Source organism: Aquarana catesbeiana, linkage group LG02 (genome assembly GCF_042186555.1).
Source record: "Aquarana catesbeiana isolate 2022-GZ linkage group LG02, ASM4218655v1, whole genome shotgun sequence".
Taxonomy (NCBI): domain Eukaryota; kingdom Metazoa; phylum Chordata; class Amphibia; order Anura; family Ranidae; genus Aquarana; species Aquarana catesbeiana.
Window position 1 is genome coordinate 688,997,221 of NC_133325.1, and position 144,179 is coordinate 689,141,399.

Here is a 144,179-nt window from a genome sequence, read left to right on the forward strand (position 1 = left end):
AGAGAGAAAAAGGATTGTTTTTGCTAGTTAACCCAATGCTTTTGCCAGACAGCTTGCCTAATAGTTCTGCACACAATGTGAGAGTAGGCCTCTCGTACTACAGATATATAAAATAGTGTACAAGGAATCTATAAAGATGCGTTGAGAAAAGAAACACTTTTAAACAACTGCATTTTATCAATTAAAATAAAAAAAAAAAAAAAATCTTTATCTAACTTTCTATATTGACAGCACAGCCATGCCAATATGATTTGGAGACAGAAATGGCAAGGCCTACTCTGCCCTATTCCACTTGTTTAAATGTCTGTTAGAACAGTAGTTTTCAACCCCAGTCCTCAAGTATCCCCAACAGTCCATGTTTTCAGGTTTTCCTTTACTTTGCACAGATTCTTTAAATCAATATCAATGACATGGTATTGTCTAGGGGAAGTATTCCCCTAGACATGGTATTGTCTCGGGAAGTTTCCAAAACATGGCCAGTTGAGGGTACTTGAGGATTGAGGTTGAGAACCAGTGTAGCTTTGTGATGAAAGTTACTACTGCAACAGCATCTACTAGTGACCAAGTATGAAATATTCATGTTCATTTCATATTCACAGAGGTTAAACCTAAAAGAAATTCACATTTTAATCAAGAAAATGCAATACCAAAATCATGATAGATTCCTTTGAAAAGTAGACTTTTTACGTTTTCAGCAGCAACACTGAGATGGAGAGTTCATATGGGCGGGTTAACCTAAAAACTACAAAAGATACAAATCTGTATACAGGAAGACAGATTTAGATCTAAGGCATCATCTGGACATAAAAAAAAAAAAAAAAAAAAAAGATCCCTAATACATAATATATAGCACAACATGCATTATGTAAATAATATCCCTAATTTAAGTGTAACATCACCTTCAAATAAGACTGACATTACACTTCTGAATTGCAGAATTTGCTTTGGTAGAATTGACTGGATACAAATTAACACTAGATATCCTGCTTGAAACTAAGTCTATTAGGAAACATAAAAATAACAGCAATTATGTCTTGGACTTTATTGACTTTATTAACTTTATTGTGAAAATGGCAGAAAACGTCAGGCACAGCAAACAGTGTGCCTATTATTTAGGATAAGTGTAACTGTCAAAAATGTATCATCACTAACATATTCAGCCCAGATTGTCGGTTACCTTTAAATATGGCTGAAAATTCATGTATGAGACTTCATGAGGCCCATTTATTGCGTCTTCAGACTATACTGGCAAGACAAGGAGTACACAAAATCTGTATATATAAAAAGTGTATTTTGTTTACAGATCTACTTAAAATTAATACTATACTGTATGACATAACCCTAAAAACCTTGAATAAGGCTCACAGACAGGACAATGTCCTTGTTACTTATGCGATTTTTGAAGTTGCATATAATCTTACACTTTAATTCTGCACTTGGGTGGATTGAATTTGATCACTACTTTTTAGCACTTTATTTATTGTTGTGTTGAATGTTGTATATAATTAATATACGAATTAACTTTTCATTAATTTTTATATAATTTGCTGTGAAACATAGCGATAGTTTTATTTGGAGTCCGTGAGAAGGATATATATTATGTAATGCAAGCGCACATTTTTCTTTTTGTTTTCACCTCATTGATATGTGTGGTATTTGTTGCAGCTGCAGCTACTTTCTTATAATTTTGTCGCTTGGTAGCGCAGGTTTTTTTTCCTTTTTTTTTTTTTCACAGACAGGACCAACTGTAAATCCTTATACACGTAAATCACCGCCTCATTGTTCTCCTATGCTCAGCCATTGAGGTGGTATTTTGCAGGTGATATGTAGTAATGCTCGCGTATCTACCTTTATGTGTAATCACATTTTTTTCTGTTATAGACAACTATTATTCCCTTCCATGTGTCCCGATGAAGCAAATTTAAGTGAAATGTGTTGACTCATGGAGAATTGAATTTACACTGGTATTATGCATACAATATAATGCCTAATAATAATAATAATAATAATGTTTTAGTGGATATGGCATACAATAATTGTATGAATTTTAACAAATTTGTAATAAAATTATATATATTTTTATGTACTCCTTGTCTGGCCAGTACAGGCTGATTTTTTTTCTCTTTGTGCGCTCAACACGGATGATGGCAGTGATGGTCTTGCAATTTATAAGCAAATAGCGTCTTGTGGAAGATTATTTCCAGCCAATCCATATTGCCCGTTTGTAACCAAACTACTTTTTTTAATGCCTCTAAAAATGAAATGGGGCAGTCCAATTAGTTGCTGCAAAACAGACTGACAATACTTCCTTCTGACACTTGAAAACAAGCCCCACCACTTCAGCAGACTACAAGACAACTGAAAGGTATAATGTAACAGGGTCAAACAAATACATTTAGAAAAATCAGATGGGAATGAACCCAGATTATTTCACCCCTGGCATAGAAAGCTGAAGAACCTGAAAAACTGTTTTTAAAATAAAATGAAAGGTTTTATAAAAAGTCTGAAAAAAAAGAATACCAATATTCTTAAAAGGTAAAATGACCTTTCAAATCAATCAGTATCTTTACTACTTTTAGGGAAGAACTAAAAAAAAGTATTGACACCTCTGATAATTTGGAAATTTCTTTATAGTAAAAAGTTAGTCTATCACATAGTGTCATATATATGTATATATAGCTATATAACCACTGGGTATATAATATATAGGGGCACATCTATTTCATAAGTTAAATGCTTGCAAAAGAAATTTCAGAGAAATGGACAACCTTATGTAATAAAAAAAAACACACAGTCTATTTAAAAGAGGCAATAGTAAGCGTTTTTTCCAGGAAGTAAAGGCTTTTGAGGCATGAGTAAGGGTATGAGCACCAGCAGTAAGCAGTGTCATTGTCTGACTAGGCCTGCGCTACATGTGATATTTACACAGCCAAGACCTAACAAAATGGCTGGCAATGAACACTCCAAGCTACTGAAGCACAATATTTAGTCACCTGCATAGATTCTCAGTAAGATGCGAAGTAACTGTAGCCAAGGCCAGATGTTTTTGATGCAATTATACATGGGTCACTTTGATGAAGAGCAGTCAGCTCTGACATACAAACACATCTAGCGGCAGGCGCCATGGGTCAGTGCCATAAACATATCAAAACGGCTGGAGTCCTTGCATTTAAGAATGAAAAGCAGCATTTTGGCAGCACTGACAGTATACACCAGAGGGTGAAAAGCCTGAAGGCACCGAGGCAGTGATTCCAGCCAAATAAAGAAGTCTGCCTTGCAAACATTGCATTATAGAAACAAATCAAGTAACTATCAAACATAAGAAAATAAAATCAACTGATGAGAACTAAAAACACAAAATGAAATGAGACATAGTATTCTGGTCCTGAAATGTAAGGCACCAGATATTTCAAATGTAACTGAAATTGTCTTTTCTGTGTAAAACAGAGTCCTGACATGTTTGAAGGCATTTCACTGATGTGAACAAGGGGTGGCATCTTGTCCTCCATCTTATGTCATGATGCCGGTGGCTTTCTGTAGCAGAGGGATCTGTGGAAATAAAACAGAAAACCTGAGCTTACAGAAACAGAATGCACACATACAAAAAAAATAGAATTTCTCCTTAATAATTACATTCAGTATATGGTCTATGGTTATTGATGACCGAAAAACTGGTCAACTGCATTAAGGCCTTGTTAACCCTTCAGTTCATATTCAAGTGTACATTGTAGTATGTTGGTGCAATATTTATGCAAGAAATCTTGTGAAAAAGGGAGCCGGGCACTGACATCTTGCATGTAATATGAATGGTGCCTAGAAAGGTGTAAGGTGACTAAAAAGGGAGTTTGGGAAAAAAAAAAAATAGTAATAAAAGCAAAATTACATGATTTAAAGTGTTACTAAACCCAGGACCCCCCATTCACTATATCTGGTCTACCACAGTAAACAGAACATGAAAATGCAATTATTTCAGTAAACCTAAACTGCTAAATACCTTTTCTCATCAGCAGTATATAGCAGTCTTGTGACTTCTATCGTTGTCTGGTTAAAGCTTTTAGGAGGAGTTTTCATTCTACTCTGACTGTTCTATGAGGCCGCAGGACCCCTGACCCTCTGTCTGGACAGTGCTGATTGGTCCTGTGCTGATCACATGCACTCTCCAAAAAAAAAAAAAAAAAAAAAAAAACTTTCTAGCAATACACACCAAACTGAGCATATGCAGAGTGACTATCAGGAGATGGACTGAGTGAAAGAAGGGGAGGATCAGACAATATAGGATCAAACAGCATTTTTACACAATGCAGAGGATTAACCGCTTAGGCTCCATAGTGAGTAAAACAAGCATGCTTTACGGCATATACACAGGCTGATTTTATGGCTGTGGGCTTAGTAACACTTAAAAACATACTTTGTCATTGTGATCTTAGAAAGTAAGCAGTGATTGTTGGAGATACCATCAAGACCGGGGCACGCTATTCCATATTTACTTGAACTGCCCAGCTCTTCAGCCCTACTGGCGTTCAGTACAGGACTTTCTCCAGCAGTTGTCTGAGGTAGAGGACCCCCTCTCCCCTAAGCGGTTTCTACTCGGCCTTCTCCCTCCTAAACTACCTGGACTAACAAAAAAAACTCACCACACACATACTCACAGCGGCAAGGTGCTTAGTGGCGTGGCACTTGAAAAACCGACACCCTCCAACACTTTTGGACCTCTATGCCAGAATTAAAGACGTAGAACTCATGGAGTCTATGTCGGCCAGCATAGAAGATCGTATGGCTAGACATACGGCAGTAGGGGGGGCTTGGTACCTCTGGGTGGAACCCCCTTAGTTGATGGGACAATCCCCGCCATGTGGACCGAGTCTGCGCAGGACCCTCAAGTGACGAGTCTAGCTGGTTGGGAAAACTCTACTATACACTTATCCTCCTTCCTCTTTCCCCACTTTTCTTTCTTTTTTTTCTGAAACGCAGACCAAGCAAAAATGGGATAATTTTCACCCTGATAGTATGTATAACTGTCGATTGAGGCCCGCCTATAGGCTTAGAGGTATTGCTACTGTGTTATGTTTACACTGTTCTTGAACCATATCTCAACCTCCTTCTACTAAGCGACTATGCCTCATGTTTGATAACTGCGGGATGTATCCATGCCATCTACAGAAGTCTGTCGATCCATCATTACTTTCAATTTCCCACCCCCCGCTCTGTTTTATTTCATCACCCCCTCTTGTACTTGTGCCTTATATTTTTTGTATTGAAACAATCAAAATTTAATAAAAATTGTCAATTAAAAAAGTAAGCAGTGATGACAGGGTCTCTTTAAGCACAGCGCACACAAACCTTAGACAGGTCCACTCCAGTGAGTGCTTGAACAGAAGCAGGGACTTCAGCGAGCAGGCGGTTCAGTTCGCCAGTTATTTTACTGTTTTCACCGCTAAGAATGAGAATCTCATCCACCTTGGCCAGGGGAGCAGAAACTTTGGCAGCGATCTGGAGATACAAACAACAAGAGTCTAAAGATGAAACCTTTCAGGGATTAGTATACCTTCTTATAAAACATAACTGTTGATACCCATCTGTGTACCTGGTTGATTTAATGTCCTAACATCAAGATTTCAATCAATTAAAACTTCAGAGAAATTTTTGGAATGATTAGAAGCATGTAGAAGGGAATGATCCAAAAGGGAAAAGGTGTGCAGAGTGGCTGCACTATATTAAAAGAAGCCATCCCTGTCACCCCATCAGATATGCACAAGACAACAGGCATAAATAAGGAGATCCAAGAAATACCTTTTTTGATGGCATTCCATCTGTAGCATGAATTTTTGCAGAAAATTTGAAAGGCCTTAAGCATTTCACTGCCAGAGCAGTTTTTGCACACTTTAAAAAAAAATATTTTTAGGCCTGAAGATTACTTAAAACCCCCAAAACATTTTCTGAAAGTATGGAACCTGGAGATTAAAAAAGTAGCAGTGCCAATTTTTTATGTCACGTGATATTAGCACAAAAGTTTTGCAAAAATTCATTTAAATTTTAAGGTACACAATATATTACCCTATGGTAAAATATAAAAGATGAGGCTGTGACTAGAAAATGGATACCCATGTCACCCCTAAAATAATATGCGCCTGTGAAACAGCGTCAAGCTTCGGTAGCCTAAATTTTAAAAGCCCCTGCAGGTCATCAGTTTAGAGCGGACCATGAATAACAGGCCTAGAAATCAAATTAAAAAAAAAAAATTACAACCTGCAAACATTTGATTAAGAAATTTTACAAGTTCCTGGGGAATGTTTAATTTTATTATGCTTAACCACTTGACCTCCGGAGGTTTTACCCCCCTTCATGACCAGGCCACTTTTTGGCGATACGGCACTGCGTTAATTTAACTGAAAATTGTGCGGTCAGGCAACACTGTACCCAAATAAAATGTAAGTCCTTTTTTTCCCCCTCACAAATAGAGCTCTCTTTTGGTGGTATTTGATCACCACTGCATTTATTTTTTTGCGCTATAAACAAAAAAAGACAGACAATTTTAAAAACAATACAAACAATATTTTTTTTTTTGCTATAAAAAACATCCAAAAAAAAAAAAAAAATTCTTGATAAATTTAGTTTTTGATGAAAAAAAAATCCCAATAAGCGTATATTGATTGGTTTACGGGAACATAATAGCGTCTACAAACTATGGTATATATTTATGGAATTTTTTTTTAAAAAATGTATACTAGTAATGGCGGAACTGCAATATTGCAGCGAACAATTGGACACAAAATTTGCGAGAACCAATACAGTGATCAGTGCTAAAAAAATATGCACAGTCACTGTACTAGTGACACTGGCAGGGAAGGGGTTAAACACCTAGGGCGATCAAAAGGTTAACTGTGTGCCTAGCCAGGGTTTTTGTGCACTGCGTTAGGTGCTTTAAGGCGCCATTCACACTTGTACAACTCCAAAGTTGCGTTGACTTTGGAGTGCAACTTTGGATGGGTGCATTTTGGATATGACTTTGGCTTTGACCAGGGATAATGCACAACTGTTGCACAAAAGTTGCATTGTATAACATTCAAGTACGACTTTCATGCAACTTCTGAGAGTTAACATTGAAGTCTATGGCCCTCAAATTGTATTAAAGTCAGACCAAAGTAGTGCATGAACTACTTAGAAGTTGCTGCAACTTCAAGTCGCGCATATAAGAATGGGTATCATTGGAAAACATAGGGAACGACTTGTCATGCAATTTTGATGTTCAAAGTTGCATGCCAAGTCGCAGAAGTGCGAATGAAGCCTTACTAAGGGAAGAGATGGATTTTGTTACCCGCTTTGCAGGAACACAAAATCGATCCCGTCCCCCGTTAGAACGGAGATCTGCCTTGTTTATATAGGCAGATCCCCATTCTGTGTATTTTACCGACGATTGTCTTCTGCTGTGAAAATTTACAGCAGAAGTGGCCCCGGCGGTGGAGTGCACGCTCCCCCTGCAGGCAGAAACGCAGAATCAATCTATATACATCTCTAAGTGGCTAAAAAGAAACTTCACACTCTGAAGCAACACTGACTATTTTTAAATCCTTATGCTACTAGCGTTAGTAAACAGAAAAATATATCATATTGACCCGTTTTAACCCCTTTTTTTTTTTTCTTTTTTTTTACATTTTTACAGTTACTTCCTGGTTTCCATGCCTCGGCAAAGGATGTCATACATCCCAGCAGTCTTCATGGAAGGAGGGGTTTTATCAGCCAAGGACAACCCCCTACCTGCATTAATCATCTGACCTTATTCAAGATGGCCACGGTCAGAAATGCTAGGGTGACTCAAAGTGATTTCTCAGGAAAATAAAGCATTGAGTCCACTTTGACTAGTAAAAAGGAATAAAATAGCATTTTGGAGTTTGTGTGCTCAGATGCAGTGTAGTTCCGCTTTAATGTGTTAATCCAAAAAACACTGAGGGTTTTTTATTACTTTAAGGGAAAGTTAATCATGAAGGAACTTGGAAGATCTTCAAAAGGCATAGCTGCAAAGTTATATAGTAGCACCCAACAGTCGCCCTGCACATTTTTGTGTTTAGAAAAATGATTTCATGAACAATACAGGAAACATTTAAAAAAAAGGAGAAAGATTTTTTTTTTTTTTTTTTTTTTTTTTTAAGATTCACACTTGCCTAGGTGGAGTGGATGCAGCATCAGACTAATGCTGCAGCTGTCCCCCGGCGTCTCTGCACTGAGAACTGAGACACCAAACATCGCCGATGGCTCGATTCTCACTCATCCCCGAGCGGAGAGCTGCTGTCAGTCAGCATCTCTCCTGCTCTGTTCCTCCTTGCTCACTGGTGCGCTGAGCTGTGGGACGGGGAGCGCCCATCTCAGCATCTCGCTGAGACTGTCATCAGTCAAGGCAGCTGGCGGATCCAGACTTCTGAAGTCGGGACGACGCGCTGCCTCGACTGATTGCAGCGATGTCAGCGGAGAGCGGACTTCAGACCGTTCTCCGCTGAAAACGGGTCACAGGAGTGCAAAATGATTTGCACTCCTGTGACCCAGAGGAGAAGCCCACCCTAAAAAGCTCAGGCTGGACTTCTCCTTCAATAAAAATACTTTGGTGGTAAGGGATAAGTGATAAGTTCTTATACCTGATCTGTCGGATGAGGATTGGGAAGAAGCACGTTCTTCTCATTTAACTGTCTCACCGGCTTCTAACAAACTCATTCATCTCTATATGTTACACCATTTAACGCCTGTACCAATACATTTCATGCATCATATAACAACTTCTGCATGCACTAGATGTACCCACCAACGGACAATCTTTGCCCATGTAATGTGGTCATGTCCTCTTATAGACAGATACTGGGAGCAGGTGATAACACTGTCTAGCATCCTTTTTGTCCCTGTGCCATGTAACCCACGGATTTGCCTACTGGGTATATTAGATGAAGAGGAATGGCCAAAGTACATCAGAATTTTACTATCAGAAACATTGTTCCTCCATCTGTCCGTCAATGGATAGAGATGGTGAATCAAATACTTCCTTATGAAAAACGTATTTTTGAGTATAGGGGTTGTCCAAATAAATATAGTAAGGTGTGGGATGTATGGTGCTCCTCTACTCTCAACATTACATGAGTTGTTTATTACATAAATTCCTTATATCTGTATCAGAATGTACGAACTTTTGTATATTACAAATATGGAGTTCTTGTCCTAGATCCTCCTGCTCAGAAAGTACTGTGTCATTGTTTTCCTCACCAAAACTGTTCAGTTTAAACAATTCATATGTAAACGTGGACTCTTCTTGATATTTGTGTATAAAATTTTGTATTCCTCAACACTCATATTGAGTGCAACAGTTGTCTGTCATACCAAATTGTTTCTATATACCTTGTCAATAAAAAGTTAAAAAAAACAAAAAACATTTTTTTCTTTTTCAAATCCCGCACTTGTCTTTTTAACAGACATGATGGAAAAGCATAAAAAAAATTATGTATAATTCAGCAGTTGTAATGACCCATTACCTCAGGCAGGCACTCCAAAACAAGGGCCATTTTAGCAGCCTCTCCATAACTCTGATAAGCTCCAGCTTTCAGTTTCATCCTCTCAGCTTCTGCTTTACCAATACCTTCAATAACCGATGCATCAGCTTCTCCCACTTTTCTGATTTTCTCAGCTTCGGCCTGAGCTATCAGCACTTGTTTAACCCTATGCAGAAAGGTCACAGATATTCATTCAAAAAAAAAAAAAAAAAAAAAAAGGACACATCTCTTTTCTACATAAAGTATCATCTAGTTTAAAACCCCAAATTCAAATGTGTATGTCCTCGAACAATCAAGTGTATGTCTGGGAAAACTATGGCCCTTCAGTTGTTCAGGAACTACAATTCCCATCATGCCTAGTCATGTCTGTGAATGTCACTTTGCAGTGTGATTTACGTCCTTACAAAATGAAGAGGTGCAAATCGCACTGCAATGAATTGCATGCAATTTGAACAGTAATGTGGAACGATTCCTGTCCGAATTGCATGTGGATTCCTACACCGCTCCTGTGTGAACCCAGGCTTGTCATAGTGATTTTGAGGTCGAGTTCACACAAGAGCGGTGCAGGAAACCACCCTGCATGACGGGTTTCACCAGCTCTGGCTCCTGATCCAACTGTGAACATCAGCGGCTGCGGCTTGGGCTCCTCCTGCCTTTCCCATGGCCTTGTTCCCTGCATCTTCAGCGGCTCTCTCCCCCTAGCCTCCAGCCCTTCGAGCCGTCCACTGGAACGCCTCTTGCTGTACCAGATTGCCACGATCCCCTTCCGTCAGACACAGAAAAGCCACTTCACCAGTCCAGGGAATTGAAATCCCTGCAGATTTCTCTACTCTTCATGCAGAGCTTACAATAATGGGCTGGATGGCTTCTAATGGTCAGCACCGTTCATGTGATGGTACTGACCAATTAGAATCTCTGTAGTCGGTACTGTCAGCACTGCATGGAGAGCCGCAGGTATTTCAAAGCGCTGGATCAGTGAAGTGGCTTTTTGGCGCCTGACAGTGGGGGATCGCAGTGATCTGGTACAGTAGGATTTGGGGGGGGGTTAGGGGGAGAGAGCTGCTGGTGATGCGGGGAACAAAGTCATGGGAGAGGCAGGAGAAGTCCAAGCCACAGATGCCCAGAGTCTGATCGGGAACCAGTGATGGTTGCACCAGTCATGCAGGGAGGTTTCCCGCACCACTCCTGTGTGAGCTCAAAACTCAGGCACTAGGACAAGCCTGGGTTCACACAGGAGCAGTGCAGAAAACCACATGTGATTCAGACAGGAATCGCACTTCTGTTTAAATTGCATGCATTTCTTTGCAATGAGATTTGCGCCCATTCATTTTGTATGGACGCAAATCGCACAGCAAAGTATCGGTTTTGGGTATCGGGAGCACTTTCATGAGTACTTGTGAAAATACTTGGTATCGGCACCATTACCGGTATCAGTGCACCCCTAATATAAAAGGATTAATAGCTGAAAATAAAAGGAAAAAAAATAAACACAAATACAGCCCCCTCATCGAAGGGCCGGTAAGCTGCAATATGTTAGATTTTTGTTTCTAGATCAGCTTTAAAAGATATCAAAGATTGTTCTTACACAGAGGGTGATATTGTTACAGCTAGGCCCCTTATCCTTAGTTCCAACAGTCAATTCAATATTACATCTTTCCTTATGTACAAACTCCTGCACACATCTTTGGAGAAACTAAATTTGGTAATATGAGAAACACAGACTAAAATATTAAAAAAGGAAAGGGGTATGTACTTCTCTCCTTCAGCAATCTGTTGCATCCTATATGCCTCAGCTTCTGCTGGTCTTCTGACCATGGCGATCAGCTCCTTGTCCGTACGTATAATTTCCTTCTCCTCAATATCAATCTGCTTTTTACGCTGCACCACTTCAATCTCAATCTCTTCCTGGCGAATCTTCTGCTGTTCTTTGGCTGCCTGCAACTCATAAGCCAGCTGGGCCTCTGCTTTCTATATAAGAAAAGAGTGCAAGAGACCAAAAATGGCAATTATGAAAGAAAAAGATCTAGAAACTTAAATATTGTAGTTAGCAGGATAGCCGCCCCCCCCAATTACCTTAGTGTTCACTTCCTGGCTGAATGCTGCTTTCTGAAGTTCAAATTCTCTTTTGGAATCTGCTATTTTGGTATCAGCCAGGTACTTGATATCCAGCATTTCCTTTTTACATTGGGCTTCCTATAGGAGAAATAAATCAGTATCTCTTATGCAACGCACAATCTCTACCTGTATTATGTGTGGTATATGATAGTGTTTATCATGGTATTACTCACTCTAATGCCCGCATCTCTTTCAGCTTCAGCAACACCAATATCAGCATCTCTCCGCACAACAGCAGTCTGCGTCTTGCCCAGGGAGCTCAGGTACTCAACCTTGTCATACACATCCTGCAAGGATAAAGAAAAAAAAAAAAAAACACAACGCCTTATAGTAGATATTACGAAAGCAGTCCTGTGTAAATTCATACTTTAATATAATGCCTCAAATCTGGCTACTGCATAGCAGAATGAAACCAGCCTGCAGTGACAGCCAGTACTCTCTGGTTATTTAGATTCCTGTGTGTGCAGTAAGAAAAGTGCCAGTAGGTACATTTCATTAAAGCAGGTGGACAACAAAGGTTTAATTTTTCTGCAATCCATCATGTGTCAAGAAATACGAGAAATAAACAAACACAAGTTACATAGTTTTAAAAGTTGAATAAAGACACCCGTCCATCCAGTTCAACCTGAGTCTACGTGTGGGCATGCATGTTTGCGTTACTACCATTTTCCATATCCCTGTACATTACATTCGCTAAGAAACTCTGCTAGAAGTTTTTTAAATTAATCTACACTCCCCACTGACACCACAACTGTGGAAGGTAGTTTCACATCTTTACTGCTCTAACAGTGAAGAACCTTTTACACAGTTTAAGATTGAACCGCTTCTTGTCCATTTTCATTGTGTGACCAAGTGTCTGCTCTAGCCACTTGCTTACTGGGCACTTAAACCCCCCTCCTGCCCAGACCAGTGTTCAGCGCTGACGCACTTTCAATGACAATTGGGCAGTCATACAACACTGTACCCAAATTAATTTTTTATCATTTTTTTCCCACAAATAGAGTTTTCTTTTGGTGGTATTTAATCACAGCTGGGATTTTTATTTTTTGCTAAACAAAAAAAAAATGGAAAATTTTGAAAAAAAAAAAAAAAAAAATCATGTTTAATAGTTCAAATGTTTAAATTTTGCAAACAGGTCATTTTTCTCCTTCATTGAAATGCGCTGATGAGGCGGCACTGATAGGCTGCACTGATGGGCACAGATAAGGCAGCACTGATAAGATGGCCCAGATGGGCCTTGAAGGGTGGCACTGGTAGGTGACACTGATGTTGAGGCACTGATTGTGGGCACTAATAGGTGGCACTTTTGGCACTGTGGGCACTGATGGGTGGCACTGTTGCCTATTGCTAGGTGGTACTGGCAGGGGGCACTGAGGATCTGGCTGCAGCTCACCGTGATCGGGACTGTTGTCCCTCTCACAGTAGCCGGAGATGGGCTTTTTTTTTTTCCTCCTTACGCTGTCAGCGTGAGGAGAACAAATAGCCAATTACCGGCTCTGTTGACATCACATGATCAGCTGTCATTGGCTGACAGCTGATCACATGGTAAGGGGTCCAGATCGACCCCTTACTCTGATCTGTGATCCAGCGAGTCTCAGACTCGCTGGATCACAGAGCGCACCACGCACCACGCACGCCCTGCAGGGGGCACGCGGGGCGCTCAGGTACAGGAGGGCATCAATAGATGTACTCCAGGCAAAGCAGGTCCGCATTGTAGCCGTCATACGGCTATAGCGCGGATCTGAGGTAGCTAGAGACCTTAGGTTAAATAGTTTCCACCCAATGCTAGAGTCACCATTCAACAATTTATATATTTCAATCATATCCCCTCATAAGTGCCTCTTCTCCATGGAAAATAAGTTTAATGCTTGTAGTTGTTCCTTATAACAAAAAGGTCTTCGGGTCCCCTTATTAGCTTTGTTGCCCTTTTCTGGACTCTCTCCAGTTTAAGCACATCCTTCCTGAGCATTGGTGATTAAACTGGACGGCATAACCAAGATGTTGCCAAACCAGAATTTTGTAAAGTGATAGAATAATAATAGTAGTTTATTTCTTGCGTAAATACCCTTTTTAATGCATGATAATATTCTGCTAGTCTTGTTTGCTAGCCTGTCATCTACTAGGACACCCAGATCCTTTTCCATCCTCAAATTCTCATTAAAATGTAAAGCAGCAACAAAAACAAAAAGAAAACCCACATGCCCGTCCAGCTGTACTACATTTTTTCTTTTAGATGCCCACTGTTCTGGTTTAAAAAAAAAAAAAAATGGATGCTGCTTCATCTTGGTACATAGAAGTGCAAATTTATTCTGCATAACTTTATATATGTGGTGGTTCTCACCTTGATAGTGAAGCTTAAGATCTCAATACCCATACGGCCAACATCAGGAGCCGCCACCTCACGTACCAGCTTGGCAAACTGATCTCTGTCTTGATAGATCTGCTCCACTGTTAGGGTACCTGAAAAATACATAATGCATTTATTTAATGTTGCAATCCTCTAACCCTGAACTTGTGAGTGTAACCAGTCAGTTATTTGTACAAGGAAGAGCGATGACCAGAACGTACAGGGCAAATTGTAATAAATGCCTAGGGTTCACCAAGGGGAAATACACTGGCCAGATCTGCAGACATGCATGGATACATTAAAACAAGGTTTATGAAAACGTATTGCTAGGAGCAGAATTCTCCCTGCTAGGATCTGGCGAAAAAACTTTAAACATCCAAAACATACAAGTTATTCAATTTGGCCTTCATTTTTAACATAATACTGTATATTAAAAACCAGGTCTATGAGCTCAGGTATTTTTACCAGAAGGAAAGGGGGCAGGTTAGCAATGTACAGTATATGTAGGTCATTCTCTTCCATGGCAGACTCAAAAGCAACACATGGTCTAAGCATTTAACTGAAATAAGCCATGCTAAAACAAGCAAATGAAAGTTAAAAATACAATTTGTGCAACCAACCCAGGTAAGCTGCCAGCACAAGTGTATACAGTAAAAATTGAAATACAAACAGTGCTGTGCTATAAATCAATAAAAAATTTTTAAGGTGATCAAAAATGTGCTAAGAAAATGTGACAATAATAAATATCACAATGCATTGTATATATAAATATGTAATCTTGTGTTCTAAAAGTGGGATTACTGCGACAAGTCAATATTCAAAAAGTCAGTGCTTAAAAGTGAAGTCCACAATCAAAATGTGTGAAGAGGACATGAAAAATTACCACCAGATCCCCCAAGGGAATGGTACTGCTGACTCAGAAATCTCTCTGCTCTAATGCAACAGCTTTGCTTCTTATGTCTCTTGTGCATATTGGGACTTTTTTTTTTTTGCACAGTTTTGATTGATTACCTTAAAGTGGTTGTAGACACTAAAGGCTTCTTACCTTAATGCATTTCTGCATTAAGGCAAAAAAACCTTGTACCATTTATTCCTACACTTATGCCTAGCACACACGATCAGAAAATCGGATGAAAAACACCACTTTCAAAGCGATTGTATGATAATCTGATCATTCATACACCGCTTTCAAGAGCCGATCATGACAGTTCATGTAAAATTAGCCGAAGGGACAAACAAGAAAAATTGTCTTGGACAATACCAGAACAAATGATTTTTGTTGAACAAGTACAGTATTAAAAAAAAAAAAACAAACAAACGGAAGACCAAGACCATGCATGTTCGAAAACGAAAGAATACCTTACAATACATTACATCACTTCCAAAGTTGTATTCTGTTGTATGCTAATTTTCGTAACTTTAGTAACCTCTTAATTTGAAGTATGAGACTAGAATGCAAAAACAACAAGGATCATCATTCGTCCGATAGTTTCACCGTGTGTATGAGGCTTTACTCAAGTCTTCTCTTGATCCAGTGCCGTGACCCGCTGCAAGTCTTCCCTCTTCCTGGTCTCATAGGCTTTGCTGATAACTCCTGCTGCTCGCAATAAAATCCGGTGAAGAGGGGGGTGGGGCTGAGATGGAGTGTGTGTGTGTCTATAGGCACACAGAGCCTGACCTGGGAGTGAGCCAGCACATCTGCCCCTACAGCAAGCACCTTGCTATGGGGGAAGACACAGAAGAGGAGGAACTGAGAGCAACGGCAGGGGACCCCCCACAACAGGAGGTTTGGGGCTGCTGTGTGCAATAAGATTGCTGGAGAGCTGGAACTAAATGTGCCTTGTAAGCACCATCCTTACTCTCCAGAATATGTGATGCCTTTAAAGTGCTTGTAAAGATTTGGTTTTTTATTTTTAATAACATGTCACACTTACCTGCTCTGTGCAGTGGTTTTGCAGAGCGGCCCCGAGCCTCCTTTTCTGGGGTCCCCCGGGAGTGCTTCTGGCTCCTCCTCTTTGGCAAATGCCCCCACGTAGAGCAGATTTCCATGGGGGTACCCGTGTGGGTGCGCTCCCAAGTCCTGCTGCTGCGTCCATTAGTGCACTCCCAAGTCCTGCTGCTGCGTCCATTAACAGACAGCAGGACTCTGCCCCATCCCCGTGTCACTGGATTTGATTGACAGGAGCAGGAGCCAATGGCTCCTGCTGCCATCAATCTATCCAGTGAGGGCCCGAGACAGCGGCTGAAGCTGCTGGGCTTGTGCTCATCGCTGGAAAGATCGGATTCAGGTAAGAAAAAGGGGGGCAGCTGTTGCACAGAAGGTTTTTCATCTTAATGAATTAAAGGTGAAAACCCCTGACTTTACAACCCCTTTAACTTACTTTCAGTTTTAAGGGTGAAAGCATCCACAGCCCCATCACACGGCAAAGCACAGCCAAATAGATGACACCGCTTTCTCTGTTGGGCTGACCAAACACTGTGTTGAATTTTAACCGGTTTCTTGTAACTAGTCGAAATTTGCTTAATGGGTGGCCCTGTTGGCCCCTCTCACCAGACAACATCAACTGATAAACCAAAGAAGCTGGATGAGAAATTGTTCGTTATTCTGAAAGCTAGTGATGGCTGTCAAAATACAACAGGGCAGCTGGGCGATTCATCCATCTGCACCGTATGGCATGGATGGAGGAAACCTATTAGTTTAGCCAGTCGTACAGTTCACTTACACACAGTGGAAAAGTAAAGTGGTGCTACTCAATTAGCACTGTAACATGCATAGAAGGTACAGCAGAAGACCTAAACAAGGTTTTCAGTATGAAGTGAAAAATAATGGGCACGGCGCCAAATAAGAAAACGTGCACTCTCAAACTAATGCTGATCCTAAAATTAGTAAATTCTAATAGACAATAAACAAACAGTGAAGGGAGCATCAATAGTGCAATAATAAATGAATAAATGTTGTGTTAACTCTATCAAGTGCAACAGTGCATATACAATAAATTAAATCATGTAATGCCAATAAAGTGAATATAGTGCAAAAAAAGTTCAGTTTGTCTTCTTATTATTATTATGAAACAAAACCGCTATCTTCTTAATACAATCACCACATGATAATAAAGTGCAAATGCTATCTATTCGTGCCTCACCCGAAGTGGTATATCAAAGCGCTCACCAGACAGTAGTGGCCACAGAGTGACCCTCAGGCATGGAAAGGATCAGGTAAAATAATTCATCAAAAAGGTAACTTTCCGGATATCCTGGCATGAAAGAAATCAGTGCAAAAGGACTCCAGTCTCAGGAAAGCAGGAGTGTGTGTGTGTGTGTGTGTGTGTGTGTGTGTGTGTGTGTGTGTGTGTGTGTGTGTTATATATATATATATATATATATATATATATATATATATATATATATACACATATACACACATACATATATATATACACACACATACATACATACATATATATACACACACACACACATACATACATTATACATATACACACATGCATACACTCCTGCTGTCCTGAGACTGGAGTCCTTTTGCACTGACTTCTTTCATGCCAGGATATCCGGAAAGTTACCTTTGATGAATTATTTTACCTGATCCTTTCCATGCCTGAGGGTCACTCTGTGGCCACTACTGTCTGGTGAGCGCTTTGATATAACACTTCGCGTGAAGCGTGAATAGATAGCATTTGCACTTTATTATCATGTGGTGATTGGATTAAGAAGACAGCGGTTTTGTTTCATAATAATATGAAGAAGACAAACTGAACTTTTTTTGCACTATATTCACTTTATTGGCATTACATGATTTAATTTATTGTATATGCACTGTTGCACATTATTACATGATAGAGTTAACACGACAGTCATCCATTTATTATTGCACTATTGATGCGCCCTTCACTGCTTGTTTAAGGTTTTCAGTATGCCCAGTATGCTGAAAGTGTAACTATGGCCAGCCCATTAATCAAACATTTACATATTTGCTGCAATCAGTAAGATCTTTAAATCAAAGTCTTTGTTGACCACTGTAGCTGAAATCACTGTGGAGATAATAAACTTCAATCTTCACAGCAGAAGCAAGTGTATCTATGGTCAAAAAATAAAATCTTAAATTTGTTTTCACGTTTTATTTCAATTATTTCTATCCTACTTCTATTAAACTGAATAATTTTGAAGTTTGAAAATTTGCTTTGTGGCAATCCCCATACATTCACTTCTTTGAGTTTTGCAATACATCTTCCAGCCGAAAGCTGTATCTGCAGATGATCAGACAGAACATTCACCTGGTAGAAATTTGAAAATGTATGAACAGAGTAGCAGGTGGCAGCCTTACAAAGCTGGGTCACAGAGGCTTAGTGCCTGAATGCCCAGGAAACACTTACCAACCCACCAGCGTCTCTTCGGCAGAGTCAGTCAACCACCGCTAATACCAAGTGGGCAACAGTTTATGGTTGTGCATCCGCCCTATGCAATACGGCACTCGGCTCCTGAGAAGTGAAAATGATTTTTGGATGGACCCAATCATCATAGATTACCCATTCATGAATGAGGAATGTCTTTTTAGATTTAGCAGGTCTCTTTCTACGCTACTAAAAAGGGGCATGGTGAGATGGAGGAATAATCAAAATGCGACAATGGCTAGACTTTTGCGCACAGCAGAAATTCACACTAGAAAGCATACTGAGTGAAGCTGCAACTCCAGGTTTGTAGGCGTCTGGGGGGTGATAAATCTTACGCAGTCTACTGTACACTGCCTCCAGGGCCTTGTCCTTCCTTTTTATGTCCACCTCTCCTAGAGACAGGGGAGCTGGATCAGGTGGCTGTTTTTTTGGAGCCCTGAATAAAGATGGCTCAATTAAAGCCGTTTGTTTTCTGAAAAATTGTGACATGGTTGTAGAAAAAATAAAAATGCCTTCGTCAGGCAGGTCACTTGTTACATGCTTGAACTATAACTAGAATGAACTGCAGAGACTAGTGTTAAAATTGGGTTCTGCTCCAAAGCAGCATCACCCGTGGTTGAGTTTTGTGTGGGCCTTTGGCAGAGTGAACGCGTGCCTGAGTTTTTGCAATGGCCCCCTTTCACTTGATTTTCGCTATAGTTATGGGTGAAGGTGATCCCTTGTGGGGTTCCCATGGAGTAGGGTGCACAATATAGGGTAAGCATGCCTGGAAGTAGTACACAGCAACCCGAGTGTAGACCATCCTGTCGCAAAGATCTCATAGGGAATCTCCTAGATTGTAAGCTCTAACGAGCAGGGCCCTCCGATTCGTCCTGTATTGAATTGTATTGTACTGTCTGCCCTAATGTTGTAAAGCGCTGCGTAAACTGTCGGCGCTATATAAATCCTGTATAATAATAATAATAATAATAATAATAATTTATAATAGGGAAAGGTCTGCAGGAAGTGACTGAGTACCTTATAAGGGCTCTAGGCCGAAGTGTCAGCAAAGTATGCGATCTGTGGTGTGATGTAACACCAGGTCATCCCAAGACTAAGGTTTGAGTGGTTGAATTTTAAAGTCAAGTTTAAAGAGTTTACACTGTAAGTGAATACATTCCAAACATAGTCCCAGTTTTACAGCAACGGTCAGAGATACAGGATGACCCTGTCTTACCTGTCTAAGACGCTGGTCCCTGTATAGGGTCCAGGCTTCTCCTGTCACGGGTGGGCATACCCCTGAAGAGGTCATCAGGGTTTTGGATCCATAGAGACGGACCCCAATTCTGGACCTGTATAGGACCCGGCTGACTACACTTGTTGAACAAAGTGCTGATGTAAGCGCCTGCTCAAGGTCCAGTACCCGAAGCAATATAGGATGCCCCCATGGCACGAGTTCTGGGTACGGCTCCCAAGGTTTTACCAAGGTTGCACCGATCTGGATGTACAGCTTCTATTGTAGTATTAGAAGACTGAAGATTTGATTGAAGAATCCAAAGATAAAATAATAAACGAGTTAAGCCAAAAGTAATTTCTCTGTAAGGGAGAAGCGGTAAATCACCTTAGGACATTAACAAAAAACTGAGGACTCATGGAGATGTGTAGGGTTATAGGGGAGGAACCTAGGGGGTGTGTCCTCAAAGCTTTGCCAGTGTCTAATTACCTGAAGTTATTGGCCTATAATCCAGGTCTAGGAATGCTCAACCTGTCTTTTTTTTTTTTTTTTTTTTAACAAAGGAGGCCTGTGTCTTTTATCGTATGATTAAAGTGATATTAAAAGGCAAGTTATTTTTAAATAACAAGCATGTTATACTTACCCACTCTGTGCAATGGTTTTGCACAGAACAGCCCTAATCCTCCTTTGCTCGGGTTCCCCACCAGTGCTTCTGGCCCCTCCCACCTGTTGAGTGCCACCAGAGCAAACAGCTTGTGTGGAAGCACTCAAACCGGCTCAATCCCGAGCTGCTCGGCCCCGCCCCCTCTTCTCGTTGGCTCACTGGCTGTGATTGACAGCAGCGGGAGCCAATGGCTTCCACTGCTGTCTCAGCCAATGAAGAGGGAGAGGCCCCGGGGAGCCAAGCCTCTCATGCACATAACTGGATCGAGATGGGGCTCAAGTAAGTATTGGGGGGGCTGCTGCACACAGGTGGTTTTTTTACTTTAATGCATGAAAGGTAAAACAAAAAAAAAAGTTTTTAGAACCAACTTAAATCTAAAACATTCTGTGCATGTCTCGAATGCATGAGTATACCATTAAAAACTCTGCAAGTACATCAAAATATCTTTTTGATATACCATAATGCCCATGTGCTCCTAAATTCCTGTTTGCACTGCCAATATAGTGTCTTTGCTGTATTGAAACTCCAAACAGCAATGCCAGTCCTGTCTGGTGAACTCCTCCTCCACCCCACCGATCCTCGTGCCTCTCCAAATACAATTAATTACTTATTTCCCTGTAAAACAATGCTACTGCCTAGACGCCCAAAAGGCAGCCCATACACGGAGTATGGACAGGGCTCTTATGAGACGTAGCCTACGTCAACAGGAAATAATCTCCAAAGAAAAAAAAATAGTTTTAAGCTCAATGGTCTTTTAGAGAGCTTTTATCTCTGAGCAATGTTTTTTTATGCTGCAACGTCCAATGGCATGAATAGTTAAAAAAACTAAAAACAAAATCTCTTTTGATCAATTTAAGCCCAGTATGAAAATAAACACAACATATAACATGGGCACAACCATACTTATTTAGCAAGTCCACAAATCAATGTTATGAAGAATGCAAAAACAAATGGCAACAAGTCTCCATGTACTAAAATTATATAGCAAATAAACCTATCTATATTTTGTACCAAGAATAGATCGCAGGTGTCCCTCCAAGGTCTGTAGTACCACATTCTTTATCTCATGGACATTTTTGCCAAGGAACTGCTCACTCGCCACAGCCAGGAGCTCTCTCTCGGTCATGATTTTCACCTAGAAAGAAAAAAATCCCATACAATTGTATAAAAAGGTTTCCAGTAAATAATCTACATTTTCACATACATACAGCAAAAATTCAAGAAAATGAATCTTTCCAAGTGGAAAAAGTAATAAACTGACGAAAAATGTAATTTTTTTCAACAAAAAGCACAATTTTGTATATTGTCTAAATAAGTGCCACTTCTCAGCAGTATTTAAACATTAGGATAGAGAACTGCCAGATCTAAGCACTCTTGGCACAGGTGGTTCTCTAACCTATACGGGCCTACATACGATTTTTTGATGCTGAACAACCTGTCGGTTTTTTTACCATCTCTAAGCATTGTGCAACCAATAAAGACCAACCTGTTGTAGTCTGGAACTAAGCATTTGTAACTCATGCTTGGCATTGATCGATCTATGATTTTTTTTTTTTTTTTTGGTCTGGAGTATTACCTAAAAGCAATCATATGTATCGCAATGAAGAATCAATAACTAGACCAACCTTATAAAACGTAAGGTGTCTTGCACACCACCACCTGAGCCCGTGCAAAGTAAAATCCCAATGTATAACCCCTGGCCGAAAGCCCAGGCCCGACGTACAGTGACCAAACACAAATGGGTGTGCATGGCTGTACTCTGATATAGACTGCTGCTTGCACTTGTATAACATGAGCATATTGCAAAATATGCAAATTTTCTATTTTCTGCATATGTACATAAAAGTTATAGGAGTGTTTATGAGCATACCGATGTATACAAGAGTACAGCCATTCGTGTTTCTATAAGCGGCTGTATGCAGCATCCAGCACCTGGGCTTTCTGTGTGGGTATAGCTACGGAGTTTAACCGCTTCCCGACCGCCTCACGACGATATATGTCGGCAGAAGGGCACATACAGGCAGAATCACGTACCTGTGCGTTGCCCTTTAAGAGGCGGCTTGCGGGCGCACGCACCGCCGGAAGCTTCACGAGCGTGATCGCGGGTCCCGTGGACTCGATACCCACGATCGTCTCACAGAGAAATGCTAATGCAAACAAGCATTTCCCTGTTCTGCCTAGTGACACTGTCAGTGATCAAAGCTGCCTGTAATCGGGAGCAGTGATCAGTGTTGTGTCACACACAGCCCCTCCCCCCCACAGTTAGAATGACTGCCTAGGACACACTTAACTCCTTCACTGCCAGTCACATTTACACAGTAATCAATGCATTTTTTTATTGCACTGATCGCTGTATAAATGTGAATGGTCCCAAAATCGCTCCAAAAGTGTCTGATCTGTCCGCCATGTCGCAGTTACGATAAAAATCGCTGATCGCCGCAATTACTAATTATTAATAAATTAAATTATTAATAAATTATTACTAAATTATTAATAAACGAATTATTAATAAAAATGCCATAAAACTATCCCCTATTTTGTAAACGCTATAACTTTTGCGCAAACTAATCAATAAATGCTTATTGCAATTTTTTTTACCAAAAATATGTAGAAGAATACGTATCGGTCTAAACTGAGGGGGAGAAAAAAAAAGTTTTTTTTTTTTTTTTTTTCCTTTTATATATTTTTTGGGGATATTTATTATAGCAAAAAGTAAAAAAATGATGCGTTTTTTTCAAAATTGTCACTATTTTTTTTGTTTATAGCGCAAATAATAAAAACCGCAGGTGTGATCAAATACCACCAAAAGAAAGCTCTAGTTGGGGGGGGGGGGGGGGGGGGGGGGTGGACGTCAATTTTGTTTGGGAGCCACGTTGCACGACCGCGCCGTTGTCAGTTAAAACGACGCAGTGCCGAATCGCAAAAAGTGCTCTGGTCTTTGGCCAGCCAAATGGTCCGGGGCTTAAGTGGTTAAAGAAGTTAAGAAATTAAGTTATGTGTAATAAAATGGAATGATGCAGGGAAAAAAGTTCTGAACATGTAACTGAAATGTATTTAATACTTTGTACAAAATCCTTTGTTGGTAATGAAAGCTTCAAGACGCCTCCTGTATGGAGAAACTAGTCGCATGCATTGCCATTGTGATTTTAGCTAATTTTTCCACAACAGTCTTCAAATCGTGAAGGTTCCATGGACCTCTGCAATGAACTCTGATCTTTAGTTCTTTCCATAGATTTTGTATTGGATTCAAGCCAGGTGATTGGTTGGCCCATACATTGAAACCAATTGAGAGTTTCCTTGGCTTTGTGTTTGGGATCATTGAATTGCTGAAATAAATGACCACCCTCGTTTCATCTTCATCATTCTGGTAGATGGCAGCAGATTTTTATCAAAAAATAGGATTTTTATAACAGCTTACCTGTAAAATCCTTTTCTTTGAAGTACATCACGGGACACAGAGCCAAAGTAGTTACTATGTGGGTTATAGGCCACCTTCAGGTGATGGACACTGGCACGCCCTAAATTAAATAGGGCACTCGCTATATAACCCTTCCCACTACTGGGAGTACCCCAGTTTTGTAGCAAAGCAATACATGTGTATATCAAGAAGGGAGGGACCTCTGTGTCCCATGATGTACTTCAAAGAAAAAGATTTTACAGGTAAGCTGTTATAAAAATCCTATTTTCTTATCGTACATCACGGGACACAGTGCCATAGTAGTTACTATGTGGGATGTCCCATAGCAATGCTAACTGAAGGGAGGGAGACACAACAAAGTAGGGCACCAAGAGACTAGAGGACTCATACTGCAGCCTGCAGCACACTGTGCCCAAAGGCGATATCCTCATGCCTTTTACATCTACTTGATAGAATCTGGTATGGACTGAAGACCAAGTTGCAGCCTTGCAGATCTGAGCCATGGAAGCTTGGTGATGCACTGCCCAAGAAGCACCAACAGCCCTGGTGGAGTGCGCTTTAATATGAAAGGGAGGAATTTTCCTCTTTAAACCATAAGCTTGAACAATCACTTTACAAATCCATTTAGAAATAGTATATTTCGATGCTGCCTGTCCTCTTTTAGGACCATCTGGCAACAGAAACAAAACATCTGTTTTACAAATCTGAGCAGTCACTTTCAATAGACCTTGACCTCTCTCACCACATCAAAAGAATGTAGTGACCTTTCTTCCACAGAAAACAAGGTTCTGGAAAAAAAAATGAAGGCAGAACAATATCCTCATTTAATGAAAACCAGATACTCCCTTCGGTAGGAATTCAGGATGAGGCCGCAATACAACCTCATCCTTATGAGTAACCAATATGGCTCTTTACAAGAAAGAGCAGCCAACTGATATGTAGACGATATGGCAACCAAGAAAATTATTTTTCCCCCCCCGTCAAGAGGACCAAGGGAATATCTCGTGTTGGCTCAAAAGGCTGCTTCTGTAAGCCGACATGACTAAAATGAAAGTCCCCAGGGTTCAGGGGTGACCACACTGGAGGATTTAATCCACGTTACTCCCTGAATACAATTACAAATCAGAGTGAGAAGCAAGCGGTCATTGAAAAGAAAGTGATAAGGCTGACATCTGGCCTTTGATATTACTCAAGGCCAGCTTGTTTTCTAATCCTATCTGTAGGAATTCAAGGATCCTACCTATGACATATTTCCTGGGGTGCCAACTCCTGGATTCACACCAGGAAACATATGCCTTCCAGATTCTATAGTATACGACTGGAGTCTCAATAGCCAAACCGCTGAATTTAGCGTTTGTAAGGTAGGATGGAATACCGGACCTTGCGAGAGAAGGTCTGGTCATAGTGGTAGGGTCCAAGGGTCCCCTACCGCCATCTTTACGATCTTGGCAAACCAAAATCTCCTGGGCCACAAGAATCACCTCCTTCCCTTCTTGCGTGATCCTGCAAGAAGGCGTGGAAGCAGAACAGGAGGGAACGCATAGATCAGTGAAAACTGATCCCATGGAAAAAAAACCAAGGCATCTGTTCCGTATGCTATCGGATCCCTTGTCCTTGACACAAAGTTGTCAATCTTGTTGTTGAAACTGGATGCAAATATATCCACATCCGGAACTCCCCATCTTTGGCGTATTGACAGAAAGATGTCGGGGTGAAGGGACCATTCTCCCGGGAACAATTGTTGGCGACTCAAGTAGTCTGCCTGCCAATTCTCTATCCCTGGAAAGAAAATTGCTGATGGGCAAGGAAAACAACATTCCTTGCCTATCAGGTGCCCTACCACCAAAAACAGTGCACTATACATACTAAAATGTTTCAAATATGTGACTCCACGTGTAGTTAATTGAGTCTAATTACTCAATTAGATCCTCAATTGGAAGAAACCCTTGATTAACAAACGTGTTCAACGTGTGTGAGTTGGGGGAGTACATATGAATATGTGAATTCAGTGCAAAGATGAAGGAAATGCTTTTAAAATGAATTAAAATTAAATTTAAACCAACTAAAATAAAGTGTCTAAATCACTTATTTTGTTTTAATGAATTGTTCAAATGAGCTGTAAATATGTCCAATAAATATGTAAACACCTGAATAGTTGGTGAAAAAATGAAATGAAAATAAAATGGGATACCAAATAAAATGGGTGGCTATATGATAATAAATCTGTGTTAAGGATAATAGTGAAAATACATATACACACACACACTATAATATATATATATATATATATATATATATATATATTATACATACACACACACACACACACACACACACACCAAAACGTAGACTCCAAATATAAATGAACACTTAAATATTCATCAACATATAAAAAATTAATTAATTTCCTATCCAATTAAACACTTCTTTTTTTTTCCTGGATCTCTGTGACTTAAAGGTGGACGGGGACATCTCGGGGCATTACTTCCGCTGACACAGCCGGATGTGAGTAGCGGGAGCTCCGAGTTCAGCCCGAGTCTCCGTGGTATCCTGATTAGCATCTACTACCGAGATCCACAACCCGAAAAACAAACGAGCCCGGCAGCGAGATGAGAAATAAACAGTTGGCAGCAGACCACCTCAAAGAGTATGCAAGGAAGGATAAAGCGGATGGCATGCAGAGCCCTCCGCAGACAAGGAGTGGCTGACCAGCGGCTTTGGACACCCAGAAGACCAGCCTGCTTCAGTCCCAGTCTGAGAAGCCGGAGAAGCCATCTAAGCCAACACTGGAGCAGATGAGCGCGCAACTAATGGCGGCCATCAACGCAAGCAGCGCGGGCCTGACAGGTAAAATGGATGAGATAAAAATGGATATAGGACTGATCAGGCAGGATATGCAAAGTATCAGAGACAGGATGGTAAAAGTGGAAAATAGGATATCCCTATTGGAAGATACAGTAACCCATATGCCCAAAAGGATATTAACAGTAGAAAAGCAGATCATTACATGCCAGCAGAAAACAGATGATTTCGAAAATCGCATGCGCCGCAACAATCTAAGAATAATAGGTCTACCGGAGAAAGTGGAGGGGTTTAACCCAGGGGATTTTATTGAGAAATGGCTGAAAAATACATTTCCAGATATGAAAGTATCAACAGCATTCGCTGTGGACCGGGCACACAGGGTTCCTGCAGTATTACCAAAACCTGGGTTTCCCCCCCTAGATCATTGTTGGCGCGACTCTTGAATTGCAGAGACAGAGATAAGGTTCTGCGGAAAGCAAGACAAAAACTATGAGAACAGTAAAGTGTCAATATTCCCAGACTTTGTTTTAGAGCTACAAAAGCAGCGGGCAACTTTTTACGAGATAAAAAGGAAACAGAGAAGCAGGAGTAGAATATTCTATGGCATACCCAGCCCGGTTGAGAGTGGATGAAGGAGGAAAGACTATGTATTTTAATACACCGTAGCAAGCCAGATGAGCTCTGAGATATCCTAGGATAAAGATGCCATTGGGACAAAGTACTGGAAAATAAGAGGGGAAGGAGGGAGAAATATATTTTCATAATTAAGTGAAGGTAAGGGGAAGGAAATTTTTTTTGGGGGGGAGTGGGCCCCCCCCCATGTCCCCTGCCTGATGTTCAATGCGGGGGGGGGATGCGGGAATGTATCCCCCCCCCCCCCCGGCTTTTTTTTTTGTGTGTGTGCGCGTTTGCTGTGTACCTTTTGAGGGTTGCTTGATAATAGCGTTTTGAGTGCTAAACTGTGGGTTTTTTTTTTTTTTTGAGGGGTTAAGAGGGAATGAATCACGAATGGGAGACATATGGAGGTTGATTTGTCAGTAATAGGGAATAAACAGAGTGAGGTCAAAGAAAATAGGAAACACAACATTCAGGATAGAAGCAGGGGAGTGGGAAGATAAATGGAGGGAGTAATAGAAGAGGGAGTTGGAACAGCACAATGGAAAAATAGGAACATAAAAGGGGAGGATGACACGTATCATAAACGCACATACACAGATAAATTTAAGTACAGGAATACACAGTAGAGGGGGAAACGGGAGGTGGGGGGGGTTCGGGGAGGGAAGGGTCCCCCCCCCTTCCCCTTTTTGGGATGATGTTCATGTGCATCCCTCTGTTCTTATCCTCTCCTGAAATGTGGGGGGGGGGGGTGAGAAGTAGAAAGGCTGAAACAATACGAATTGCCTATATAAGAGCAGATGCGATATGTCTGTAATGCCCTAGAATTATTGATGTGGAAGAAGGATGAATGGATGAGTGGAGGGAAAGTGAGAGTATGATACCCAATGAAAATAGGAGATATAGAAATTAGGCTTCCTGGTTAAAGAATGGTTAAAAATGGGTAAACATGGCTAGCCAGTGCACCTTTTTGTCGTGGAATGTGAGGGGTATGGGCACGCAATTAAAACATGCACAAGTCTTCACAGAAATCAGAAAATTACAGGCTAAAATAATTTGTATCCAAGAAACACATATAGTTAAAGAAAGACTTGACTACCTAAAAAAGCCTTGGATACAATGGTCATCCCACTCATGTCACACAACTTTTTCAAGAGGGGTCTCCCTAATGGTGCATCGGGCAATGGCGTGAGAGTGCATCAGGGTGAAGAGGGACCCAGATGGGCGATATGTTTTTGTCTCTGCCCTGATGCACTCACTGTCAGTTATTATGGGGATATATAATCCCCCTCCAGCTACAATGGGAGTATTGAAGGAAGCAATGTTATTTATGTCAGAATACCCAGATGCACATATTATATGTATGGGAGATTTTAACATGTGGTTAAACCCAATGATGTATAGATTTGGGAAACAAACGCAAAAGGGGAGGAGAAAGGTCTAAAGTACTGGAAAACTTTTTAAAGGAGGTAGGATGGTCTGATCTATGGAGGATTAGGAACCCAGGGGACAGAGTCTACTTGTGGCATGCACCAGGTAGAGGATGCATGTCTAGAATAGACCTGGCCCTGGGGAACGAGAAAATACCCCCAATGGTGCAATCAGTTACATATACGCTCGGGGGGTGTCTGACCACTCTGGGCTGATCTTTGATTTGAAGATAGACCCTGAGGGAGTATTTCCCGGAGTCAAGTGCCTTGGCTTCGTTGGCTGTGGCCAAGGTATTTGACTCCATAGAATGGGAGTTTCTTCAGGTGGTGTTGAAAAAAAGCGGATTTAGGATAGGATTTAGAAAATGTGGGAATACTGTATAAGCAACCATGCTGCAACCTATTAATAAATGGAATGTTATCCCCTACAGTAAAATTACATAGGGGAACAAGACAGGGATGCCCGCTGTCCCCCCAATTATTCTCACTGGCAACAGAAGCACTGGCCAACAGATTTAGACGATCTAAAAAGTATAAAGGGATTAGGGTGGGGGAAAAGACTGAACATATAGGCTTATATGCCGATGATATCATACTATATATGGAAGATGTGCATACTTCACTGGGGGAGGCAATGAAAATAATAGAAACATATGGGATATTCTCTGGGCTTAAAATAAACTGGCAGAAATCCGCATTGATGCTGCTGGGGCCAGGAAAGGAAGGGGAACCTCAGACCCCATTAAAAATAGTTGAAACATTTAAATATCTAGGAATATTACTCTGGACCCAGAGGAAGCCCTTAAATCAAATATAGACCCCTTGGTAGAATATGTGAAGAATAAACTGGGAATATGGAAAAAATTACTGTCATCAATGGCAGAATACAGCTGATTAAATCCACTATATTTCCGAAGTGTCTATATGTGATGGCGCATTCTGCGGTAAAGATACCAAAATATATATTTAAAAAATGAAACTCCCAGCTGACCAGGTTTATCTGGGCATATGAGTGATGTCAATTAAAATTTACAATGCTACAAAGACCTAAAACTGCAGCAGGGTTGGCAATACCAGATTTATATTTACACTACCTGGCGGGGTAATTAAAACATTTAAGAACTTGGGTAACACAGGAACAAGAAACGAGGGTGGAGGAATATTTGCTAAATAAAATGCAGGTAGGAGATCTACTGGTAGGATTAGAAATAACAGACTTAAGAAGGGCCTTCCCCCTTCTAAAACTGGCCAGGTCAGTCTGGAAGGAGGCAAAAAAACTGACGGGATTTAATGATATCCCACCAGAAACTGCCCTATGAAACAATCCAACATTTGAGCAATTAGAAGCGTTCGAAGATAGTAAATTCTGGAAACAGAAAAAAGTAACAACCATTGGTCAGATGTATAAAAAATAATATAATAGTGTCATACGAGAACCTGTGTAAACAATATAACCTCCAGAGCAAACAGTTCTATAGGTATTTACAGTTTAGACACTTACTACAGGTACAGTTTGGAAGAAAGGAATTAAAAATCTCTAAATACCCTCTTATAGGCATCCTAAGGTCGCAAGGACCAAAAGGGACTAATATCCACGTTATATTCACACCTATTAGAGAGTAAAATAAGTGGAGAACTGGTGGGAGTAAGAGAGAAATGGCAGGCAGTCATCCCAGATATGAGTGACCATAATATAAAAGGGGAGGAGATTTGGGACTTTAAATGAGGCACAATAATGTGCCTCCATCCCGATATATCGGTACACATAAAGAGGGAAGTTGGGACTTTAAATGAAGCGCTTGGGTAGTGGAGGGGAGATAGACCATAGTAGAAATGCATTAAGAAATGTTTATTGATTATAAGGAGTACCAAACAATAAAGGAGTAATCATTTCATATACAGTAAACAATTCATTAATATATGCATAGGTAATGTAACATAGCATAAATGTAGTAAAAATTGTATATACGTGTAGCAGCACAGGGTCCAATATAAATACAGCAGTAATAAGGCATAGTATTGCTAGCGATAACAAGCCTGATACCAACACATGCACCCACATGATAAATATGCATTTCTTAAATAAGGAAAGAATTGATGTAATAGAGGAAAACGGATGGTAACAATGGTTCCATGTAGGATGTAGCTGGGGCATCATAAATGTAAAGCTCGACGCGTTTCGTGGGTATGTTCCCACTCATCAGGAGCTGATGTGATTGGGTTTCCTAAAGGATATATATATATATATAAGAGTATAGTGAACCATAGAGTTCATATAAGGTAAAAATCAATATTCGATATCTATAGCTGTTTATACCAAACGGACTCACCGACTCAAGCAAAGTGCAGTGTGCTGTGGTGGGAGCAGGGTGGGCCAGGGCCATAGCCTCTCCACGGGAGCTGAGGCGGCATAAATGTAGATGCGACATCGGGCAGGAAGAAGGAGATAGAATAGAATAGAGAGTGTCCACAAGTGAAAATGTATTGTCGTAAAAACAGGCAATTCTGGGAACAAAACAATATGTTTCATTAGGTGTATATCTAATTAATAATGATATTAAGTAAGTAATAAAAATAGATAATGTACCCAGGGAGTTCCAAAAGCGGTGATAATGTGAATAGAGAGTGTGTGTATATGGAGATCTGTGTTTATAAGTGAAGGCATAAGAGTGGGGGTAGAAGTGACCAAAGGAAGTGAAGGCGTGAGAGCAAAGAGTGTGGGAAAAATTAGAAAAGAATAGTGACAGATAAGTGAGAATAAGATAAGACCACCATGGAAATAAACACATATACCAAGAGAGAACCAAAAAACAAGGCAGGAGGGGAAGGAGAGGAAAAGAGGACATAGAACCTACCCAGATGCAGCATCAAAGGCACCAGCAACCAAACGTGCAACGTAGGGCTGGTCTGCATAGACCCCAGAAAGAGACTGGCCGTGTGAACAGCCAGTTCCAAGTGGGGAGTATAAATATGCCGCCAACGCCACGTGGGTGACGCAGAGGAGGAGTCGCCGCACCTGAACCGAGTTACACTCAGCCGTCGGTGTGGAAAGGCTCCTCCCTAAGGGCACCGAGATGGAAACACGCTGAACGTCGGAGCAGTGACGTCAAAGACTGACGTCACGCGCACGACGCAGGGGGCGTGGCGCCGATGCGCAAGGGGGCGTCCGCCCGATCCCCCGATCATGCAATAGATGGGGAGAACGGGAGGACCCACTGGCGCATCGCAGCTCCCGTAGAGAGGAGAGCCCAGCACCACCTGCACACCCAACCATCACACACAGAGCACAAATGCTGGTCAGGTGGCAGGTGTGTCTGGGGCATATGTAAAAAAAGGTGGTGCTGGGCTCTCCTCTCTACGGGATCTGCGATGCGCCAGTGGGTCCTCCCGTTCTCCCCATCTATTGCATGATCGGGGGATCGGGCGGACGCCCCCTTGCGCATCGGCGCCACGCCCCCTGCGTCGTGCGCGTGACGTCAGTCTTTGACGTCACTGCTCCGACGTTCAGCGTGTTTCCATTTCGGTGCCCTTAGGGAGGAGCCTTTCCACACCGACGGCTGAGTGTAACTCGGTTCAGGTGCGGCGACTCCTCCTCTGCGTCACCCACGTGGCGTTGGCGGCATATTTATACTCCCCACTTGGAACTGGCTGTTCACACGGCCAGTCTCTTTCTGGGGTCTATGCAGACCAGCCCTACGTTGCACGTTTGGTTGCTGGTGCCTTTGATGCTGCATCTGGGTAGGTTCTATGTCCTCTTTTCCTCTCCTTCCCCTCCTGCCTTGTTTTTTGGTTCTCTCTTGGTATATGTGTTTATTTCCATGGTGGTCTTATCTTATTCTCACTTATCTGTCACTATTCTTTTCTAATTTTTCCCACACTCTTTGCTCTCACGCCTTCACTTCCTTTGGTCACTTCTACCCCCACTCTTATGCCTTCACTTATAAACACAGATCTCCATATACACACACTCTCTATTCACATTATCACCGCTTTTGGAACTCCCTGGGTACATTATCTATTTTTATTACTTACTTAATATCATTATTAATTAGATATACACCTAATGAAACATATTGTTTTGTTCCCAGAATTGCCTGTTTTTACGACAATACATTTTCACTTGTGGACACTCTCTATTCTATTCTATCTCCTTCTTCCTGCCCGATGTCGCATCTACATTTATGCCGCCTCAGCTCCCGTGGAGAGGCTATGGCCCTGGCCCACCCTGCTCCCACCACAGCACACTGCACTTTGCTTGAGTCGGTGAGTCCGTTTGGTATAAACAGCTATAGATATCGAATATTGATTTTTACCTTATATGAACTCTATGGTTCACTATACTCATATATATATCCTTTAGGAAACCCAATCGCATCAGCTCCTGATGAGTGGGAACATACCCACGAAACGCGTCGAGCTTTACATTTATGATGCCCCAGCTACATCCTACATGGAACCATTGTTACCATCCGTTTTCCTCTATTACATCAATTCTTTCCTTATTTAAGAAATGCATATTTATCATGTGGGTGCATGTGTTGGTATCAGGCTTGTTATCGCTAGCAATACTATGCCTTATTACTGCTGTATTTATATTGGACCCTGTGCTGCTACACGTATATACAATTTTTACTACATTTATGCTATGTTACATTACCTATGCATATATTAATGAATTGTTTACTGTATATGAAATGATTACTCCTTTATTGTTTGGTACTCCTTATAATCAATAAACATTTCTTAATGCATTTCTACTATGGTCTATCTCCCCTCCACTACCCAAGCGCTTCATTTAAAGTCCCAACTTCCCTCTTTATGTGTACAGATATGAGTGACCAGGATTGGGATAAAATCTGTCCTTCTCACCTGAAAGTAACCCCAGCAATGAACAACAGGATAATTCAATTAAACATAACACATCAGACATACCTGGCCCCGAATAGATTGTACAGGATGGGGAGGATTCCCACGCCAAACTGCACAAGATGTAGGTGGGGGGTGGGGTGGGGGGGGGGGGGGTGGGTGGACTTCCTCCATTTGATGTGGCAGTGTGGGAGTATTGGGAGGTATTGGCAACAGATGGTCAGGAAATTAGGAAAAGTCATGAATAAACCTATTAGGGCCACAGTTGAACTATGTTTGATGGGGGCATTAAAACAAGAAAGAGGGTGTAGAAATACCACAATATTTTTGCAAGAAGTACTATTCCTGGCACGAAAACAAATAGTGGAAAAATGGATTCAGCCAAATCCACCAACAATAAGTCAATGGGTGAGAGCAGTAAACCAAGTTGTATAATGTGAATAATGTATGAACAAAGAGGAAATGTGCAGCAATATGAAAAGATTTGGGCAAGGTAGAATAGATCACACCTAAAGGATACAGGAAGATCTGAATACAGAGTATAAAGTGAACAAAAGGGGGAAGGAAATAGTGACAAGATGGTTGTAAGAGTGAATGGATATAAAAATAGGAATATATGTTAATGTGTTGGAAGAAAATAAATGTAAAACTATGTAAATTATTTTGTAATAAAAAATTTGTAATAAAGAGTTTATTAAAAAAAAAAAAAAAACACACACTTATTGAAAAATTATATACAGGTTATTGTTATCACAAAATTTTAAAATATTTCATTTATATATAAAAGAACTGTATCATAGCATATACACCAGATGGAAAAAAAAAAATTGATATAGAGATATAGATAGATAGATAGATATATCTATCTATCTATATCTCTATCTGTATCTCTCTCTATATCTATCTATATCTACATACATCTATCTATATATCTCTCTATCTATCTATCTGTCTATACAGTATATCTCTATGAGCATTCAAGTGATGTCCAAAAGAACTGTTGAGCACTATGGTTGCGGTATCGACATTGTTGCAGATTGCTACATGTATGCCGAACACTAGCGGCCACTACACATTAGGACAATTGCGGTATTTTTTGGAAAGTGGACATACAGATACCCACTGTCATATTTACATATGTGTATATGGAGGTTTTTCATTACAGTATAATTTTGATCTTGTGATTTACAATGCCATCTCTTTTTTGAACTTCTCTTTGGATTCTATTTCTTTGCCGTATTGTTTTTTTTCTGGGGGTTTCTTTGTGCTTTTTACCTTATTGATTTTTTTGTACTTATGGTACGGTGGCTTTTATGTTTTCGGTTATTTGACCAGCTACCATTTTTCTTCTTTATTATTACTTATTTTTTTGCTAAAGGTAGTTCCTGGATTTCCCAAAACGTCATATCTAAAATGAGGGTTCTTGCTATACTTTCTCCCCATGACCATTTCTTTTATTTTGTCCGTTATATGCAATGAAAGAACATTCGCAACATATTCTTCACATTTCAATGAATGGAGTGATTAATAGACTGGATTTGCTCAACAGTTCGTTTGGACATCACTTGAATGCTTTACATTTTTTTATTATATATATATATATATATATATATATATATATATATATATATATATATATATATATATATATATATATATAAAAATATTTTGTGAGAACATGTATAGAATTTTTCGATAAGTGTTTAATTGGATAGGATTAATCATATAATTTTTTTATATTATGATAAATATTTAAGTGCTCACTTATATTTGGAGTCTACGTCCAGTTAGTTGCGCAAACAAGGATTATGTTTATATGTACATAGGCTCATGTATTACATCCTTTGGAACATATGTGACTTCATGATATACTGATTGCATATACAACAGAGATCTGGTGGATCCCATATAAAAATAAACACACGGGATATATACATGAGCACACGTTCCTTACACACAGTTGGTGTTAGACAGCACTTATTCATTCATTTACATTTACCTCTCTGATTAAGTATGTTTTGGAGATATATATATAATTAGGGGTGCAACGGATCAAAAAACTCACAGATCGGATCGTTCATCGGAGCAGAGTCATGGATCGGATCATTTTTCGGATCAGAAAAAAAAACAAAACAAAAAAAAAAAACAAACACACGACAAGACAAATCTTGTTACACCCACCGGAGTTTTATTTTCAACAGAAAACAGAGCTTATATGCTTAAATACAGTATTTGTAAATCAGACGGACTGTTTAGATAACATTTAGTTAAATGTGAAAGGGGTGTTCTGTCACATTAGAAACCATGTAAGGTCAGCAGGTTTGCTGCTGCTTTTAAAATTTAACATCTAAACAGTCCGTCGGATTTACAAATACTGTATATAAGCATATAAGCTCAGTTTTGTGTTGAAAATAACTGTGAACTCAAACTCCGGTGGGTGTAACACGATGTCCGCTTGCCCCCTTCTAAATCTCATTACTGTGCAGGAGTGTGGGGGGAGTAGAAAGATGGCAGCGATGAAACGTCATTTCCTGGCGAGACAGCAGCCGCCGCTGGGTGTACCAAGATGGCCGCCGCTCCGGAGCTAGGCCGAAGCCTAGAGATACACACACATACATTTTTCATTATTATCATTAACACAGATTATCATATAGCCACTCATTTTATTTTATTTAATTCTTATCACATTTTATGTTTATTTCATTTCATTTTTTCACCAACTATTCAGATGTTCACATATTTATTGGACATATTTACAGCTCACTTGAACAATTCACTAAAACAAAATAAGTTAGAAAGTTAGACACTTTTAGTTGGTTTAAATTTAAGTTAATTCACTATAAAAGCATTTCCTTCATCTTTGCAATTAATTCACATATTCATGTGTATTCCCCCAAATCACACACGTTGAACACGTTTGTTAATCAAGGGTTTCTTCCAATTGAAGATCTAATTGAATAATTAGACTCAATTATCTACACATGGAGTCACATATTTGAAACATTTTAGTATATACAGTGGGGACAGAAAGTATTCAGACCCCCTTAAATTTTTCACGCTTTGTTAAATTGCAGCCATTTGCTAAAATCTTTTCCGTTCATTTTTTTTCCTCATTAATGTATACACAGCACCCCATATACACAGAATTGTTGACATTTTTGCAGATTTATTTAAAAAAGAAAAACTGAAATATCACATGGTCCTAAGCATTCAGACCCTTTGTTGTGACACTCATATTTAACTCAGGTGCTGTCCATTTCTTCTGATCATCCTTGAGGTGGTTCTACACATTCGTTTGAGTCCAGCTGTGTTTAATTATACTGATTGAACTTAGGAAAGCCACACACCTGTCTATACAAGACCTTACAGCTCACAGTGCATGTCAGAGCAAATGAGAATCATGAGGTCAAAAGGAACTGCCTGAAGAGCTCAGAAACAGAATTGTGGCAAGGCACAGATCTGGCCAAGGTTACAAAAAAACTTTCTGCTGCACTCAAGGTTCCTAAGAGCACAGTGGCCTCCATAATCCTTAAATGGAAGACGTTTGGGACAACCAGAACCCTTCCTAGAGCTGGCCGTGTGGCCAAACTGAGCTATCGGGGGAGAAGAGCCTTGGTGAGAGAGGTAAAGAAGAACCCAAAGATCACTGTGGCTGAGCTCCAGAGATGCAGTCGGGAGATGGGAGAAAGTTGTAGAAAGTCAACCATCACTGCAGCCCTCCACCAGTTGGGGCTTTATGGCAGAGTGGCCTGATGGAGGCCTCTCTTTAGTGCAAGACACATGAAAGCCCGCATGGAGTTTGCTAAAAAAAAAAACAAAAAAAAAAAAAAAACACCTAAAGGACTCCAAGATGGTGAGAAATAAGATTCTCTGGTCTGATGAGACCAAGATAGAACTTTTTGGCCTTAATTCTAAGCGGTATGTGTGGAGAAAACCAGGCACTGCTCATCACCTGTCCAATACAGTGTCAACAGTGAAGCATGGTGGTGGCAGCATCATGCTGTGGGGGTTTTTCAGCTGCAGGGACAGGACGACTGGTTGCAATCGAGGGAAAGATGAATGCGGACAACCTTCTCCAGAGTGCTCAGGACCTCAGACTGGGCCGAAGGTTTACCTTCCAAGAAGACAATGACCCTAAGCACACAGCTAAAATAATGAAGGAGTGGCTTCACAACAACTCAGTGACTGTTTTTGAATGGCCCAGCCAGAGCCCTGACTTAAACCTAATTGAGCATCTCTGGAGAGAGCTAAAAATGGCTGTCCACCAACATTTACCATCCAACCTGACAGAACCGGAGAGGATCTGCAAGGAGGAATGGCAGAGGATCCCCAAATCCAGGTGTGAAAAACTTGTTGCATCTTTCCCAAAAAGACTCATGGCTGTATTAGATCAAAAGGGTACGGAGCAAAGGGTCTGAATACTTAGGACCATGTAATATTTCAGTTTTTCTTTTTTAATAAATCTGCAAAAATGTCAACAATTCTGTGTTTTTCTGTCAATATGGGGTGCTGTGTGTACATTAATGAGGAAAAAAAAATGAACTTAAATGATTTTAGCAAATGGCAGCAATATAACAGAGTGAAAAATTTAAGGGGGTCTGAATACTTTCCGTCCCCACTGTATATTTCACTGTTTTTGGTGGTAGGGCAGCTATGACTAAGCACTGTTAAGTGTGAGACACGTCAGCTCGTTTGTCCCATTTTTTGCTGTGGCTTGTATTTGTTGGACTTTTTACTAATAAAGGCTATATTCCGGAGTGCGGCTGTCTAGAACTTCTTTTGCCTCCTGCTGCTATATGCTTAGCCAGCACCCGGTGTTCCAGTCCAGTTCTATATCCACATTTCCACCTGGAGCGGTGATCCCTTCCCCATTGTTCCTGGATTATGCGCAGCTGTGGTACTGTCGGATTGGATCCTGACAGGACAATTCCGAAGTTTGAGCGTCCAGGCCTCGAGGGCCAGGCGTACTGCACGAATCTCTAGAATATTGATGGGCAAGGTCATCTCTGATTTGGACCATTTCCTTTGGACAGATTCTTCTTCCAGGACTGCTCCTAAGACCAGAAGGCTGGCATCTTATTACCACCTTCCAGGTAACTGGTAGAAAGGATATTCCTTTTTGGATATCAACCACTAGGGATGAGCCGAACACCCCCCTGTTCGGTTCGCACCAGAACATGCGAACAGGAAAAAAATTCGTTCGAACACGCGAACGCCGTTAAAGTCTATGGGACACGAACATGAATAATCAAAAGTGCTAATTTTAAAGGCTAATATGCAAGTTATTGTCAATAAAAGTGTTTGGGGACCTGGGTCCTCCCCCAGGGGACATGAATCAATGCAAAAAAAAGTTTTAAAAACGGACGTTTTTTCAGGAGCAGTGATTTTAATAATGCTTAAAGTCAAACAATAAAAGTGTAATATCCCTTTAAATTTCATGCCTGGGGGGTGTCTATAGTATGCCTGTAAAGGGGCGCATGTTTCCCGTGTTTAGAACAGTCTGACAGCAAAGTGACATTTTGAAGGAAAAAACACATTTAAAACTACCGCGGCTATTGCATTGCCGACAATACACATAGAAGTTCATTGATAAAAACGGCATGGGAATTCCCCACAGGGCAACCCCGAACCAAAATTAAAAAAAAAAAATGATGTGGGGGTCCCCCTAAATTCCATACAAGGCCCTTCAGGTCTGGTATGGATATTAAGGGGAACCCCAGCCAAAATTTTAAAAAAAAATTGACGTGGGGTTCCCCCTAAATTCCATACCAGACCCTTCAGGGATTAAGCGGGCTACTGATTGATCTATCAAGAGAAGATCGTTTAAAGTGGAGTTCCACCCACTTTTACAACTCTTCAGCATCCCTCACTAAACTGTGCACTGTAAACAAATTGGATATTTTTTTATTTTTTCTCTCAGCACCTACTGTATATTTGCTGTATTCATTTTTCACTTCCTCCTCCCTGGCCATGGCCCATCGCATAATTTCCTGTTTGCAATGCCTTCTGGGAAGGGGCGGGAACTTCCTCTGACACTGCCGTTGCTATGGAAAACTGACCTGAAACCTATTACACTGCTTGTGCTGCACTGAGCATTTGCGAGATCTGCAAGCATGAGATCCAGGAAAAAATACAGTCTGGCTTCAGATGCCCACACTTAAGATGGCCATGGCCTGCTGTAAGTTTATAAAATAACAAACTACTGCTATAAACTAACAAAACAGACCTTAGTTTACAGACTAACGTTACTAGAATACATTAAGCTTGTGTATTATAGGGGTATTTTTATTTAAAAAGTATCATTTCGGTCGGAACACCACTTTAAGTAGGCTAGCTATAGTTATACCTTGAGCCCTTAACCTGGCTAAAGGAGGAGCCAGGACCTTTGTAAACACTTGAGGTGCAGTAGCTAGACTGAAAGGCAGAGCTACAAACTGGAAATTAAGATTTTCTACCTCGAAGTGTAGAAATTTCTGGTGAGCGGGGAAAAATCAGCACATGGAGATAAGCATGCTTGATGTCAATTGACGCCAGAAGTTCTCCCCCTTGTAGGATGGAGGCTACTGATCGGATTGACTCCATGTGATGGATATCCAAAAACCAGTTTAGATGTTTGAGATCTAAAATGGGTCTGACATCCCTGTTTGGTTTTGGAACCGTGAATAGGTTTGAATAAAACCCTAAACCTTGCTCTTTCAAGGGGTCCACCAATATCACTCTTTGAGACAAAAGATGTCCAAAGCTGGAAAGAGAGACTTCTTTTTCACTGGATCTCTGGGAACGTTTCATCTGAGAAAACGAGGAGACGGGAACTCTCAGAACTCTAGTTTGTAACCTAGAGAAATTGAGGAAGCCACCCATCTGTCTTGACATTGTTCCTGCCAGACCCTTGAAAACTGTAGAAGCCTTCCCCCCACTCAAGCGAGCGGGGGCGCCCCTTCATAAGGAGGCTTTAGTATTTTGTTTTGTGGGTTTCCTCCCCCAGGTCCTCTTTGACCCTGGGATGGACCCTGAGGTTTACCTCTTGAACCTGACGGTGGAGGCTGTCGTGACTGCCTGGAGGCTGATGCCACTGGCACTGGAGATGAAGCACATTTAAAAGAAAAAAAAATGCTTAAACTTCTTCTTAAATCGGTAAAAGGAAAAAGGAACTTTCCCAATTAGAAATTCTTTGGATATACTTATCCAGATCGTCTCCAAATAACCATTCACCATGAAAAGGGAGCTTTTTTCATGGCGCTTCGGCTGACCAATTTTTCTACGTACATGCACCAGCCCTAGCATGAGCCGTGAGGCCTGGAGAATAGAATCTTTCATAGCGTCTACTGTAGAACACAACGCTTCTGATATCCTGGCCAAATCCTGGGCCTGCTGATCAGGAATAATTTTGAGTACCTCTATAAACTGGTCCTATAAGGACTGAGATACTCCGATCGGTGCCAGCGCTGGTTAAACGACTGAACCTGCGAGCGAAAGGAAGTCCAACTTTTTATGTTGGATCCTTTAGCAAATGAGCATTGTCTACTGGACAAGTCAGGTTTTTGATTACAGAGGATATAGCAGCGTCAATTGCTGGAACTCCCCATTTCTTATAAAACTTTTCCTCCATAGCATAAAGTATTAAAAAAACTTTTTTCAGAGGAAAAACTGTTTATCTGGGTGCTCCCACTCAGAATAAGCTTTCTTAGCCATGAACGGATAGGGAAAGCATGAACAGATTGGGGAGGCTTTTTGGTGACCCCAACCAGCGCTACTGGCATAAAAAATGTGGAGCAGACCAATTCAGTGAGAGACTGTACCAACAACCTTCCCTGCGAACCTGATACTTCCGTATCAAGTTCTTTGGAAGAGGAGACATCAGCCTCTTCCTGGTCCTTTGGGAGAAAATTGTCATCTCTCGCTCCGTGGTCCACTGCAAGAGGGTCCTGAGAAATGGACGGGAACCTGCTACGCTTAGTCCCACTCTGGGATGTGATTAAGCATCAATTTTTGCTTCAAGCTTAAATGGGTAAAGAAAAAACCTCCTTAGAAATATACAGAGGGGCTGCAGTGTTAAGAGCAGCTGCAACACTTGCCCCTTCTGATGCTCACTCTGACCAGCCATATTACTCTTAGGGGAGGATGCCACCTTTACTGGGATGGATCTAGGCTTTTGTGTGACTGTAAAGTCTTTCACCCCCCTTCTGCCATAGCCCGATGCACAAAACAGAGGTACTATCAGAAGGAATGCATCCACTGCTTGAGCAATAGTCCAGCTCGGTCACTGCTATTAATGCTCAGCCTGATGCAGTAGTAAATGTGTCAACAGAATGCCTGTGTCACCAAACTCTTATATGCAAACAAAACATCTGTTTTACCTTTGCTCTCGTGTCCCTCCGCAGCTTGCAACAGCACAATGGCACCTTTTAAAAAAAACATATGGGATCTATGGGATCCAAGGGAGGGAAGCAAAAATGGCGAAGGGGGGGGGGGGGGGTCTGGAAGCCGTGCCGTTTGGAGGAAGAATCTGCAGCTTCCAAGACACAGCGCAGGCTCTCTAAGAAGCATGAGAGGGTAAGTGCTCAATACAGCCCCCCAGAGGCGACACATAGGCATGACAACAACATTTACTAAATTAAAGGAGACATTCATTAGAAATTTTTCAAAATTTCTTAGAAAACTCCACTTACCTTTCCCGCCACAGTGTTTTCTGTGGTAAAACAACAGACCCAATCTTCACCCTTCACACTGGGTTCCATTAAACCTTCAAGAGCTGGGGATCCCTCGAGGAAACCCACCATCCTGGACCTGTAATAGCACCATCGCCAGTAAAAACTTTATGGCCTTAATACCAAAAAAAGTACTGGATCCCGGTATCAAGCTCTCTAAAAGAGAAGAGTTACAGGCAAGACCTCATTTCTTCGGACATGAGGCCCGGGTACCATTCAATTCAGCCAAAAAGTTTTTGAATGGATCCGGCTGCATGGCTAGCCCCAGCAAGAATTGCTCCAGCGGAGCCCAACTCAGCACATCTTTACTCGTGACCAACACCTTAGACACTGGCGAAAAAACTGGGAGGTACTTCCACCAGTGGGAGGGGTTATATAGGGAGTCCACTTTTTAATTTAGGGCGTGCCAGTGTCCATCACCTGAAGGTGGCCTATAACCCACATAGTAACTACTATGGCTCTGTGTCCCGTGATGTACGATAAGAAATGTCTTTTACATTTTTACATTCATCCTTCCTTCAACGATAATAAGTTTGCCAGTGCCATATGCTGAAGAACAGCCCCACACCATGATGTTCCCACCTCCAAACGTCACTGTTGGTATGGGGGGGTGTTTGGGGTGATGTGCAGTGCCATTTGACCTCCAAATATGGTGTGTATAATGGCATCCAAAGAGTTACATTTTGGTCTCATCTGACTAGACTATATTCTCCCAGTAGTTCACAGGCTTGTCTAAGTGTTGTGCAAGAAACGTTAAACAAGCTTTTTCTTCAGCAATGGAGTCTTGCGTGGGGAGCGTGCATACAGGCCACGGCGGTTGAGTGCATTACTACTTATGGTTTTCTTTGAAACAATTGTACCTGCTAATTCAAGGTTTTTTATGGAGCTCGCCACAAGTGGTCCTTGGCTTTTGGCCAACTCTTCTGATAATTCTTTTCAGGCCTCTGTTAGAAATCTTGCAAGGAGAACCTGTTTTTTTGTGAAATGAGGTTCTTACCCCTCACAGATTATGGCCATAACAGTGCTCACTGGAACATTCAGCAGTTTAGAAAACCTTCTGTAATCAATGTCATCAGAATGTTTTGCAACAATAAGGTTGCAAAGGTCTTGAGAGAATGCTTTGCGTTTACCCATCTTGAGATGTTTGTGTGACACCTTGGTAATGAGACAAGTTTTTAGGCCATCAGTTGAGACTGATATTAATTTGCACTGACAAGTGGCAGGATTGCTTTCTAATTACTGCTAGATTTCAGCTGGCGTCTTGGCTTTCCATGCCTTTTGGCACCTCCCTTTCTTCATGTGGTCAATACTTTCCCTGTGTCATTGCATTGTATTACACAACTTAATATCTGAACTTATTTGTTTTGGTTTCTTTGTATGCATGGATTGTTACTGACATGTGGTAAAAATGTAATGCCAATAGCACCTTTAGAAATATATTTACCTAGAAAAATGGTGACATGTTTCTCAGCATTGAGGACCCTCATTGATCCTGATCAAATCTCCAACTCCATCTTCAGAAATGCAGCCCCAAACTTGCAAAGAACCTTCACCATGCTTTACTGTTGCTTGTAGGCGCTCATTGAACCGCTCTCCAGCCCTTGCCCCAACAAACTGCCTCTTGCTACAGCAATAGATTTCAAATTTTGACTCATCAGTCCAGAGCAGCCGCTACTTTCTTTCTACACCCCAGTTCCTATGTTTTTGTGCATAGTTGAGTTGCTTAGCCTGGTTTCCATGTCCGATGTACGAAAACATAGGAACTGGGGTGCAGAAAAATGGCAGCAGGTGCGCTGGACTCAAACCACTATACAGTATATGACCTTTAAATACACTGGTATGAACATTTTTTCTGACAAAGGTTTTGCAGTTCAGAGAGTCTTGTAATCACACACTTTTGCTACTTTGCACTGCCAAGTGGACAACTATTTCCTGGTTAAGCTTTGAAGCTTACTGTGTCACCTCACTACTGCCCCACACAGCTAAATTCAATGTGCAACAAGCAGGTGAACATTGAAAACTGCAAAGCCGAAGTTGTGGTAACCCTGCAGATTTTCTACACTCGCAAACAATTATAAATCCTGTGGCAGGCAGGACCATCCAGATTCCACATTAGTTCTAAATCCAATGGCAGACAGAATGGTCAATTTAATATTTTAACTGCATATTTACTTAGCAATTTGCAGGCAAAACAAAGTTTCTCCTGAAATGTTTTTCCAGTTTTCCAAGACATAATTTTGCTGTATTTGTAGGAAGTAATCAAAAAAGCCATAAGGTAGATGACATTTTCCTAATGCAACACAAATTGCACACAGTGATTAAATCTGCAGCCAATACAGAAGCCTGGCTGCAGTAATTCTCTAATGTATTCTCTATACGAAAATTAGTTTCATTCCATTACATGATTCACATTTCTCCTGCGCTGCATGGTGCTCCTTTATGTAACTGCATTAAACAAATGAGCAACGTTACAGATTAAAGACCAGCCCCGGGATTAAAAAAATAAATAAAATATGCGGTGGGCAAACCCCCCACACTGCAAGGGCTAAAAGCTCATTTTACTGTGGCACCATTGTGTACAATGCAGGACTATTAGCCCTGCATTATATGTTAGGAGACAAGTGTAAAATAACGGCTGGGAGTGCCTTTGGGCTCCATCAATTGTGTTGGTGGTTAGGTTGTGGTGTGATAGCAGGGATTTTTGTGAATTCTCTGCAAGATGGATTTGTATTGTTTGAAGTCTGGACACTTGGCTTGGTGCAGCTCAAACATGCTGACACAAAAAGCAATAATGCTCAATGCCTCTGCTCTGCCTGGCACTGTCAGTATTGTGGACTGGCTTAATGCTTTTGCCTGCACACAGAAGCAAATGGTGTTATCACATGGGTGCTCTGTACAAACAGCAATTGACTGGAGCTGCTTTGCCCTAATTCTCAATTTACCAGTGCAGTCCGGGATACAGGAAACTCCACTGTCTCTCCCCCAGCAACCACTTTATAAATGCTTCACCAACACCATAAATGCTATAGGTGCGATTAAGGCGCAACTTGTGTGATCTGCACTATGTAGTGCCCATTGTAATGTTCACGGCAGGCATTGAACGGAGGTTATGAGGCTTTAGGAGTGGAAGCTACATGGGATCAGTCGCACAGATGAACAGAACATGCCAGAGCGAGAAGTCAGGCAAGTATTACACCTTATTGCTCTACCCCTTGAGTTGAAGAGCATTAAACCCTTGAAGTGTGTGGTGCCCTCTACTGTAAGGGTATTTTCTTCTTGTGCCGGAGTTGGGCTTTAAAGAAAAATGCACACAATAATAATATTAATAAAGAAAATTCTGAACAGAAGATTTTGTGATAGTGAAAATCTAGGCAGCCTTCTAATCGCTACTGAAACACGGAACAGAAGCTCCAGGAGGAGAAACAGTTGCAAACAGAAGGATTTGAATGGCTGTGGTACTCCTGCTGTGACCTTTGAGGATGAATTGTTCCACAGTTCCAGCAGATAGAGTTTAGCGAGGGCCTATTAAAAAAAGCTAATTTACTGCCAATTATAAAAATTTGTAAATACTCAAAAGTGGGGAGGGATTAAAATTCTGACAGGGTTTTACTGCCATCAAGGACCCTGTAGAATAGAATTTGTCACATGCATCATGAAAAGACCTATAACAAAGGGGGCTCTCAAATTTAAGAGTAATTTTATACTTCAGACAGAAGTGATTTACATTTAGCATATTCCTGCAATTTAGGGTCAAGGTATGAAGATGTTATCCTGAACAACCAATATTTATATATTATAACTAATGACAGGTTTATCATAAAGCAATTACAGTATAAAACATGACATTTACAACTGTACCAAGGTTCAACTACACTTTACAGTATGCAATAAAACAGTCATTTTCTAAACAATCTGTGCAAGATATTTATTGTGCAACCAACTATGGATGTTTTCAGTGTCTGTATATGTACACCTGGGGTGCCGACTTGTCTTGGCACTGTTGGCATTCATTCCCGGAGTCATGCATTTCCAAAATGATCAGCTGTTACAGTACCTGCGCCACACCTGTGACGGTTAAAGCTACACCCTCAGCCGTCTCTACGTCCTCGCACCTGGGCTGTAACGTCATTATCTCTAGGGAGATCCTGTCAAAAAGGTAAAACATTTGCATATTTTCCAGTTTGCCATCAACAACTTTACACTTCCTATAGATCACCTTCCCCTTCTAGCCCACAGTCACATTGTACGCAATGCTCAGCTCAGATTTTGTATGTTATCAGCACAGTATTTCCGCTTTTTTGGGTTTAAATGCACCAGCACCAATTGTAAACTAAGGTCATTTTAAAAGAATTACCTATCAAAAAAGGTAAAAAGCAGACACTCCACTTTTTTCCTTATCAAAAGCAGTGTTAAGTTTAAAACAAGAGAGACATACAAAAAAAAAAAAAATGACAAAAAAATTAATTTTCCCTGGAGCTGCAAAAAGTTGGGTCCTTGCAACATCTGTTATACAACCTGCTGCCAAGATTAAATGCAAAGTCAAACCAAAATTATTATTATTTCACTTTTGGGAGGACACTGGTAGGTTCAATTGCCAGACAACTTCCAAAAGACAGTGTGTGATTCAACTTCCTGCAAACCCTCAAAAGTTTCAGGAATTCAATAAAAAAATAAAAAAAGAAGAAGTTTCAGGAATTGGTCTTAAACCTCTTATGTTTCAAATTATTTATCTGATTAATCACTCCAAAAACAAAATATTTGAAACACAAATTATTTAAAAATTATTTTCGCCGCTGCTTAGATACTGACCAAACACTGCAAATGTAGACCGGTGACAGCTTCTGAGAGACATCTCTATCCAGCATGTATGTGTATTATTGGGTGCCTTTTCTAGGATACCCAAGGCTTTCGTTAGTCTGCAGATTTTTTGACAAAACCTACAGTTTTAGCCTGCCTGCCAGTCTCCAAGATTGTGGAGTTCATCCCTTTGATGGAGATGAATCTAACAGGAAGCTGTGCAGAGCTAGGGAGGCCACACAGCAGTGATCTCAATGGACCATAGACCAGTATGGACAAGATTGACAGGGAGGGCTTTGTGCTTAAATAAATGTATCTGCGCTTATACTTTTTCTTGTATATGTGTTTTAAAGTTATGAGGCAATAAATGTCTGTGTTAGTCAAAGATCTAAAGAAGGTCAAAGATGATTTGATCTTCTTTGAAAAAAATCACTAGATTCCCTCATCAACACAGCCAGTGTTCATGGGGGAGCTATTGTGATCTCCTGGTGGGGGAGGGCTATAGCCTCTGGGAAAAAAAAAAAAAAAAAGAATTGTATGAAAAAAAAAAGTCAAACATGCTGGTTGTACCCAACTCGATTGATGGATCGACTTGGGTACAATCAGCCTGTCCATATATGGTTCGAATCTTGGCCAGTCCCTGCTGAACAGGATGAGATTTGAACCATCTATAGCCAGCTTAAGTGAATGAAATGTGCCCATCCACATTCAGCAACCAATGTGGCTTGTGAACGCTCAGCCTTAATGAACTTATAACAATCACACAGCCTAAAATAGCTAGTTTAGCAAAGTATGGCCATTCAAACTGGCCATTTATATCACCATGCTTGCAAATGATTTGACTAATCAGAGCACAGCTTGTAGGGCCTTTTCGGCCACAATCAGAAGGGGATCAAAGTGCAGGTGTAATCTAACTGCTCTCAGGCTAAAATTACAGAAGACAAGGGCATAAAACCAAGTTCCCCTAGCTATGGAGTGGGGGGCACAGCAAGGAGCAGAGCGAGCTGCCAGCTTATTCAAGCTGAATCCCAGGGATGATATATTTTGCATACTTGTAGGTATGCATATGTGATCAAGCCTGATATATCTAGTGATGGCCATGATCTTACAGGTGCAATGCTGGGCATTCTATCTTCCTGGCATAGAAACCACAGGCAGCGCCTCGCTCAGCAGGGCAGCAATTCAGTGTGCGCCTTACATTTTTTAATGAATGCAAAGTGTTCTGATTTGACTAGGTGAAGACTGACATCACTGCTCCTCTTTATCCAAAGAGAGAACACTTTGCTTTCATTACGAAAAATGCAAGGCATTCTCTGAATGGTGGCAATGCCGAGCAAGCACCTCACGCCCCCCCCCAGTTACTATGCTGCACAGCATGGCACCCAGAAGATCACAGGCATCACTGCAGCAGATCAGGCTACTACAGTAATTTACAGTTCTATAGAAACAGATAAGGTATCACACATGCATACTTGCATAAATGTAAGTACGCAAAATATATTTTCCCCGGAGTTCAGCTTTAAGCTAATAAAAGTCCTGTGGTTTTCACTGCATAGACAGTGGTTGAAAAAGTGATCACCTCTTTTGGTAGTTTAAAGTTAAACTATAGACAGATATTAAATAAAATAAATCAAATTTGTTGTAAAGTTTATAAAAAAAGATGCTATTCTTACCTGCTTTGTGCATTACCATTTTACCTTGCCTCCTCTTCTGGAGTCCCCCTCCAGCATGCTTTGCTCTTAATTTACTGTCTGTGCCCCCACAGCAAGCCATGCACTATGGGGGCACATGTGCAGGTGCGCTCCAAAGCTGGGCTGTGCAAGTCCATAGACAACCCCTGCTCCCTCCTCACTGATTTGCCTGACAACAGCAGGAGCCAATAGTGCCCAAGTTTCCTGTGAGACCAGGAAGTGACGGGAGAATACCTGCAGCCAGGCACAGCGCTGGATTGCTGATAGGCTCAAGTGTTGGGGGGGGGGGGGGGGGGTGTAGTTAGATGAGCTTTTTTACCCTAAATATATTGTAAAGTCTTGTTTTTTTTTCCTCTCTATAAAAATAACAAACATGCTATACTTACCTGCTCTGTTGCAGTGAATTTGCACAGAGCAGCCTCGATCCTCCTCTCCTCGGGTCCCTCTTCGGTGCTCCTGGCCCCTCCCTCCTGTTGAGTGCCCGCACAGCAAGCAGCTTGTTATGGGGCACCCCAACCGACCTGCAGCTCTGTATGTCCATTCAGACACAGAGCTGCGGCTTGGCCCCACCCCTTCTCTCTCCCGATTGGCTAACTGACTTTGATAGACAGCAGCAGAAGCCAAGGGCGCCACTGTGTCTTGGCCGTGTCGATTGGCTGAGACGCTAGTGGACATCGCTGGACAGAGGGGGCTCCAGTAAGTATTAGGGGGGCTGAACACAGAAGGCTATTTATCTTAATGCATTAAAATAAAAAAACCTTCTGATGTTGTTACGACCCCTTTATTCCAGGGATTGCATGAAGGTAAAAAAAAAAAAAGACTTTAAAACCACTTTAATGTATCTGTATTCATTACTACACTATAAAATATATATTTTTGCAAAAGTAGCTTTACTGTAAGTTCCTGAAATTTACCTGGTATCACCTTCTCGCAGTTCCTGTAAAGGAGAGTTTAGAGTACAAAGGGAAGAACCAGCTGACAAGAAGCATTCTAATTAAAGGAGAAATTAAGAGTGACAGAGATAAGCTCAGCACTGTGCTGCTTTTTCAAAGTAAAGACAGTGGCTGGGGATGGGCCCATGACGCCCTGGGCCTAGAGGAAGTAGGTTAAATGATGCTGGCTGTCAGCCATTTAACCTGGAAGCCTGAGGATATTTTGTGGTAGAAACTACTCTGCAGGGAAGAAAACTCTGGATTCATGCCGAATATTGCAACAGCTCCTTTCTTAATTAATCTCCAAATGTGGTATTTTTTATAGTTACTTTTTAGACTTTTCTAAGTACCAAAATAATGCTTTAGTGTAAATAATATTTGACAAAAGTTAGAAAGTGATCTTAGTGGCATGTAATTAAAGGAAAAGAAAGAGTCCACTTCACTTAAATAGCGTCTTCCCAATCTTGCAGGCATCAAGTTCTGTATCGTCTTGGAGAGTAAAATGACGCACAAGCATCATTAGGTTTAGAAAGTCAGTACAACCAAAGACGACTTCATCAGTTATGTATGCCTTAAAAGAGAGATTCTAACTACAGGTAACATCAAGAAATTGTGGCTCGGTTTTAGGATCACAAAAAAAAAAAAAAAAAAAAAACCCCTCTGCAAACTTTTTAAGAGCTTCACATTACATCCAAACGTGACTGCTGGACACACAGGGAGAGAGGGGATAGAATGCATAGGAAGGAAAGTTTAAAGATTAAGGCTGGAATATGTAGAAAAATTATGGTTATTATTGTTAATGGAGGATCCTCTTGCCGATGTAGCTGCTTATAACGAAACAAAAAACGGAAAGAAAGAGCAGAGTTAGGAAGCTGGAAGTTGATTACCTGTGCAACCCCCGTTACGAACAGAGGGACCCCCTCCGATGTCTCAATATTCTCGCAGCGACAAAGGATGGTCATAACCTCCAATGACAGTCTGAGCAGCATTAAATGAGGGCAGCAAATACACAGAGTGGTTACCAGAGAGCAACACACAAACCTACTCCACCAAAGGACAGAGAAGAGTAGTGTAGTTAGTCTGATTCTCCTTTTCAGGAGCAGCATGCAGTGTGTCCAACCAGAGCTCTAAAGTGGGTTACTACAGGTGCTGTTCAATGGTGTAAGCATCAACCTACAACATAAGATTCTGTGACTACATACCCCTTCCAACCTACCCACATCTAGAACTGGCTAGGTTATTCCAACATTTAAATTGTGTAACAATATAAAAATGGACAGCACATGGCCACTGTAGTCAAAGTACATTGGTGAAATAGGTTGTGAATAGCAGTGAAACATTTGCAGGGGAAGCAGCAATCACGTTTATGCACAAACTGTATAACCGCAAGCTGTCAGTTCTGCAATTCACGTTTGCACCATCACAACATTAAAATAAAGCTGTTGAATGTGAGCTGCTATAGTTCTGAGATAAATGTATATTCTGAAAAACTGCAGAGAACATAAATGTCAGTATAACAACGCATCCCTTTCAATACGCCAAAAGCAGCACAACCACAAAAGTCACTTTTTTTTTTTTTTTTTTAATATATTAGTTTTGGACAGAGTAGAGAAGGGTAAAAACACATCAGGTTTTTATTGCGGCCTGTGTTCCCACTGGAGAGCATACCCCATTTGCACAAACCAAAATTTTCATTAGAACAGTTTTCATTGGTTAACAGTTTAAGAGGTGATTTCTTAGAGGCTCCCTTCCACTTCCTGTTCTGTATATAGGACAAGTAAAAAAAAAGAAAAGCTCTCAAACTGGGCAGCACTGAAGAGTGGAAAAAGAACCCCACACAAGTTTCTAGTTTTTCTTTAACTACCTAAACGCTGGAAGGTTTTACCCACTTCATGACCAGGCCATTTTTTACGATACGGCACTACGTTGCTTTAACCGACAACTGCGCGGTCATGCAAAGCTGTACCCAAATTAAATGTATATCCTTTTTTTCCCCCCACAAATAAAGCTTTTTTTTGGTGGTATTTGATCAACTCTGGGGTTTTTATTTTTCACAAAAAATAAATAAATAAAAAATAAAATAAACACACAAACACAATATTTTTTACTTTCTGCTATAAAACACTCACAAAAAAAAAAAATAAAAAATGTAAAATTAAAATTTATACATCAGTTTAGGCCAATATGTAGTCTGCTGCATATTTTTGGTAAAAAAAAAAAAAAAAAAATCCCATTAAGCGTGTATTGATTGTTTTGTGCAAAAGTTATCGTGTCTACAAACTATGGGATAGATTTATGTTATTTTAATTTTTACTAGTAATGGCGGCGATCAACGATTTTTAGCAGTACTGCGACATTGCGGTGGACAAATTGGAGACCAAGTGACACCAATAAGTGATCAGTGCTAAAAAAAAGAAAAAAAAATGCACCGGCAGTGAAGGAGTTAACACCAGGGGTGATCAAAGTGTGTCCCTGAGAGGCGCTTACTAACCGCGTGGGGGACAGATACACTTAGCTGAAAACACAAGATCTCTTTTTGCTCCCTGACAGATCAGCGGTTTGCCTTGTTTACATAGGCAGACCGCTGCACAATCAGTGGGTCGCGGCCGCCGAAACCGCTGATTGGCTCTCGCTGTGTTCAATCACAGTGGCACGCACACATCCCTACACTGTGCGCACAGTCATGTACAGGTATGTGATTTTGCGCACCTGGGCTGCTCTGCCGCAGTATATGCGGTGGGTGGTCTAGAAGCCATTAAAAATAACAAACATGTTATACTTGTGCAGTGGTTTTGCACAGAGCAGGCCAGATTCTCCTCTTCTTGGGTCCCTTGCCAGTGCTCCTGGCCCCTCCCTCCTGTCAAGTGCCCCCACAGCAAGCAGCTTGCTATGGGGGCGCTGAGGCTGTCTCTATTCAGACACGGAGCCACGGTTTGGCCCCACCCTCCCCTCTTCTCATTGGCTAACAGACTTTGATTGACAGAAGTGGGAGCCAAATGGTGCAGCTGCTGTGTCTCAGACAATCAGGAGGGAGCATCCCTGAGGGCCGAGGCACTCATGCACATCGCTGGATCAAGATGGGGCTCAGGTAAGTATTAGAAGGGCTGCTGCACACTGAAGGTTTTTTTTATCTCAATGCATTAAGATAAACCTTCTGCCTTTACAACCACTTTAAAAAGTTTATTTGGGCCAAGCTGGCCCAAATGCATCATTCACTTTACTACCACAGTGCTGTATATTTTATGTAGCTGAGGCTAAATGCAGTTCAAATGGCATGCCCAGCATGGGAACCTGCACGTGCACTAGTTTGTTTGAGCCAGCTTGCCCCAAACTAACCATTTACAGGTACAGTAAAGGTGGAGTTAAGCTTTAACTGCTTGCTGCCCGCCCACCGTCAAAATGACGGCAGGACGTTGTAGCCCTTTGTTTTGGGATGCCGTCATATGACGGCGTCCCACAACGACCGCGCCGTGTTGCTAGGACATGGTGCGACCCCGATCTGTGTAAAGAGCCGCGGAGGAGAGGAAGAAACATGCAATATTTTGTACTTTTTGCTGTAATAAATAGCTCCAGTTTTTCTTTAAAAAAAAGAAAATTTTATTCCCAAAAAAATTTTGTACAAAAAAAAAATAAATAAATAAATAAAACCAAACACACACACACAAACACACCACAAAAAGCATACATTTATTGGTTTGCGCTAAAAGTTATAGTGTCTACAAAATAGGGGATAGATTTATGGCCTTTTTATTATTTTTTTTTTTTTTTTACTAGTAATAGCGCCGATCTGCGATTTTTATGGGTCGATTGACAATTATACAGCGATTAGTGCTATAAAAATGCACGGATTACTGTATGAATGTCACTGGCAGGGGTTAACTGTGTTCCCTATGTGGATGGGACTGACTATAGGAGATGAGAGATCGTGGTTCCCAGCTCGTAGGAACCCATGTTCTCTCTCCTCACAGAACTTGGATGTGTGTTTTTACACACAAACACACACACGCGCGCACGCATCCCTGTTCTGCCTCTCATGCCCACAATCGCTCGTGGCCGGTGGTCATGAGCATCGCCACCCCGGCTGTGCAGCGGGCGCGGGCCTGCTATCCAGCTTAAAGGAACCGACGTACAGCTACGACGGTTCGCGGGATCGTGCCGACCTGTCGCAATATGACGGCAGCTGGTCAGCAAGTAAACTGCCAGCAGAAGGGCATTGGATCTCTGTTTCCCAAGGTGTTCTATACTCACTGTAGTCAGACTCTAGCTACACTGTCATGGTTTACCTTTCTTGTAGCCAGTGACACAATTGCGGGCCAATTAGAGAACGCAGGGAGCAGGCTACACAGTGACCCTACACACTCTAGTCACAACTGGGAGAACTCTAATGTCGATATACATTTAGGTATAAGGGGGGGCTGTCGAGGCCACCTAAAATAGCATTACCAATAAGGACAATCTGAGTTTTCCACTTTACTCCATGACAAGCATCAATAGAGTAAACTGACAGTTTAAATCCCAGACTTCAACAATGGCTTGAAGAATTTGGGAATAGTACAGAAAAAACAAAAAAAAAAAAAAAAGAAGGATGGAGAAATGGCCTAGTGCAGGGATGTGCAATTAGTGGACCTCCAGCTGTTGGAGAACTACAAGTCCCATGAGGCATAGCAAGACTGACAGCCACAAGCATGACACCCAGAGATATAATGGGACTTGTAGTTTTGCAACAGCTGGAGGTCCTGCATATCCCTACTCTAGTGTATTGGAATGTCCAAGAAAACATCTTAACGTGTATTGCACAATGTCAGTCAAATTGTGACAGCTACTTTATGGATAGATAGGGTATGCCGGTCAGTTTTTTGGGAGGACTTAATCAGACCATCCAGTCTCCTCTGAAGTGGTGGGTGTCAACAGACGTGTGTGTGTAAAATAAATATATATATACATACATACATACATACATACATACATACATACATACATACATACATACATACATACATACATACATACATACACACACACACACACACACACATATATATATATATACACACACATACGTCAACGAACGTGTGTGTGTAATTATATATATAAAATTTTATTACAAATTCTGTGGCTTTTCTTGAATTTTACTGCAAAAGTGGAAACACGGTTTAAGGAGCCTAGTACCAAAATGCAGCAGTTCTGAGAAAAAAAAAAGCTAATTACTTATATGCAATTGCAGTGTTGTTCGACGATGCAGATAGCCGTCCTTGCGAGGAAAGCAAGGAGGGCTATCAAAGGTTACTTTCACACTGAAAGCACCCGGCGTTAGCAACGTTTTAGCGGCGCTTTTAACCCCGCTAGCGGCAGAAGAAAGGGTTAAAAGCACCGTGTTACGGTGCTGCCAAAGCACTTTGCAGGCGCTTCTGCAGTGCTGCCCATTCATTCAATGGGCAGTGCGTTTTGGGATTGGTGTATACACCGCCCCAAAGATGCTGCTTGCAGGACTTTTCCCGTCCTGCAAGCGCACTCAGGCTTTCACACTGGGAAGGCATGAGAGGCGCTTTTCAGGCGCTAATGTTAGCGCTAAAACGCCTGAAAAACGCCTCAGTGTGAAGGTACTCTTACTTTTTTTTTTTTTTTTTTGCATAGGAGCCTACAAAGCATTGCAACCACGTTCAATGAAACTGTCAAATGAGCAAACAGGACTTGTAGTTCATTCTTTCACAGGTGTCCTGTGTAAAATTCAGTGGCAATAGCAGTGAGAACTCCTCCCATGTGCTGTCACCCTAAATACGGGTGTAATATGGTGTAAAAGATGGCATTAGCCTTTAAGCAGGTACAATCAAAACTTCAATCAAAATGTATAGTTACTTTTAGCAGAAATGAATCTAGATCCAGCTGCAGAGGCATGTAGGTAGCCAGACTGGCACCCTGGTGCACCAATTACAGATTTCCTTCCTTACTGTTAAAGGAAAACATTTTAGCTGGGACTGTCATGAGGTGAAATGGAAGGGTTGCTTGCTTAAAAATAAAAAAACTTGTTAATGAACACCAATTGCTGATGTTCTAAAATACTTTAAAAGTGGTTCTAAAGGCAGAGGAATTTTTATCTCCATGCATTCTATGCATGAAGATAAACAACCTTCTGTGTGCAGCAGCCCCCTAATACATACCTGAGCCCATCTCGATTCAGCGATGTTGCACGAAAGACTCAGCTGTCCGGGACTCTCCCTCCTCACTGGCCGAGACAGTAGCAGGTGCCATTGGCTCCTGCTGCTGTCAAAGGCAGTGAGCCAATGAGGAGAGAGAGGGATCGGGGCCGAAACCGCAGCTGTCTGAATGGACACAAGGAGCTGCAGCTCAGCTCAGGTGCCCCTATAGCAGGCTGCTTGCTGTGGGGACACTCGGCAGAAGGGAGGGGCCAGGAGCGCCAAAGAAGGACCCAAGAAGAGGAGGATCTGGGCTGCCTTGTGTAAAACCACTGCACAGAGTAGGAAAGTGTAACACATTTGTTATTTTTAAACAAAAAAAATAAAAACAGACTTTAGCGTCACTTTAATGCCCCTGGTATCCTACAGAGAAAAAAAAAAAAATAAAAAAAAAACACACACAGCTGTGCTCAAAAGTTTGCATACCCTGACAGAAATTGTGACATTTTGGCATTAATATTGAAAATATGACTGATCATGCCAAAAAACTGTCTTATTTAGGGATAGCAATCACATGAAGCCATTTATTATCACATAGTTTTTTGGATCATTTTTAAATCATAACAGAAAATCACCCAAATGGCCCAGATAAAAAAAAATTACATACCCTTGAATGTCAATTAAAAAGGTTAAATTCCCACATTTGTGGCTTTTTAAAAATCACAATTAGTGTATAAATAGTCAATGAGTTTGTTAGCTCTCACATGGATGCACTAAGCAGGCTAGACACTGAGCTATGAGGAGGTTGAAAAGAACAGTCAAAGCCTTGACTATGTCAGTACTGATCAATCACTTAAGTGGAAAATTTGTGGATCTCGATACCAAGCCAAGGTAAGGTAGATGAAGAAAGATTTCAGCCACAACTGCCACAGGAACTGTTTGGGATACAAAGAAAAGCCCACAGGTAACCTCAGGAGAAATACAGGCTGCTCTGGAAAAAGATGGTGTGGTTGAACCATACAGCTCTCTTTTGTTCAAGCATCGTTGAATTGTGCTCCTTAAAAAAAAACAGTCTTTTTGGAGAGCAGCCTGTATTTCTCTTACGGTTACCCGTGGGTTTTTATTTGTATCCTACACAATTCTTCCACCAGTTGGGGCTGCAATCTTTCTCAGTATACCTGACCATGGCTTGGTATCAAAAGGGCCCTAATTTTCCACTTCTTAATAAGTGATTAAACAGTACTGACTGGCATAGTCAAGGCTTTGGATATTTTTTTATATCCTTTCCCATCTTTGTAAAGTTTCATTACCTTGTTACGCAGGTCTTTTGACTGTCATTTTCTACCTACTCATGGCTCAGTATCTAGCCTGCTTAGTGCATCCATGTGAGAGCTAACAAACTAATTGACTATACACTGACATGAATTGTGATTTAAAAAGCTACAAAGGTGGGAAATTAACCTTTAATTGTCATTTTAAACTGTGTGTGCCACCTTCTGTCTGTACCAAGGCCAAACATTCCAGGGTATGCAAACTTTATCAGGGCCATTTGGGCAATTTGTTATGATTAAAAAAAGGATCCAAAAAAAAAAAAAAAACTGTGATAATAAATGGCTTCAATCGATTGCCATCCTTAAATAAAAATACAGTTTTTTGGCATGATCAGTCATATTTTCATAATAATTTCTACCAGGGTATGCAAACTTTTGAGCACAACTGTACATGCATGCACACACACATTATATATATTATGTGTGTATATATATATATATTTATCTATCTTTCTATACATATACACACATTATATATATATATATATATATATATATATATATATATATATATATATATATATATATATATATATATATATATATATATATATATATATATATATATATATATACACACACACACACACACACACAGGCTTTGCGGGATAGGTAGAAGTGAGGAGGGGACATTTAAGAATAGGTATAGCTACGCTCATTTTGCACTTGAAGTGTAACAATCACTCTGTGCTTCAAGGTTCTATGATGTTGGCATAGAAATGTGGATAGAGAGATATATAGAGATATATAGAGAATATATATATATATATATATATATATATATATATATATATATATATATATATATATATATATATATATATATATATATATATATATCTATATCTATATCTATATCTATATCTATCTCCATTTGGGAAAGCCAATTCCACAGAGTTCATCAGAAGCCAGCAGAAGTCGCATCTTCCGCAAGGAGCTGTGGTGACTATGGACCAATTGGTCCTTCAAAGATCTAGACTTCCTGTAGGTGATCTGAGGATATGAATTCACATACTTAGATATCACCTCACGAGTGGCCAAAAGGTGCCAATATTTTTGGATGATGTGACCAACTTTATTGTGTTCCCCCGCATATTGTGCCATTATGATCCTTATGATTCATTATTATGATCAAATTCATTCTGTCTTTTAGTTTTGCTCTATTGTAAGCTTTTTTTCAAGCAAGATCGGCTATAGCCTCTGTCAATAAGACAAGGCTGTAAAGCCCTTGCTTCAGACTCAAAATCCTCGATGCGGCTACAGTTTTTTTTTTTTTAGTCTAACACAGGGGTGTCCAAACTTTTTTCAAAGAGGGCCAGATTTCATGAAGTGAACATGCGTGAGGGCCGACCATTTTGCCTGACTTTTAAAATTAAATGCAAATGAAATATTTTATGCAAAGTTTATTGCAAATGGAATACTATTCATGTCGTAACATTGATGACAATATATGATGATATATAATATATATATCTTCTCTTCTCAGGGTAACAATGAGCTCAGGCGTGTCATGTTTAAAAAAAAAATTATATATATATCTCTTCTTTAGTCTCTGACCAATCCCCAAGCACCTCTCGGTGTAAAGGATGAGCTTGAGCGTTTATTATTTTTTTAAATAATAATCTTTTCTTTAGCCAGCCTAATCCACCAGTGCCTCTCACTGACTGAAAGGATGTGGCCCCCACTTGGAATTTACATATATATCCATCTGTGCCCCCCCAAGTATATCCATCTGTGCCCCCCCAAGTATATCCATCTGTGCCCCCCTAAGTATATCCATCTGTGCCCCCCCAGGTATATCCATCTGTGGCCCCCCCAAGTATATCCATCTGTGGCCCCCAAGTATATCCATCTGTGGCCCCCCCCAAGTATATCCATCTGTGGCCCCCAAGCTCAAGCATGTTATTTTTTTTTACTGTAAATATACTCATCTTCTTTAGCTGAACAAATCCCCGAGCGCCGTGCTCATTGTTAAAAGTCGATGTGCCCGAGCCTGCAAGGAAGAAAGCTGACAGCGCACAGCGCCACCGCCAATCACAGGCACTGTGACATTTCCCCGATCTGCGGACTGCAGATGCAGAGATCGGGAATAGTCACAGTGCTTGTGATTGGCTCTGCGCGCTGTCAGCTTCATAGCGGCTCGGGCACATTGACTTCTGAACACGCCCAGCCACACCCCCCCGGCTCATCAACAATTAGCCCGGCGCTCAGGGATTTGTTCAGCTAAAGAAGATATATTCACAGCAAAAAAAACATAACACGCTCGAGCTTGGGGGGCCACAGATGGATGCATATGTAAATTCCAAGTGGGGGCCACATCAAACCGGAACGCGGGCCGCAAATGGCCCGCGGGCCGGACTTTGGACATGCCTGGTCTAACATATTGACTGTACGGTATGCTCTGGACCAGGGGTTTTGGATAGGAACCCGCGGCATGGAAGATCATATTGCCAGCTGATGGTTTCCTATACAAGGAAGAGCCAATGGTACCATCAGGGTTAGCTTAGAGTGTGATATCACAAAAAATTAATAATCTTCTGGTCACAGGTCATGGTAAACTTTAAATTGTAATGATTTATCTTAATCAAAAAATAAAGTTCATCCTTGGTTCCCGTCCAGACAATGAAAATATCCTCTATGAATCGGCGCCAGATAAGCACCTTTTCAAATAAGTCTTGAAATTCATCAGAAGAGAAAATCTCACGCTATCACCCCACCCCCACCCACGTACAGATTGTATAGGAAACCATCGGCTGGCAATATGATCTTACATGCCGCAAGCTCCCATTCAAAACCCCTGGTCCAGAGCATACCGTACAGTCAATATCTTCGACTAAAAAGAAACTGTAGCCGCAATGGGGATTTTGCGTCTGGAGCAAGGGCTTTAAAGTCTCGTCTTATTGACAGAGGCTATAGCCGATCTTGCTTGAAAAAAGCTTACCATAGAGCAAAAATAAAAGACAGAATGAATTTGATTCACTACAAGAAATCCCAAAAAGAGGATCATAAGGTGCGGCTAATAACACAATAAAGTTGGTCACATCATCCGAAAATATTGGCACCTTTTGGCCACTGATGAGGCGGTATCCAGGTATGTGAATTCATAATCAGATCACCTACAGGAAGTCCAGATCTTTGAAGGACCAATTGGTCCATAGTCACCTGATGTCCAAAGCAGTAGAGCAATCTTGTAGGGGCACTAATTTTTTCTATAATTAACTTGTAACCTGGATTGGCAAGTCTTATAGCGCCTCATACTTAAATCAAATCCTAAACAAAGGTAAATGACCCATATAACTAACAGTCAATATTGGGCAAATGAGTTGTTCTTGTTTATTAATAACAACATCTGATGTCTCTCATTTTGAGACAATTAAATGCACAGCTGTTTGGTTTTTTTTTAACCAAAAAACAAGTTTATTTGTAAGTAAAAAATAAAATATAAACAACATGTAGGTACAGTACAAGTCATGCAGTACAATAGAAGGATGCCAATTAAACACAAACAAGTGAGTTGTCATATTTAAACTATTGTGCATTGTAATAGGTCTTTTTGTCGATTTATCAGGTTGTGTTGCACCAACCTGCCCTGGGGACTCCTATAAACATTTATCAGTTTACAGAATAGTGCGATGCTCACTGGTGATTTGGGGTAGCTTTCATCCCCCAGTATTTGTTCAGGAGTACAGGCCTACTGAGTACATGCGTCAGGGGTCTCAAGCCACCTATCCCAGCCCTTGTTATATTTGGTGGGACAGCCCCAATGCCGGTAGATGACGTTTTTGTATGGCAGATTTAAATTTATTTCCCCAACCCAGGTCTGGAGTTTAGGGGGGGGGGGGTGGGTGGTTCGCATCCAGTGTCGGGCCACTAGCTTCCATGCGCTAAAAAGGGTTTCGTGCAGGAAGGTAGCTAAAAACGTATTGAAAGAAACATCTGGAAGTAGACCCAATAAACAGGACTTTGGGTCCAGCTGTAGGGGCGAACCCATGTGATCATGTAGAAAATTTTATAATTTGTGCCCAGTATGTTTGGATCACTGGGCAAGACCACATTAAGTGGAAGAATGTACATGGGTGGCCAGCACATCTTGGACACAGTGGGCTGTAATTTGGGTGGTATTTGGCAATTCTCGCCGGGGTGAAGTACGACTTGTGTATAATGTATAATTGGGTCAAGTGCTCGGATAGCCTGGGAGAAGCCCTCTTAGTATTTTCCAATATCTCGTCCCAGTCTGACTCTTCTATGAGGCCTATTTCCCCCTCCCATCTGGTTCTAGCCATATCAATAATTTGTGACACCGAACGAGTTCTCAAGATGTATATAGTGGATATCAGTTTGGAGGGGTCTGCACCTGCAGAGACGGTCCACAGCCATCTGTTAAATTAATATATAGGGATTGGATCTGGATTAGGTGACCATATGGACGCCCAGGGCATAATTTTTTGTGGTGTCTGCTTCCTTGGACTCCACTGGATGGAGCCAGTTGCCCATTCCATGATCTCCATCACTTCCTGTGGCCTTGATCATCTGGCGTGCGGTTGTGTAGGGTGGCAGCTCAGGTTTCCCCCGTTTAGGCCTCCTTCTGGACATTGTCATCATCATGGCGCCAGCTCCACGTTTTTAAGTGGGACGCCTGATGCCAACGTTGGCTTTATTTCCAACGTCCGATACTATTGATGCCCGACGGTTTTCACGTTTGGCATCATTTCCGGTGTGTGATGTCTGATGTGTTGTGGACGCTCCTGTTCGTGCCATTTTTGACGTAATTTCCGGTGCGTCCGTGACGTCTTGACGTCATTTCCGGCGCGACCTCGGCATATGCACTGGCGCACTAAGGCGTCCTAACCCCCCTTTTGGTGCCAATTTGTCTCCATAGGGAGGTGGAGAGGGATATAAAAGGATGCCAGTTACAGTTAGGTTTGATGGTCCAGCATAGGAGGGGGAGAAAATATTGTGGGGCCTCTCATTGCAGGTAATTAAGCTACATTGGAGGTATTGGTTATTGGCTCTTATCGTTAGCTGATCGGAGACATAAATGTGTTGATTTGGTTATTTGTTTTTAATTCTAAAGGTGGTCTCTGATCTGTTGGAGCTTTACGAAAAAAAAACCCTTTTATTTCTCCCCTTCATTCCCCTCCTGGTTTTTCCACCTATGCGAGAAGGGAATGATGGGAATTATCTGAATCTTTGGAATTTGTCATCAAGACCTTTAGCATCAGGTAAACCCCTTTTCCTGTCCTATCTTTGGATTGGTGGATTTTTTATCCCCTATTGATTGCCCCTTGCTCTTCCCCCATAGATGGACCATTAGTGGGCATTTGTTTATACATACATCTCTCTCTATGGTTACACCAATTGATCCAAATGACATCCCTCTGACTCTGGAGCCTTCAAAAGCTTTTAAAATGTATTCTTTGGATACACAGGTAATCCATTTGACCTAAGTTTTTGTTGTTGCTTGATTTTTGCCAATCCAGGAAAATTAAATTTAATAATGTACAGTTATATATTTTGTATTTGTTATACCTTTTGTCTTTCTCTAAAAAAAAAAAAAAAATCTATTTTTGACTCTTTAGTGATCATTTGTACAGTGCCTGATAATTCTACTGAAGAAGCCATTGGTTATGGCGAAACATGTACAGATTCATTCAGTTTGCACCTGTTTATGTATTGTATGATCATTGATTCATGTCTTCATACTGTTTTTAATGCTTTTTAAATAAATGTATTTTTCTTTATCGTACATCACGGGACACAGAACACCATAATAATGACTATGTGGGTTATACGCTTACCTTTAGGTGAGTGGACACTGGCAACCAATAGTAAGATGGTTCCTCCCATATAACCCCTCCTATACCGGAAGTACCTCTGTTTTTTCGCCAGTGTCTTGAAGGTGATGGTCACGGCTGTTGAAGCTCTTCAAAATTCTTCAAAAGATGTCCTAGTGAGGACGTTATAATCGGATCCATTCGGATGGCATAACAAAGCTAAAGTGGATGGTACCCGAGCCTCGATTCAAGAACGAGGTTTTGCTTGGGCGCTGGACCCTTGTTAAGTTGGTATTCCTGGTCAAACTTGCCCAAGGTAAAACAGAAAGGGTGCTTTACAGGTCCAGGGGTGTGGACCCCAAGAAATGGGGGACTCGGTCCTTGTAGGTCCTTAGAGGCACTGCCCGCCGTGATGGGGGAAGATTGGGCCTGGTAAAACAGGCCCTGCTGCCTGGGACGGCGAGTACTCCCTTTAGGGGAACTTTTTATATACATATTTCCCTCTGAAAGAACCTGCTGGTAAACCTTAAAACCTGTGTCTAGGATTGGAAGAGGTGGTCATAAAAGACCGGGAGGAAGGAGAGGCTGAAGAATCCTCGGCTGAGGACTCCGGCTCTGAAGAGCCAATTTCAGCCTCCCATTCCCAAAAATTGTTTGTCTAATCTCTAATTGAGATGGTACGAATTGGGTTTAAGTTACCCCCGGTTCAGGAGTCTGGACTCTCCTGTTCTACTTTGGGATCTTTGCGACCTCAGCAAAATTCCCAAGCATTCCCTTTGCATCTATTACTGGAGCAGGTGGTCTACACGGACTGGGATCACCCTGACAGGATATACTTACCTCCAAAAAGGTTTTCTATCTTATATCCTATGGAGGAGAAGTTCAGGAAGAAATGGGGGACACTTTTGGTGGGCGCTGCCATTTCTTCAGTAAATAAAAGTTTAACCTGCCCAGTGGATAATGCCCAGGTATTTAAGGATCCAGCTGATAAAAAGCTAGAGTCCTTATTAAAAGCCTTTTTCGGTGGCTGGTGCAGCAGTTCAGCCAGCAGTAGCAGCGATTGGGGTTTGCCAATCCCTAAAGGATCGTTTTAAAAGGTTGGTAAAGAGCCTGCCTTGCCAGGAAGAATCTGCCGAGGAATTGTCGGAGATTCCTCACGCTTTATGTTTTGCAGTGGACGCATTGAAGGACTCAATCCAGCAGAAGTCTCGTTTTGCGTTACTGTCAATCCATATGCGCAGAGTCTTGTGGCTAAAGAACTGGTCTGCTGAGACGCCATGCAAAAGGCGTTTCCATTTCATGGAGAACGCCTGTTTGGCGAGGATCTGGATAAATATATCCAAAAGATCTCTGGAGGAAAGAGTGCCCTACTCCCTGTTAAAAAAAGGGGGAGGCAACCCTCTTATAAAATTCCCAATGCTCCAGAACCTAGTGCTTCTTCCCTTAAGCGGCATTGACGGCCTCAGCTGTCTGGGTTTAAAAGACCCCAGGGTCAGAAGAAGCCCTGGACCCAAAAGCCACCCAAGCCCAACTCCAAGTCTACCTTGTGAAGGGGCACCCACGCTCTCACGGGTGGGGGGCAGGCTTCGGCTGTTTGGGGATGCCTGGGAAGAACTGGTTCAAGACTGATGGGTCATTTCCACTGAGAAATATGGTTACAGGAGTTCCGGGAAATCCCCCCCAAATCAGTTTCTGTACTCAAGGGTTCCGTCGGATCCAGAAAAAAGAAGATGCCTATTCCTAGCCTTACAGCATCTGCTGATGCAGGGGGTAATTGTAAAAGTTCCACACGAGGAAAGATTCAGAGGGTTTTACTCAAACCTATTCATCGTACCAAAGCCAAATGGGGAAGTAAGGCCCATTTTGGACCTCAAGGCTCTCAACCTCTTTGTAGACGTCCGATCCTTCCGCATGGAGTCGGTTCGATCAATAATAAAATCTCTGAGGAAAGGAGACTATTTAGCGTCCATAGATATCAAGGACGCGTACCTTCATGTGCCGATCTTCGGTCCACATCAGAGGTTCCTACGCTTCGCAGTAGAGGGCAGTCATTTCCAATTCATGGCACTACCATTCGGTCTAGCCACGGCCCCCAGGGTTTTCACAAAGATTCTGGTCCCAGTGTTGGCTTCCCTAAGGTCTCAGAGAGTCTCCGTAGTAGGATATCTGGACGATCTTCTCCTAAGGGATTGCTCTCGCCCCATACTGGTGCAAAACGTGTCAAGAACAGTACGGGTTTTACAACGCCTAGGTTGGATTCTAAATGTGGACAAGTCAGCTCTTTGTCTGACCCAAGCCTTGGTGTATCTGGGTCTGATCTTAGACACCGCCCAAGAAAAGGTGTTTCTGTCCCCCTTAAGAGTCGTCTCCATAGTGGAAAAAGAACTAACACCTTCTATGCGGCTGTGCATGAGGTTACTGGGCAAGATGGTGTCGTCCTCCAACGCAGTGCCATATGCACAGTTCCACTCCAGAGTGTTCCAGAGCAATATTCTAAAAGCCTGGGACAAGTCGACTCAAACCTTGGATCAACCTATGGTTCTATCTCCGCAGGTACTATGGAACCTCTCTTGGTGGTTAAGAACCAGCAATTTGGGAAAAGGGAAATCTTTCCCACTAGTAGGGGAGCAGTCCTAGAAGAGGCGTCTGTTCAGGGAATATGGTCCCAGACAGAAAAGATATTGGAGATTCAGGCAGCTCGTCTGGCTCTGCGATACTGGACATCCAGATTGCGGGGTCTTCCTGTCAGAGTCCAGTCCGACAACTCCACGGTAGTGGCATATATCAACCACGAGGGAGGTACCAGGAGTCGGGCGGCCCAAAGAGAAGTAAATCATATATTGACCTGGGCAGAAAAACCATGTGCAGTTTCTTTCGGCAGTGTTTATTCCGGGGGTGGACAATTGGCAGGCAGATTTCCTAAGTTGCCCGAGGTTTTTCTACAGACCTGACAACACTGGGGGACCCCAGATGTGGATCTGCTGGCATCCAGATTAAATGCCAAGCTGGACAGGTTTGTATCCAGGACCAAGGATCTGCTTGCTGTCGGAATAGACGCATTAGTAGTTCCTTGGGATCAGTATTCTCTGATATATGCCTTCCCTCCGATCCTGCCGCACTTATTACGCAGGGTACAGGAGGAACAAAAACCAGTGATCCTAGTGGCCCCAGCGTGGCCCCGAAAATCCTGGTACTCGGAGATTGTGAAGTTGGCAGTAGGGGACCCATTGGTCCTTCCATGCCGTTCAGACCTGTTGTCTCAAGGACCCATATTCCATCCTTCTTTACGGTTGCTGAATTTGATGGCTTGGCTATTGTGACCAGACTATTGAAAGACCGTGGTATTAGGGGTTCAGTCTTGTCTACTTTGATAAACGCTAGAAAGTCAGTTTCTAGAGCTATCTATTATAGAGTCTGGAAGTCATACATTTCTTGGTGTGAGGAAAGGAAATGGAACACTCGTAGGTATACGATTGGAAGAGTTCTTGCCTTTCTTCAAGCAGGAGTAGACTTGCAGCTGGCTTTAGGGACAATTACAGGACAGATTTCGGCCTTATCGTTTTTTTTCCAAAGACCAATAGCATCCCATTCTTTGGTGCGAACCTTTGTCAAGGGAGTAACACACTTGAGGCCGCCGGCTAAACCACCTTTATGTCCCTGGGACCTAAATTTGGTACTGTCAGCCTTACAGAATCAACCGTTTGAACCTATTAGGCATATTCCTTTTGTCCTATTGACCAGAAAATTGTTTTTTTTTTTTTTGGTGGCTATAACATCGGCTAGAAGGGTGTCAGAATTGGCCGCCCTTTCTTGCAAAGAACCTTTTTTGATTCTTCATCAGGACAGAGTGGTCATGCGCCCTCGTCCGGATTTTCTACCGAAGGTGGTTTCCAAATTTCATTTGAATCAGGATATCATTTTACCTTCCTTTTTTCCAAACCCTAAGATTAGGGAGGAAAGGTCGCTTCACTCACTGGATGTGGTGAGGGCGATCAAAGTTTACCTGAAAATGTCAGCTCCTTTTCGGAAGACTGACTTTTTTGTCTTGCCAGAGGGTCCTAAGAAAGGACAGCCGGCAACAAGTTCAACTACGTAGGTGGATTCGCCAGACTATTATCCAGGCGTATGGATTAAAGCACAGTGTTCCACCGTGGGATTTAAAAGCACATTCCACTAGAGGGATTAGTGCATCATGGGCAGTACGCCAACAGGTGTCTATGGCTCAGGTTTGCAATGCGGCCGCTTGGTCTTCAGTTCATACGTTCACCAGGTTTTACCAGATGGATGTTAGATCTCAAAAGGAGACTGTTTTTGGCCACAGCGTGTTGCAGGCAGCTTTATAGTCTCAGGCCCATTGGGGCTTAGGGATATTGTGTCCCCCCCCCCCCCCCCTCAGGTGCATTGCTTTAGGACATCCCACATAGTCATTATTATGGTGCTCTGTGTCCTGTGATGTACGATAAAGAAAAATTGATTTTTAAAACAGCTTACCTGTAAAATCCTTTTCTTCGAGTACATCACGGGACACAGAGGTCCCTCCCCTCTTTCTGGGATCACCATTGCTTGCTACAAAACTGAGGTACTTCCGGTATAGGAGGGGTTATATGGGAGGAACCGTCTTACTATTGGTTGCCAGTGTCCAATCACCTAAAAGGTAAGCGTATAACCCACATAGTCATTAATATGGTGCTCTGTGTCCCATGATGTACTCGAAGAAAAGGATTTTACAGGTAAGTGGTTTTAAAAATCCGTTTTTTTTTTTTTACATTCTTGTTGTATTTGTGCACCTTTAAAATCCCCAAAACTCTTCTCAGGGATATAGATAGATAGTATGGGGGTTCCAAGTAATTTTCTAGCAAAAAAAAACTAACTTGTAAAACAAGTGTCAAAAAGTGGCTCGGTCCTTAAGTGGTTAAAGGCTGTAACATGAAGCATCTTCCCAAAGAAAAATATTAGAGATGCAGCGAAAATTTCAGCCGAAAATGGTGTTATCGGCATTCGGCCGATAAGAGAAAAAGATGCCGATAATGGCACCGAACACGCACACGATTTGGCGACAGTTTTACCATAATCTACTGTGCTTATGGTGTGTTTTCCATAGGTCAACTCAAAAGCCGCATCAAAAACATAACACGGGTGCCTTAATGATGCGGTATTGCTGCGTTTTTAATGCTGAATTGGGAGGTGCAATTTTTGTGCGTTTTTTTTTTTTAGCGGACCAAAAATGCAGAACGCAGGATTTTTAACACCACAATGGAAGCCCATTGGACCAGTGTGCAGAAATACATAGAATTTAAAAAGGAATACATTTTTCTTGAACTTTTCTTGCGCTAAAGGTGCCAATAATGGCAGACGATAAATTCATATTCATTTAAATTGATATTAATTAAAAAGTCGAATACAATTATATATAAAAACAAATGTTTTTTTAAAAATTGCCATTTTCGGCCAAGTGCATCCTGCAATTTCAGCACCCAAGTTTCCATTCCGTGCACCTCTAAAAAATATCCCACTCTTTACAACCATGCCTTATTCATATCTACAGTCGTTGGCAGCACTTATATTTGTGAAATATTTTCAAGGATGAAGTACACAAAGGGCACAATTAGAATCCAAATATCTGTAGAGCACCTTGAGAATTCATTGAGAATTGCTACTACATCCATTGAACCAGCAACTGATGCGTTTATCAAAAAAAAAAAAGTGTCCAATATCGTACTATATTTATGTTGACCTCTTACTTTTATAATAGAAAAAAAAAAAAAATAAAAAAAAAAAAATACTCAGAGAGGTACATTATCTATATCAGTGATTGTTAACTTGCGACCTGCCCATCTTTTTCTGCTCATCAGTTATCACTGTTAGTGTATTTTAAGTGTGGCCCAAGACAGTTCCTCTTCTTCCAATGTGGTCCACGAAGGTCAAAAACGTTGGACACCCCCTGCCTTACAGGCTCCAAGAAAGAATATGCAATATGGATGTATTTATATTTTGCAAAAAAGGGTTTTCTCCTTTCAAGTCTGTAAAGTCCCATTTAGGACCACTCTTAGCATTTTGTTAGTAGTTACTAGTATAAAACAAATATTCGGCCAGCGTTTATTGCTGGGAAATACATGCATTCCAACCCTGTTGCCCCACAACGGAAATCTAGTGTGCAAACAATGACGTGCAATCACAATAATCTGCAGCAGCCAAATATCTTTTTTTTGGTGAGACTAAATTAAAGATGTATACAAATAGAATTTTTCCTCCAACATTTTGGTTTATTTCAGGGATCTGTCCTCAGACCATTTCCTACAAACCCTGCCTAACCGCTATTTGGGGTTGAAGCAAACGGCCAGTATCCATCTTTTCAGACGATAACTATTTCTAACCCAAAGAAAACCTGGAACTCTCCCCTCCCTTATCTGTAGGTTAGACAATGAACATGTGACTGTGCTCATTTGTGCTTTGAATTTTTGTTAGATCAATTGGTTCTTTGATGTCTCCATTTGAAGACTATACGTAGTTCAAAACTGTGGAAGGTTATAGTGTGTTAGGTCAATGATGTAAAATACATATTCTTTGCATGGTTATTAAAAGCTACAGTGTACAGTATATTTTACAAGCCTGTAAACTAGTTTTTACAAGATTACAGATCACAAGTTGTCTTAACAATTTCCAGTAAAAATGGAAACAGATCATGTTTAATCTTTAAATGGTTTAATGTTTAAGAACAGATAGTTACTTGACATTTCAAACACCAAAACTCTTTAATAACTTTGGCAACCTCTATTTTTTGTTGCTGGTGCATTTAACAAGAGACCAGATACAATGAATATGGTAAAGGCATAAACAGCAGCACAACTCTACCTGATAACTGGGCTATTAGCTGCAAGTCAAAATATAATGCCACAATATCTGAGCATGCCATTGGTTGAAATTGTAACCAATTTATTTTAATTCTAACAAATACGTGCTCAGCAAAACTACAAAAGATTTAAATATCCTACTCATGTGCCTATGTTTTACACTTGCAAATTTCCACAGAAGGGTCAGTCCACCCAAAACCAATACTTACATTTTTGCCAGATGCCTGGCAGTTAAACACTCTTTAAAAATTTCTAGTACCTCACTGTGACTCCAGCTGGTGAGGCCTCAGGTCCAGTTGAGCAAACCTGTTGCAGCCATTGAGAATTAGTCCTACCTCTCAATATTTATGGACTTTTAGAAATTTGTGATACTATGACTAAAAAGGGGCACTAGTCAGATGGTTCATACCCTTGTCAATCAGCTTGTAAATAACAGATTGAATTGTGTGCACTGAGCTGAGCTCCCCGACTGAAATCTCCAACAGGTATAAAAAGGGGACGATTCATTCTACTAAATGTTACTTAAATCTGAAGTGTCACTGGTGGGTGGACTTACCCTTTAAATATTACAATAAGGTTTTTAAAAGGCAGGGTCAACTTCTCTTTAAACAAAACGTAGGCCCTTAATCCCAAAAGAGCACATTTTGTCATGGGGTGTCCAATGGTGCTCATCACAGTGCCTCTTTAATCCACATTTGCAGTGTATGTGCATGCCACTTTTAATAGACACATACATGTGCATGACTAAACATACAAGTTCCTCTGAGTAATGAGCGTTTAGAACATGCACATGAATAAGAGAAAAACGTGCACCAACCATTTAGAAATGGACCGTTGTGTATGGAGACACACAATATAATGTTTTGAGTGCGTTAGTTTTGCTGGGATATACTTGACTACAGCAGCCCTTGTATTTGGGTGGTTGGAATTTATAAGATTTACCTAGCAGCTTAAAACACTGCAGGCCTATACATCTGCATTAGAAGCAGTCAAAAGGAGTAAAAACCGGACCTCACACATTTGTCTTGAGGCTGGATTGTCAGATTCCAAACCAATACATCATCTATGGCAGGACAACAAACTGGTTTACTGAAGAAATACAGGTTAAGGCGTTTACAAGACCTAAATATTTTTTTACCTTAATGCATTCCTTGCAATAAGGTAAAAAAAGTTTAGATAACCAAGCATCGCCTCCCTCACATCCCAATTCTTACCTGAGCCTTCCCTCAATCCAGCACTGTTCCTGTCTGCAGCAGCTCCTTCCTCTCACTTCCTGATCTCACAGGCTTAGCTGAGGCAGCAGGAGCCATTGGCTCCCACTGCTGCAAGTCAAATCCCGTGACGAAGGAGCGGGAGCAGGGCCAGGACACAGGCAGCACGGTTTGGGATTGAGCAAACAGGTATGCCACTATAGGAGCCGGCTTCCTAGGGTGACACACTGAGAACAGCAGGAGCGATAGTGAAGGACCCAAAAAGAGGAGGTTCTGGGCCACTCTGTGCAACTGCATTGCACAGAGGAGGCAAGTTCAACCTGTTTTTTGTTTATATGCATTTACAATCACTTTGAAGGGGAGAGGGATGGTAACGGCTTCTACATAATACTAGCTATGGCAACCCGAGGTTTCTTCAGCAAGTCAGTCCTCCTACCTCTGGTGACGCCAACAGGAAATGTCATTACACACAGGGCCCTAATAGAATTGCTCCAGATATCTCAAGTGCTGCACCCAGGTGCACACTTGGAGATCCCCAATTTTCCCTGAACTTTCCATTCTAAAATTGAATTTTTCCTTAATGGGACCTTCCAGCTTTATAATACATTATACTAACCCACTTCTAATTAGAGCCTCAAGGAGTGTGACAATTGAGGAGTGTGTGCAAAGATGCTACAAAAGATGCCGCAAGACTAAAGCTGTAGCATCTGAAAACATGCAAGACATGAACTATGAAGGCAACTCTCCAAGATCAACAGGTATTTCGCATCTCAGTCTATGGCAGATGTTTCCAAAAACCCATCAAGGAAATACAGGACCAGTCCCAGATATAACGACTTCCAGAAAATAGCGGACTAGTGGTTATGACAACCATTAGCCTTAATAATGGACTAGAAACAAGTATGTTGATTAGAAAAGTCAGAAAGGGAGGAATAATTCTCTGCATATTTGTTTCAATCTCATTACCAAAATGGACTGAAGGAAGAGTGTTAGCATGACAGCTAGTCAACCAGTGCATTTAGAAGAGCTCAAGAATGGCAAGTTTATTTTTTTTATGGAAAACGGTATAGAGGAAATAAAGCTGCACAGCAGCCTTAGATGTCATATTTTGGAATGGTGCTACAAAAAAGGCTCAACAGACTGTGGTGGGCCACAGTACTTTTATGAATGGCATAAAACAGTATCTTGGGGTTCTAAAACTACATAAATTAAAAGTAGTAATAAAGGCTAACTATGCTAAAATCACAAGAAGTAAATCAACCAGTGTTAACAGATGCTTCTTCCCCAGCGCACATAGAACTTTCGCTCATATGAGTAAATTGGCACTAATAGCAGATACTATAAAGAAAAAAAAAAACAAAAAAAAAAAACAAACAATCATCACACATATGTTAAATCTAAGATAGAACATTAGCAGCGCTTAATGAATAGAATTGACCCCAAGTATCAATATGTTCCAAATGTCCATAGTTCAACTGTAGAACATGAAATAGTCCATCCATGTGGTTCATACACAGTATAAATCCAGACAGGGTTCCCTTCACCACACCTTGTGAGAACTCTCCCCTATAACTCACCAGAAATCCTCAGAAAATGCACCTGTATTACAATCTGTGCTCTGCATCAGGGGACATGCTTCCAGGAGATCCCTGCACCCGGGGATACAATGTCACACTCATGCAGTTCCTTCCTCTGTATCATATGATGCTTCCTCCCCTCTCTCAGCTGACTTCCTCCTCAAGCACAGATTGTAACACAGGCGCATTTTCTGAGGATTTCTGGTGATCATTACCATAGGGGAAAGGTTTCAGGAGGTGTGGTGAAGGGAACCCCGACTGGTTTTATGCTGTGTATGAACCACATGGATGGACTATTTCATGTTCTAAAATTGAACTATGGACATTTGGAATATATTGATACTAATGCAGCGTACACACGGTCGGACTTTTCAGCTACAAAAGTCCGACAGCCCGTCCGACAAACTTTCGACAGACTTTTGGCGGACTTGCGGCGGACTTTTCTAACGAACTGACTTGCCTACATACGATCACACAAAAGTCCGATGGATTCGTACGCGATGACGTACGACCGGACTAAAATAAGGAAGATGATAGCCAGTAGCCAATATCTGCCCTAGCGTGGGTTTTTGTCCGTCGGACTAGCATACAGATGAGCGGATTTCTGGGTCCGGCGGAGTTAGGACGTAAAGATTTGAAGCATGTTCCAAATCTAAAGTCCGTCAGATTTGCGGCTGGAAAAGTCCGCTGAAAGTCAGGGGAAGCCCACACGATCGGATTGTCCGTCGGACTTTTGTAGCCGAAAAGTCCGACCGTGTGTACGCAGCATTAGGGTCAATTATAGTCATTAAGCTGCTAATGTTATATCTTACATTTAACATGTGTGTAATGAAAGGCTAACTATAATTATTCTTTATTTGGCCAGGTCACGTGATCCCATGTGTAAGAGAGCGCTCAATGGCGGCTGTAAAAATCCCAGAGTCATGACATTGCCCACAGGCTCCCATGAACCATCCTTTGTGGGCGTTCCCTCCTCTCCTGAGTAGCAGCCGCTCACTGACACAGGGGAGCTGGAGATATACACTTTTTTTTTTTTTTTTTAATGTCACGTGACAATGGGTTTTTTTTTTTTTTTTGTTTTTTTTTATTTACAATTTTTTTTTTTATTCTTTATTGCAATATGTGTTTTTTTTTTAATCAGCCCTGTTGGGGGGCTTTGGTGAGATATCAGGGGTCTTAACAGACCTATGATATCTACCCCTTGAGACAGAGAAAGATCGAGAATAGAGATTCCCCAGTCCCTTTCTCTGCAGCCTCAGCTGCACTGAGAATGAATGGAGAGAAGACAGTGGCTCCTCTCCATTCATAAACTGACACATTGTAATCACAGGAGATTACAATGTTTCAATTATGTGAATGGACAGAGTCAGCTGACTCCATTCACAAAGGAAGAAGGAGGAGGACAGCAGAACGGCTGAACGGAGGGGACAGAGAAGAAGGAGAGGGGGACAGCGGAACGGTTGAATATAGGGGACAGCGGAGAGGCACAGCAGAACGGAGGGGACAGAGAAGGAGAGGGGAACGGCGGGGGACAGAGGAACGGAGGGGGCATGGAGGAGGATGCAGTGACAGTCAGCGGTGATCGCGTGTGGGGGAGTTACAAGCACCGATCACTGCTGTGTCACTAAAGCAGCTGAAAGCCGCGGGGGGAGAAGCTTGTAACTCCCCCACGCGCCGATCACTGCTGACAGTCCAGGTATCGGGGGAAGCATTGGGAGAATTTGCCCAAGTACAAGTACTTGGGCAAATGCTCAGTATTGGTGCCGATACTAAATATATATATATATATATTTTTTTTTTTTTTTTTTTTTATTACACACACACACACACACACACACACACACACACACACACACAGGCTGTGCGGGATAGGTAGAAGTGAGGAGGGGACATTTAAGAAGAGGTATAGCTAGCCTCATTTTGCACTTTAAGTGCAACAATCACTCTGTGCTTCAAGGTTCTGTGATGTTTCTAGTGTTGATCAGCTGAACATCGCTACCCTCCACTTAAGGATTTCCTGCAAAATTAAAGAAGCAATCTAATTGATCAGCTTTGTTTTGTTGGGTATCAATTGTTAAAGTAAAACTGCATCAAAACCAATCTTAGTTTAAGAAAGAGGGCAGAAGGATTTCTAATCCTTGCTTTGCAGTTTTTCCTTTTCAAAATTCTCACTCCCTGTTCATACAACCAAAGAGCTGAGTTGAACTTTGTTTTTCTGTCTAGAGCACTCTTCAAATAGCTGCTGTTGAAGGAAAGACCGGTCACATGACTAACAAGTCACATGACTCTCCTGGATGGAAGCCTACAAATGCGTGCTTGGTATGTTTATTCAGCAGCTCAAAAAACGTATTTACTCTAAAGTGGAGTTCCACCCAAAAGTGGAGTGGAACTTCCGCTTTAAGGCCTTCTGACATGTCACATTTGGCATGTCATTTTCTGTGGGGGGGGGGGGGTTGACAGGTACCCAGCTCCCACTTCCGCTCATGGCGTGGCGCCAAGTGGAAGTTTTCCTCTCCCCCCTTCCTCACTGCAATCTTCTGGGAAACGTGTCAGGTCCCAGAAGATTGCCTGACCACGCAGAAGCCAGAAGCCGTCACAGCCGCGTTTCCCACACTTGCAATGCCTGCGCCGCGGAGAGAGGCAAAGCTTCTGGCAGCCATATCGCTGGACCCTGGGACAGGCGAGTGTATGTTTATTAAAAGTCAGCAGCTACACTTTTTGTAGCTGCTGACTTTTCATAAACACAGAAATGAGTGGAACTCCGCTTTAAGCTGTGCCAATTTTTAAGAATTTATGAAATATCACTGTTGATTGGAGAGTGTACCATGCCAATATCACTATGTCAAGACAAGGCAAACTTTAACACGTAAGCTTCTGCTGAACATCTTTTCCTACAATGTTCAACTGGCGATGCTCTTCAACAACTTAAGTCAACAATGTCTGTCCCATCTGAAAGCTTGTCCAATCATCTAAAGTAAAGGCATCAGATATTTTAAAAATGATAGACTGTGTGCCTAAGTATTGCCTTGTCTTTAAATTTTCACAATAACATATTTTCTATCATGACAACTAAGTGCATGCAGTGTAATATTTGATATAAATTTAAAGGTGCAAAACTTTACTGATAAGAGATTACAAAATTAGGAGTGTGGCAATAAATTGTAATTTGACTTAATTCATATTTCTGGATATCAATGCAGTTGCATGAAAGTCTGCACCTTTAAAATAAATTAAAATGGCAAAATAGCGTAACATGCAACAAACTCGACACAGCAATAACTGCCCTGGTTTTGCATACAATGCAGTTTTTGCTGACTTAAATCTACGTTACGCACCTCTGAGTATCAGCGATACACCACCAAGCCCAGGCCCAGCCTCCGTATACATACTGTTTAGAATCAGAGCCACAGCAGCCACCTAGAACAGAAGGAGGATACAGTCAGAAACGTACATGGATTACACCAAGAAAGAAACCAGGACATTATTGGTTAAAACATCTAAAGAAAGCTCACTTGCAGCACATGCAGGTCTAGACTCAGGTTATTGGTTTAATTTTACAGTTCATGCAGCAGGAAGAATCCAGTAACCAAAGTGAACCACTCACAAATCTAGACAATTCAAATTTAACATGTGGTGAAAATGCAAAAGCAACAGTTAACTTCAGTAAATACTATATGTAAAAACAATTATAGGCAGTTGAAATTATATAAAAAAAAAAACAAACAAACAAAAAAAAAAAAACAAAAAACAAACTAAACACCACATCACTTGTCAAGTTAAACAGTCAAGCTCGACATTACTTATTAAAAAACGATTGCCTTTCAAGGTGTGTGCAGAGAAGATTTCGGCCCCTTTCACACTTGTGCGACTTGGGACTGCAAAGTCCCATGACAAGTCATATTCCACGATTTTTAGCGTGTACCATTCATATTCACTTCAAAGTAGTCCCTGCCTACTTTGGTCTGAACTTTGGGGCGACTAGAGGTCCCCAGACCTCAACATTATACAGGCACTGCTTCAAGTCGTGTGGAAATCGCTGCAAAGGCGCCACAAATCGACTTTCAGGTCGTGCAAGTGTAAAAGAGGCCTACCCCCCACACTGTAGAGATAGTCTGTTAGCACAGAACAGTTAATGTGCCTTGCGTTAGGAGGTCTAAAGCACCAAAAAAGTACATGTACCATTCCCGGCAGCACACCTGGACAGGCATCCATCAGCAAGGTGCACTGAACAACGAATGAGCATTCTGGCTTCATATCATGACGACAGCAGCAGTCCTAGGCCTCATGTACACTGCTGCTGGTAAACGTTTAGGAGCAGTTGGGAGTTTTTTTTTTTTAACTGCCCCTGAACTCTCCTTTATGTTATCTTATCATTACAAGTACACAGGGTCGTTTACAGTCCTTTCTAGGCAGTTGAATTTAGAAGCATTTTTTTGGACCGCAAAAAAAATGCGTTCAGAAGCTGAGCTTACAGGCATTTCAAGCGCCAAACGCTTCTAAAAACGTGGCTAAACTCGGTAATTCTTTTGGCTTCATGTACAACGTACTGTGTACATGAAGCCTTACACTACTTCCCCTGGGAGCATCCTATAAATACAGGAATCAGAACATACGCAGAACAATGTCAGAGTAACATCAGCACTAACATTCATTTGCATCTACAATACTTGTAAACACAGCCTGAATTTGTTTTTTTACACTGAATGTGTACTGGATCTTCACTAAACTGACCGGAGAAAATATTCTGTAACACAAATACAATGCCTTTGATATACACGACTCTGATGCAATGTAATTTATTAATTTATTCTAATTCAAACTTTATTTTAACCCACTTGTGTCTTTACATGTTTGCCATCTACTTACGTGCCACAACATCATCTTTTACATTTTACAAAAAAAAGGGTATTATATTGCGTTTGTGTGCAATAAAATTCATGCATTTTTTTTTCTCCCCCGAAAAACTGCATTTCATAAACGGCTGCACAAATATTGTGTGACAATCAAAATTGCAACACCCATTTTATTCTCCAGGGTCTCTGGAGAGTCTTGTTGTCACAATATCCTGGCTGAATGGAGGTTATTCCTCCACCCACCTCGCTTGTGTGGAAGAAGAAAAAACCCAACTCAAAACACACGACTTGGTACCTGTACCAACACACTACAGGGTACCTGTTGCTGAAGATGAAGGGTGGCATTTCACCAACCTCCCACACTGAAGAGGAGCGCACTCTGTCCACCTGTAGCATAGCTAATCAAGGTGTCAAGAACATGGCAAAAAACAGAACATCCCTCAGAGACCAATTAGGTCACATGTTCCTTGAATACAGCATCAGTGTCCCAACTACACAGTCAAAGTGCTCTGCGCATCTGTATTGGGGTGTTCTGTCAAAAGAGCCAACTTGTCAAAATCTCTAGTTACGTCAATTCCGGTTTCTCTCCAGCAGTAATTGCAGATTTTGACAACTTGCCTCTTTTCAATGAACACCAGCAGCGTATACACTACAGTAGACATAATGAGTGGGCATTGGTACTCCTCCCGCTACTTACGAACATGGCCATCTCCAAGGCGGCAATAACTTTTTTACTGCTTAGCCGTTCTATCAAAACAGAAAAGCCATCATATACCTTAGTGTATACGCTGCCGGTGTTCATTGAAAAGACGCAATACGTCAAAATCTGCAATTACTATTGCTGAAAAGAAACGGGAAGTGACGTAATTGGGGATTTTGACCAGTTGGCTCTTTTGGATCACCATCAAAATATTCGTAGAGTTGTTGATAAAAAAGCTACTGCCTTTGGGGAAGTTCCACCGAAAAGATGTTTAGTTGGGTTTTTCTTTGTAGTGTTATGTAGTATTATGACCCTTCCTCTTTTCTCACTCTTTTCCCATTCCAACTTCCAAATCAAAATGGAAAGTTGCAAAATCTGAGAGGTCAACTTGTAAAGAAGAATGTTTGAGCTTCTAGAATTCATAAATTTGTGAATTTTGTTGTCTGTTATTCATTGCACAGCACCTCCCAGATCTATAACCCATGAGATGTGTTTCTGCTGCATAAAACTGAATCAACACATGTGGCACCTCTTCAGAGATAAGAAGCCCCAGACCCAGTTTGATTCACAAGTTCTGTGGGGTCATGGCTAGATTCTGCAGGGGATGGCTCTGGAGCATGCTTACAGCCACTGCAGGCACAGTGCCTCAGAAGCTGAGTAGAAACAGCTAGGAAGTCCAGAGTAGACACGCCCTATGAACAGGGGGAGGCCTCGGCCTCACACGATGGAGCTGAGAAAAAGTCTAATAATGAGGACTTCAATAGGGGGTCCAAGGTTCTGGGAGTACACTACAAGGCAGGCAGTGGAAGCAGACAGAAGACTGGACATACACGTGGGGATTCAGGAGCAGCAGCAGAATGGCACTTCCTTCACGGTGAAATGGAGATGACGAGCAGGCACTATGAGGATGATGTCCGCATTCATTCCCTCCTTGCTTTGGTAAAACCAGGGGTTGAGGAAAATTTGAACGAGGCTCCTTCTGGGGCTGTGCCATGGCTCTGCACCTGGAAAGAGCTCTGCAACTAACACACACACAATCCCTACAAAGCAATAAAGACTAGCAAAAATGGACATTTCTCAGCAGAGCTGAAGAAAAGGCATCCATCCTCTTAGTATATTAGCAAAAGACTGGGGCATGCTGAGTAGAGGAGGGGTTGTAGGGGGACTGGCTTACAATTTTTCTGTTTGTCAGTATCCCAGCATTCTGTAGGCAGCAGCATAACAACTATTTCTGAATTCCTGTGTCCCTCAGTAGATAAACAAAAGCACCAATAAGGGTATATATATATATATATATATATATATATATATATATATATATATATATATATATATATATATATATATATATATATATATATATATATATATATATATATATATCCCTGTGTCCAGTGCTCACTTTGCTTCACCTTGAGGAAAGTAGTGAGCTCTCTGAGACTATAGGATGAGCAGCCTTTATGTTCTTGAGAAGAAAGTACATGAGTCTGAGAAGGCTAACACTTGGGTTACTTTCACACTTGGGCAGGGGGCATTAGCAGTAAAGCGCTGCTAAATTTAGCAGCGCTTTACTACTGTAACAGCGGTGCTTTTTGACTGCTAGCGGGGCGCTTTTATCCCCCGCTAGCGGCCGAATAAAGGGTTAATAGCGCCCACAAAGCGCCGCTTTTAAAGCGATTTGGCATCGTTGGCTATTTATTTTAATGGCAGGTGGAAGTAGAGGAGCGGTGTATACACCACTCCCCCACTGCCCGTAAGATGCTGCTTGCAGGACTTTTTCTAACATCCTTCAAGTTCACCACTCCGGTGTGAAAGCACCGGGGCTTTCACACTGGGGCTGCAGGGGAGGTGTTTTTCAGGTGCTATTTTTAGCCCTTTAGCACCTGAAAAACCCCTTATTGTGAAAGTTAGGTAGACCATAGATGGTGCGAATTTCTTTCCTGAAATCGCTGGGAGAAGACTTTTTTTTTTTTGAAAAATTATGTTTATTCACAGTTTTTTTAAAAACATACATACAAAACATAACATAACTTGCATTCCCAACCCTCCCTCCCTTGCCTCCCCCCTATCCCGTGCAGCGACCCTACCCGGTATAGGAACATATTCTTATATCATGGTGTTTGAGATAGTAACCTTACATTCTTATTAATACAATATTTCACTGTAACAGACTCACAAAGAGAAGGATCTTCTACCTAATCACGCCTAGATTTCAATATTACCATAATGTCCCTCACTAATTGGGAGAAGACTCTTATTATTGCTAGCGGCTATAGCAGTTGCTAGTGATAATTGCAAGTGAATCTGGAAGGCTGGTTGTACCCAAGCAGATCAAGCGATCAACTTGGTAATTCAGCCTACCCATAAACGGTACGAACCTCTGCCGATTCCTGTAGAAACGGACCATCTATGGCCGGCCTTAGTCTACAAAATGTTCTCAACCCACAACAGAGGATGTAGGAGCTGAGTGCATTTTTGGCAGATCTGCAGGACCCACTTTAACCTTTTCACTGCCACAGATATTATGGCTCTGGGACGTTGCAAGTTTTGTTTACCTTTTTAAACCTGGCTAGAAGCGGTTTTGAAGCTTGTAATATTTGGTATCCATTTACTTGACACAACCTCAATTTCACACTTTATTCTACATGGTCTATGCCAGAGATTGGCAATCCCCGGCACTGGTTCCACAAGTAGCATGCAAAGCCTCTTTTTCCGGCAATCATTCGGCAGAGCAGCTCAGGGAAGTGTCAATGAGACAATAATGCATTCCAATTTCAGAATTCCCGACGCTGCACTGAGGGGGAGGCACTGTGTCCCCCACACATTGCCAAAAGATTGGAAACATTGTTTGGTTCTCTTACTTTGCTGTAGCTGCGATCGTCAGCTTTTGTGATGGGGAAGAGATACCAATCTCAGAAATAAGGGATTTCACTGTGATTGAGAAAACCACAGTCAGGTGACTTGCAGAATTACTGTTGAGCTTCTGGGAACTTTGTTGAAATTATTCCTGAACCTTTACATCACTTACTACTGAACCCCTGCACTCTGTGTGCCTTTAAGCCACAGCCAGCATTCAGCGCAATGAAAACCATACCAAACCACTTTTTCTCAGGTGCAGGGGCCCCAACTTATGATCCTGCACACAGGCCCACTGCTTTCAGAAAATACCCCTGACCTGAGCTCATCACTGCGCGTCCATTCCATATGCTTGTATGCGACTTCACATACTATGCAAGAGGTGGATCAGCAGGATGAGTGCGCCAGGACAGGTAGAGGTGTCTCATGGTGGGCCAGAGGAGTTACAGTGGAGGGACAGAAGAGCAAGGGGGTACAGTGGTGGGACAGATGTGCAGGAGGTACAGTAGTGGGAGGGATCAGAAGGGGGTTCAGCGGTTCAGTGTTGGGCCAGATGAGAAGGGGGGTTACAGTGGTGGGAAAGATGAGAAGGGGGGGTTCAGTGTTGGGGCAGAGGAGAAAGGAGGTACATTGGTGGGACAGATGAGCAGGGGGTTACAGCAGTGGGGTAGAGAAGCAGGGGGTACAGAGTTGGGGCAGATGTGCAGAGGAGAAAGGAGGTACATTGGTGGAACACATGAGCAGGGGGTTACAGTGGTGGGGCAGAAGAGCAGGGGGAACAGATATGCAGGAGGTACAGTTGTGGGGCAGATGAGAAAGGGGAACATTGGTGGGGCAGATGTACAGGGGGTACAGGGGTGGGGCAGATGAGCGGGGGGGGGGGATGGGGGGGGGGTCCAGTGATCTGAGGTGTGAAGGTGCATGAATTGGGGCTCATCTGAGGTGTGAGAGTGCAGGATGTTAATTTCTCACTACTAAAGTAGTTTACAGCGTTTACTTTAACCACTTGCCGACCAGCCACCGCAGTTTTACTGTGGCAGAATGGCATGGCTGGGCGAAATTACATTATGCAATGTCACTTCGCCCTGTGGCCATTAGGGTCGCGCGCTGCTCGGCCCCGAAGCCGATGCGAGTGCCGGCAGTCGCGATCACCGCTGGGCTCCAGCGATCGCTGCCGACACACCGAGAACCAGGATTTCTGGTTCTCTGAGGGGAGAAGAGGCTGATCGTCTGTTCATACACAGTATGAACAGCGATCTGTCTTTTCCCCCTAGACAGACCCCTTCTTCCTTCAGTGAGAATACAGAGAGGGAACACAACCCCTTGATCACCCCCTAGTGGTTAACCCCTTCCCTGCCAGTGACATTTTTACAGTAATCCGTGCATTTTTAGGTCCCAAAAATAAATGGGTCAAAAGTGTCCGATGTGTCCGCCATGATGTCACAGTCACGATAAAATAAAAAAAAAAAAAAAAAAAAAAAAAAAAACGCAGATCGCCACCATTACTAGTAAAAAAGAATAAAAATGCCACAAAACTACCCCCTATTTTGTAGATGCTATAAGTTTTGCACAAATCAATCAATAAAAGCTTATTGCAATTTTTTTTTTTACCAAAAATATGTAGAATACATATCGGCCTAAACTGGAGGAATAAAAATGTTTTTTTAATATATTTTTGTGGGATATTTATTATAGCAAAAAGTAAAAAATATTGCTTTTTTTTCAAAAAATTGTTGCGCTTTTTTGGTTTATAGTGCAAAAAAAAAAAAAAAATAAAAAAAAATAAAAAAAAAGAAGAGGTTGATCAAATACCACCAAAAGAAAGCTCTATTTGTGGGAAAAAAAGGATGTCAATTCTGTTTGGGTGCAACGTCGCACGAACGCGCAATTGTCAGTTAATGCAATGCAGAATCGCGAAAAGTGCTCTGGTCAGGAAGGGGGTAAAATCTTCCGGGGCTGAAGCAGTTTAAAAAAATATATTTTTGTGATTGAGAGTGTAAAGATGCCAATTTTATAATGAAAAAAGTCTAGCTCAATTTCTTTAAAAACATTTTTCGGCACACTGTGCTCAAAAGGTTGCCTACCCCTGCTCTATGCTTTCAGAAAACATATTATGTTATGGTTTTTAAATGCTTTTTTTTTTTTTTTTTTTTTTTTAACACAAAAAGTGTAGTCAAACATGGGTATGAAAAATAATGGCTCTGGCAGTGGGAGAGTTAAAGGAACGAAACAGAAAAATCGTATTGTGGAAGTGTACTGCATATTTTATTTTGCACTTTCATACACTTCATCACATACAACATTGCATAATTTCCCTACAATGCTGGTAGAAGTATGACTCCGGCTGGGAATTTACAAACACATGACCTCGCTGTGCTACAATTCTGACATTAGTCAGAGCACAGAGAAAATTTAAACGCAAACAAAAGTAGCTTATTGCTGCCAGACCAAAGTATGATAAAAAGGGAAATCAGAAAAATTTTAGTTAATTTTTTTTAAGTTTTTAAAGTCTATAAGTTGCCTTTTTTGTATACATCAGTGCTTTAAAAAAAATGTTCCTCTTTAAAATAAAAATATATAACTATAGCTCAGTACTAGTTTCATGCGTTCTAGCAGATGGTGTCAATAGACTGGGATACAATCTGTGTGGTGCATTAAAGCGTGTAAAAAGACAGCGGATTTAATTTGAACATGCTGCCAATCCCCCTATTGTGGGAAGGCAATGCGCAATGTGTTGCCTGAGGCTTAGTTCACACCTAAACCGGCCGCGGATTGCACAACAACTCTGTCCATCCCTGTTCTCCGTTTCAGGGACGAATCCGGAAAGAATCTTTGCCTGAATTTGGCCCTGAAATGGAGGCAAAGACGCACAGCGTTTCTGTGCAGTGCGCTCCGCAGCCGCCCCGGAGACATGTGAACCCAGCCTTATGCCCCGTACACACGGTCGGACTTTGTTCGGACATTCCGACAACAAAATCCTAGGATTTTTTCCGACGGATGTTGGCTCAAACTTGTCTTGCATACACACGGTCACACAAAGTTGTCGGAAAATCCGATCGTTCTGAACGCGGTGACGTAAAACACGTACGTTGGGACTATAAATGGGGCAGTGGCCAATAGCTTTCATCTTTTTATTTATTCTGAGCATGCGTGGCACTTTGTCCGTCGCATTTGTGTACACACGATCGGAATTTCCGACAACGGATTTTGTTGTCGGAAAATGTTATATTCTGCTCTCAAACTTTGTGTGTCGGAAAATCCGATGGAAAATGTGTGATGGAGCCTACACACGGTCGGAATTTCCGACAACAAGGTCCTATCACACATTTTCCATCGGAAAATCCGACCGTGTGTACGGGGCATTAGTGTGTTGAGGGGCACGTTATGGGGTGGTACTGCTCAATACTGCAGTAGTCTGAGCTCAGCGTTAAACAGAACCAACTCTGCAAGCAGAAGAAGAGGTGGGTATAATGCCTCCGCTGACCCACACAGGTCTCTTTTTTAGCACAACACCTCTTTAGACTTGCTTAGAGTGCTACTGTAAGTGCTTGAGATATATATATATATATATATATATATATATATATATATATACACACACACACATATACACACACACACACACACACACAATATGTAACATTGTCTTCCCAATTTTATTTTTAACTATTGAACTTAAAGTGGAAGTCTAAGCTAGAACCAAGCTTAAAAAAACTGCTCTCACCCACCTTCTAACTTCTTTACCAACTACCGCGTTGAAAGAAGAGGTCTATAGTTACACATTCGCAGAGAGCTTTGGTCCAATCACATGATCTCCCCAGTGTCTGGCTTCATGGTGAGAGAAGGGAGTACTAACAATGGATGGAATGCCTGGGTGGTGACATCACCCATAGGTATTATGGAGCATCTGTCATTGGTTGGCCCCCTCTCTCCTGAAGCCAGCTGCTGGGAGCCGGTCACTTAACTGGACTAAACCGGTGCGCACTGAGAATAAGTATAAGCATCTTCGTTCTACAAGGTACTTAGTATAGGAGTTAGAAGGTGGTCAATAGCAGTTTTAGGCTGAACTTCCACTTTAAAAAGTGATAATAAACCCATGACTGGCCTCAGGTGATACAGTGATAAAAAGGAAAAAAGATGTTGTGGGAGAACTCGCTGTATCTGTAGCCTCTTCTCCAGAGGCAAAGTACACAAAACAAAAGGGTATTTCTCCGCTTGCAGGAAGCATGGATAGGACCTCACAAACTGCACAGCACACAGCTGAGTGTAATCTGAGACCTGAGTGGAGGGAATGGACTCGCCCCTACCAAGTTTCCTAGGCATTGGTGTGGGCAGCCTATAGCATTAGGGTGTGCACCCCAGAGCACAAATACACATGAGTGTATATCAGCAGAACAGTGGATGGTTTCAGTAGAGCAAGATTGGTGTCAGTAGGGCAGTCAACGGTGTCAGTTTTGTTTTTATAATTTTTAAATAATTTTTTACAATATTTATTACATTTTTTACAAAAAAAAAAAATTAAGAGCCTCATAATGTGGCTTTGGTGAAATATCAAGGGTCTAAATCAGGGGTTTCAAAATGGCGGCCCTCCAGTTGTTGTGAAACTACAAGTCCCATCATGCCTCTGCCTGTGGGAGTCATGCTTGTAACTGTCAGCCTTGCAATGCCTCATGGGACTTGTAGTTTTGCAACAGCTGGAGGGCCATCAGTTTGAGACCCCTGGTCTAAATAGACCCCTGAAGTCTCACTTTTTGTGACATAGAAAGAAACAGAGGATGGGGGGGGCGCCAGGAAGCAGGGGGAATCAGTACCTTACAATGTGCGCACGCTTATGTTCATAGGAAAACATGTGTAGCTGAGGCTGCCAATCACCTGTTATGTGCCGAAGCAGGGAGGGGCTTCCCCAAGAATTTACAGGTGTCTGTAAAAACTGCCAGAGTGACTCATGCAGGTGCAGATAGCACAGGAAAGAGACGCGAGACAGGAACCACACTAGATGATATGGACTGAAGTATGCACAAAGGATATGCTTTGTTCATTTTAAAGATTAACAACCACTTTCAATTATTACAATAAATATACCACAAGTTATAGCTGAGTGTACTATTGAAACAGACCTTTTCAATCGGTAGTAAACCGAGAAAAAAAAAAAAATACCCTGCAAGGCAATTACATAATGTGCATCACATACTAGCACATTATGAAATACTTACCTTAGAATGAAGCCTTGAAGCAGTGCGCCATCATCGCTGACAAGGCTTCCATCTTCACCCATTATGCCTTCTGGGTTTGTGGGCTCCGGCAGCTCGAATGGCCGAGCTGCAATGACATCACTCCTGCGGCACAGCGTTCTGCAGGAACAGCACGGGTATGCTGTTCCTTCAGAGCGCATGCGGCGGCGACATCCCTGGCTGCTGCTCGCTAGAATATTTTTTTTTTTATAAACAGTACACGTTTTAGGAGATAAATCATACCTACAGGTAAGCTATATTCTAAGCTTACCCATAGGTAAAAATCAAAATGAGAGTTTACTACCACTTTCAGCTTTTGTATCTTATATATACACTCCAGCTGTACATGCACACACAGCCAGATTTGCTGGCTTAATTTCAGTCTGTTTCCTTCTTACTAATGCAGCAGAAGGATTGTGCTCTACTACTTCCCACTTTCAACATCAGTCGGCTAAACCTGCCTAAAACTATTAAAGACCTGTGGACATTTTATCATTTATCTCAGCAGGTTGGTTCAGTAGGATTTACATACAGCCAATAGACAGACCTAACAATCTATACATTTTATATATAAAAAAAAAAAAAAAAAAAAAAACAAACAAACACAACACACACACACACAACACTTGTGAATACAAAGAATTTTTTCAATGTACAAATGACGGGACACACTACAGTTTACAGGCAGACAGGTTATATAGCTCAAAGCATACAGATTATACTAGGGCTGAAACAACTAATCGATTAATCGACAACTAATCGATTATGAAATTAATCGATTACTATTTTCATAATCGATTAATCGGCCAGAAACATAATGGGGTTAAAAATAATAAAATGAGCCCTTTATAGTACAAAAAGAGCAAATAATCGCTACTGTAAATATTACTTTCACAGTTCTACAGTTAAAAAGTGAACCCCTTACAGTAGCGATTATTTGCTTTTTTGTACTATAAAGGGCTCATTTTAGGTTTTTTTAACCCCGTTATGTTACTAAACGTCTTAGACCTGGTTCACATCTTTGTGTTTTTTTGGTGCTTTTTGTAGAAACGCACTACAGTTCATTTAACATGGTTTTCTATGGGACACGTTCACATCTATGCTTTTTTTCAGCCGCTGTGTATTTGGAAAGGGTCAAGGACTTTTTTTTTTTTTTTTTAACACAAAACTGTGCTTTTTTGGTTCCATATACTTTAATGGAGAAGCTGCAGAAAAGCATGTAATGCGTTTTTGCAGCATTTTGTATTTTTTAATGTGCCCAACAACAAATTGGACAAAAAACTGTATTTCTCTTCTAATAGTGTATACAGTATATCTCTTCTTCCTGTTATTCTCAGAGTGGATTCAATATTTTGCTCCCTAACCATACAGTTGGTTGTTTATATTTACCACTGCATAGAGATATTTAAGAATAAATTGTTTTAAAAAAAAACTTTACATATTAACTAAATTATACACCACACTTTTTTTTTTTAAAGGTTATTAATTGATTAATCGATTAATCGAAACAATAAATCGACCAACTAATCAATTATGAAAATAATCGTTAGTTGCAGCCCTAGATTATACACCTGCTGTGGAGGAATGCAGAGGAATGTGCCCAAGTAATGATGTTCCCAATAAGGGATTTCATTTACAGCTCACCTGTATTCTTTGTACAGTGAATGCTCAATGACACAAATTCAAAAGGAAATGGTTTGTGGAATTCAGTGAACAGGTAGAACCATTTCCCTTCAGAATTATGTAGGTCACGAGCCACCCACTGAGTACTTGAAAGACAACTAAAACACAAAAAGTCTTCTGCACACTCACATTTTCCTGTATAACATCCCCTCTTAAAAATTTCACCTGTACCGGTTTTTGATGGGGGGAGGTTTTAGCCATGGTTATGGTGATGTGAATGAAGCAGACCATCATAAGGGTCACCATACACATTACAACCTGCCCAATCAATCTTAGATTTACCAAAACTATAATATGAGGACCTGCCTAAAGCAGCTCATAGGATTATGCATTTTTCTTTCCTACCACCACTGGTAGAAGGAAAGAAAATTACTTGATTTCCCCATCAATACAGTCAGTGGTAATGAGGGAATCCCTCCAGCAGCACTATGGTGTTCTGCTAATGGGGAGCCTTCCCTGCCAAAACACAATTATCACTGCTGGTGGCTATAGCCATTGGCAATGATTAAATGCAAAAAAAAAAAAAAAAAAATAATATCAGACAGGCTGGTTGTACTGAAGTTGGTCGATATACAATGTGGCCATTAGGGCTGGGAGATTTAAAAAAAAAAAAAAAAAAAAAAAAAAAAAACACCTCGATTCACATCGAGTTTTTCTTTTTTCTTTGGAAACCGCGCTGGTCCTGAGGCGCTGTGGGCATGAGCTTTTAGGCGAGGCCGCGGCTTCGGCCTAGTCCGCGGTGTCCGGTCTCGCGGACTAGGCCGAAGCCACGGCCTCGCCTAAAAACTCATGCCCGCAGCACCTCAGGACCGGCGCGGTGAAAAAAAAAACCAAAAAAAAAACCATTTGCTTAAATTTTGAATCGATTCGACCTCTCAACTCGATTCAAGATTTAAAATCGATTTTTTCCCCAGCCCTAGTGGCCATCATACCAAATAGTTCAGAGATCCCTGCTCTACAGCATAAAAAAGGTACCAAGACTGCCATCACCCAAATTGAGGAGGTCCATGGAGTATAGCTGGACAAATCTCATGTACCACACTGCCAACAGTCCAAATTGAAGAACAACTGCCATCTAATGTTTGAGTAACTGGTATGTGTGAAAAAAAAAAAAAAAAAAACACAACACACACACACCACAAGAGAGTGTTACTTGGCCAGCAGTACAACATCTGAATGACATTTATTAGCCCACCCTCAGACCCATTTCTATTCACTTTCCCAGTGCTCCTCCATAGCTCTAACCCTGCATAAGCTCCGTGTCAGATGGTTTTGCAATTTAAACATTTGATTATTGTTGTACTCGTCAGTTATTACACCACAACCCACAAATGCATAGAAGGAAACTGCAACAATCAATACATTGGCTGTGGTTTGCATTTTTTACAAAGTCATTATGCAGACTTTAACCAAAAAATTATGTGAAATACCTCTGATAGAAAATCATTTACCAACAGTTTTGAAATTGTTAAATAACGGGTCTTAAACCACATTAGATGAAATCCCTGTCCCATATGCTTCCTTAACATAACTGTAGTGAAGGTAACATAGCATATGAAGAAAGACTTCTAAATGTACAACCATTTTTGTTTTTTCTATCTGGCTTTAAAATAGAATGGTGACCTGGAGGTCTCCAAGAGATACCTTTAATTTGCAGGGATTTCCTCTTACTTCCTGTTTGGCTATGGGACAGGAAGTGAAGGTAAAATTGCCACAATGGGACAAAGGTGGCAAACTTTTTTTTTTCCATTTTGGTTAGAGTAAGGGAGTCTTATAACCAACATATAGTTTTTAAGACTCCCTTACCCTAACCAAAATGGGGGGAAAAAAAAAAAAAAAAAAAAGGATTTGCCTATAGTTCTACTTTAGACCCCTTTCATACTGGAGGCGTTTTTCAGGTGCTAAAGATAGTGCCCGTAAAGCGCCTTAAAAATGCCTCCCCTGCAGCCCAAGTGCTTTCACACTGGAGCGGTACGCTGACAGGACGTTAGAAAAAGTCTTGCAAGCAGCATCTTTGGAGCGGTTTAGGAGCAATGTATACACCGCTCCTCCACCACCCCTGCCCATTAAAATGAATGGGCACCACTGCCAAAATGCTTCGGCAGCGGCGCTTTTCGGGTGCATTTAACCCCGATATCGGCTGAAAAGCACCGCTAAGACAACAGTAAAACAGCCACGCTGTTAGCGTGAAAGAGCTCTTAATGTGTCATTAACTGCTTCACACAAAATCACTTACCTGCAGGCATCACCCCAGTACCATTTTTTAGAGCCAACAGTTGGTTTTCTTGCGATAACTGATGTGGCCAATCAGCCGCTCAGGTTTTATTACAAGCAGCGGGAGTGGACGTCCGCCGGCTGGCTGGAGACCCAAACAAAGCCGTAATCGGCTTTGACCGGGTCTCCGATGTAGTGACCCAGAAGCAAAAAAAAAAAAAAAAAAAAAACACTTTAACAGTTACCTGTTAGGAGTTACAGAGGAGGTCTAATGCTACAATTATTGCTCTCGCTCTAACAATCACGGCCATACCTCACGTGTGATTTGAACAGTTTACATTTGCGGGCACGACTTGGTATGTCTTTTCTTGGATGCGCGAGCACGGAGGGATGGGTCGCTTTTAACGTTTGTTTGTTTTTTTTAAAGCAACCTGTGCCCGCAAATATAAACTGTGTTCAAATCACATGTGAGGTATCGCCGTGATCGTTAGAGCGAGAGCAATAATTGTAGCATTAGACCTCCTCTGTAACTCTTAACAGGTAACTGTTAAAAAAAAAAAAAAAAAAAAAAAAGCAAGTGTCGCCTATGGAGATTTTTTAAGTACTGTAGTTTGTCGTCATTCCACGAGTGTGCGCAATTTTAAACAGGTATCTATTTACTCGGCGTAACATCTTTCACATTATACAAAAACATTGGGCATAGATAGATAGAAGTGTATTTAAAAAAAAGACCGCTGTGCAAATACAGTGTGACATAAAAGATTGCAATTTTATTCTCTAGGGTCTGCTAAAAAATTATATATAATGTTTGGAGATTCTAAGTAATTTTCTAGCAAAAAAATACTGTTTTTAACTTGTAAACAACTGTCAGAAATAGGCCTGGACTTGAAGTGGTTAAACCCAAAATCAAAGGCTGTCAATACATGCTATATTAAATGTGTTCATACTCACTCATCCACTAGAGCATTTGTTTTCAGTAGACCACAAAAATCGTGGTTGATCCTGCTAATCACAGTCCCTCCCTACTTGTCTGTCTCCGCTGCAGCTTGAGATTGTGTAGACCAGCTGTTGACATCTACTGATCATGCTCCAGTTTCAGTTCCCTTTTAAAACTGTTCAGCTCCTTATTTTTCTTATCTGTGCAGCTCATGTGACTATGGAGTCACACATGGTAAATTACACTCCCTCCCTCCTCCAAGTCCTCAATTTGATAAACGCTATGGGGGCTGGATATACAATTGCGATTGATGGTGGCTTCACCTCCCTGTTAGTTCCAGCACATACACAGGCTGGAAGGGCATGACACGGCCTGCGATTGGCAGAACCTCCTCCAGATCTCTATAGCGTGAATCAGGGCATAAAAAAAAAACAAAAAAAAAAAAAAAACACATCTTTATGTCAGTCAACTTAAACGCCACCTACCCTGATGTTATTTCAAATAAAATAAACATTTTCTTCGAAATATAGATTTACATGAAGCTTTAAAAAACACTTTGTTGCCATTTTTATTCTCTATTCTGAACACCTTAATATCATGTGACCAGAAGAGCACCAAACAACGCCGTCCAGACACAGCTTCATACATCAGCAGAGTACTAGAAACTCCTCTATCAGAATTTTCCCTGAAGAAAGCCCTTGGAAAGGTCATGTGACCTCTGAGCAGCAATGATTAAATAAGCAGCAATTTTTTATATTAAATAAAGTGGCATGATCTTTATACAACAATATTGGGTTTAGTATCACTACGTTCTAAAAATTCTAGATTCTCTGCATGGTCTAAACCAGCCCTCAAAAACACTGAGTTTTAAGAGTCACCTGACAAAAAACAAAAAAAAACAAAAAAGGAGTTCTATTTATTTTTCGGTTTATTTTGAGATAAGTCAGAAGCAACATTTACTGCCTAAAGGCAGATCTCCCAGCATACACTGAATAATGAATGTATGTCAGGTGACGAAAAGAAGTTCAACAGGTGCATTCATGTGTACATGACAGGTACAAAAAGGGAAATTCAATGGGTCAGAAATCAGACAACATGTTTTCATCCTAAAGTAGGCCATACATGGTCGAATTTCGAACAAATTTTCTTTCCAAAATCAGAGTTTGTTTTATTTGTGATCCGATGATGCCACCATTGATTTTCAAAACTCGGCCGACCAAGCCTTCAATTTCACCGCATGTTGCTACAGAAAATATTTTTTGTGGCCGGGAATCTTCTTTTCTGGCCGTAAATTTTCTTTGCTTATTACATTTCTCGCACGATTCTCCCATCATTGATTAGAAATTTGTTTGTTTTTCTAAAAATTTCCATCATGTCCGATTCCTCAAATTTGATTGCCACACGAAAATTGGCCGTTGCTGCAGCCCACTAATGGTGCAAAATTCGTACGAAAATACTTTGATACGATTTTTGAAAGAAAATGCTTTCGAGATTCGAACCGTGTATGGCCGGCATTAGCGATATTGCATTGCTACATAGCAATTCTTGTTTAGTAGCACAGTCAGAGTTGCCTTTCACTCCCAAATGATAGATCATAGGGTTTCAAACCAATATATGTGAATCCAAAATTTAGAGGAACTCAGTCACTGTAAAACAACTGTGGTTTTGGGTGGGACATTGCACTGTAGTTTCAGTTCAATCTGATTTTATTGAAAAAATACAAACAGAAGTTAACACAAAATAAAAATAAAAGTGTCTGCTTTGCTAATAAAAGAAAATAATTAAAAAAAAAAAAAAAAAAAGACAAAACTTCAATTTTTTTTTTTTATTACTTGCTCTTGAATTTGTGTATAAGTTAGATTTTTTTATTTATTATTTATTTATTTTTTTTATTAGCAAAGCAGACACTTCTATTTTTATTTTGTGTTAACTTCTGTTTGTATTTTTCAGTGGACATGGAAAGTGTTCAGACCCTTAAATTTTTCAGCCATTTGCTAAAATCATTTAAGTTAATTTTTTTTCCCCCTCATTAATGTAGACACAGCACCCCATATTGACAGAAAAACAAAGAATTGTTGACATTTTTGCAGATTTAGGTGTTTGTTTTTTTTAGCAAACTCCATGCGGGCTTTTATCTCCGTGTGTCTTGCACTAAGGAGAGGCTTCTGTCGGGCCACTCTGCAATAAAGCCCCGACTGGTGGAGGGTTGCAGTGATGGTTGACTTTCTACAACTTTCTCCCATCTCTCGACTTTATCTCTGGAGCTCAGCCACAGCGATCTTTTTTTACCTCTCTCACCAAGGCTCTTCTCCCCCGATAGCCGTTTGGCCGGACAGCCAGCTCTAGGAAGGGTTCTAGTCGTCCCAAACGGTTTACATTTAAGGATTATGGAGGCCACTGTGCTCTTAGGAACCTTAAGTGCAGCAGAAATTTTTTTGTAACCTTGGCCAGATCTGTGCCTTGCCACAATTCTGTCTCTGAGCTCTTCAGGCAGTTCCTTTGACCTCATGATTCTCATTTGCTCTGACATGCACTGTGAGCTGTAAGGTCTTATATAGACAGGTGTGTGGCTTTCCTAATCAAGTCCAATCAGTATAATCAAACACAGCTGGACTCAAATGAAGGTGTAGAACCATCTCAAGGATGATCAGAAGAAATTGACAGCACCTGAGTTAAATATATGAGTGTCACAGCAAAGGGTCTGAATACTTAGGGCCATGTGATATTTTAGTTTTTCTTTTTTCATAAATCTGCAAAAATGTCAACAATTCTGTGGTGCTGTGTGTACATTAATGAGGAAAAAAAAATGAACTTAAAGTGGATGTAAACCCAATGTCATCCTTTCTAAACTACTGCCATAGGGGTTATCTATAAGGATATACATGCCTCCTGCATGTATCTTTACCTGTCAAATGTCTCCCCTCTGTCTGTTATTAGACCCGAAAAACTGCAGATTCTGTGGGTGGGTCTGTTGTCTGGAGCTCGGTGGGTGGAGTCGTGATGTCAGTAGACTCCCCGCCCACCTCTACAATCCCCTTGTCAATATGCATTTTCTCCTGTATATTTCTTACACTGAACTTCTGCTATCATCTCTAACATCCAGTGAAAAGACAGGAAAGTAACCACATGACTTCAGCATGCCAAATCATGCTGAGGTGTGGAACAGCCAATCCTTGCAGAGCTGCTGAAGAAAGGAGTGCGAGGGAATTTAAAAATAATGCATGTGTCTTAGGCTAGTGCACGAGATGTAAATCACCTGTCACTCACAGCAAGGGGGAGGATTTGACAAAGTTTCTCAGTTTGTCAACATTTATCTCACTGAACAATAAAAGAGGATTGCTCAGAAATGGATTAACTCTGTGTGGCAAGAGTGGGCTAAAATGATAGGAAATCGTATACTCAACATGATAAAAAAAAAAAAAAAAAAAAAAATTGGGGTTTACATCCACTTTAAAAGGATTTTTAGCAAATGGCTGCAATATAACAAAGAGTGAAAATGTGAAGGCATTCTGAATACTTTGTCGTGTGTGTGTGTGTGTGTATATATATATATATATATATATATATATATATATATATATATATATATATATATATATATATATATATATATATATATATATATATATATACACACACACACACACACACACACACACTACAGATTTAGTCACATCACTTATCTGTAGTGAAGGATGTTTCATTTATTTATATAATATAACATATACTTACAGGTGTTCTTCATCATGGTATATAAAATAGGCTGTGGATAGCCTTTGCTTAACCGTTTCATTATATCCATTGTTGGGTTTTATCACTATTTTATACTGTTTATTTATTTTTCATTGTTTTAACAAGATCCCTTTTAAATGTACCATCGCATTTTTATGCTGTATTATTACAAAAGTCTTGCATGATACATACTGTGTAGTGTGGGTCTGTGCTGCGGAGATATGGAGTAGGCTGATTGATGCTCCTTTAAAAGAGTTAAGTGTTTTACCAAAAATATGTTGTACAATACATATTGGCTTAAATTGATGAAGAAATTAGATTTTTTTTTACAATTTTTTTAATTGAATGCATTTTAGAGCAGAAAATATTTTTTTTTTTTTTTTCGAAATGGTCTGTAATTTTTTTGTTTAAAAACCCAGAGGTGATCAAATACCACCAAAAGAAAGATCCATTTGTGGGGGGAAAAAAAAAAAAAAAAGACATAAATGTTATTCGGGTACAGTGTGGCACGACCGCGCAATTGTCAGGTAAAGGAACCCAATGCCGCATCTCAAAAAAAATGGCCTGTCAGTAAGGGGGGTAAACCTTCCGGAGGTCAAGTGGTGAAAGCAGTAGTAAACTGCAGTTGATGCAAAAAATAAAAAAAAATACCCTGTAAGGCAATAGCATTGCACATTAAAGAGGTTGTAAACCTGGGTTTTTTTTTTGCAGATTCATACTTGCCTAGTATTGGTCCGATGCTGTATCTGTCCCCCGATGACTCTGCACTGAGAATCGAGCACTGCCAATTGCGCGGTTCTGACAGCTCCCCGAGCAGAGAGCTGCTGACTCAATCAGCAGCCCTCTGCTCTCTCCCCACCTCCTGGAGCGATGGGCTGTGGAGGGGGCAGGAGCCGCCGGCTCAGGCTCCCAATGGCTCGCTGAGTGCCTGGCACTCTATCGGTCCAGGCACCTGGTGGATCCCGACTTCCATTGTCATGAGGACGCGGTGCCTGGACCAACTTCTGTTACTTCAGCCAAGTCTTCAGGCCCCTGAGCTCTTGGTGGCCCTCAGGGACAATTTGTATTGCACACAAGAGATTATGGTTTTTTAAAATTACCTGGCAAAGTTTTCTAGGGAGACAAATCTACTAAGCAAGGCTCCTTTCACACTTGTGCGACTTGGGATCCAACTTTTGAGACCCAAAGATGCAGGACATGTGAAATTCAATGTATTTTTATGAGAGCCGTCCCTAATGGCATTACAGAAATTGCTGCAACTTCAAAAAAAGGTTCCTGCTCCACTTTGGTCTGACTTTTGATGCAACTTTGGACCAAAGAATTAGTGTCACATCAAAGTTACACTCAAAAGTCACACTGGAAATCGTGCGACTTTAGAGACGCACTAATGTAAAAGGAGCCTCAGTTTGATTATAAAAGATGTAAAAATAAAAAAACATTAATGTGTAATAAGATCATGTATGAAGTGTTGCATATCTTTGTAGAGGAAAGCCTCCATACCCCTTCACTACAGGTCTCCTTTAACTGCTTCCTGACCCCACCATAGCAGATTTACTGCTATAGGGCAGCCGTGCTGTGCAGAATCACACACACACACACACGATTCTGCACTTGTGTTTTGGGCATGAGTGCACACCGGCGGGACCCGAAGATCGTCCCAGCGGGTCCGATCGTCATGGATGGAATGCCAGTCTGTCTATGTAAACAAGACAGATGGTCATTCTGTCAGTACAGAAGACATGGATCCTGCATATTTGTAAAGCAGTCTTCCACTAGTAAAAGCACCTCCCCACATTAGTAAAGCACTGGTCAGGCATACATTTAACCCTTTGATCGCCCCTAATGTTAACCCCTTCCCAGCCAGTGCATATTTTTATTACTGATCACTGTAATCATGTCACTGGTCCATAAATAATGATGATAATAATAAAAAAAAAAAGTGTCAGTTGGATGTCTGATTTGTCCGCCGCCATATCTCAGTCCTGCTATAAGTTGCTGATCGCCGCCATTACTAGTAAAAATAAACAAATAAATAAAACTATCCCATAGTTTGTAGACGCTATAACTTTTTCGCAAACCAATCAATATACGCTTATTTGGATTTTTTTTTACCAAAAATATGTAGTGGAATACATATTGGCCTAAATTGATGAAGTTTGATTTTTTTTTACAATTTTTTTATTGGATGCGTTTTAGAGCAGAAAGTAAATATTTTTTTTTTTCTAAATTGTCAGTAATTTTTTGTTTAAAAAACCCAGAGGTGATCAAATACCACCAAAAGAAAGATCTATTTGTGGGACAAAAAAAAAAGAACAAATGTTTTTGGGTAGTGTCGCACAACCACGCAATTGTCATCTAAAAGGAACACAATGCCATATCTCAAGAAATGGCCTGTCAGTATGTGGGGTAAACCTTCCGGAGATCAAGTGGTTACAGCAGTAGTAAACTGCAGTTGATGCAAAAAGATAAAAATACCCTGCAAGGCAATGTCATAACGTGCTAGTATGCATTGCATACTAGTAGAAGAAAGAAGAAAATGATGGCGCATAAACCAAGTGGATGATAAATAAAAAAATAAAAAACAATGGTAAAAGATGAATGAATCACCAAAAATGAGGATAAAAAGTCAATGGGGATAAAAACAGTTCAAGTTCCAATTTCAAGATACACTGGCGGCTGCAAACCCTGAGAGTAGAAGCACAACTCTAAAAGACAAATTAGGACAAAGACAAGGCGCGCCAGACTCAGTGCAGTAGTAAAATAATCATTTAACAGGACAACACAAGCTAAATGGCTACTCACAAGAGCGAAATAATGTCAGGCATATGAATAAAGGGTCCGGAGGTCAGGGTCACTCTGCGGTCCGAGCTGTCCATGTGGTAAGAAGCTGGCTTGGTCACAGAGCATATAGATGGCATCCTCCAGCGGCATACCATCTGGGCGGCACAGTAACCCTGACCTCCGGACCCTTTATTCATATGCCTGAAATTATTTCCCTCTTGTGAGTAGCCATTCGGCTTGTGTTGTCCTATTAAATGATTATTTTAATACTGCACCGAGTCTGGCGTGCCTTGTCTTTGTCCTGCATTGCATACTAGCACATTAAAAAGAGGTTGTAAACCTCCAAAAAAAAAATATATATTTTTATACATTTTAAATAAAGTGTATACATTTTTATATAACACATTGCTAATAGTATTAGCAAAATTTCGTGGTGCACCTCTAGCAGACATGGTACAGGAGATGGTCAGAGACTGCAGACATGGTACAGGAGATGGTCAGAGACTGCAGACATGGTACAGGAGATGGTCAGAGACTGCGGCCAGTGCCGTCATGCAGCTTGCCAGTTCCTGAATCAGAGCGGCGATCTCCGTGTGTCACGGAGCTGCATTAGAATTGCCCGGGTCGCAGTAACAATGTCCCGCCTCCTGTAATCACGTCACACTGATTCAATGTCCCACCATTGGATCAGTGTGCCGTCTGTCACAGGAGACGGGACATTGTTACTGCGTCTGTGTAATTAAGCTCCGTGATACACGGAGACCACGGCAAGGAGGGAGGGGAGGAGGAGAAGAGAAGAGAGGACTGCGCCGCGCCAGAAGGACACCCACGTAATGGGCGGCACCAGGGACGGGGCCCCGCCCTCATTTCCGGCATGCCGAAAAGGCCATTTTCGGCCGATATGTTTCGGCGGCCGAAATTTCGGTGCATCCCTAATTGTAAGGGTAATTTTTTTTTTTTTTTTTTTTTAAAACAAACATGTCATACTTACCTCCACTGTGCAGCTCGTTTTGCACAGAGTGGCCCCAAACCTGCTCTTCTGGGGTCCCCCGGCGGCTCTCTCGGCTCCTCTCTACATCTGATAACCCCCTCTGAGAAGCGCTTCCCTGAGAGGGTTACTCTGCAGGTGCGCTCCCATGTCCAGTATTTGTGTCTATAGACACAGAATGCCGGACTTGGCCTCGCCTCGCCCCCCCCCGCCGCGTCATTGGATCTGATTGACAGCAGCGGAGCCAATGACTGCACTGCTATCAATCCTTCCAATCAAGAGCCAGTGGAGAAGGAGCCAGTGCGTCCCCACCGACTGAAGGGGTTCAGGTAAGTAAAACGGGGGGCTAGGAGGTACAGTTACTGCCAGGTGTTTTTTCACTTTAATGCATACGATGCATTAAGGTGAAAAAAAGACGTAGTTTTACAACCCCTTTAAGCACAGAAGGTACTTATCGTTTGTGAAGCTTATGTATTTAAAGACTTGTGCCAAGAAGTGTCTTAAAGCTTTTTTATCAGCATATGTTCAATAATAGTGAGAGAAAGAATGACCACAGATAAGTTACTATTCATGTTCAGGTGTGTTTATTATCAAAGATTTAGAGGTTTATCTGTAACAAGTCAAGCTAATCAGGTCATAGATTGATTGAATCTCAATCTATGGGCAGGTTGATTGTACTAAAGTTAAACCATTGATCGACTTCAGTACAACCAGCCCGTCAGATTTTTTGCATGCAGATCACTGCCAGTGGCTATACCCGTTAGCAGTGATCATTGCGTTTTGCTCCCTACTGGCAGAATGCTGGGAGGTTTTCACCCATAAACACCGACCGTGTTGATGGTGGAATCAAGCAATTTTCTTTCCTTCCACCCTATGCCAAAAACTAGAAAATCTGCTGGAACTAACCAGTAGTTAGCTATTCTCTTGCTACAAACAGAGCCAAATCTGAGAGAGAGAGAGAGAGAGAGAGAGAGAGAGAGAGAGAGAGAGAGAGAGAGAGAGAGAGAGAGAGAGAGAGAGAGAGAGAGAGAGAGAGAGAGAGAGAGAGAGAGAGAGAGAGAGAGAGAGAGAGAGAGAGAGAGAGAGAGAGAGAGAGAGAGAGAGAGAGAGAGAGAGAGAGAGAGAGAGAGAGAGAGAGAGAGAGAGAGAGAGAGAGATCATTTGACATGCACCTATGGTTCTTCTCCCTGCACCGACCATTTGAAAAGGGAGCGGTCGTGTCATTCATTCACTTTCCTGTGTATGAATGCCTACAAGTTCTCTCAGTCTTTGCGGCTGATAGTTTGTAGTTCTCAATTAACTACCAGGGCACTGGTGAGCGCTCTTGTAGTCCATTGATTCTTCCTGCTCTCAGGTAGCTGCCTGCCCTGACAGCTATGCTGAGAGCCTGCAGGAGCCTGGGATTGCACTCGTGATCTGCTGGTCGCAGGGGAAATGCTACAGGCTCCAGAAAAATAAAAATTAAAAAAAAAAAAAAAAAAAAAAAAAAAGGAGAAGAAGGTTAACCTAACCTTTTAGATACAAGTTAGTATGCAAATTTAGGGCGTATGTTCAGATAAGAGGAAAACGTAAAATGCCAGGCTGCTCTCTTCCTAGAATATACCATTAGATAGAAGTCCTCTTCTTAAAGTGGAACTTTAGGGGATGTTCCGCTTTCTGTCCTCCTCCCCTCCCTCCTCTTTTAAAAAAACTTTTTTTTTGGATAGGTACCAGCTTCCCACTTCTGTGTCGGATCGCCTAGGTGATTCCACCAGAAGTTCAGCATCCCCCACTCACACCCCCCCCCGGCCTACAGGTTTCTGAGATTGGTCACACAGCCTGCTGAGACCTGTGACATATCACACATCTCAGCGCGCATGACACAGGGAGAGGTCATACCCGGCTTCCCACACTAAACATGCCAATACCAGAGACCCAAAAACTGAAGAAGAACTATGGGCTGGATCCCTGAACTGGCAAGTGTTCTTTACCGCTTGCCAACCACCTGCTACAGTTTTACTGCGGCAGAATAGCACAGCTGGGCGAAACGATGTTACCTTACGTCGCTTCGCCTTTTGTCCACTAGAGGCGCAGCACGTGCCCGGAGCAGATGCGATTGCCCGTCGTGCGAGATGACCGTGTGTAAACACACAGATCCCAGTTCTTTCAGGGGAGAGGAGACAGAGTGTGTGTTCATACTATGTATGAACACCAATTCCTCTCTCCTCCTAGACAGTCCCATCCCCCCAGTTAGAAACACACATAGGGAACACAGTTAACCCCTTGATTTCCCCCTAGTGTTAACCCCTTCCCTGCCAGTGACATTTACACAGTAATCAGTGCATTTTTATAGCACCGATTGCTGTATAACTGTCAATGGTTTAAAAAAAGTGTCAAAAGCGTCCGCCATAATGTCGCAGTCCTGAAAAAAAAAAAAAAAAAATTAATAAAAATGCCATAAATCTATGCCCTATTTTGTAGACGCTGTAACGTTTGCACAAACCAAACAATATACGCTTATTGCGATTTTTTTTACAAAAATATATGTAGAAGAATACATATCGGCCTAAACTGAGGAAAAAATAAGTTTTTTTTGATAAAAAAAAAAAAAAAAAAGAAAAGTAGGATATTTATTATAGCAAAAAGTAAAAGATAGAAAGATAGTGCTATTTTCAAGATTGTCACTCTTTTGTTTATAGCGCAAAAAATAAAAACCGCAGAGGCGATCAAATACCACCAAAAGAAAGCTCCATTTGTGGAGGGGGGGACACGTCAATTTTGTTTGGGTACAGGGTTGCAAGACCGCGCAATTGTCAGTTAAAGCGACGCAGTGCTGAATCGCAAAAAATGGCCTGGTCATTGAGCAGCTAAAACTTCCAGGGCTGAAGTGGTTAAAAAGGAAAAAAAAAAAAAAAAAAAAAAAAAAGAAAATTTTTGAAAAGTCAGCTGCTACAGTGGTATTAAAGCGGTTTTGAATTAATGAACTTTTAAGTTTTTTTCAAACACAGTGAAGAACTGCTTTAACCTCTTGCCGACTGCTCAATGCATATATGCAGCAGTAGAGCATGTGGGCTTTAAACCCCACGTACTGTACATACACTGAGGGGCTGAGCCAGGCATCTGGGTGGATCCAGATTGTAAAGTGGGGATCTTTCCCAAGCCTGGACCGGCTGAATGATGTTAGCCAACAGCAGGCTTTAGCCCGATATCGGCTGAAAACAAGTCACAGGAATTCAGAAGGAACTGCACTTTGAAAGAGCAAGTTCCTGCAACATTCAGGCCACTCCTGAAAACACTGAAATGGCCGCTTCCTCCAGAATCATGAGCAACTGTAAACACTGACACTCTATACTGAATGAACACAATCCTACAATAATCAGCCAAGTCATGTGAGCAAACGCCCTCCAACATTCTTATTCAGTAAGCAAATACAAACAGCACAGGCCAAATGTACAACAAACCAGCGCAATCAGGAATCCTGCCATATACTACATGTATTCTTTGTAATGGGTTAGAATTTTATCTTATTACAAAAATACTTTACTCCACACATTTGTTGACATATCCTGCTAATTACATGCTGTAGTCTTGTATTATTTCAGACACATCCCACACAAAGCAAACCCAAATAGATAATGCTCTTTAGCTGGCCATACACAAAGAACTTTAGCTGGATCTTCAAGAACCAGACAAACTTCACTCCATGTGTGGCCAACCTTAGGACAAGCAGACTTTTTACCCTAGATCAGTGGTCTCCAAACTGCAACCCTTTGCTTGCTCTAGTCTGGCCCTTGGGGCACCCCATTCCATTCACGGATATAAGGCATTATTTCTCCCAGTGATATCAATGATGGGGCATGATTTCTTCCACGATTACCAATGATGGGGCACTATTCCTCCAACTGATACCAATGATGCGGCATTATTCCTCCAACTGATACAATGATGGGGAATTATTCCTCCCACTGATACCAACAGGGTGGATTTGATTTAAATCAACTCAATCTAAATAAAAATTTTTAAAGAGCAACTATCATCTCTGTCCCACAGCGGCTCCTCCTCTGGCCCGCTATTGACTCACCGACAGTCCCATTCACTTTAATGGGATGGCTGGTGATACGGCAGGGACACGACAAAGTGAGTGGATGCACGCCAACAGGCACTGCCATGATGGATCTGAAATGGCAGGTGCTCTTTAAATATAAAGGACTCATTCTTGCTGGTAGAATCTTTAATATTTGCAAAGAAAATTAAAGTAGTTGTAAACCCTAAAAAAACCCAAAAATAAATAAAACTGCAAGACAAGGGCATAATGAGCTAGTATGCATGGCATACTAGCTCATTATGAATCACTTATTTGAGGTCGAAGCCCCCACATCGGTCCTCGTTCCTTGCTCCGGTGGCAGACAACACTACTGGGGGTTACTTTTGGGTATCACGGCTCCAGCACTGTGATTGGCCGGAGCCACGATAAAGTCACTCCCACGCATACACGCAGTGCCATTGCTTCAGTGCGCATGTGCCGATGGCGTTGGCACAGGCAAATACAGGGGATCTCTCTTAAACCATGCAGGTAAAAAGTGGTTGTAAAGGGTTTACAACCACTTTAAGGTTTCCTATTTAGAATAATAAGCTGTCAGGGTAGTAAATATTCCCAAACTGGGTCTCTTTTATGGCCTACTGCCATTTTGCCCCTTAAGGGAGGAATTAAGCACTTCAAGCTATGTGCAGAAAGGTCACAAGGTCTATAAGCTGCTTAGAAAGTTTTGCTGTTTGCCCTTTCTCCTCACAGCCTGGTACAGATGAATTTCTTTTCAAACAATCATACAATTTGTAGTGTACATACATTTGCAAATCAATGTGCTAAAGGAATATTCCTGAACTTTGTTTTATCTCATGGTTACTGTGAAATTGTGTGAATGCATCAATGCAGTGCATGTTATCTCAGCTTGCAGAGCTTGGATTCATTGAAGGGGTTTACCAAAAATTTAAATATTGCAGAATATACTGCATCATACTACATAACTAAGCTCAATTTCATGTTAAATAAACAAATGAATGTATCTTAAATAGTTAAACTAACTTTAGATTTCTACTCCAAAAGCATTTTATTAAAATAAATTTGATTTAAATAAAAAAAAAATCCTTCTGTAGCCTGAAGGACAGTGAGCTGGCCCTTTGTTTAGAAAGTTTGGAGACCCCTGCCCTAGATAAACCCTCAATATAACCGAGGTCTCAGGGAACCCCTGTTAAAAATGAATACATCTACATTTTACTGTAAAGTAGCACATACAGTAAGCTGTTAAAGTTTTAAATATATGAATAAAGAACATGACAATACCCAGAATATCCGACACCCAGAGCTGATTTTACAACCCTCCTTGCTCTATATGTCAATAACTAACAAACAATCATGAAAATTTTAATAATGGCCAGAAAAGAATCAGACTGAACATTGTAGCATCCCCCTACATTTGTGATCAGTGGAGAAACGCCTGTTTACATTGATGGTTAGTTGGAAAAAAAAAAAGCCCCCTTGCACCGATGATCACTGACTCCTTCCATTACATGGTAATGTGAAACTGTCCTTTAGTTTATTGTAGGTGGGAGAGCAATCTGTCAGTGGTTCACAGCTCAAGGAAGCCCCAAGAACCTCTGGAGGGGCCTTAGGATTCCAAGAGAACCCTGGCTAGGAAAGGCAGCCTCAGAGTAATACAAGAAGATTGACTACTGGATAGATCCTGCAAGCTTGTCATACAGGCTCAGGATGCAAATGTAAGAACCTGAAGCCCATATCAAACATCCTGATCGAATTTCCTCCGAGTGAGCCCAGGGAGAACACACACAGTCCTCTCCAACCTGCTCAGTGCTAGGGGGAGCTGCAATACGAATATGAAACAATCTGCTCCAGACAGGAAAGGGTCACGCCTTGGACCTATTGGGAATAGGATGATTACTCTGCATGGAGCCAATCCTAAGTGCTGCCACTCCCTGCAGATTCTACATCTTCTATAAACAAGCGTTGTTGGTCAATGGAGGCCATCTCCGTGGTCCTCACTGCATTTGTCCTCCCATAATGATCACATTAGCAGACGTAGGATAAAGAAGGCACATTATGGAAACAATTAGCTCTACAAACCTTCAACAGGTTAACAAAACAACAAATTAGGACAAATAGAATATATATCTGGGTGTGTATACCTTCCAGACTTGTGTATTTAGCAGTGATAACAACTAGTTACCTGTCAGAGATCCTGAAATGCAGAATATATTGAATATATATGTTGTCTGGGTTTTCAAGGTAAATCGCCTCTACAAGCGGAGACAGGTTTCCAAGTGGGTGTAATAAATATTATTATATTTACACATAACAGGGCTTTTGGTTTCTTCTGGTTCACTTTCTGTCAGACAGAGAATGAAGGAACTGACGCTGAGATGTCACCAATTAACACAAACACAAGATAATCCAATTAGAACTGGCCGCTATATGAATGATGAATCAGGAAATCAGTGCCTTTCTTTTGAAAAATCCAATAAAATGAGAATGGCTGTGCACCTTTCTTCTCATCTTTGAAGATTTAAGCAGCTCCAAGGGATTGCTCCATAGGCGTGTACACTGTATGTGTGTTTACCATCGGCTACAGGGGATGTGCCATCATTGGACAGTATCTAAAGCAGTTCCCCTCCCCCCATATGATGCATAATAGGGATCACTATAACCTACAAGGAGCTGTTCAACTATCTGATGTCTATTAAGGGATTGCTATACTCTACAAGGAGCCGTCTACCTATATGATGAGTATTATGGTTCAATATACAAGGGGCTGTCCACCTCCCTGATGTGCATTAGGGATCACTATACTCTACAAGGAGCCACCCCCCTACCTAATGCATTATAGGGATCTCTGCTACAACCAGCCATTTACCTACTTAATGCGCAATAAGGATAACCACACTCTAAAAGAAGCCATCTACCCATCTGAAGATTATTAGGGATCACTATACAAGGGGCGGTCTACCTGATGCCTTTAGGGATTACTATACACTTCAAGCTGCCATCAACCTACCCGATGATTTTTAGGGCTCACTAAACCCTACAATCATTTATCCCGTAGCATTAGGCAATCTATATAAGAAACGTTGCTCATTATGGCTCATGCACACAGGTGTACTGGGCATATCATGTAATAGACGTCTGTATTTTGTCACTCGGAAGCCACAGGTGGGTGGTGGAGTCACAGATACAAATTAATTACAGGATACAGCGGTATGCAGCTCTGAATGAGAACATCTGTACAGGTGTTTACACTTGTGGCTCATTTACACTAGTGTTGCCCTCTGAAGAGCGATCTGTGTTTGGATCAATTTTTACAGATCTTTTGACAGGCAGTAAGGATACACTGTATCGCCTCCTGCTTTAACCCCCCCAAATGCCGTACAACCACGCTGAAATCACACACGCTGTGCGCAGTTGCAGCGTGGCCCCTTTCACTTGAATGGATTGTCTTTAGCGGGTGGTACCACCTGCAGAGCGTCACAGGGGGTAAAATGCTTACCAAGGCCATAAAGCAAAGCACCACCACAGCCTCTGCATCAAAAGGGGGAGGTAAAACCATAGCTAAGCTGTTTGGTTTTACCGCCAACCCCAGTTGCAAGTGTAGACGAGACCTTAAGCCTGGGTCACACTGATGTGATTTCAGATGCAACTTGGGTCCCACAACAATGGAAATAACATTGCTTTCAATGGAGCCGCTTCACATCATTGCAGCCAATGTTGCCATGTGACTTTAGGGAAGGCTCCTATGTGACTTTAGTACTATCTGGCCCCATATAATATGTATATCCACATCCAAAATACAACCAAAGTCACACTACATAATCGCATATCACATCATAGTGTGAACCATTCCTTAGAGCCATGTACACCCGGGTACCGAGGTATCCTGAGATTCATTTGTACATGTGGCTCTGTGCCATGCTTCAGGGCACCAGAATCCAGACGTCTATTATGTTATATGCCCCACTATATCCATGTACATGACCGATGATGGGGTACCTTCCTCCGTTCTGGGGGACCTCCACTTGTAGAATATAGGAATCCCTATCAGGTAGGTGGGCGGTCCCTTCTGGGGTACAGTGATCCCTATCAGGTAGGTGGGCGGTCCCTTCTGGGGTACAGTGATCCCTATCAGGTAGGTGGGCGGTCCCTTCTGGGGTACAGTGATCCCTATCAGGTAGGTGGGCGGTCCCTTCTGGGGTACAGTGATCCCTATCAGGTAGGTGGGCAGCCCCTTCTGGGGTACAGTGTCCCTAAATATTAAGTAGGTGGGCGGCCCCTTCTGGGGTAGTGATCCCTAAATATCAGGTAGGTGGGCAGCCCTATCTGGGGTACAGTAATAGGTAGGTGGGCGGCCACTTCTGAGGTACAGTGATCCCCAACTATCAGGTAGGTGGTCGGCCCCTTTTGGGGTACAGTGATCCGGATCAGGTAGGTGGGCAGCCCCTTCTGGGGTACAGTGATCCCCAAATATCATCAGGTAGGCGGTCCCTTTTGGGGTACAGTGATCCCTATCAGGTAGGTGGGCGGCCCGTTTTGGGGTACAGTGATCCCCAAATATCAGATAGGTGGGCGGGGGAGGGGCACTGACGCAAGAATAGCACCCCGTCACCATAGTGACCGTTGCACAGAGCCAATAAGGGGAATCCCACATTCACATGTGGTGAATGATATCAGAGAGTCCCGTTCTCTCCTCCATCACAGGATCTCTGCCGTTCTCCGCATTAGGACTCCATCTATACCCCACAATGCACCGGGCACATCACACTGCGGGAAGGGAAGAGCCCCCGCCAGGCCCCGCACTCACCAGACACCACCAGCGCCTCGTTGGGCCCCACCGTATGACAGTTCCCCATGACTCCGAACGGCTAGACTGTTCTCCGGTACAGATATTCGGCCGAGTCCTCCCCGCTGCTTCCTTCACAACCAAAACAACGAGCCGCCCGTCCGTCACTGTCCGCTCACACACCCGGCCGAGGCGGCGCCCGCACACAGAATGAGCCCGCCCACTGGGTGTGGCCCAACCATTTCTACCACTGTACATATTAGCCCAGGCAGAGGGCGGGGCTGGTGGTGAAAGTGTTAAAAGGCATGCCGTGAGTAATGAACACAGTGCTGGCGGCCAATCAGCGCGCAGGAAAAGGGTCTGCGCCTCCGAGGTTAACACTTTGTAGACCAGCGGAGAGCGTTACGCAGACGGCAGACCATAACCCCTCCCCCTCCCCCGCCCGGTGTTTATGTTGGGCTGGAATGCTGACGACATCAGTGTGCTGGGAGAGATAACATTCTCTGGTTACTACTCGCCATGCTGGAGATATGGACACAAGAACTTCATCCCCAATGTCTCTGATTTGCTTTAAAAAATCTCACACCGAACAGGTTCAAATGTACGGAGATCAGGGCAAACACTGGCTTAAAGTATATAGAGAGAGAGAATAAATAACAATTATATAAATGTAAAGTATAAATAATAAATATATAGAGTTTAAATAATAAATATAATGTATATGTGTGTGTATGTATATATATAAAGCAAAACAAGTTTATGAAAAAGATCATTTTTAAATGAGCAGTGATTTAACCACTTCAATACAGGGCATTTTCACCCCCTTCCTTCCCAGACCAATTTTTAGTTTTCAGCGCTGTCGCACTTTAAACGACAATTGCGCGGTCGTGCGATGTTGTACCCAAACAAAATTGACGTCCTTTTTTCCCCACAAATAAAGCTTTCTTTTGGTGGTATTTGATCACCTCTGCGGTTTTTATTTTTTGCGCTATAAACAAAAGAAGAGCGACAATTTTGAAAAAAACACAATATTTTATACTTTTTGCTATAATAAATATCTCAATTTTTTTTTAAAAAACTAATTTTTTCCTCAGTTTCGGCCGATACGTATTCTTCTACATATGTTTGGTAAAAAAAAATCGCAATAAGCGTATATTGATTGGTTTGCGCAAAACTTATAGCGTCTATAAAATACGGGATAGATTGATGGCATTTTTTAAAAAGTTTTATTTATTTATTTATTTTTACTAGTAATGGCGGCTATCTGCGTTTTTTTTCGTGACTGCGACATTATGGCGGACACATCGGACACTTTTGACACATTTTTGGGACCATTCACATTTATACAGCGATCAATGCTATAAAATTGCATTGATTACTGTATAAATGTGACAGGCAGGGAAGGGGTTAACCACTAGGGGGACACGAGGGGTTAAATGTGTTTCCTTGGGAATGCTTCTAACTGTAGGGGGAGGGGACTCACAAGGGGAGGAGACCGATCAGTGTTCCTCTGTACTGGGAACACACCATTGGTCTCCTCTCACCTGACAGGACGTGGATCTGTGTGTTTACACACACAGATCCACGGTCCTGCTCGGTTAACAGGCAATCGCGGGTAGCTGGCGGACATCGCGGCCGCCGGGCACACGCAGAGGGTCCCGAGCAACGCACGCGCGCGCCCCCTAGACGACCGGGAAGCCCAGGGCGTCATATGACGGCCACCCAGGATGGGAGATCCCATCTGTGGGCGTCATTTGACTATGGGCCGGTATTGAAGTGGTTAATGATGCTTAAAGTGAAACAATAAAAATTAAAAATGCCTTTAAATATAGTGCCTGAGAAGTCCCCTTAGTCTGCCTGTAAAGTGGTGCATCTGTACTGTGTATAGAACCTGCTGTAGCAAAAATAAACGAAAGAAAAAAAAAATCACATTTTCCGTGCAAGCTTACTTTATTTTATAAACAACGGCTGGGGAGCCAGTCTGTATGATGATACCACAATTTAGTGCACTTGGAACAAGATTAGAGATTTTTGGATACATTTTGGTGTTTGTTTCGCAGACTTTGGATAAAAGTAACAGGTAGGGAAAAATTGGGCTTTGGATGTTGGTGGTGCCTTCACACCGTAACCCTATAGACGTCTCCTTGAATTGGCCTTGCCGTAAAAAATTGAAATTATATGCACCTGTCAAACATGTGCAGAAAATTTGGTCCTAGAGCGTTAATTGTGCCCATGAAACCTACTGTATATCAAAACATTTCTTCCAGATAAAATCAACACCCACAAAGCTAGCCAGTCTAGACAGTCTTGCAGTGATTCCACATCCCAAAAACACTTAATCGGTGACATCAGCAACAGGGGCTTTATAGCTGCAATCCAGAAATTGTTGATAAATGTGAGCCAGTCAACGGAGTGTGTGGACAGACCTGCTCTTTTATCTGTCACAAAACCTCCAGCAGCACTGAATGCCCGTTCGGAAAGCACACTGGATGCAGGGCAGCCCAGCAGCTCAATTGCATACTGGGCAAGTTCTGGCCAGTATGACGCTGTCGATAGGAAGCTGACAGCCCTGGGCGCCGAGGACTAAAATTTTTTTGAAATGCATCACTGAGGCGGCCCCCTTCTCCACCGCTCCTCCTTTGACCAACAGAAGCCTCAAAATTAGCTTTTCCATGAGACTGTAACCTACCAGAGTTTGGAAAGGTATTACATAAACTCCTCTTTAACACTTGCTGACCGACTCCTGTACATATACGTCGGCAGTTTAAAAATGGATATCTCGGTAACGGCAGCAGCTGCTGCCACAACCGAGGTATCCAACTTTTCGGCCGACGGTTCTGTTTACGATAATGGTGGTCTCTGTGGCAGATTTGCCGCAAGATCACCGCTATCAGCGGCGGGAGAGGGGCCCCCCAATTCCCGCTGCTCTCCTGCACCCTCTGCCACTTACCAGAGCCGTCGGCAGCGGCGGAGGTGATCGGGACCTGTCTGTGGCTGGGTATGGAGACGAGTGAGGGGAAGATGGCCCTCACCCCTCTCCATACCATAGCAGGGCGGAAGCGACGTCATAACGTCACTTCTGCCCATACGTCTTAAAGGCCCCTTTTTTTGTTGTCATTTTTGCAAATTACAATTTTTTTTTATTGCATTTAAGTCCAAATATGAGATCTGAGGAATTTCTGACCCCAGATCTCATATTTAGGAGGACCTGTCATGCTTTTTCCTGGTACAAGGGATGTTTACATTACTTGTAATAAGAATAAAAGTGACCCAATTTTTTTTTAAACAGTGAAAAAATAAATAAAATCAAGTAAAATAAATAAGAAAAAAACATTTTTTTAAAGAGCCCCGTCCCGATGAGCTCGCACGCAGAAGCGAACGCATACATGAGTAGCGTCCGCATATGAAAACGGTGGTCAAACCACACATGTGAGGTATCGCCGCAATCGTTATTGCAAGAGTAATAATTCTAGCCCTAGACCTCCTCTGTAACTCAAAACATGCAACCTGCAGCATTTTTTAAACATCGCCTATGGAGATTTTTTTTTTTTAACAGAAAATTTTTTATTAAACAAATCAGCATTACATTACAGAATGATTTAGAACATACAAAGTATAGAGGAGAATGACAGTAAGAGCCCTTGCACACTGGGGTGGGGGGCGGCGTCGGCGGTAAAACGCCGCTATTATTAGCGGCGTTTTACCGTCGGTATGCGGCCGCTAGCGGGGCGGTTTTACCCCCCGCTAGCGGCCGAGAAAGGGTTAAATACCACCGCAAAGCGCCTCTGCAGAGGCGCTTTGCCGGCGGTATAGCCGCGCCGTCCCATTGATTTCAATGGGCAGGAGCGGTAAGGGAGCGGTATACACACCGCTCCTTCACCGCTCCGAAGATGCTGCTGGCAGGACTTTTTTTACCGTCCTGCCAGCGCATCGCTCCAGAGGAGCCCGAGGGCTTGCACACTGGATACACAGCAGCGGCACTTTCGGGGCGGTTTGCAGGCGCTATTATTAGCGCAATAGCGCCTGCAAACCGCCCCAGTGTGCAAGGGCTCTAAAATCAACCTTCAACCCGCAGTCTTTGTTTATCAGATATTCCAGTTGTGCAGGTATGAGAAATATCACTTAACAGTACATCTTATTGCATTATAGTGTCATATCATCGTAGATAAATTTACATAAGTAACCATTTACAATCCAGCCTGATAAAAGGGGGGAAGGGAGGAGGAGGGGGAGGAGGGGAGGGGGGGAAGGAGGGGGAGGAGGAGGGAAGGAAAGGCAAGGGGGGGGGGGTAAGAGGGAACGGGTCGAGGGAGAATAGTCAAAGGGACCTAGGAGTTCCTCCAATGAGTTTCACAACATAATAATTATGGAGTAGGGGGTTCCGGGACCCCAGAGGCATCTACCCAAGAGGACCAGATCTTATCGAATTTACCTGGGCATTGTCTGCTTTCATATGTCAATCTATACAGGGGAAGTACCATGTTCACCGACCTTTTCCATGACTCCAAAGTAGGAGGCTCCGCCTTTTTCCATACCATTAAGATTTCACGCCTAGCATAATATAATGCAAAGGTAAGACACAGTTTGCTATATCTGTCTCCCTCAAGATCTGAGGGTCAACCGGTACACTGAACCCTGTGACATTGCTCAGTGTGGAGGCTACTGCTGACCAAAAGGGTTTAAGTTTGGGACAGGACCAGACCATGTGCCAAAAAGTGCCCACCTCCTGCCTGCATCTCTGACAATTGGGATCCCTTTGATCGTAAATGCGCGCCAATCTCTGTGGGGTGAAGTACGCTCTGTGTAGGAACTTAAATTGTATGAACCTATCTTTCGCCGCGATCATGGAAGGAATGTAGGAGAGTAAGCACTCCTTCCATTCCTCTTCATCTAGGGAAGGGATATCAACTCTCCATTTTTCCCATGTCTTAGTTAATTTGGTGTCGTACTCTACTGTGAGGTATAGATATAATGTTGAAAGTGGCTTCCCTATCACACTAGAAATCAGGAGTCGTTCAATGGAATTTGGTTCCAAAATAAGGGGTTCAGGGAACTGAGTTTCAAAGACATGCTTTAGCTGCCAATATCTAAATTGGAAAGAGGACGGGATAGCATATGATTGCCTCAGGGTCTGGAAAGACTTAAGCCTACCTTCCTGAACTATATGTTTTAGTGTGAGAATACCCTTTTTTGCCCAGATAGAGGGGTCTGGTATACTGTGAAGGTGAGGGAGCATGGGATTGCCCCATAGGGGCATATGAGGTGAGATATGATTAGGTTTCCCATATATCCTTCTAGCCTCCTGCCAGACCCTTAAGGTGGTTCGCATCGGAGTTGTCATGGAAGGACTAGCCCGAAGTCCACGGAACGGAAGATTGCTCAGGGCTGCAAAAGAACTCAAAATGGCTGCTTCGAGAGTGACAGCAGGATTCTGTGTGGGCTGGGAGAACCACCACCTAATCGTAACAAGGACAGCTGCCCAGTAATAAATTTGGAAGTTCGGTAGTGCCAGTCCCCCCCCGATAGTGGGAGGTATAGGATCTGCTTGGCCACCCCGGGAGGCCTCCCAGCCCACACAAAGTGTATCAGCAGACTCTCCAACCTTTGGAAGAAGGCCCTAGGAATATGTATGGGTGTGTTGCGGAAAAAGTATAAGTATTTGGGAAGGTAGATCATTTAGCAGATTTACTCGGGGTCAATGGGAGGGTACGCCAAGAAGCGCACTTGGCCGTTAGCTGTGTCATAAGTGGTCGCAGATTGTTGTGCATATAATCCTGGACTTTACCACTAATTTTAATTCCTAGGTACTTGAAGTCCTCCACCCATTTAAGCTGCACTTGTGGGACCCTAGGGGTCGACGAATGGAGCGGGAATAATATCGACTTGTCCCAGTTGACACGGATCCCCGAATACCCGCCGAATCGGTTGATCTGACCTAGTGCCGTTTGCAAGGAGGACGATGTGTCCGCCAAATAGAGGAGAGCGTCGTCCGCGTACAGCAAAATTTTCTCCTCAATTGGGCCCACCTGAAGCCCCCTCACCTCGGGGTCAGCCCGCAGCAGTATAGCCAGGGGCTCCATCGCCAGGGCAAATAAGCCCGGGGAGAGGGGACTTCCTTGTCTCGTACCCCGAAACAATTTAAACTTCTCTGATATGCAACCGTTGGTGCGTATTCTGGCTGAAGGACTATGATATAGCATGCAGAGCCATTTCGTAAAACCCGGGCCAAACCCAAATCACGAGAGCACCTCCCATAAGTAGCCCCACTCGACGGAGTCAAAAGCTTTCTCCGCGTCGAGTGAGGCCACCAATCCCCCGAGCGTCGCATCTGCCCTGTCTATATGAGTATAGAGACGTCTGATATTAATGTCGGTACCTCTCCCGGGCATAAAGCCTGTTTGATCCCTGTGAATCAGGGCAGTGATGACTAGATTAAGTCTATTGGCTAATACTTTTGCCAGGACTTTTGCATCCACATTCAGGAGGGATATGGAGCGATACGAGGAGCATAAAGTAGGATCTTTCCCTGGCTTGGGGATCACCACTATGATCGCCTCACTCATGGTATCCGGGAGTTTCTCGAGGCGCACCGACACAGAGAAGAGGCCCTGAAGCTTATCCACTAATTCTGCAGCGTATTGTTTGTAAAATTCTACAGGGATACCATCAGGTCTCGGTGTTTTCCCCGTCTGCATTGATTTGAGCGCCTGGAGTATTTCTAAGGATGTAATTGGGGCGTCAAGTTTATCACGATACGTCCCCGTAAGGGTTGGAATATCAATATTATCTAAGTATGCCACCAGATCCTCCTCCCTATAATCTGCCCTGGACGTGTAGAGGGATTTGTAGAACTCCGCAAAGCAGCTATTGATCTCTTCCGGTGTGTGGACTATCTGTCCCGAGGAATCCTTGATGTGGGAAATGCTCATCCCTCCCGCCTGTTCCCTGGAGAGCCATGCCAGCAAACGGCCCGCCCGCTCCCCCTGCTCAAAAATCCATTGGGATTGAGCCAACATTTTTTTCTGGGTAAGAGAGGTACGAAGACGAACCACCTCCGACGTCATATGTTGTAATTGTGAATATTGTATCGGGTCACGGGTACGAACAAAGAGAACCTCTGCGCTACTAGCCTCCCTTTCAGCCCTTACCAACTCTGCCCTGCGCTCCCTATGGACTTTGGCTATGATGGTCTGATAGTGTCCCCTCATCGTGGCTTGAAGGTATCCCAGACAGACGTGGGGTCAGCCGAACCTACATTTACCACCCAGAAGTCAAGCAATTATGTTCTGAATTGGGAGTCCACATCCGTGTCTGAAATCCAAAACCTCGAGAGCCTCCATATCTTGTCAACGGGACCCAGTGAAAGGTCCAGTGACAACAACAGGGGAGCATGGTCAGAGATTCCTCTAGGGAGTATTCGTATATCTGTGACCCGTGGGAGGACCGGACCTCCCGCAAAGACTAAATCTATTCGGGAGAACGTCCTATGGGAGGCCGAATGGCATGTGTATGCCCTGGTCTGGGGCTGTCTCCACCTCCAGACATCAGTCAGGCCATATGTATCCACCCACTCTGTCAACCCAGGGTGATGATATCCCGCAAAAGCCAGTCTATCAAGATCCGGATCAGGGAACATATTAAAATCACCCAATATGACATTGTTGTCAGATGCGAATTCGGCTATCTTGGTTGAGCACCAGCAAGGAAGCCAGAGGAGGCAAGTATAAACCCACAATAGTCCACGTCAGAGAGTATATTTTAGCATGGATGATGACATAACAACCATCAGGGTCCAGGGCCAAATCCAGGAGCCGGAAAGGAAGAGACTTCAGTACCAGGATAGTAACACCCCTGGAAAAACTGGAGTGTGTAGAGTGGTAGTGATAGCCCACCCATGGTTTTTTGAGGGCCAAAACCCTACTTCCTATTAAATGCATTTCCTGTAACACACATATATGAGGGTTATAAGCTTTAATGAATTGGAACACCAGGGAACGCTTAACCGGGGAGTTCAGTCCCCTAGTGTTCCAGAAGATGATGTTAAGGGAGGACATGGTTACTCAGAGTAATAATAATGTTGGGATCAATGTAGGTCACAGCTCCTGTACTGGCCCCCCGGACCCACAACGGGCACACCTGAAAACATTGCAATGCTGATGAGTCAATTTTTTTTTAAACAAATGTAAAACAAAAACAAAACCAAACTGAAAACAGTCCAACATCTAACGTAAATTAAAATAGCCCCTTTAGGGGAACTTTCCCCACCCCCCAGCCCACCCAACCCCCCCAAACTGAGGTGGGTTTCAATCCCAAACCAATTCAGCTCGCCGGCTGCAACTAGGGGTCCGTGGAAGAGGCGAGCCCAGCCCCCCCGAGACTTCTCACGGGGGGGGTAAGCAGCAGTACAAGCAGCCCTTCAAACGTGAGAACTCCGCTAATGGATTATAACAGGCTGTGAGGTGGTAAAAGTCAAACAGAGAAAAAGTAAACCATATTGCGACCCCACAGTGAAGTCGATCCATCGTTAAAAGGATACCAAGAACAGGAACTTTAGTAAACCCCAAAGGGATGTGCAGGTGTCAAGAAGCTTCATATCTCAACCGTCTCCTGACCAAATTCTTTGGCAGGGGCATTAACTTAGAGTTTCCTGATAGGGGATAGTTAGTCACCCCCCTCAAGTCTGAGCACTCCATGGGGTTAAACTGGGCACAACCTGTGCAACAAAACTAAGTCATCCGTGGAGGAGTTCGTACATGAACTCAGACCTGGGCTCAGGTTGTTGTGATTAAACAATGAAGAGGACGTTCGGCATATGCCGGTTAGTCGATCAGCGGATCTGTGGCAGAGAATCCAGCCAGGCAGAGGCCTCTCTCGGTGTGGTAAAAAATCGTGTCATCTCGCCGTCTTGGACCCTCAAGCGTGCAGGGAAAAGTACACTATAACGAATGTTGCGTGATCTCAATGCCGCCTTAACCTGGTCAAACGATTTCCTGAGTTTTTGGGTCTCCACCGAATAGTCAGGAAAAATCATCAATTTAGTCTTCTGAAATCTTAGGTCCCCAACATTTCTGGAGGCGCGAAGAACTTCATCCCTATCTCTAAAATTGAGGAGACGAAGTATGAACGTGCGAGGAGGGGATCCAGGAGGCCCTGGCTTAGGTGGTATACGGTGTGCCCTCTCGACTGTGTAGTAGGGTGACCATCGGGCCTCTGGCAGGAGATCACGCAGTAAGCCTTCTATGAAAGAGGTAGGGTTATTCCCCTCTGTCCCTCCGGTAAACCGATAATGCGAAGATTATTGCGTCGGTTTCTGTTCTCCGCGTCTTCGGCTCTGTATTCTAGGGCTTTTACTTTGGTTTGAAGCGTACGGAGTATTACTCCATGCTCCGCCGTGATATCTTCAGTGGTACTCAGTCTTTGTTCCGTCTCAGTTACTCGTGACCTAATTTTGTCTATATCTTGGCGGATTAGACCCATGTCTAGTTGGACAGCCTCAATTTTTGTTGTTAACGTGGATTGGCAAGTTGCAATGGCCGCCATGACGTCCGCCAGCCAGGGGGGACGAGAGTCATCCGTCTCCATGATGCTTGTCTGTGAAGCTCTATGTGCACTACGTATAGTATGAGCCTCCGGAGTGGGACAGGTGGGGGTCTGAGGGAAGTCCGACTGTGGCGGAAAGGCCAACTTTTTGCCCCCTTTGCTGTATTTTGTACAATAAGACCTGCGCCTCCTTCAGAATGCCAAAGCCCTGGTCTGGGCAATAATTAGTGAGTGATTGGGGGAGCCCGTCCGGGGGGGGGGGGTTCAGGGGTATACAGGCAGTCTGTGTAGAGCGATACGTGCCCCCCAGAAAATCTACCCCCTCACCTGCTGATTGAGTGAGACCGGGGCTATCCTCCTCAGACTTCCACAGGAACTTGCAGTTTTATTCCCAGAATGTCCCACCCAGGGCGTCAAGGGGTAGAGGAGGTTTGGGGTCTGCTCCAGTGACCAGGTAAAGGTCCTTGGCCGTATCAGGGCTCCCTCCTCCAGGCCTCCGGTGACAGTTACTCTCCTGGCCCGTCTGTCGGCCCCGGATCCTCAGGAAAGGCCATCCGTGGGGGGTGAGGAGGAGAGCAGGGCCGAGTCAGCTGTTATAGCTAGGCCTGGGTCTGCTGATGGGCCTTCACCCGCGGTCCGCAGCGGGCTGTGATACTCCACGGGAGCGCCGATCGCGCCAGGGGTCTCTCGCGGCACGGCCCGCCAGGAAAGGCCGCGGCTGCGGCCTAGTTTTACCATGTAGGCCGGGAGCGTCCGACGGGCCCCAGAACAGAAATCGTCCTCCCCCTTCAAGAGGTAATAGATCGTTAGACCCCCCACAGGCACCAGGGATGCGGCAGCGGGGTTTTTGAGGCCGATGGATCCGGATTATTATTTGCGATGTGCGGAGCTCTCTGAAAAGCAGCCGCTCACATCGCCATCTTGGCCACGCCCTACCTATGGAGATTTTTAAGGGTAAAAGTTTGACGCCATTCCACGAGTGGGTGCAATTTTAAAGCGTGACATGTTGGGTATCAATTTATTCGGCGTAACATTATCTTTCACAATATAAAAAAAATTGGGCTAACTTTACTGATGTCTTATTTCTTTATTAAAAAAAGTGAATTTTTTTCAAAAAAAGTGTGCTTGTAAGACCGCTGCGCAAATACGGTGTGACAAAAAGTGTTGCGATGACCACCATTTTATTCTCTAGGGTGTTAGAAAAAAAATGTATAATGTTTGGGGGTTCTAAGTAATTTTCTAGCAAAAAAACGTGTTTTTAACTTGTAAACACTGAGTCTGAAAAAGGGGCCTGGTCTTTAAGTGGTTAAGGTGTCCTCAAGATATTTCATCCTCCGCTCCCTCTGTGGGGACGGGATGAGTTCTGAGACTTCCCCCTTTGTAACGGTGGTCAAGGAGGGTTGCCAACCAATAATGATCCTTCTCTTTGATGCCACAAATTCTTGAGTCCTGTTGCAGGCTTTGAAGAATAGCAAGTTTGCAGAAGCATGAGAAGCAAAGTCCTCAGGGTCACTGAGGATTACAGTATCTTGTTTTTCCTCTCTATCCATTAAGGGATACTATGATAATTGACGATTTTGATGTATATTGATTCTTTTGTTTATTATGTAGACTTGTTATTATGTTTAGTATTTGATTCTTGAAACTATCTGGCCCTCATCTGTTCAGGGGGCCATCGTTTTTGGATGCCACCCTGCTTTTTACCATCCATGTCCCACCCTGGTGTTTCTCCGTGCTGCCCACCTGTGGTCTGGGCTGGCCACGACCCTATTGTTTTATTGCTCTGCCCGGCGCACCCAGGCTACCCCATAGGTGTGGCCAGTGTTTGCCCAGCAGTTGATGCAATTTCCATCTTGGTCCTTGTATCTCCCTTTTTTCATCACGTGATCCATCCCCACTCATTGGTTGCATGGCCGAATCGACCATGCCTCCTGTGGGCTGACCTTTGCTCTGTCCTTTGTGATCCACAGTGACACACTGCATCCGCTATGGGGCAGAAGTTCCCCGTACTTCAGCTGGAGCTCACCGAATGCCAGGGCTACCCGATTGGCTGGCAACCCATCTGAACCTGGATGGGGTTGCCAATTGGCCAGTCCTCTAGTAGTAGCTACTATTTAAAATGGCCACAGATCAGCGTTCAGGGAGTATACTGCACATGGCGTATGCATACCGCTTTCAAGACTAAGGTAAAGATATTTTAGGACTATGTTCCGGGGAATATACATATTGATATGGACCCCTTTACATTTCTGTACCTTGTCTTTGAGCGGTCTCTCCCCTTTCTGATGTTGCCCCATTTGGCTTTTTAGATTCAAGACTGTCGCTTGACGCTCCATACAAGTCTTCTTGATTACTTACAACCACATGTATACAAATGTGAGATTTTGAGTATTCTAACTTGCTATCCAATATTTGACGCCCCCCTATTTCCTGGATGTCTCTCTCCAGTGGAGAATTTATATGCTTAAACTTTATATATATTTTTTATGACCCCGACTAGATTGGCCTGTTATTTTTAAATGTTTCCCTGTAAACCTCATACCATCTCAGTGTCCCTTGGCTCCAGCCCCCACGGGGGGGGGGGGGGGGGGGAGCTTTTGTTAGTGCAAGCACCTGGGTTTGGACTTGTCGGGCCCCATGGTGGTTGCTCAGCAGGAGACTTATACCAGTGCATTTTGGTGACCCCTCCATCTTTTGTTTTGAGTATAGTGGCATACAAATCGATGCAACCCATCTGACTCACATTTTTTAGGGACTTGGTACCCTAGGCAATGAGCATTATCCTTGTAGGCTGGCGTCTGACATAAGGGTTATCCAGAAACCAAGGCTCAGTGGTCTTCCTGCTGTCAGTATCTGTGTGTCTGTCAATATAGAAAATCTATTGATACATTTGAAAAATTACCTCTGGTCCCTTTGCAGCAGAAAACATTTAGAAATGCATGTGATGCCACCTTGCCCTTAAAAAACATAAAAATTAAAGCTGAAAGCTTGCCTAGAAAGTTCATACGGGATTTTGCCAATACTCTTGTCACTGTCATCATGGTTCTGAAAAGATGAATGTTTTCAGAGACCTCGTTTGAAGGGAGACAATTTGTGCCACCATATCTAATATCATCCCTATTATTCCATTCTGTGCCTTGGTGTTCTGCTTCTGCAATCTAAACACTGAAAGTGTGATCTCTATAATTGATTTAGTTGTAAGCTGAATTTACAATCTCAGTAGCTGGGCAGACAGTGACTCGTTCCAAATGACATCTTGCAGATCAGAGAAAGCTTTAATCCAAAACATCAGATTGTTAAAAAAATCAGAGTGTGTCTAGCTCCAGCAGAATGCAGTACATGTAGTGAACAGAGCATGAAGAAGAAGGGTGGGACTAACTACATAGAGCATCCCCTAGCTATGGAGTGAGGTAGGGACAAAATTATTAAAGACAAACAAACAGACAATGCATGCGTAATATGCTAGTTAGAGTGAGCTGACTCTTTTGGGGCTTCACAATCCATCAGAAAATCTGACAGGGTTTGCAACACCATAGACTCGTGCGATTCTAGAATAGCTAGAGATTCTGCCAACAGCAGAATATCATCCAGATAATGAAAGACGCAAATCTTCTGTAAACAAAGCCAAGCCACAAGTTCAAGTAGAAGGTAGACATGTGCAGTTTAATTCCAAATCGAAAATTCTGACAAATTTTTCGTTATTATGAGATTTGGATGTATCCAAATCTCAAAATTGCAATAGTAACACATTTAAACTAATCCAAAATAACAAAACAACATTTTGTTCAAAATTGAAATTGAATTCGGATCAAATTCAAAAACAAAAATGGGATAAAATAGAATAGAATATAAAGAAATAAAATAGAAAATAAAAGAGTAGGTTAAAATAGAATATAAAGAGATAGAATTGAAAAGAATAGAATAGAAAATAAAAGAATAGAGTAAAACAGAGCAGAATAGAAAATAAAATAATACAACAAAATAGAAAGAATATAACCGTCTTCCGAAATTTGAATTTTGAATAGAATAGAAATGAACAGAATGGAAAATAAAAGAATAGAATAGAAAAAAAAACAATAGAATAGAAAGAATAACATAAAATAAAATAGAAAGAATATATCTGTCTTCCGAAAATATAATTTTGAATAGAAAAGAATAGAATAGCATTGAATAGCATAGAATAGAAAAAAAAACAATAGAATAGAAAGAATAGAGTAGACTAGAAAGAATATAAAGTCTTCCAAAATTTTGATTCAAATAGAATATAATAGGAAACAAAGGAATAAAATAGAAAAGAATAGAATAGAAAAAAAAAACATAGAATATAACCGTCTTCTGAAATTAAAATTCAAATAGAATAGAATATAAATTTATTAAAATAGAATAGAAAATAAAAGAATAGAATAGAATAAAGTAGAAAGAATATAAACGTCTTCCGAAATTCTAATTAGAATAGAAAAGAATAGAATAGAATAGGAAAGAAAATAAAAGAATAGAAAAAAAACTAAAGAATAGAATAAAATAGCAAGAATATAACCGTCTTTCAAAATTTGCATTTTGAATAGAGTAGATTAGAATAGAATAGAAAACAAAAGAATAGAATAGAACAAATAAAATAGAAAAAATAAAATAGAATAAAATAAAAAAAATATAAAGAATATAATACCATCTTCCAAAATTCAAATTTCGAATTGAATAAATTCAAATAGGATAGAAAGAAATAGAATAGAATAGAAAAAAACAATAGAATAGAATAAAATAGAAAGACTATAACTATCTTCCGACATTAGAATTTTGAATAGAATAAGTGTGAATTTGAATAGAATAGATTAGAATAAAATAGAAAAGAACATAATAGAATAGACAATAAGAGAACAGAACGGAATAGAAAAAAAACAACAGAATGGATATAACTATCTTCCGAAATTTTAATAGAATAAAATTTGAATTAGAATAGAATAGATTAGAATAAACAATAGAATAGAATAAAATATAAAGAATATAACCATCTTCCAAAATTTGATTAGAATAAATTCGAATTCGATTCAAATTTTCCAAATTCGGTCGAATCGAATTAAAAAACGAATAAACAAAACTAAACTAATTAAACAAATTTAACGAAACAAAATTATTTAAAAAACAAATAGATTTTTAAATTCTGCACATGTCTAGTAGCAAGTCCAAGGAGCAGACATCAGTCCAAAATGAAAAGACTAGAAACTGATAATGTTCCGTCTGGACTGGGAAGTGCCGACACTTCTGTTGTGAGGCCAGAATTGGAATATGCATGAATATGTGTTCTCAGAATTGATGAATACCATCCAGTCTTGCGCTAACACCGAGATGATCAATTCCGCTGACTCTATCCAGAATCTCATTGTGTGTATGAAAAGGTTCAAACGTTTTAGGTCTAGCCCTGGTTTGTAGCCCCTGGAGGCTTTTCTGACCAGATTTGGGAATAAAATCCTTTCCCCTTTTCTTCCTTTGGGACTAAAATTGCTCTGGTCTGCATGCAACAATCGTACATATACAATCAATGATCAACCTTTTTTCTGTGGACTTGGGAAGGTGAGTTTTTACAAACACATCTTGAGAAACTCCATTTTGTATCCCTTTTGAATAATGTCCAAAATTCAGCAGTCTGATACTTTGCCTAGATCCTGTAGAACAGGGCTTATCTGCCTCTTACAGGAGGCTTCCAGGCGGACAGACCATTGGAAGGATTTCTCAACAATTTTTGAAGTCTGAGAAGATTGCTTCTGTATTCCAACTCGCAGCAAGCAGTTCTGAGAACTATCTTCTGAGATACTCTTTCTCTGTCTTGTGTGCTCTGGTGTCCTTGAATTGCCTTCAAAAGTTCTTAGAATGAAAGAACTGCTGGTGACTTTTCTTATCCTGAGGAATCAACCTTGACGTTTTGTCAGTTACCCCCTGAAGCCAGCCATACATGGATCGAAATTCAGCTGATTCAGCAGGGACCGGCCAAGATTCGATTCATGTATGGGCAGGCTGATTGTACCCAAGTAGTTCCCATGCATATGGGATCTTACACATACTCATGAGCATGGGTGTTTAACAAAATGTGCCACGCCACACATGCACATGCACACATGCGTCCACAAATCCTTACACCCAGCAGACTATTTAAACTGAGTTCTGCCTAGCATAATTGCTGGATTGTCTTCAGCTCTGATCCCTGTGTGGGCAGTGCTTAACACCTGATACAGGGACCCTCAAAAATGCACTCACTAATGGCCTGGGGAAACCCGGGCACGGGGTCATGCAAAATCAGCTTTAACTCTTGGTTTACACCTGTGCCGCTTTTGCTTAGGTAGGGCAGCCCATTCATCCCATTTTAAAAACACGACCACAGGGAAATTACATGCTGCCTTTGCACCATGTGATTTCCCTGTGGTTCCTGCACCTGCAGACACGCTGCATGTTGAGATGCATGGGGGTGTCATTGAGAATAAATGGCAGCCCTGCATGTCTCTACAGAGCAGCGTGATTTGGGTGCGGGAACAGCTGCGATTCCTGTACTCACAGCCACCCACAACAGTGTAAACTGAGCTTAAGCGGCACACCAACTCAGAAGCAAGCTGAACGCCTTTGCACAGTTCCACTTGTTAAGACTCAAATACTTAACAGTGGTTTGTTGCTATCACATTCACACCACTGCATTGGTTACCCATGGTAATGGCAATATAGCTGCATCTCCTGCCAACTTTACTGCATGTTTAACCTTTGCATGATGGTTTTCTTACATCCCGTCTTCATCCTCTTTGTGCAAGCCCTGTTCGTGATACGCCCTGCATGCACCCTTTTGTGGAAGAACTTCAGACCAGGCACTGAAACCGTTTACAAACATTTACTGAAAAACTCTTGCAGATACAGTCAGTTCAACAGTCTTTCACATATATCTTGCAGCAGAAACCTCTCTTTCCTACCCCAGGCTGCCAGCTCATACATCTCCTTGTGATAAAGCCCATTGGCTCAGACAATCCACTTGAACCTTGGTGGGACCCCACTTGGGTGCCCAAAAAGGGGTTGGACTCTTTAGAGGTGACAGCTACATCATTCCAAAGCCCAGCTTGCTCTCCTTCCCATGTGATCAGGAGCTCTCAGAGCAGAGCCCTCCACCCTTTTATAGCAACACAGGGTAGAGGGCAAAGCCCTGGAAGACACAAAGCCTGTGTTAACTCCTTACTGACCCCCTGGCAGTCTGCTAGCTAAAGCACATTGCACAAAGCTCAAAGTAATCATAAGTCAGCAATAAACATTAGCTTGGTACAAAGTCTGCTGAAATAAAAAAATAAAAACATTTTTTATTTTGTCCTACATTGTAGGCACCTGCTTACACCTGTGTCCTGTATTCCTGAATACCTGCTGATCTTGCTACTTGCATGGCTACATCTGACTCTTATTTTTGGATTTCCCTTGCCTGTGATGCCTGCTGCTCATCTGTGTTGGATTACCTCACTGCCAACATGGTGCCGACCCTTGCCTGTCCCCGACCTGGAACCTGATCTTGTAACTATCTGCCTACATACACCCATCCCCCAACCCCAAGGGATCCCTCCCCCAGGAACCCCCTAAAAACATCTAATCCCTCCCCTCCTGGAATTAGATAGCAGTGAGACCTGCCTGTAAAATACCCACTACAGGCTGGCAAATCAGTAGATCTCAGTGCCAAACTATCCTTACTGTCTAGCACCAAAACTACTGTCACTAGACTTGATTCTTCTGTAGCCAGAAGCTGGCTAATATTGCCTATGTTCTGCCAAAATCTTCAACTCGCCAAAATCTCTAACTACGTCACTTCCGGTGACTCTGCGACACCAATAATTGGAGATTTCAATGAGTTGCCAGTTTTGACAGAACACCGGAAGCCTATACACTCCTGTACACCATATAATGAGTATACCAGAGTGTACTGATTCTAGCCAACAACATGGCTGCCTCCAAGGCGGCGATAACTCTTTTCCTCCTTACTCGGTGTTCTATGAAAACAGCCCACTCGTTGTGTACTGTACTGTAGACGCTGTTCTGTAAAAAAACAGGCATCTCATCGAAATCTCCAATTATTGCTGCTGGAGAGTCACCGGAAGTGACATGGTTGGAGATTTTGGCGAGTTGGAGTTTTCGGTAGAACACCTGCCTTATCAGGAGACACTTTGCAGCACTTACTTTAGTGAGACTGTTCCTCTCTAGTGCTCAGCTTAGACTCTATGTCATCACATACTGCCAGCAGGGTGAATAATATCAGTGATTGAAACAAAGCATCTTGGGACTTGTAGTCCAAGGAACCAGGGTTTGCATTCAAGTCGGACTGTAATGGACTATAAGTAACAGTCGGCTGAGGAGGGAGAGGAGAATGCTGGGAGAGGTAATAAAAAGCCTGGGCTAGGCTAGGATCACTCTCTTGGGACCTCAGCCTGGATCTGCAATCAAGTCGCTCAGTGTTAGACCTAGCTGTAGTCGAGTTGCGGCCTGTGCTACAGGGAGGGAGACATCATGTGTGTGTACAGGAGCATCCACTGCTAGCCACTCCTGGTCATCTAGCGGCATCCCTCAAGCCACTCTCGTCACATCCATGCCAGATTCTGCTGGGCAGCAGTGCAGCACACACGATATTGAGCGCCATCCCTAGAGCCTGGCTCTGCAGAGGCCTGTTGTGGAGTGTTCATATCACTTCCCATCAAAGAAGATTGTTAGGACTGGTGAGTGGGCACTTGCCCATCCTCTAACAAGGGACACTGCATGCAGACAATGTTGTCTTTCTCTTTGCCTAAACATGTAGAACCCTGTGCTACACTTACTCCCTGCCAAGCGACAGTGTTCATCCTGCTTCAGGACACCACAAGCACACTTTACATCACCCTGCTTGCCAGAATATCTCCAGTATACCACCAAAGAGCTAGCTGAAGACACCATGTCAGAAACCATGCTTCAGACCGAAGTGCAGTTAAAATCACACTTGTTTAATAATAATAGTAAAAGGTAAACAGAGTAATGTAGTCAAATCATAGCCAGAGTTCAGTAACCAGAACGGATAGTCAGACAAGCCAGGACGTCAGGGAGCCAGAGATCAGCGTACTTCAGGACAGGCCAGGAAATCAGGAAACCGAGAATCAGCATAGTGGAACAGCAAGCAGGATCAGGAACCAGAAGGGACATCAGCCAAGCAAGTCTTCAACAGGTACACAGGAGAGAGTCTCAGGATGTGTTGACCAAGGAGAAGGCAGAGAGGGACTGAACTGAACTTTGTCGCAAAAATTGTCGCAACAAAGCGTCAGCCTATACATTCTTAGTACCGGGTAAGAATGAGACAATGTAATTGAAACTTGACAAGAAAAGAGGCCATCGTGCCCTTCTGGGAGAGAGGCATTTAGCCTTAGACAAGAATGTGAGATTCTTATGGTCAGTAAGAATGAGAACTGGCACAGTGGTACCTTCGAGGAGATGCCTCCATTCTTTAACCATCTCAATACAATGCACTTTCACCCCCTTCCTGCCCAGGCCAGTTTTCAGCTTTCAGCGCTGTCACACTTTGAATAACAATTGCGCGGTCATGCAACACTGTACCCAAATTACATTTTTATTATTTTTTACCCACAAATAGAGCTTTCTTTTAGTGGTATTTGATCACCTCTGCGGTTTTTATTTTTTGCGCTATAAACAAAAGAAGAGCGACAATTTTGAAAAAAACACAACATTTTTTACTTTTTGCTATAATAAATATCCATTTTTTTTAAACAAATTTTTTCCTCAGTTTAGGCCGATATGTATTCTTCTACATATTTTTGGTAAAAAAATCGCAATAAGCGCATATTGATTGGTTTGCGCAAAAGTTATAGCATCTACAAAATAGGGGATAGATTTATAGCATTTTTATTATTTTCTTTTTTTTTTACTAGTAATGGTGGCGATCTGCGATTTTTATTGTGACTGCGATATTGTGGCGGACATATCGAACACTTTTGACACATTTTTGGGACTATTCACATTTATACAGCGATCCGTGCTATAAAAATGCACTGATTACTGTATAAATGTGACTGGCAGGTTAGGGGTTAACACTAGGGGGTGATCGAGGGGTTAATTATGCTGCTAGGGAGTGTTTCTAACTGAAGGGGGAGGGTACTCACAAGGGAGGAGACCAATCGGTGTTGCTCTATACTGAGAACACACATGGGTCTCCTCTCCTCTCTGACAGGACGTGAATCTGTGTGTTTACACACACAGATCCATGGTCCTGCCATGTTACCAGGCAATCGTGGGCGCTGGGCACGCGCATCGGTTGCCCAGTGACACGAAGGGCGTGATTCCCGCCAGCGGCACGCACGCGCCCCCTGGTGGGCAGGGAAGGCAAGGGCGTCATATGACGCCCTCCCAGAACGAGAGCCGAGCTGCCTGGCCGTGATATGACAGCCGGCGGGCGGTAAGCGGTTAAGGGCTAAAATGATCGCTAACAAATCTCTATCCCCAATCTCATAATTGCATTCCACAGGTGACAATTTCTTGGAAAAGTAGCCACAAGGATGCATAGCGCTCTCAGAGGTAGGACGTTAAGACAGAAGGGCGCCAACTCCAGTCTCAGAAGCATCAACCTCAAGGATAAAGGGTAACGTAGGATCAGGATGTGCCAACACAGGAGCAGAAACAAAGGCATCCTTGAGACTCTCAAAGGCCTTAATGGACTCTAGAGACCAACTCTGTGGGTTACTGTCCTTCCTGGTCATATCAGTCAGGGGCTTGACCAGGGACGAGAAGTTACGAATAAACCTGCGATAATAATTGGCAAAGCCAAGAAAACGTTGCAGAGGACGTATACCCATGGGTCGGGGCCACTGTAGGACTGCTGAAAGTTTCACTGGGTCCATCGAAAAACCGGCAGTGGAAATGAGCCAGGAATTTAACCTGTTCACAATGAAACTCGCACTTCTCCAATTTACAATAGAGATTGTTCTCTCTCAGCTTCTGAAGGATACGACAAACATCTGTGTGGTGACTCTCTAGAGAGTTGGAAAAAATTAGGATATTGTCGAGATAAACCACCACACATAGCTGCAACAAATCTCAGGGGACATCATTGATAAATTCCTGGAAAACTGCCGGAGTGTTGCAAAGGCCAAATTACATTACGAGGTACTCATAATGGCCTTTTCTGGTGTTAAATGCAGTTTTCCATTCGTCGCCCTCCTTGATCCTCACAAGATTGTATGCTCCCCTCAAATCCAGCTTTGTGAAAACCGTTGCACCCTTGAGGCGGTCAAACAACTCTGTAATCATCGGAATTGGATAAGCATTCTTTTTTTTCAAATCTTTTATTTAAAGAAGCACGAGACACAACATCATCAGGTGTATGACTATGGCAACATGGCATCAGATATAATAAAACAACATATCATATCATGGGAGGAGTTGTTAAATACATATATGCAAAATATGACGTACATATCTTTTGCTCCTACCCTGTCAAAGCCACCCTATGGTGGCCCCGAAAGGGCGTGGGTGGACACTTCTACTGCCATGTCACCAGGTGTCTGCTCCATTGCCTTTTAATGTGCAGCAGTGGGTGGTCAGGTGGACTCAGCTTCTACTTTTTAGAAATATCATAAAACAGTGATGGAAACTATTTCTGTAAGAAACTTCCCAGAAGATTGTAGGCTGAGACTAAACAAAAGTCAAGAAAGCCATGGGGGCTCAGAAAAGGATGGAGGAGTTGGGGGGGGAGGGGGAGGAAGAGGGGAAGATAAAGAGGGGGGTTAGTGAGAAAGCTTTGGGGGGGGGGACTGGCAGGAGGAGGAGAGGGTGACGAATGTGCTGCTCCCAGGTTTTAGTACAGACAGGAGGGTTCAGCAGACAGAAGGCCGCTATCCGTCATCCTAATTGTATTAGAGACAAGCTATTCCATTGTGTCGCTTTCAAGGAGGGCACGACCCTTGTCAGAGAAGGCAAATACATTCCAGACTGTCCATGTCTTTGTGTAACATTCCCGTTGGTGACAGGATGTCAGAATAAGATCCTCCATCTTGTTAATTTCCTCCACCTTTTTAAGCCACAGGCCTATGGATGGGGGTTGTGTGGACTTCCAGCATAAAGGGATGCATGCCTTGGCTGCGTCGAGGAGGCGGCGAATTATAGATTTTTTGTATGTTTTCCGTGGGATGTTAGAAGCATGGCGCAGAAAGAAGGCCGGGTCTTCTGGAATGGGGCGTTCAGTGAACTTTTGGGCAGTGTGACGAATCGCCTTCCACAAATGCTCTAGTTTAGGGCAGAACCAAAAGATGTGGAGGATTGTACCCTGGTCTTGTTGGCATCTCAAGCAGCAGTCCGAGAACAAGCTGAAGAATTTTGGAAACTTTGCATGGATATTGTACCATCTGGTGACAATTTTGTAATTGGTCTCCTGTATCTTTGTAGATATGGATGACTTATAAGTGAAATGGAGCTTGTTTTGCCTTTGGTGTGGGGAGTGCTCCCATGTGTTGAGGCATTTCGGTTGCTAGCCCTCATGCAAGGTGATCAGCAATTGGTATGCGGTTGATAGGGCGTGGGGCATGGTACCTTTCTCCGAGCAATAAGTCTCCAGGATGGTGTGAGTTTGACAGAAACCATGTGGGGAAGGTAGAGACTTGAAAAAGTGATTGATTTGTACCCGCCAATGGTCAAGTCGAAATGGTCCTTCTGGGTTCATGAGCTCGGGTAGGGATGGTCACTTGTTACGGGTGAGGAAATGGGAGGCTTGGAAGTGTCCAAAGTTCTTCAGAGAACGAAAGACAGGATCTTGGAAACCCGGAGAAAATAGAGGGTTCCCAACTATCGGGTATAGCAGGGATTGGGTTGACCTGAGGGAGTATCTAAGGAAGAGTGACGAGCAGATCTGTGTAGCCAGCCCTACTAGGGGGTGATTTTTGATGTTGTTTGGTAGCGAGTGGTAGCACCAGGGAGCTCTATCTAAAGGAATTTTGCATTGGGACTGTTCCAGGCGAGGCCACAGTTTAGTGGCCTGATGGCAGTTCCAGTCAATGAGTCTGGTCAAGTGGGTTGCCTGCTGATATTTAATGATGTCTAGCACAGCTAATCCACCAAAGATTTTTGGTAGCGTAAGTTGCCGCCTGTTTAACCTGGGTCGTTTATGGGCCCATATGAAGTCACAGAACATCGCATTCACTTGATTAAAGTAGATGGAGGGAATGTGGATCGGCAGGGCTTGTAAGAGGTACAGGAATTTGGGAAGAATGCTCATCTTGAGAATGTTACATCTGCCAAACCATGAATGAAGGCACGTATGCCACTTATGAAGTAGTTCTCAGGTGTTCTTTAACAGTGGTGGGAAGTTCAAAGCATAGACTTGGGACAATTTAGGGGGTATGTAGGTTCCTAGGTATTTAAGAGCGGTCATCGTCCATTTGAATTTGAAACTAGCCTGGAGATTCATGAGGAGGGGCTGCGGAATACCTATCCCCATCGCTTTGGAATTGTCGAAATAGATTTTCAAGTTTGACAGGTACCCGAATTTTTAAAAATTCCTGGAGGAGATTCGGGAGCGAGATTATAGGATTTGTAAAAGAGAACAGCATGTCATCCACGTACGCGGAGACCTTGTGTTGGGTATCTCCGATCGCTACCCCTGTAATGTTTGGATTTAGGTGAACAGTACATAAGAGTGGTTCCAGTAACAGGGCGAAGAGTAGCGGCCACAGGTGGCACCCCTGTCGCATTCCATTGGTGATCATGAAGGGTTCAGACAACACACCATTGACTCTGACTCGAGCCGAAGGGGCAGAGTACAGGGCTTGTATCCAGTTGAGCATGGTGTCGCCGAACCCTGCATAGACCTTGTCCGCGTCTGTCCCTATAAAGACGCAGGGGGTACCATTCCCGTTGATCACATGTAGAAGGTTCAAGACTTTGACCGTGTTGTCACGAGCCTCACGAGTTGGTACAAAGCCAACTTGGTCTAAGTGGATGAAGGTTGAAAGATGTTGTTGGATTCTAGTGGCCAGGAGTTTCGTGAAAATTTTTAGGTCTGTGTTAAGCAGCGAAATTGGCCTATAGGTGCCTCATGAGGTGGGGTCCTTCCTTCCTTGGGGATCACTGCTATGTGTGCTGAGAGTGTGTCTCAAGGGAATGTCGTAGTGGATCCTAAGGCATTGAAGAGTTTATGTATGTACTTGCCTAGGGATGGTATTGGGGGTTTTAAAGCATGAAATTTTAAGCTCATCTGGGCCAGGGGCCTTCCCTTGTTTAGTGTTTCCTATCGCGTTTTGAATCTCCTCCAGTGTGATAGGCTCATCTAATAGGTCACTCACCTCAGCAGTCAGTTTTGGCATTTGGGAATTGGCTAGATAATCCGTCACTTGCATCTGGGGGGGAGAATTCCTTTGGAGGTTATAAAGGGATGCGTAGAACTCTTGGAATTCCTTCGCTATGTGTTTGGGAAATGAAACTTTCTGACCCGACAATGACATTATATGGGGTATGTAATTTGCTAGACTCTGGTCTCTCACTGATTTGGGCAGAAGTTCACCGCATTTGTTACCGGATTCATATATTTTACGGCAAACTTGTATTGCTGCTTTAGCTTTAAAGTGCATAATGGTCGGCAATTTTTTCCATAGTATCAGGAGTTCACTAACGGGAGGGTCGGGGCATGTTTATGTCTGGCTTCCACCAAGCGTAAGTCGTCAAGGAGGGAGGTCAGCTGTAACGTGCGTTGCTTTTTGATACAGGATCCATGCTTAATGAGCACTCCCCAGATCACTGCCGTGTGCGCTTCCCACACAATGCCAGTGTTACTGTCTGGTGTGTCATTAGTCTGGAAGTAACAGTCAAATTCTGTGGTAATGTCCTTGAGCACCTCTGCGTCCTGGAGGAGGCTTTCAGTTAATCTCCGGGTTCTCGTTCTGGATGTGAGGCTGTCGGTCAGTGCGTATGAAATTAAAATCGGAGCATGGTCTGACCACGTGATAGACCCGATCGAGGTGTTCCATACAGAGTGTACTTGGGAGTGTGGGATTATAAAATAGTCGATCCTAGAGTACTGTTTATGTGGTAGTGAGTAGAAAGTGAATCCCTTTCAGAGGGGTGGAAAAGACGCCAAGCATCTGTAAGTTGTGCCTTGTGTAGAGATCGAGCTATGCATTTCTGGGAGCCGGGGAGTATCGAGGATACTCAACTTACACATGTGTAAGAGAAACACATTTCACAGAAAGAACATTCCAGGATGGCAAGGATGTGTGTTAGGTTGGCATGTAGGCTGCAATAAGGCCTTATGCACAGCTCAAAGCAGCTGCTTCTCCAGGTGTTTTAGCTGTTTTGAGCTTTTTTTTTTCTCTACCTGTTACCTCTTCCCCTCCATGTTAGCCTATGTGTTCATTCATGGCCATTGGCCAAGGAACACTATGCGGTTTCAGAAGTTTAGTGGCAAGGCAGCTTACAGGCAGCAGGCAGAAAAAAAAAATCCAAAGAAATTGGAAATGGAAATCTTTGGGATTTTGATCAGCAGAGAGTTGGTGTTCAACATTCTTTATAAACGGATCAGCTACCACCCCACACCCTGCTGTACACAATTAAGACACAAGTGGAACTTTTCGTCTTTATTTGTATTTTATTTCACATATGAACTTCTTAAGCGCTGCTAATGTTTAAAAGACTTTGGTTTTTTTAACATATTTTTTGATACAGTTTACATTTTTATAGTAGTAGCTATATATATTTTTATTTATCATATTTTTTTTGCATGAGCACTGAGGGAGAAATACTTTGTATCTGTTTATTTCTCATTGTTTCTGAAAGTATTCAGTTACTGCTGGAAGTATATGTCACACATGCAATTTTCTGGCCTGTCCATAGTTTCAGTCTGTTTACTATTGCCTCACAGGTTGTGGTTTGTGTCTGCAATACTGCTAATGCTGATAGCAGGTGTGCTATGCTGGGCTGAAGCGTTCCTATTAACTCAGCAAGGCTTGGTCCTACAGGCTTGATTTATTGTCTGCAGGTATACTGTTAGCTTGCACCACTGAAAGCGTACATCACATATGTGAATCTTACTGGCTGTCTATAGTGCCATTCTGTTTACTAATGCTTCACAGGTTGTGGTCTGTGTCTGCAGTATTATTGATGCTTAGGCTGATTTCAGGTGGTGCTGAGCCTTTCCTATTAACACGGGGCCTGGCCCTGCAGGCTGGGCTTTCTGTGTATTAATGCTTGGTTGTGGTATGGACCTTTTTTGCGGTACATGTGTCTACGGTAGGTTTAACCTGCTAGTGCTAATTGTCTGATGACTATTAACCTGCGCTGTTTGCCTGTGATTACATTGACTCAACAGTACTATGACTGCTATGCGTTTATCCCTATGCATTTACATGCTGACCTTGATGCTGAAATGAAAATCAGGATCTGCTTAATTACATTACGTGTTAGCAATGTGTAATTGCTTCTGTTATTCGTGGTACACCACAGAGGGATATGTGGTTTGCTGTTTGTAGTGGTTACTACTGATACTCCCAGGCATGGCTCCAGTCTTACAGCTCATCTGTGGACCAGTAGCAATCAGCCTTCCTAGAGACCAGAAACGTTCATTAAGGTGAGGGCAGGTAGGTATATTCTATATCCTAAAAGAGTGCACACTATGGGCATAATGGATTGTAAATCTCTCCAGCCCTCAACACCAACACCACTTCTCAGGAAGAGGAGAGTCAGCCTGCTTCAGCAACAGGGACAGGTCCTCTTTAGCCCTGAAGGAACCACTATGTATTTAACTGCCAGAAGAGGCAGACCAAGGAAATCTCTACAAAAATCATAGTGGACTGGTAGTAACTGGTGTGTTGACCAAAATGCAAAACCAAGTTTCAGGCCAGAGGCAGTGGCAAATGGGCAGAGACTAATGCCGCGTACACACGAGCAGACTTTACGGCAGACTTGGTCCGGCGGACTTTTCGACTGACTTTCCAATGGACTTTCCGAATGAACGGACTTGCCTACACACGATCAACCAAAGTCCGAAGGATTCGTACGTGATGACGTACGACCGGACTAAAACAAGGAAGTTCATAGCCAGTAGCCAATAGCTGCCCTATCGTCGTTTTTTGTCCGTCGGACTAGCATACAGACGAGCTGACTTTTCGACCGGACTCGAGTCCGTCGGCAAGATTTCAAACATGTTTCATTTCTAGGTCCGTTGAACTTTTGGGAAAAAAAAGTCCGCTGGAGCCCACACACGATCTAATTGTCCGACGGACTCCAAGTATGCCGTAAAGTCCGGTTGTGTGTACGCGGCATAAGAAGGCCTACAGTCACTAATGATTCCATGCCAAGCCTAAATGAAACAGCTGTTTATTTAAAGGCAACCTCTACCTCAGAAGCAGTTGGCCAGGGAGTCTTTATCAGACTGGCCAGATGGGTCAGCCTTAGCTTGATTCTAGGAAATTGCTATGGCAAGTTGGCCTATCAGAAGCAAAAAGTGGATGTTTTAACTCTGTCCAAACTGACTGTGTGGATCTCTATTGCAATAATGCTCAGGTACTAAGCTAATCAACTAAGTCATTTAAAAGGTACCTCTGCCTCAGAAGCAGCCGGCCAAACAGGGACAGCGAGACCCTGGGACAGCGAATAGATCTGGAGATGAAGAAGGTTCATACTACTATTAAGTAGTGTTTTGTGACCTGCGGTGTAGCTCACTTTGGTAACCAGACTATCAGGACCCCAGACAAGATGAAAGCAGTGCTCTGATCAATGATAAACTCTCTATGATGGCGGATCCTAGAGTGAAAATGAAGTAGCCAGTGATGCAGTTCAGCCACTGTGGATACAAGACTGTATGCTGTTTCTCTAGTAGTCCGTTGTGGTCAGTTAACCCTTATGGCTCATCCCACAAGTATCACATACCGCTTTTAAGTCAGAGTGGTTAATGACTGTTCAAGTCGGATCCGGTGACATCTAGAAGGGGGATTAATCCCTTGTATTAATCACCAAAGAAAGTAACGGAGATTGAATGACAGGTTAAACCTGGGAAAACTATAGAGGAGAATAAAGAATCAATAATCATCTTTATTTGTCTACCTAAACCCAAGTCGCCCAGTAGGGTCAGCTGACAGAATTTTATGTAAAATCCGAGCTTTAGGATCCATGGGTCCTGTGCATTAAGGAAGCCATTGGAATTTTTCATTCCTCTCCTCCAACTCACTGCATTCCCTCCATGACGCATTAGAGCACAAGGGTTGTGACTGCATGTTCAGTCAAAAGTAGGACTTGGCAAACAAGCAGAAGGAATAGGATCCAAAAATTGCAGTGAACTTCAAATTGCAGTGAATTCTAAGTAGTCCCTGCACTACTTTGATCCCACTTTGAGGGCCATGGACCTCAAGAAGACACAGGCATTGCTTCAAGTCTCATAAAGGTTGCATCAAAATCGCAGGACTTTTTAGGTCGCAATAGTGGAAACCTAGGCGAAGATTGTAGATGGTCTTTAGACCTAGCAAGTGTGTGTGTTTATGTGTGTGTGTACTGTATATACACTTCGAGACACCCATATTTCTGCAAGTACCTTCGCTTGGCCGTTCGAGAGTTCACTACGAGTTCATCTGACAGACTGTGACCTTTCCACAAACTCCGGGCATTTCCCAGGATATTAGGTCTAGTAGTGGCCGTCTTGTGGGAGCAAGGACTTCTGGTGAGCCTTGTTTGGGCAACAACCTGGTGCAATGTTTTCCAGGTCCTGGGGAAAAAAGTTCTAGTTCAGACTCTGATCGAATTGGGAGGAGCCATCATTGAGAGACCAACTAGTCTCATTACAGCAATGACCTGCCTGGAAGCAGTTCTGAATCTCGGAAGAATACAGTAGAATTACCCTCAGAGAGCAACAGTATAAGTATCTCACTTGAACAAATTATAGCTCTTTCCCATTGTTTGCATCCCACGGTCGCAAAAGTATAAGGAAATAGCCTGTAGTAACCTGTGGTCCAAGGGGCCCAATGGAAGGTTGACAACGGTATTACCAGGAACAGTGACTCCACAGAGGAGACAAGCCCCTTTTTTGAGGGAGCTAAGCTAACTAATCTTTCAGCTTATCAGCTACTAGGCATACCAGTCATTGCAATCTATTACTTGTTGGGTATTTCATGCCAATGGAGGACAAAATGTCCAAAGTCAGAGTTGCAGTGGTCGCAGACTGAAGTCCTTCCGAAAACACGTCAAATAGAGCCTCAGCTATGCTGCAAAGACTCAGCAAAATGGGGAAGTCCTATCTGCGTTGTCGAAGGAATGCAAGACTAGTCAACCTCTGTCAGAGGTATCTCCCAGTCAGGTCTGCCAGCCCTTTAGGTTCGGGTTCCTAGAACTTCCTGCCAGACGGCGTAAGGTACAAAGCCATTGAATGTCAAGGGATGGTCTCCAAACCAACAAGCCATTCAAGGGTTCGGCAACAAATAAAGCTATCAGGATTTTGATCTGACAGTAACCTTGGTGGCTTCCCAGAGGTGGAAGCAGTGAAACTTCTGAGATCCAGCTGGGTCTGCAGATTAGCCAATATGTATATTGAAGAAACCTAACAGTCCCTAGGATCCTTATCATCAGGATCCGCAGTCATTCAGTGGTGATGAGGACAATAATTGCCCGGTGGCTTGCAAGCCATGATATCTGCGGGTACAGTTTCAGATCCAAGAACCTCCTATTCTTTTTTCTGAGATCAACACCTCATACAGCATCGCCAATGGTGTCTTCCAAAGTCAGACAAGTTATATATAGATGCTGGAGACCAAGAAGTGAAGGCTCACATGGAGGTCTCACATTTAATGTTAGCGTTTTAGTGTTTGAAATCTTACGGAGGTCAGGGCACCTACTCCAAACTTCAAGTACATTAGAGCAGGGGAAACCCTACAGAATTTAAAGGATGGAATCTTCTGTTCCATACTGTAAGGATTGAATTGTATTACAAGTAAGCCTAGAGACGGCATTAAAGGATAGATGAGGATCAGTCGTGTCCTCACTCTCTGGGAAACAGCAACTGTTGCATATCTTGGCAAACCAATCCAGAAAGACTTGGGCAGTTCGTTCCCCCATGGGGTCTTCCAAATAGTGTGGGACACATTATCTCACTCTCCATTCAGAGGGATAAGACATCCTCAATATGGCCAGTAACACTGAAGAAGTATATTGTATGGCTAATAGGTCTAGAAGGATCCCAGATATCCAAGTATCAAGCCATAAATTGGTTACATAGTAGGTGAGATCGAAAAAAGACACAAGTCCATCAAGTCCAACCTATGTGTGTGATCATACACATATGTGTATGTTTTATATGGTTCTAGTCTCTTCCTCAGCATTATACAGATGTCTGCATCTTTGCATCTGGGTTGGAACATCATCCTTCTTACATATCCAAACTAAAGTGTTTTGGAGTACCACAAACATTGAAAATAGATTCAAGGTTGGAGAGAGACATAGAATTGGCCCTTCTTCAAGGAGAAAACAATAGGCTCTTTAGGCCTAACGGCATCAGAAGACAATTACTGTCCATTAAAGACAATCACAGTGGTGCGGATCAAGTTAGTCAAGGGGCTTAGACGGCTAGGACAAATCCATCAATTGAGGGCAGAGACCGCTTTTCCAGACAGATTGCACATCCATGGACGGAACTCCAAAGGAGTCCCTCCAGAACTAATATGTAAACTACGACCTGGTCTACATTCAGCACGTTGGGGGCCTATTTTAAAGTGGACCCAGTGGACTTAGCTACAATATATTTCAATCGTTAGTTGGGATAGATCTAATCCTCGACTTAAACTCATCAGCAGTACCCACCCTTGTTGTCTGGTGATTTGGTACATCCCATATGTATATGCTGTCATGCTGTGTCAAGAAAGAGGAAAATGTTATACTTGCCTGACAGCATAAAGGTCCCTCCCGAAAGGGCTATGCAGCGATACTAAGTTATGAGAATGTGGCCTGCAGGGAGGAGTTCTACTTTTATAGTATAACCGGTCCTGGAATAGGGCAGGGGGCGGAGCCTACCCATACGTATATGCTGTCATGCTTTGCATCAGGAAAGGAAAATTACCATCAGGTAAGTATAAAATGTTCCTCTATCACTTACATGCTGTAAAAAGCTGTTATAACATCTCTGCCCCACCATTTTGGTAACAGTTTACACCTTTAGCCATGTAAATTGAAGGATTAACAGATGTTGCAGACCTCTGGGCTGCACAGGGATAGATCATTTCTTCCAGTCTGAGCTTTTCTATATAAAATTACAATAGACTGATATCAAATTCATGCACTTACACAGCTTGCATTAAAAAATACAATCATACTTACCTAGGTGGATACAGCATCGATTCTGCATCTGCCCCCCACGGCTCTAAGACTGAGAACCGAGCAATCAAACACCACCGATCGCTCAGTTCTCAGGGCTCACTGAGCAGAGAGCTGGTGACAGTCATTCAGTGGCTCTCTGCTCTGCCCCTCCTCGCTCACTGGAGCGCTGAGCTGTGGAGGGTGTGGGAGCAACCATGTAAGGCTCACAGCGGCTCACTGAGAGGCTGAGATGGGTGGCGGTCCAGGCATGTGGGTGGATCCCGCCTTCATTGTCGCGATCTTGCCCAAGCCTGGAGCGGCTCTGTGACGTCAGCCGACAATGGGCTTCAGCCTTCTGTCTGCTGAAAATGGGTCACAGGAGGGCAGAATGAACTGCACTTCTGTGATCCAAAGGATAAGTACAGCTAAACAAGCTTTGGTTTCTCCTTTAATAATGTATTTATGAATACATAGCTGCATTATGTATCTGTCTTTTATATCTGCCTGAGTTTAGCTTCAGAGATCAAATGTACCCCAGATTGAACAGAAATATTTTAATTCAGCCACTGAATTATAGGGATAAATAGTTCAAATTTCTTTCTGACACTCATTTACAGCATACTTGTTCTGGACTGTGAATAAAACATACTAAAATCAAACAGCCAGCCCCTTAGGTGGCCTGTAATGGCAACCACCATTCTTATCTCTTGACAAATTCACTTTAATACACATAAGGCCTCATTCACACGAGGCGGATCCGCTCAGCGGAGTCCGCCAGCTCAGCAGGAGATCTCTCCGTTGATCTCTGCTGAGCCAGCAGATGACAGGTCCATCTCTGCTCACTGAGGGGCCTGTCAGAGCGCTGCTCATTCCTATGGAGGGATCGGACGAAAACGGACAGCATAGGAGTCAATGGATGGCCTGCTCGGATCCTCCTGAAAAACAGACAGGTGGATCCGAGCTTGCTTGCTGTGTGAAAGGGGCCTTAATATGTCTGTTTTACATGCATTTAGATACACATTGTTTTATAGAAAATAAACAAAAAACATACAGTCAGGTCCATAAATATTGAGACATTGACACAATTCTAATCTTTTTGGCTCTATACACCACCACAATGGATTTGAAATAAAACAAACAAGATGTGCTTTAACTGCAGACTTTCAGCTTTAATTTGAGGGTATTTACATCCAAATCAGGTGAACGGTGTAGGAATTACAACAGTTTGTATATGTGCCTCCCACTTTTTAGGGGACCAACAGTAATGGGACAGATTAACAATCATTCATCAAACTTTCACTTTTTAATATTGGGTTTCAAATCCTTTGCAGCCAATTACAGCCTGAAGTCTGGAAAGCATAGACATCACCAGATGCTGGGTTTCATCCCTGGTGATGCTCTGTCAGCCCTCTACTGCAACTGTCTTCAGTTCCTGCTTGTTCTTGGGGCATTTTCCCTTCAGTTTTGTCTTCAGCAAGTGAAATGCATGCCCAATCGGATTCAGGTCAGGTGATTGACCTGGCCATTGGATAACATTCCACTTCTTTCCCTTAAAAAACTCTTTGGTTGCTTTCGCAGTATGCTTCGGGTCATTGTCCATCTGCACTGTGAAGCGCCGTCCAATGAGTTCTGAAGCATTTTGCTGAATATGAGCAGATAATATTGCCCAAAACACTTCAGAATTCATCCTGCTGCTTTTGTCAGCAGTCACATCATCAATAAATACAAGAGAACCAGTTCCATTGGCAGCCATACATGCCCTCGCCATGACACTACCACCACCATGCTTCACTGATGAGGTGGTGCTTTGGATCATGAGCAGTTCCTTTCCTTCTCCATACTCTTCTCTTCCCATCACTCTGGTACAAGTTGATCTTGGTCTCATCTGTCCATAGGATGTTGTTCCAGAACTGTGAAGGCTTTTTTAGATGTTGTTTGGCAAACTCTAATCTGGCCTTCCTGTTTTTGAGGCTCAGCAATGGTTTACATCTTGTGGTGAACCCTCTGTATTAACTCTGGTGAAGTCTTCTCTTGATTGTTGACTTTGACACACATACACCTACCTCCTGGAGAGTGTTCTTGATCCGGCCAACTGTTGTGAAGGGTGTTTTCTTCACCAGGGAAAAAATGTTGGTGTTGCTGAGCTCACCAGTGCTTTCTTTCTTTTCAAGGATGTTCCACACAGTTGATTTGGCCACACCTAATGTTTTTGCTATCTCTCCGATGGGTTTGTTTTGTTTTTTCAGCCTAATGATGGCTTGCTTCACTGATAGTGACAGCTCTTTCGATCTCTTATTGAGAGTTGACAGCAACAGATTCCAAATGCAAATAGCACACTTGAAATTAACTCTGGACCTTTTACCTGCTCCTTGTAAATGGGATAATGAGGGAATAACACACACATGGCCATGGAAAAGCTGAGCAGCCAATTGTCCCATTACTTTTGGTCCCTTAAAAAGTGGGAGGCACATATACAAACTGTTGTAATTCCTATACCGTTCACCTGATTTGGATGTAAATACCCTCAAATTAAAGCTGGAAGTCTGCAGTTAAAGCACATCTTGTTCGTTTCAGTTCAAATCCATTGTGGTGGTGTGTAGAGCCAAAAAGATTAGAATTGTGTTGATGTCCCAATATTTATGGACCTGACTGTAGAACACATACCAAAACACATGCAAAATGTCCCCACCTTTTCAAACATGTTAGGCCGGTTTCACACTGACCTGCTATGCTTTTGCCACAGGCAGGTATGCCGTAGGTTTTCGTGCAGTTAACCTGTGTTTTCCCATAGACTTCTATTGGATCGGGTGGTTTTAGTGCATTTTCTGAAAGAGCACCAAAAGTCTTGCATGCGGGACTTATGGTGTTCTTCCAGAAAATTCACCAAATCTAATAGAAGTCTATGGGAAAGTGCAAGTAAACCGCACAAAAACCACTGGTATACCTGCACTGCGGTCAAACCACAGTGCTTCAGTGTGAAACTGCCCTTAAATGCATGATTATACATGAAAATTTTGTCAATATGTAACTTTGTGCACCTGTCTGAGCTCACAACAAGCAGGGGGGTACCCCTGCCTATAACATGTCCCCTCTACCCATTATGGGTACTAGGACTGTAGATGTGCAGAGCACTTTTTGCGATTCGGTTCTTGCATTGCGTGGTCGTGCGACGTTACACCAAAACAAAATTGACGTCCTTTTTTTCCCAAAAATAGAGCCTTCTTTTGGTGGTATTTGATCACCTCTGTGGTTTTTTTTTTTGCGCTATAAACAAAAAAAGAGTGACAATTTTGAAAAAAAAAGCAATATTTTTTACTTTTTGCTATAATAAATATCCCCCAAAAATATATTAAAAAAAATGTTTTCCTCAGTTTAGGCTGATATGTATTCTTCCACATATTTTTGGTAAAAATAATCGCATTAAGCGTATATTGATTGGTTTGCGCAAAAGTTATAGCGTCTACAAAATAGGGGATAGATTTATGGCATTTTTATTATTAATTTTTTTTATTAGTAATGGAGGCGATCTGCGATTTTTATCATGACTGCAACATTAAGGTGGACACTTTTGAGACCATTGTCATTTATACAGCAATCAGTGCTATAAAAATGCACTGATTATTCTGTAAATGACACTGGCAGGGAAGGGGTTAAACACTTGGGGGCGATCAAGGGGTTAAGTGTGTCCTAGGGAGTTATTCTAACTGTGGGGGGATGGGCTACCACTGACAGCGATCACTGCACCTGATGACAGGGAGCAGTAGATTCCTGTCATGTCACTAGGCAGAACGGGAAAATACCTTGTTTACATAGGGGACGTACAGGTACGCTCATTTGCCCACCGATGCCATTGTGCCGACGTATAAATAAAAAGGGGGGGTTTGGGAAAATTGGGACTTTAAATGAGGTTAATATGGCTGGGTAAAGCCATGTGCCTCCATCCCTGTCATCTGTAGCGAAATATACACTAAAGCGGCCGAGGCAGCAAAGTGTATCAAAAAAGGTGGGACTTTATATGAAGCTCATGGTGACAAAAAAGAACAAAATGGTGGAAGATAGAAATTGTTTAATATTGCATAGAAACATAATTACCCAACATAGAATTGCACATACATGAAGATGCACCCGTGACTGGGCGTCAAAATCTGTAGTAGCAAAAACTGGTAATAACATGTTTATAATCATATACAATAATAGTAAAATTTAGGGGATCCACCAGTGTTCAAGCAATGTAAAAACATTCAAGAGATAACAACTGCACAGTCAACAGTTCTTAAATCCTAAATGAGTAGATTTGTAAAAACTTGCATATCATAATAGGTATATAAATGGTTCACAACATCAATTAGCTCAACGCGTTTCGTAGCTTAAAACCACTCTTCAGGAGCAGAAATGTGCATTGTCTGTAATGAAAAATGTGTAGATACTCAGTATCAAAGTGGGGGGAATATGGATAACAATCCTCCCGAAACCCGGGTAGGGCATATAGACTTACTAGGTATGAACACTGAGACACAAGACGTCAAGGTCAGCAAGCCAGCCCCAGGTCAGTGACAGGAGCCGAGGGGGCGTGTGTAATGGCGGCAACCAACACAGACAGCGAACACGGCAGACCAACACTCCCAGGATCACCTGATGTGAAAAAAGTGTGTGTTTGTGAAAACTGAAGGAGTGGGGCAATGTGAAAACAATAAATGTGGGTGTAATGATGAGGGAATGGGGATAGGGGGTGAATTGGAGAGGGAAGTGAGAATGGGTGGTCAACCAGGAGTGAGGGTAGGAGACCATGGTAAAGGGTCAACACCAAAACACCCAGCGTGAAGGAGAAAAGGAAGTGATAGGAAATGCTGGGAAATGTACCTGAATGTAAAGGAACGGGTGGACAGTCAAACCAAAACTGTGGAACCTAACTGTCAGGAAGCCAAAGGAGCACTGGAAAACGCCATGGCCGCCTCCTGCATATAAGTGCCGCCAAGAACCCGCCCCCAACGCCACACCACACGAATAAGAGGGGAGGGGCATCCGAAGACCGACACACAGGCCAGGAGAAGCCCGGCGACCGACTGATTATACATTGGGTTGTTTTCTATCCAAAATGGAGTCATTTTTGGGGCGCTTCCATTGTCATGGTGATCCAGGGCCTTCAAAAGTGTAAGAAGTAGTCAAGAAATTATATGTGTAATTTATGCCCCAAAAAACGCCTGAAGGTGCTCCCTGCATGTTGCGCATGTGTATGTGACCACGGTGTGTAAAAGTATCACACATGTGGTATCACCATACTCAGGAGGAGTAGCAGAATGTGTTTTGGGGTGTCATTTGTGGTATGCATATGCTGTGTGCGAGAAATAACCTGCTAATATAACAATTTTGTGAAAAAAAAGAAAAAAAGAAAAAAAAATCTTGATTTTGCAAAGAATTGTGGGAAAAAATGACAACTTCAAAAAACTCACAATGCCTCTTACTAAATACCTTGGAATATCTACTTTCCAAAAAGGGGTCATTTGGGGGGAATTTGTACTTTCCTGGCTTGTTAGGGTCTCAAGAAATGAGATAGGCAACCAGTACATCAGGTACTCAATTTTCAGAGATTGGCACCATAGCTTGTGGACTCTATAACTTTCAAAAAGACCAAATAATATACACCGATTTGGGTTATTTTTACCAAAGATTTGTAGCAGTATAAATTTTGGCCAAAATTTATGATGAAAAATTACTAATTTGCAAAATTTTATAACAAAAACAAAGAAAAATGCATTTTTTTTACAGAATTTTCAGTCTTTTTCAACACATTCACATTGTCTAGTAGCTTGCCTACAGTATTTGGGGAGCAGCTTTATCATTATTTATTATATTTGGCACAAGGTTTGTTTATTTTTTACTTTTAGTGAATGACATTCCCACTGACCACCAATGTAAGGGGGGGGGGGGGGTGTCTCTTTTCCCACTGACCATAAAAGTAAGGAAGCCCTTATATCACTAACCGCCAATATAAGGTTTTCATCTTCCTTAGGAAGTTCCTACTATTCCTGTCTACATAAAATAAAATAAAAATCCAAAGGGTTACTAAAAAGAAAGCAATCAAAACTATACTTCTAATAAAATTAAAAAATAGTCTTTCAAACTTCAG

The 144,179-nt window shown here is 42.3% G+C and overlaps 1 protein-coding gene across 2 annotated transcripts; it reads right to left on the bottom strand.

Moving 5' to 3' along the window:
• Positions 1-1,027: 1,027 nt before the first annotated feature.
• FLOT2 (flotillin 2) lies at positions 1,028-107,444 on the bottom strand. 2 transcript variants are annotated; one of them, XM_073616796.1, is made up of 11 exons: positions 107,234-107,444; positions 75,751-75,832; positions 46,172-46,262; positions 21,287-21,410; positions 13,984-14,102; positions 11,816-11,929; positions 11,601-11,720; positions 11,281-11,495; positions 9,510-9,693; positions 5,341-5,490; positions 1,028-3,549 (listed from the first exon to the last, which is right to left on the bottom strand). In XM_073616796.1, exons 1-11 carry the CDS (start codon positions 107,280-107,282, stop codon positions 3,511-3,513), a joined length of 1,287 nt encoding a protein of 428 aa, XP_073472897.1. In that variant the 5' UTR covers positions 107,283-107,444; the 3' UTR covers positions 1,028-3,510. The 2 variants fall into 2 exon arrangements, with proteins under 2 accessions (XP_073472897.1, XP_073472898.1); XM_073616797.1 differs by lacking the exon at positions 46,172-46,262 and adding an exon at positions 50,425-50,515.
• Between the last annotated feature and the right edge of the window lie 36,735 nt (positions 107,445-144,179).

Bases quoted from the DNA above. Each gene is read 5' to 3' on its own strand.
- FLOT2 (XM_073616796.1), bottom strand. From the start codon at position 107,282: ATGGGGAACTGTCATACGGTGGGGCCCAACGAGGCGCTGGTGGTGTCT. The intron at 46,263-75,750 runs GTGCGTAACGTA...CCTTTTTGACAG, and splicing joins TGTATCGCTGATACTCAGAG to GATCTCCCTAGAGATAATGA. The intron at 11,721-11,815 runs GTGAGTAATACC...TTTCTCCTATAG, and splicing joins AAAGAGATGCGGGCATTAGA to GAAGCCCAATGTAAAAAGGA.